The 121,896-nt window shown below is 50.5% G+C and overlaps 3 protein-coding genes, 3 non-coding genes and 1 pseudogene across 6 annotated transcripts; 3 read left to right on the top strand and 4 right to left on the bottom strand.

The window, feature by feature from the left end:
* Window positions 1–1,106: 1,106 nt before the first annotated feature.
* Window positions 1,107–1,323, bottom strand: LOC126028939 (small nucleolar RNA U3). Its single transcript, XR_007502610.1, has one exon. It is a non-coding gene; the product is annotated as a small nucleolar RNA U3 (small nucleolar RNA).
* A 4,400-nt stretch (window positions 1,324–5,723) lies between these two features.
* Window positions 5,724–5,877, top strand: LOC126028880 (uncharacterized; annotated as a pseudogene).
* Window positions 5,878–15,796: 9,919 nt separating this feature from the next.
* On the top strand, window positions 15,797–35,599 carry UBE2D3 (ubiquitin conjugating enzyme E2 D3). The gene is made up of 7 exons (XM_049786533.1): window positions 15,797–15,808; window positions 19,611–19,674; window positions 19,766–19,797; window positions 26,535–26,612; window positions 27,845–27,950; window positions 31,764–31,857; window positions 34,147–35,599. Exons 1-7 carry the CDS (start codon window positions 15,797–15,799, stop codon window positions 34,190–34,192), a joined length of 432 nt encoding a protein of 143 aa, XP_049642490.1. The 3' UTR covers window positions 34,193–35,599.
* LOC126029302 (small nucleolar RNA SNORA72) lies at window positions 16,636–16,770 on the bottom strand. Its single transcript, XR_007502924.1, has one exon. It is a non-coding gene; the product is annotated as a small nucleolar RNA SNORA72 (small nucleolar RNA).
* Window positions 35,600–39,829: 4,230 nt separating the features above from the next.
* MANBA (mannosidase beta) lies at window positions 39,830–58,440 on the top strand. Its single transcript, XM_049786532.1, has 17 exons — window positions 39,830–40,021; window positions 43,460–43,554; window positions 44,416–44,521; window positions 45,023–45,193; window positions 45,676–45,799; window positions 47,941–48,116; window positions 49,247–49,357; window positions 49,794–49,945; window positions 50,580–50,697; window positions 51,293–51,379; window positions 51,472–51,636; window positions 52,156–52,374; window positions 54,410–54,574; window positions 54,676–54,820; window positions 55,348–55,490; window positions 56,126–56,383; window positions 57,996–58,440. Exons 1-17 carry the CDS (start codon window positions 39,830–39,832, stop codon window positions 58,215–58,217), a joined length of 2,649 nt encoding a protein of 882 aa, XP_049642489.1. The 3' UTR covers window positions 58,218–58,440.
* Window positions 58,441–59,100: 660 nt separating this feature from the next.
* Window positions 59,101–100,237, bottom strand: NFKB1 (nuclear factor kappa B subunit 1). Its single transcript, XM_049786531.1, has 23 exons — window positions 100,194–100,237; window positions 96,862–96,937; window positions 91,933–91,970; window positions 87,453–87,551; window positions 81,745–81,893; window positions 74,329–74,492; window positions 72,625–72,783; window positions 71,392–71,496; window positions 68,436–68,527; window positions 66,687–66,825; window positions 66,099–66,239; window positions 65,199–65,288; window positions 64,696–64,875; window positions 64,425–64,566; window positions 63,612–63,726; window positions 61,861–62,062; window positions 61,562–61,731; window positions 61,352–61,454; window positions 60,794–60,918; window positions 60,365–60,431; window positions 60,108–60,280; window positions 59,808–59,991; window positions 59,101–59,511 (listed from the first exon to the last, which is right to left on the bottom strand). Exons 1-23 carry the CDS (start codon window positions 100,230–100,232, stop codon window positions 59,378–59,380), a joined length of 2,886 nt encoding a protein of 961 aa, XP_049642488.1. The 5' UTR covers window positions 100,233–100,237; the 3' UTR covers window positions 59,101–59,377.
* LOC126028909 (U2 spliceosomal RNA) lies at window positions 94,952–95,142 on the bottom strand. Its single transcript, XR_007502594.1, has one exon. It is a non-coding gene; the product is annotated as a U2 spliceosomal RNA (small nuclear RNA).
* Window positions 100,238–121,896: the final 21,659 nt, after the last annotated feature.

Below are 121,896 nucleotides of genomic sequence, written 5' to 3'. Positions count from 1 at the left end.
AACCCAACTCTTGATCCTTAAGGTAAAATAGCTATAGATTTTTTGACACCCGGCGGTGCTCAGGGGTTACTCCTGGCTGTCTGCTCAGAAATAGCTCCTGGCAGGCACAGGGGACTATATGGGACACCGGGATTTCGAACCAACCATCTTTGGTCCTGGATTGGCTGCTTGCAAGGCAAACGCCGCTGTGCTATCTCTCCGGGCCCCAGCTATAGATTTTTTAACAAATTACAAACTTCAAGTTGAAATCATTTTGAAGCTTCCCTCTTTTTTTTTTTTTTTTTGATTTTGGGTCATACCCTCTGAACCTCGGGGTTTACTCCTGGCTTGGGGGACCATATGGGACGCCAGCGATCAAACCGAGGTCCGTTCTGGGTTAGCTGCATGCAAGGCAAACACCCTCCCATTGCACCATCGCTCCAGCCCTGAAACTTCCTATTAATTGAAGTCTACAGTTATATAAAAGTGCTCAGAAATGGGCCGGGGCAATAGCAGAGCAGTTGGGAGTTTGCCTTGCACACAGATGGATGGTGGTTCGAATCCCGGCATCCCATATGGTCCCCCGAGCCTGCCAGGGATGATTTCTGAGCGCAGAGCCAGGAGTAATACCTGAGCACTGCCGGATGTGACCCAAAAATCGAAGAAAAAAAAGTGCTCTGAGCTGCCATATGCTATTTTAAACAGTATTTGGCAACCATACATCTGGATACTTTGTTATCCCGGTTCCGGTTATGTGCTCAGAAATCGCTCCTGGCGTGGAGGACCATATGGGACACTGGAGATGGAACCAAGGTCCATCCTGGGTCAGCAGCATGCAAGGCAAATGTGCTATCGCCCCAGCCCCTCTCTTTACTGTTTTTTTTGTTTCTGTTCTTTTGTGGCAGTGCTCAGGGGTTACTCCTGGCTCCACGCTCAGAAATTGCTCCTGGCAGGTTCGGAGGACCATATGGGACGCCGGGATTCAAACCAATGACCTTCTGCATGATAGAGAAACGCCTTACCTCCATGCTATCTCTCCGGGCCCCACTCTTTACTGTTTTTAACCTAACCATCCAGAGTTTTGCAATGTTGAAGTTACAATGAAAAATTGTCAATTTTTTTTTTTAACTGCATCCTCTTCCTCTACCCCTTCCAAAGGAAGGGAAGAACAATCATCAGTGGCAAAAGGCCATGGCAGAAGTGACACCTAGAGAGCGGGCTTCGTGCTCAGGAGAGTACGCTCTGGCCGCTTCTCGTGGTTTCGGGTGCTCTACACAAATAGACCTTTCACGAATAGACCTTCTTGTCACATACTATAGAAATGATCCCTAAAAGTATAGTCTTGCTAATTTCTTTTTTAATTTAATTTGTTTTTGTTTTTGTTTTTGGGCCACACCTGGTGACGCTCAGGGGTTACTCCTGGCTATGCGCTCAGAAGTCGCTCCTGGCTTGGGGGACCATATGGGACCGCGGTCCATCCAAGGCTAGCGCAGGCAAGGCAGGCACCTTACCTCTAGCGCCACCGCCCGGCCCTAATTTAATTTTTTTATGTTTATTTAAACACTGTGATTACAAAAAATGACTGTAGTTGGGTTTTGGTCACCAAAAAAAAACACCCCCCCTTCCAGTGCAACATTCCCACCACCAATCACCCCATATCCCTCCACCCACACCCTGTATTCGACACAGGCATTCTACTTCTCTCACTCATTAACATTGTCGTGGTAGTTGTTAGTGTTCTAACTGCACTCACCCCTCCTTGAGGTGAGCTTCATATCGTGAGCCAGTCCTTCTGGCCCTCATCTCTGGGCATTATTACAATAATGTCTTATTTTTTTCTTAAAACCCATAGATAAGTGAGATTGTTCTGAGTTATTTCACTCAGCATAATAGTTTCCATGTCCATCCATGTATAGGAAAATTTCATGACTTCATCTCTCCTGATGGCTGCATAATATTCTATTGTGTATACGTACCACCCTTTCTTTAGCCATTCATCTGTTGAAGGGCATCTTGGTTGTTTCCAGCACCTGGTTATTGTAAATAGTGCTGCATTGAATATAGGTGTGAGGAAAGGGATTTTTGTTTTTGTGTTCCTAGGGTATATCCCTAGGAGTGGAATAGCTGGATCGTATGGGAGCTCAATTTCGAGTTTTTTGAGGAATTTCTATATTGTCTTCCATAAGGGCTGGACTAGGCGTCATTTCCACCAACAGTGAATGAGAGTTCCTTTCTTCTCACATCCTCGCCAGAACTTACTGTTCTTGGACTTGAGATGTGTGCTAGTCTCTGTGGCATGACTCCTTGTTTTGATTTGCATCTCCCTGATAATTAGTGATGTGGAGCATTTTTTCATGTGCCTTTTGGCCATTTGTAGTTTTTCTTTAAAAAAAAAAAATGCCTGTTCATTTCTTCCCATTATTTGATGGGGTTAGATTTTTTTTCTTAAGTTCTTTCAGTAACTCGTATATCTTAAGATATTAGCACCTTGTCTAAAGGGTATTGGGTGACTACTTTCTCCCAATCTATGGGTGGCTTTTGAATCCTAGGCACTATTTCCTTTGAGGTGCAGAAGCTTCTCAGCTTAATATTGTCCCATATGTTTATCTCTGTTTTCACTTGTATGGAGAGTGCTGTTTCTGCCTTGAAGATAGATGCCTTTAGTCTCATTGTCATTGAGTATTTTAACCAGTTTTTCTTTCCTTTTTTTTGGTTTTTGGGCCACACCTGGTGGTGCTCAGGGGTACTCCTGGCTATCTGCTCAGAAATAGTTCCTGGCAGGCATGGGGGTGGGGGGGTGGGAGGAAGACACTGACGGACCATATGGGACACCGGGATTCGAACCAACCACCTTAGGTCCTGGATTGGCTGCTTGCAAGACAAACACTGTGCTATCTCTCCGCCTGGACTAATTTTTTTTTCTTTTTTTTTTCTTTTTTTGGTTTTTGGGCCACACCCCGCGGTGCTCAGGGGCTACTCCTGGCTGTCTGCTCAGAAATAGCTCCAGGCAGGCACGGGGGACCATATGGGACACCGGGATTCGAACCAACCACCTTTGGTCCTGGATCGGCTGCTTGCAAGGCAAACACCGCTGTGCTATCTCTCCGGGCCCCCGAATTTCTTTTTGTAAGAACTACAACTCTGCCCAGTTGTACAGTTCACACTGCATTTTAGGAAATATAAGAAGGACTGAGACTAGAATTGACAATTTCATACTGATTTTGGTTATATTGGTCTAATATGTTGCTCATCAAAGTATAGCAGAATATTTAGGTTCTTAAGAGAGGCATTAAACTTTACTGGATGTTGAACATTCATAGCTTTGTCATTCATGAAGTTACTGTTTTCAATATATGAACTGAGGAACCGGGACCACCATATTTTCCCATCTTTTTTTTTTTTGGGGGGGGGCCACACCTAGTGATGCTCAGGGGTTACTCCTGGCTATCTGATCAGAAATAGCTCCTGGCAGGCACGGGGGACCCTATGGGACACTGGGATTCGAACCAACCACCTTTGGTCCTGGATTGGCTGCTTGCAAGGCAAACGCAAGGCAAATGCCGCTGCGCTATCTATCTCTCCATCTCTCCGCCCGTATTTCCCCATCTTGATAGTCCTTTCACATGTTCAGTTGAGTCTTCCTCCTGGTTCTTTGTGGTCTATGTAAATCTCATCACCTTGTAAACAAGGGAAGATGTGTAGAAAGGAAAGCTTCCCCCAAATGCCACGAATACTTGGAGGAACGTTGAAATAGGAATGGATGGTTTTTGAGCACCAGTCAGGCCATGGTCGGAAACCCGGATCTAGACCGCAGTCCCCAGACTTGATTTGTTTGGCACACTGCTCCTGTTCAGAAACTGGTGGCTTGGTGGCTCCTCCTTCCCTCCCCCAGCCTACCTTCTGTATATGAGCAAACAGAAGGCCTCACAATTGCTCCTGAAGCTGTTTAGAGCTCTTGTGAGTCATTCTGGGAATAGAGGCGATTAGCCACTTGGAAGACATGGACATATATCCCTGCTTTTCTTCCTTGTGTGGCCTGTACTCCATCCTTCTGTGTCCTGCCCCTGGTTAACTCTTGTTCTTAGGCCAAACCTGGTGGTGCTCAAGGCATATTCTAACTTTGTGGGGGAATGTATCGTGGGAATCAAACCAGGCTTGGTCATGTCCAAGGCAAACTCCTTAACCATTTGCTATCTGCCCTTTAGCCTCAAAGTTAATCTGTCAGAGTCTGTCCCATAATCAAAGCAGAGATCTTCAAAGTTAGACTAGAGTCCCACAAACAGTAATCAAACAATGATTAATCATAGATCTCCAGAGAACACTTGGTGAAAGCTGGACCTGTTGATTGTTTAGTGTGTGTGTCCCACAAAGTACTTTGGGGATGCTGTGTTTGGGCCACACCAGGCTGTTTATGGCTCTGCTATGAGTGCCCACATGTTGCTTGGTGTAGTAGACCATTTGATGCTGTGATGGCTTCATGCCTTGTGCCGCCTCCCCCCCCCCCCCCCCCCCCCCGTCACCACCCCCCCCCCCCCCCCCCCCCCGTCACCACCCCACCCACAACTACTATTTTCAGCCTCCTCTTAAGACTTGAAAGTCATTTTGTGTGGTGAAACCAATGACAACAGAATTACTTTGAAATAGTTCCAAGTCTGGGTCGGAGAGATATCTGCACAGTGGTAGGACATTTGTCTTGTATGCGGCTGACCCTAGATGGACCTGGGTTTGATTCCCAGTATTCCATATGGTCCCCTGAGCCAATCGGGCGATTTCTGAGCACAGAGCCAAGAGTAAACCATGAGTGCCACCAGGTGTGACAACCCCTCCCCCCCAATTTTAAGTCTGGAGATTAGTCCTACACTAAGTTCTCTTTACCTTCTATTTTACCATCCTTTGTATTAAGTCCAAGAAATAATTTCCTCTGATGTTAAACATACTGTATTTCTGTTTTTGGATTTTGGTCCACACCCGGAGGTGTTAGGGTTATTGCCTACCTGGTTCTGGGCTCAGGAATCCGTGGCGGTGCTTGGGATCATATGGGATTGAACCCAGGTTAGCCACCTACAAGGTAAACTATCCCCTCTGCTAGCGTTCCAGCCCAAACATGCTGTAATTTTTGCAAATATACTGTTAACACTTAAGAATCTGTAACTTGGAAAAATTGGTGATAAGTCTTAGTCACTTCAGTGATAGATGCAGGCTTACAGTGGATAGTTAAAGGTGGGAACTGTTCCTTTAAGGGGGAAAAACCATTTTCCAGACCCCTTCAATCTCTAGGGACTTTATTACTTGACTAGAAGGGAGAGTTGAATTTGCACATTTTTTTCCTTCAATTGTTTAGATAGGTTGTAGAGTATGGGGAAGGTGGGTTTGGGCCACACCCGGCAAGCTCAGGGTTTGCTCCTGGCTCTTTGCTTAGAGATTGCTCCTGACAGGCTTCAGGGACCATATGGGATGCCAGGAATCAAACCTGACCAGTCAGCTGAGTGCAAGGCAAATGCCCAAGACTTTTTAAAAAAAAACCAATGTGAGAACATCCCTTTGATGGGCTAGCGTGTTAGTACCGGGGTTAAAGTGCTTCACCTATGGTCTGCCTGAGTTTAATCATCAGGATTCCTGAGTGCTGTGCCAGGAGAAATCCTTGAGCACTAGTAGGTATGCGCGTCTCCTCTCCCCAAAAAAGACCCTTTGAGAAAGCGGCCTGTTCGAAAATTATTCCCAGATTGGACCTTTTAAGCTAAAGAATACTAAGTTCAGGCAGGGGAGATACCATGATCACGAAGGTGGTTTCCCCAGGGTGAGGCTTATCCGTTGCACTCCGGATGTGCTGACCCCTGCGATTTCCCCAAATGTGGGAAACTGGACTATATAATTTGTGGTAGTGGGGGACTGCCTCTTTTTTTTTTTTTTTTTTTTTGGTTTTTGGGTCACACCCGGCATTGCTCAGGGGTTACTCCTGGCTGTCTGCTCAGAAATAGCTCCTGGCAGGCACGGGGGACCCTATGGGACACCGGGATTCGAACCAATCACCTTTGGTCCTGGATCGGCCGTTTGCAAGGCAAACGCCGCTGTGCTATCTCTCCGGGCCCAGGGACTGCCTCTTTGAAGCTCTGTTTATACCTCAACTGCTGCTGAGGGGTTGAATATGAAATGAAGATGGTTTCTATTTTCATAAAGTGGCAACAGTAGACTTGGTGTTTGAGAATTTTTTTTCCTTAGTGATTTCATCTGTGCTCAGTAACCCAAATTACTTCCTAAATGTATTAGGAATTCTCATTTGTAATAGGAATTTATGTATCAAGTTGGGCACAGAGATAAATGTGCTTTTAGTGTATGGTTTAATTGTATTTTATTTTTCTTTTGGTTGATTGGTTTTTGGGCCACACCTGGCAGTTCTGGTTACTGGTAGCTCTGCACTCAGGAAATGGTACCAGTGCTTGGCAGACAACATGAGATGTATGGGATTAAGCCCAGGTCTTCCACTTGCAAGGCAAGTGCTCTGCCCCTTGTTCTATTTTGCTCTGGTCCCAGGATGTAGCTTAATTTTAAAGACCTGATCTTGATTTGCCACTTGTGATTCCTTATGCCCTGAGAAATGCATTGTGGGCAGTACTGACAGTACCTTGACTTAATTGTGTGGTTGATTTGTAGGATCTTTTGGTTTGATTTTGGGTGGTTTTTGTTTTGTTTTGGTTTTGGGACCATATCTGGTGGTGCTCAGGGATTGATTACTCCTGGATCTGCGCTCAGAAAACACTCCTGTCAAGCTCGGGACCATATGAGATGCCAGAGATCGCACCAGGGTTCATTCCAGGTTGGCCGTGTGCAAGGTAAACTTCCTACTGTTTCCTTATCAGTCAGGCCCCTTGTTTGTTTTTTGGGCCACGATGGTAGTGAGTCAGATTTGCTCCTGGCTCTGGCCTCAGGAATCATCCCATTTGGTGATGGGATGCTCAACAGGACACCAGGTTGACAAGGCCATCTTTAGTATCTCTTCATCCTAATTTTTATATTTATTTAGTTAAAACATATCTTTATTTTTCTTATAGTTTGTAATTTCTTTAAACACCTTGGTTACAGACATGTTTGGAGTTGGGTCTTAGTCAGAAAATGTACACATACCCCTTTACCAAGTGCAGCTTTCCCACCACCAATGTCCTGCATTTCCCTCCTCCCCCACCCTTGCCTATCTTCTAGACCTAGACAGGCATTCTATTTCTTTCTCACTATCGTTGTCATGGTAGTTAGTGTAGTTATTTCTCTTAACTTTTGCTCATCACTTTTTTGGTTTTTTTTTTGGGCCACACCCGGTAACGCTCAGGGGTTACTCCTGGCTATGCGCTCAGAAGTTGCTCCTGGCTTGGGGGACCATATGGGACACCGGGGGATCGAACCACGGTCCTAGCGCAGGCAAGGCAGGCACCTTACCTCTAGCGCCACCGCCTGGCCCCTGCTCATCACTTTTTGTGTTACACTTCATGGACTGGTCCTTCTGGCCCTCATCTCTAGTGTCTTCTGTGTCGAGCTCTCTCCCTCTTGACTTATTTCACGCAAATTTCATGACTTCATTTTTTTCCCTAACAGCTGTGTAGTATTCCATTGTGTAGAAGCACCACAATTTTCTTAGTCATCACCTGTTGTCAGCTATTGTAAATAGAGCTGCCATGAACATTGCAGGGGACATTTTGTATTGTTTTTGTGTTCCCTAGGGCATATCCTCATAGTGGTATTGCTGGTTCATTTGGGTGCTCAGTTTCTCTTTTTTTCTTTTTTGAGGAATAACTATATTATAGTTTTCCAGAAAGGCTGGACCAGACGGCGTTCCCACCAGCAGTGAATTGAAAGTTCCTTTCTCCCCACATCCACACCAGCACTTGTTCTTTGTGATGTGTGCCAGTCTCTGTTTCAGCCTGATTCTTAGTAATTTTTTCCCTCATTTTGTGTTCAGTAGCCTTTTATATTACCAAATATTTTGTGACCCACAGTTTAAGGAACTAAAACCTGGTATATACTATTGCCAATATGTGTTTTTTAAATCCAATTCATCTTATTCTTGCTTTGAAGCATTTCTTTATTTTGGATAGTTACAAAAGTAGCAAAGGCTCTTTAGAAATCCAGCCCTGGGGGTTGGAGAAATAGCATGGAGGTAAGGCGTTTGCCTTTCATGCCAAAGGTTCGGTTGGTGGTTCGAATCCTGGCATCCCATATGGTCCCCTGAGCCTGCCAGGAGTGATTCTGAGCATAGAGCCAGGAGTAACCTCTGAGCGCTGCAGGATGTGACACCCCCCCCCCAAAAAAAAAAAAAACAAAAAGAAAAGAAAAGAAATCCAGCCTTGGGGCCAGATCATTGGTGCAAGCAGTAGTTAGCCTTGCAGGTGCTAACCTAGGACGACCATGGTTCGTCCATATGGTCCCCCAAGCTAGGAGTGATTTCTGAGTATAGCCAGGAATCAGTCTCACTGGGTGTAGCCCAAAAACCAAAAAAAGAAAAAAGAAAAAAATCCACTCCTGATTAATCTTTGTAGACAAATCCGCTATTACTTTTGATTTTTTTTTTTCCTAGTTAGAATATTTCTCTCTCCAAGAACTGCTGAAATACTCCTTTAAATTGGGGCCTGAGTGATAGCTAGAGGATAGGGTGTTTGTCTTGCAGGTGGCTGACCCGGGTTCGGTCCTTGGCATCTCATGATTCCTCAAACCTGCCGGGGGTGATTTTTTTTTGAGCGCCACTGGGGGTGGCCCCAAAACAAACAAAAAACTCAGGCAAAATTTTATCTTGGAGGATTAACAGCAGTGAAAAGTGATTCATGTATAATTTTTGTTGTATTGTGCTAACTTGTCCTTTGGAGCAAACATTCAGCTTTTGTGTGTGTTTTTGGGGGGGGGGGCGGGGGTTGCCTTATTTGGTGGTGGCTCAGGGGTTTTTCCTGGCTCTGTACTCAGGAATCACTCCTGACAGGCTTGGGAGAGCAGATTTGATGCCAAGGATTGAACCTGAGTCAGCCACATTCAAGGCAAATACCCTCCCTGCTGCGTTACAATAAGCTTAACACTGAAAAGCAGCCTTTCTAGGAATGATTTGGGGGTGCTGGGCACACTAGTGCTGTCCTGGTACTGGCATTCAAACTAGGGTGGTTGGCATATAGGGCAAGGACCATAACCCTACAAAATGGCTCTGGCCCTGGAAAATGTGGTGGAACTTCAGCTAATAACTTGCTTTAAATTTTATCAGTGAATTAGGCATATGTGCTGATGTTGTTGGGTGGGTATAGAGTCCCCGAATATATGTCGCCTGTATCGCACCTCTTGAGATGGGGACTTGCCTATTTTATACCTGAGTTGTGTACCAGGGCTCTGCCTGTGGAGAAGCCTGCATGCTCTTGAGCACACAATTCTGTTATCACCACCAACCAACCACCTCCCACTATCACCCCTGTCTCCAAATAAAACTTTTTTTTTAACTTAAAAAAAAAATGATCAGTGAATTTAAAGTAGTCTCTAGTTTCTGTGGATGATAAATTGAACTCTTAGAGAATAGGACAAACAACTTCTCCCTGTTCACTAGTTACAAGGGGTTTTTGCTTTTGGGGGGCCACAGCCAACACTGCTTAAGGCTTATTCCTGGCTCTGTACAATACTCAATTCTGGTGAACTTTGAACCATATGGGATGCTGGAAGTTGAGCCTGGTTTGACTGTGTGCAATGCAAGTAGCCTACTGCTGTGCTGCTTCTAGTCAGATTTTGCTTCATTTAAGATTTAATGTTTTACATTGAGTGTGAAACATCTTTTTCTTTCTCTTCCTCCCTTCCTGTATTTGTACCACACTTGACAGTCCCCAAGGCTTACTTCTGGCTATTCTCAGGGATTATTTTTGGTGGGTTCAAGGGACCACATGGGGTATTGAGGATTGAGCGTGTATTAGAACTGCCCTGCCCACCACTTGCCTCCTGCTCTGGCTCCTTAGTCACTCACTACATTCTTAGTGGAGTAAGGTCAATATTGGCAACAAGACCTCAGGTACTGCTTTAAGAGTCTACTTTACACTCAGAAATCGCTCCTGGCAGGCTCAGGATCATATGGGATGCTGGGGATGAAGCCTAGGTCTGTCCCGTGTTGGCCAAGTGCAAGAGAAACGTACCACTATCGTCTGGCCCCTTTACTCTGTTTTCTTACTTGGATATTTTAAAAGGAAACAGGATTGAGCTGTGTGTAAAAATAGCAGGCAGCTGGTTATCTGCCACCCACTTGGATTCTTTTCTAGGGTTGCACCTTGTAATTTAGGGCATATGCCTACATGTATGTAGCTTTGGGTCATGTCCTTAGAGCTTATCAGAGATTTGCTCGATTGTTGGACAGGATTGGGTAGGAATGGACGAATGCACTGGTGAGGCAAGGTAGAGTCTTATTTGCCATCTCTGAACACATCACAAGGCTGAGTGAACAGAGTTTCTTTGAATCCTCAATAACTGCTTGTTATATATGATAAGATTATTATCTCTTCCTTTATCTTTTCCCACTGAGGTCCTTCTAGGTGGGGGGCACTGTTGAAAGCCTAATACATAGTTTGGGAGCCAGGTGCTTGGGTCTTTTGGAGCAGTTTAGAAGCTGGCTCAAGGTTTTTTGGAGTGTTGGTAGGTTGTCAAAAGGACTCTACATCCGACCCTCTTGCCCCTTGTACCCTCCTGTCTGGATTATTTGCCGCGGATAAATATCACCAAGATCTCTTTCCCCTCCTAGGGGGTAGGGGAATGGGAATCAGTTTCTGTTCTGGGAGCTCTTTGAGGATCCATCGATAACCAGTCAAGAAGTAAAAGTGACACAGCAGCTGGTTACTTGTGCTCTTACCCAACACTATGTTCTTGAGGAAGGGGAAAAGTGCATTTCCATGAAGATTTTTACAGTGGTTTGTTGAATATGCAAAAATGTCTACTCAAGATGCTTCCTATTTTATTTCATGTTTTTTTCCTTGCTAGGATAGACTCATATCTTGTTTATGCTATGGGAATAATATCAATGAGAATTATTTTATATTTCAAGTTAAGTGCCAGTAAAAAATTCTTAAAAATTTGTGGTGATTCTGAAAGTAACTTAGGTCATGTAGTTTTAGCATAACCTGAGTGTATGTTGTAAATCTCTGAATATTTCTCCAGAGTTCTCATTCATAAAAGAAATTGGGGGAAAGAGCATTCAGAAATTATGAGAGGGGCCGGGCGGTGGCTCTAGCAGTAGAGCATCTGCTTAGCACATGCTAACCTAGAAGGGATCATGGTTCCATCCCTTGCCGTCCCATATGGTCCCCCAAGCCAGGAGCGATTTCTGAGCACATAGCCAGGAGTGACCCCTGAGTGTCACTGGGTGTCAAAAAGGAAATTATGAGAAAGCCTGAAATTTAGATTGGGTTTTGTTTTTTGGGTCACACCCATGACGCTCAGGGGCTACTCCTGGCTATGCGCTCAGGAATCAACCACTGTCTGTCCTAGGCTAGCGCGTGTAAGGCAGACGCCTTGCGCTGCTGCTCCAACCCCTGAAATTTAGTTTTAAATAACCAAGACTTGCTTACTTCATAGGGTAATAAATAATATGTAAGTGCCAGTGTGCATGAAATAGTTCCATAAGAAATTCTTTTTTTCCCCCCTGGTTTTTGGGTCACACCAGGCATTGCTCAGAGGTTATCCGGGCTCTACACTCAGAAATCGCTCCTGGCAGGCTTGGGGGACTGACTATATGGGATGCCAGGATTTGAACCACCGTCCTTCTGCATCTAAGGCAAATGCCCTACGGCTGTGCTCTCTCTGGACCAACAATTAAGAATTCCTTTTTTTTTTTAATTATTTTTATTTTAGTTTTTGGGTCACACCCAGCGGTGCTCAGGGGTTACTCCTGACTGCTCAGAAATAGCTCCTGGCAGGCACGGGGGACCATATGGAACACTGGGATTCGAACCAACCACCTTTGGTCCTGGATTGGCTGCTTGCAAGGAAAACGCCGCTGTGCCATCTCTCCAGGCCCAAGAATTTCTTATGAGGGGGGCCCGGAGTGATAGCGTGGAGATAAGGCGTTTTCCTTGCATGCAGGACAGTGGTTTGAATCCCAGCATCCCATATGGTCCCCCGAGCTTGCCAGGTGTGACACAAAAAACAAGAAAAAAAGAAACACGTAACTGCAGTACGTATATATGTTTCAAGTAGGATATTTGTATCTACCGATTTATTCTGTGAACTTTATACATTTATTTAATTTGGCTTTTGGGCCACACCAAGTGACGCTTAGGGTTACTCTTGGCTATGCGCTCAGAAATCGCTCCTGGCTTGGGGCCCATATGGGACGTGGGGGGATCCACCGTTCTAGGTTAGCGCGTGCAAGGCAGACAGACGCCTTACCACTTGCGCCACCGCTCTGGCCCCAATTTTACACATTAGAAAGTTACATCTGATAAAGCATTTAAAGGAACTGCTAGTTGGGCCCTGGGATGAAGCTTAAGTGGCTAGTGTGTGTGCTTTGTATGCCAAGGGACCCATGTTTGCTCCCTGCTACTGCCTTAGTCTTTGGCACCAGTAGGTATGGCTCTAAATAAGTTACTGTTTTCTCGTCAAGCATACTTTTGGGGACAGGGTTGGTTTTGGGTTACACCTGGTGGCACTTGGATTACGCTTGGCTCTTTGCTCAGAAGTAACTCCTGGCAGGCTCGAGTGACCTCATGGGATGCCGGGATTCGAACCTGTCTGTCCTGTGTTGGCCGCATGCAAGGCAAATGCCTTACCACTGTGCTATCGCTCTGGCCCCCAAACATACATTTCTTATTTTATTTTATTTTTCAAACATACATTTCTTACATTTATCATAACACAGCAAGGCTCTGGGGGGATGGTGAGGGGATCAGGGACTCAGGTTTTGTATTCATAGGACTTGGTTCAATCCCTGCCTCCATATGGACAATCCCACCCCACAGGTGTGGAATCTTTGCTGTGACCTGGATATTACTGAGAATAGCTCCTGAGCTCTCTGAGCACTGCTTAGATCTCCAAAATACAATTTGGGATAAGTAAGAAACTTTGCAAGATGCTTATTTTGGTTTTAATTTATACTGAGACCACACCCTGTGGTATTCAGTGCTTATTTCTGTCTGCCCTTAGGAATTATTCCTGGCAATGCTTAGCTCCATATGGGATGTTGGGGATCAAACTTGGGTCGTCTGTGTGTAAGGCAAGCACCTTACCCATCGTTCTATCTCACTAACCCAACAACTTATTTTAGCAATATTTGAATGCTTTTACAGTGTATGAAGATTTTAAGTGCTTACCATTTTACGGCCGAAGCCATGGAATTGCAGTCTCCAGTTTTAAAATGTTTAAATATTAGTAATTTTATGACTCAGTCTAATAACATGTTCTTAAAACCCTGTCTCTGAATGTTCTTTAACTTGATTGTGTTATAGCCTGACAATTATAATTGCTAGATGACATGGTGCAGGTGTTACAGCTCAGCGGCGTCAGGATTTGTCACCCTTAAATGAGCTGTGGCTCTGAGGCCTAGTCTACTCAGGTAAAAGCTTGGTTCTTGATTTGAGCATCTCCCCAGAAACCTAGCCTTCAAGATGGACAGTCCTTGAGGGTACTGCTGATGGGGGCAAAAGTGCTTTTGGGCTACTTCATGTTAAAGATTGACTAAGGTGTTTGCCTTTCATGCAGGAGGTCATCAGTTCGAATCCCGGCGTCCCATATGGTCCCCCGTGCCTGCCAGGAGCAATTTCTGAGCGTGAAGCCAGGAATAACCCCTGAGCACTGCCGGGTGTGACCCAAAAACCACACACACACACACACACACACACACACACACACACACACACAAAAAGATTGACTTAGCTGAGGAAATAAGCCTAGGAAATAGTAAATTTACATTGAATTAAAAAAAAAAAACTGGTGAGATGACACAGGTCTGTAGCCCCAAGTTCAGTCCCAAATCCTCATGGGTTTTCATGCACTCTACAAAGGGGTGCGCATATGCTGTTTGAGTGTTTGGATTGCATTTAAAAGGTAGCATCTGGGGCCGGGTAGGTGGCGCTGGAGGTAAGGTGTCTGCCTTGCAAGCGCTAGCCAAGGAAGGACCACGGTTCGATCCCCCGGCGTCCCATATGGTCCCCCCAAGCCAGGGGCGATTTCTGAGCACATAGCCAGGAGTAACCCCTGAGCGTCAAACGGGTGTGGCCCAAAACCCCCCCCCAAAAAAAAAATAAAAGGTAGCATCTTTAATGCTAATTTCTCATGTAGAGGCTTGGGGTGCACCACACTTATTGATATGCCTTACCTCATTTATTTATTTAGTTGTTTGTTTGTTTGTTTGTTTTTGGTTTTTGGGTCACACCTGACAGCGCTCAGGGGTTACTCCTGGCTCAGAAATTGCTCCTGACAGGCTCAGGGGACCATATGGGATGTTGGGATTTGAACCACCATCCTTCTGCATGCAAGACAAACGCCTTACCTCCATGATCTCTCCGGCCCCTATTTATTTATTTATTTATTTATTTATTTATTTATTTATTTATTTATTTATTTATTTATTTATTCATTTTTGATATGCCTTACCTATTGAACTTCTCCTGAACCCTTCTAGTTCAGGTAGCAGGTTTACAGCGCTTTTGAGGTTGATACTGATGTGTAGTTACTGAGGCCTCTCATCAAAAGTACCCATGACCCTCCACAGTGGCCAGGTCTCCTCTAATTCAGTCTTGTTTCATAGCCACCCCTCTCCAGAGTCAAATCTTCATTACTTTTTTTTTTTTTTTTTTTTTGGTTTTTGGGTTACACCCGGCGGTACTCAGGGGTTACTCCTGGCTCCATGCTCAGAAATAACTCCTGGCAGGCACGGGGGACCATATGGGACACCGGGATTCGAACCAACCACCTTTGGTCCTGGATCGGCTGCTTGCAAGGCAAACGCCGCTGTGCTATCTCTCCGGGCCCTTCATTACTTTTTTTGACAGTGTTAGTTATGTTGTTTTCTTTTTTTTCTTTTTGTGGTTTTTTTTTTTTTGGTTTTTGGGCCACACCCGTTTGATGCTCAGGGGTTACTCCTGGCTATGTGCTCAGAAATCGCCCCTGGCTTGGGGGGACCATATGGGACGCTGGGGGAATCGAACCGCGGTCCGTTCCTTGGCTAGCGCTTGTAAGGCAGACACCTTACCTCTAGCGCCACCTTCCCGGCCCCTTTTTGTGGTTTTTGAGTCACACCCAGCAGTGCTCAGGGGTTACTCCTGGCTCCCTGCTCAGAAATCGTTCCTGGCAGGCACAGGGGACCATATGGGACGCCGGGATTCGAACCGATAACCTGCATGAGAGGCAAACACCTTACCTCCATGCTATCTCTCTGGCCCCATTTTTTTTTTTGTTTTTGACAGTGTAAGGCACACACAGTTACACATAACTTGGGACTACTTGAGATGCACACCTTGCATGTTCAGAGGACCCAGGTTTTATTTCTGAAAACAGTGCACTGATCCTGAGCATTATTAAATCATCTATTCTGCTTGATTGAGCACTATCAGAAGCTCTCATTCTTCTAGCCACACTTAAGGTAATTTGTGTACATTCTCAGTTAAACTGTAGTTGATTTTCCTAGGAATGGTGAAATGGTAGGTAAGATACCAGGAAAAGAATGTTCCAGATTGAGCTTGTCTTTGGTACTACATGGTCCCTTGAGCCCTAGCAGCGATGGCGCAAAAATCATGCAATTCAAAAAGTCATGGTGGTAATAAAGTGGATTACCGTTATAATAAAGCTTGAATTAACTATGGTAAGCAAATGGCTTCAACATTCGGTTATGGCCTACTCAGTAATGAATAGTTGGGTCAAAGTGCCATTTGTTTAGGGGAGATTTAAACTTTTTTTTTGGTTTTGGTTTTGGGCCACACCCGGTGATGCTCGGGTTATTCTTGGCTATGCACTCAAAAATCACTCCTGGGTCAGCTGCGTGCAAAGCAAAATGCCCTACTGCTGTGCTATTGCTCCAGCCTCTATTTTATATATATTCTTTATATTTATATTATATTTATATAAATATATAGGTTTTTTTTTTATATTTCTTTTCATTAAAAAGCCTTTGGTTGGTTTTGGTTTTTTTTTTGGGGGGGGGGTGTCACATTGACAGCGCTCAGGGGTTACTCCTGCCTCCACACTCAGAAAAATGCTCCTGGCAGGCTTGGGGGGGGGGGAGACCATATGGGATGCCGGGATTCGAACCACCATCCATCCTGGATCCAGATGCTTGCAAGGCACACACCCTACAGCTGTGCTATCTCTCCAGCCCCAAAGAGAAAGCACTTTTTTTTGTTTGTTTTGTTTTTGGGTCACACCCAGCAGTGCTCAGAGGCTACTCCTGACTCTGTGCTCAGAAATCCCTCCTGGCAGGCTTGGGAGGGACCATATGGGATGCCAGGATTCAAACCATCATCCTTCTGCATGCAAGGCAAATGCTTTACCTCCATGCCATCTCTCCGGCCCCCTAAAAGGCCATTTCTTTTTATTTTTTGCAATTTTACATTTATTGGCAACTGGTAAACTCAAATTAGCAATGATTCCCTCCCTACCATAGTCGCCCAATAGCTCTTCTACTCTTCTAAATGAGTTGAACTAGAAACTCAAAGTTGGGACTTCCAGACTATTTATCACCAGCATTACTAAGACCAGACCTAGGTGGGTAAAGAGCTAGGCCTGGGGACACATGCATGGTCTTAATATAGTGAACGGTTGCCTGCCCTGATTACGGCAAAATCAGAACAGCGAGAATACTCGCATTAAAGGCCATTTCTAATCTTTGAGAATTATTTGCCCCTTTTTGTTAGTTTTTGTCTTTTCAACTAGAAGTAGAGTTTCTTTTTTAATCGTTTAATCTAGGGTAAACTCTTAATTCCTACTGATTAGAATCAAATGTTGGGGATGAATTCTCTCCCATTCTTAAAATCTATATATTGGACATAAGGCATTTTCATGGGCACATGGCACGTAAAGGACTTTTCATCATCTTGATGTGAATCCTAGAATTCTTATGTTTTGATCCTTATGAGGAGTTCTGTCCAGTTTCTTGCTGACTCTAGATTAAACTCCCCCTACCCCCTTAGCAACTAAATGTGTAATTTACTAGTTATGGATATTTAGTGATTTGATGTACATATTGTTAAAGACATAGTACAGGACAGTTTGACACCGACATTTTGGGGGTTTGGACCACTCCTGGATGCTCAGTGTGGAGAAGTGAATCCTGGACTCTGGTGTGCAGTGGCTGGGCTGCTACCTGTTATGCTGTATCCTTGGACCTGACTCTGGGGGAGGGCCCCTGTGGGACTTGGAGCATATGTATTCAGCTTTCTGAGCCTTTCTCCCTGCATGGCTTTGATGGATTTGTTTGGGACCATGGGTTATACCTAGCTATGCTCAGGGGCTATTTCTTGGTTCTCCTGGCAGTGTTGAGACCTGGCACTGCTCTGATGCTACAGATAAATCAGGATTGGCCTCATGCAGGGCAAAGGCTTAATCCATGTGCTTTAGGTCTCCATGACCGGGAATGGCATGACTTTAGTTAATCATTTCTGAGGTAATTTTGATCATACAATAGAAGTGTGAGTACTTTTATTTTTCTCTTTTTTTTTTTTTTTCTTTTTCTTTTTGGTTTTTTTTGGGCCACACCCGGTAACGCTCAGGGGTTACTCCTGGCTATGTGCTCAGAAGTTGCTCCTGGCTTGGGGGACCATATGGGACACCGGGGGATCGAACCGCGGTCCGTCCAAGGTTAGCGCAGGCAAGGCAGGCACCTTACCTTTAGCGCCACCGCCCGGCCCCACTTTTATTTTTCTCAATTTTTGATTATTTACTTTTTCTAAGAAGTACGTTGTCTCATGGCTCTATAAATAGTCTTTACATGTTTATATATAGGCATATGTAAGCTATAACTACTCCAGGCTAGTTAAAAAGAGGCCAGAGAGATAGGATAGGGGTGAGACTTCATCCAGTTCTTGTCTTTGCAATGCAGTTGATCCTGGTTCCTTCCCTGGCATAGCATATAGTTTCTGAGATTGGCCAGGTTCACTTCTGAGCACTTCGCCAGGAGTCTTCCCTGAGGGTTGCTTGGTGTGGCCCCAACTACGCTTCCCCCATGTATTTAAGACATGCAAAAACCTATACAAAGCTAGGGCTTTTACTCATTTGTTGCAAATACAAGATCAGAGAGAATTTTGGCATCTGCAAGTCTTTATTTTTTGTTTTTTTTGGGGGGCCACACCCAGTGACACTCGGGTTACTCTTGGCTATGCACTCAGAAATAGCTTCTGGCCTGGAGGACCATATGGGATGCCGGGGATCTTACCAAGGTCCATCCTGGGTCAGCCGCGTGCAAGGCAAACGCTATACCACTGCGCTATTACTCTGGCCCCTGCATGTCTTTATTAAGGAGAACTTGGGTAGAGGGTGTAAGTGTAAGGGTTTGTGCCAAACGGTGCTCAGAGCTGACTCCCAACTTAGCTCAGAGGGTTCTGTCATGCTGAGGATCAAATGCAAGCCTCCTGTGTGCAAAGTGGATACTTAGGTTCTTGAAGCTATCACACTCAACCTAGATACAGATAGCCCAGGAGCAGGATTCTTGTAACCTCGGTTTTTTTTTTTTTTTTTTTTTTTTTGGGTCTTACCTGGCAGCGCTCAGGGGTTACTCCTGGCTCTACGCTCAGAAATTGCTCCTGGCAGGCTCGGGACCATATGGGATGCCGGGACTCAAACCACCGGTCTTCTGCATGCAAGGCAAATCTAAATCTCTCTGGCCCCAGACTCTTGTTTTTTGGTTTTTGGGCCACACCCGGCAGTGCTCAGGGGTTACTCCTGACTGTCTGCTCAGAAATAGCTCCTGGCAGGCACGGGGGACCATATGGGACACCGGGATTCGAACCAACCACCTTGGGTCCAGGATCGGCTGCTTGCAAGGCAAACACCGCTGTGCTATCTCTCCGGGCCCCAGACTCCTGTTTTTTAATGTTACTCCACATGGAGTCAGACAGTTTATTTGAAGGAAATATGGTGCTCAAAACAAAAGGTCCCATGGAGGAGTAGAACATGAAGTCAGTGTTAGTGTGGTTGTCAGTAATCAGGGTTTAAAATGGGAGAAAGGAGGAAAAAAAGTACTTTGAAATGGTAGCATGTTAACCATGCCAAGAACTGCCTTACTCAGATCTTTGTCATGCTAGTGTGGATCTAGGGTGAATCCTAGCAAGCGGTCTCAGATGTGTCTTTTAGCCAGTGTCTCTTCTAGCCATGGTACCTTACTGTGGCCTCCCCTGCCCTATTGGTTTGTCCTGTTATAGTATCATGCTAGTGCCTCCCCCCATTTATGCCATTTTTACCTTTGGCCCACAGGACTGACCCTCGGGGACGCCATACATATGTCCCTGGGTTGGGAAATGCTTCATTGAATGACCTTTGCCAATCATACCCTGGCCTCTGAAATGGGGTTGCGCCCTGGCCTCTGAAATGGGGTTACTTCCGCTTTCTCCTAATAGATTGTGAATTGTGCTTCTGTCACAGATCAAGGATGGTGTGCTTGCTTGTGCCTGCTCTTAAGGTTCAGTGACCCATTATTTTCTGTCTTGGTGTAGGAACTTAGTGATTTGGCCCGTGACCCTCCAGCACAATGTTCTGCAGGTCCAGTTGGGGATGATAGTAAGTATTTTTAAGCTGATTTTTATGGTTGATTTCAAAAAGGAAAAAGCTTATATGTCCTAGATAATAATAAGAATTCTTCTTTTTCTAGTGTTTCATTGGCAAGCCACAATTATGGGACCTGTAAGTATAAAAAATTTAAACTGCTTTTAATTGATAATCCCAAACTCATCCTAGTTGTATAATGTTTTTTTTTTTTTTTTTTTTTTGTGGTTTTTGGGTCACACCCAGCAGTGCTCAGGGGTTATTCCTGGCTCCAGGCTCAGAAATTGCTCCTGGCAGTCACGGGGGACCATATGGGACGCCGGGATTCGAATTGATGACCTCTTGCATGAAAGGCAAACGCCTTGCCTCCATGCTATCTCTCCGGCCCGTTTTTAATGTTAACATGGTGTTTAATTTTGACTATGCCATGTTTTTTTTTTTTTTTTCATTTATTTTTTTATTTTTTTATTTTGGTTTTGGGCCACACTCGGTGATGCTCAGGGCCCACTACTGGCTATGCACTCAGAAATCGTTCCTGGCTTGGGGAACCATATGGGACGCTGGGGGGGGGGGGGGGAAGAACTGCAGTCTGTTTCGTAGGCTAGTGCGCACAAGGCAGATGCCTCATGGTTTGCGCCACCGCTCCAGCCCCAGATCTTTTATTTTTAAAAGTCATCGATTTATATAGTTTTAGTCCCTTGTTGTTTACATTACCTTCCACTAATCAAGTATATCTATCATGGTTTTTTTTCCCCGTGGTGGTGGGGGCAACAAGGGGCAGCCCTAGGACTTATCCTTTTCTCTGTGCTCAGGGATCACTCCTGACAAGCCTGGGAACCATCTGGGGTATTGGTGGTTCAAACCTAGGTCAGCCTCATGTAAGGCAAGATCCCTACTTGATATAACTATATCTCAAGCCCCCACATTGCCCTTTTTATAGTGATGAATGGCAGCTTTTTACTTTTAAAAGAAGAAACAAATATGACTTAGAATTATTTAAATATTAAACTATGTTTACATCATTCCCTGAAATGTACTTATTTAGAAAAGGTTTCTTTACATCTAGGGTTGTTTTGTTTGGGGACCACCCCTGTTGGTGCTTAGGGTTATCTTACAGGGAATGCCAGAGACCACATCTCGGTCAGACACGTGCAAGGCAAATGCCCTACCTGCTCTGCTTTCACTCCGGCCCCATGAATTGTTGGATAATTTAAGAAAGCCACTAAAGATTATAAAAAACTGGGGCCGGAGAAATAGCATGGAGGTAAGGCATTTGCCTTTCATGCAGGAGGTCATCGGTTCGAATCCCGGTGTCCCATATGGTCCCCTGTGCCTGCCAGGAGCAATTTCTGAGCCTGGAGCCAGGAATAACCCCTGAGCACTGCCGGGTGTGACCCAAAAACCACACACACAAAGAAAAAGATTATAAAAAACTTATTAAGTTATTAATAAGTAAATAATTTTAGATGCCACCTATATAAAGTTGTGGTTGCCCTTACTGGGAAATGTGCTTGGGTCTGTATTAGTTTTTAGTTGACTTATTTATGATCCAGAGCAGGTTGTTTTAATCTGTTGTTAATCTAACTACACCATGTGGCATGCAGATCTGACTCAAAACAAGGGGAAAAGTGGGTCACAATAGTTTAGAGATGGATTGTTCAAGAACAAAGTAGGAGCAAACTTGCTTTAGTTTTAAAGTGCCTCTTGGGTTTTTGACTTGTTTTAGTTTGGCTTTGAGTCACAGCTAGGTGGTTTTCAGGGTACTTAATCCATGTGGTGCTGGGGATCCGACCAGGATATGCAAGTACTGTATTTCTGGCTCTAAATGATTCTAAAATTTCGTATTGGTTTTAATACAGAAATGACAATTGCTTTTAAGGTAACTCCCTTACCTTTCAAAATATTTACATACTTGTAATATTTTACAAGTTATATTTTACATACTTGTTCGTTTGTTTTTAGTTTTTTGGGTCACACCCAGCAATGCTCAGGGGTTAATTCTGGTTCTGCTCAGAAATCGCTCCTGCCAGGCTCGGGGACCATATGGGATGCCCGGATTCGAACTATCGTCCTTCTGCGTACAAGGCAAATGCCGGGATTTGAATCACCGTCCTTCTTGCAGGGCAACACCCTACCTCCACGCTATCTCTCCGGCCCCACTTGTTCTTTATTTTTAACTATTTATTGATTGACTGATTGGTTTTTGGGCCACACCCAGCATTACTTGGGGGTTACTCCTGGCTCTGCACTCAGAAATTGCCCCTGGTAGGCTGGGGCCAGGAATCGAACCAGGTCCTTCCCGGGTCGGTTGCATGCAAGGCAAATGCCCTACTGCTATGCTATATCTCCTGGCCACTACATACTTGTTCTTAATTAAAAATGGATCTGGGAACTGGTAGAAAGATAATGAAACAATTTAAGAGCCAAATTAATTCCCAATTACAATACAGCCCTAGGAGAAAGTAGTACTGTATTTGTGAACAGCATAATGTTTGGGTAATCTGAAAGGAATCAACTACAAAAAGTTGAAGTGAATTAATTGATTTGTATATGTTATTAGTCCATAGGGTTTTGTTTTTGTTATTTATTTATTTTGGTTTTTGGGTCACACCTGGCAGCGCTCAGGTGTTACTCCTGGCTCTGCACTCAGTAATCGCCCCTGGCAGGCACCGGGGACCAACCATATGGGATGCTGGGATTCGAACCACTGTCCTCCTGCATGCAAGGCAAACACCCTACCTCCATGCTATCTCTCCGGCCCCCATAGGGTTTATGTATAAACCTTTGAATAAAGCTAGAAAATGGGCAAAAGAAATGGAAGGGGAAAGGTATGAAGTGGCTTTTGTTGGCTGTGCAGAACTTGCTTTCTGCTGTTGAACTACATTCCCAGTTCAAGACTTCCTCGTATGCGGGAAGGAAGCACATTTCAAGAACCAGAGATAGATGTGCTAGTGCATATGTATTTGCATGTATGTGATCCTTGACACCAAGGATATTTTTAAGCCTCTAATCGACAAAAGAGATTTAGCTAGATTTCAGGCAAGGCGGTATATCTTAAATTAGTGCATAGTTGGGGTGAGAGGTAATGGGTGAGCAAAGTTGAAGGCAGGAGTGCTCATTACCATGAGACAGATCATAAGTTCATGGGACGAAGAGAGAGCATGGAGGTAGGTTTGCCTTGCGTTCAGAAGGACGGTGGTTCGAATCCCGGCATCCCATATGGTCTCCTGGGACTGATTTCTGATTGTAGAGCCAGGAGGAACCCCTGAGCGCTGCAAAAAAAAAAAAAAGTTCATGGTCTGGACCCAAAGTAGTGCTAGCAGAAGAGGGTCAGTTTGAGGTTTTTGGGGGTCTTTAAGACTTAGTAACTGAGATAAAGTACTGTGTGGCTTTACTACTGTGGATCCATTTGGATACATTAGAAATCAAGTGCAGAGGGTTGGAGAAGGTAGTCCAGGTGCTTGCCTTTCATACCTTTGGTACCTCATACGTTCTCCTGTGTGACCCCTCCCCACCTCTAGTCAGTGGGCATTTGAATGTATGTTCAGGGGTGAGATAAGAGCAGGCCAGGAGAGAAGGGAGGGGTTGGTTTCAGTGTTTGAAGCTGGGTTTTATATGAACTGTAATGTTCATAATTACTCTTGAATTATAATTGTATAAATCTTAACTATTAGGGTATTTTTTTAAAGTATATGCTTTAAAAATGCATTTATTTGGTACCCATCCATTTAGTATGTTTGTTTTTGAGCCACACCCAGCAGTACTAAGGGCTTACTCCTGACTCTGCACTCTGGGATCCACTCTTAGTTGTGCTCAGGGGACCGTATGAGGTGGTGCTGGGGCTTACATAGGCCTCGTGCTTGCAAGGCAAATGCTTACCACTATTCTCCCTCTCCTATTTAACACAGTGTTAATTTAACATAAAATACAAACCATCACCAATTTTCTGGTGTTTTGCTTTGCTTTCTGATGCTCTTCATCCCCTTCCTATCAGATCTCATGGATCTATGTCACAGCCTCAGCTCTTTAATGAAATGTTTTTCGGGCCACACCCATTTGATGCTCAGGGGTTTATTCCTGACTACGCACTCAGAAATTGTCCCTGACTTGGGGGGGACCATATGGGACGCTGGGGGATCAAACCGAAGTCCTTCCTTGGCTAGTGCTTGCAAGGCAGACACCTTACCTCTAGCACCACCTTGCCGGCCCCTCTTTAATTAAATTTTTATAGACGGTATAAAAAATAGATGGGATAAAAAACTTTATAGACGGGGGCCAGAGAGATAGCATGCAGAAGGACAGTGCTTTGAATCCCGGCATCCCATATGGTTCCCTGAGCCTGCCAGGAGCGATTTCTGAGCCTAGCTCCCCTGAACACTACCAGGTGTGACCCCAAAACCAAAATCAAAACAAACAGAAAAAAACACTATAGATGGAATAAAACATGCATGGGAGTAGGAAGAGTTTAGTTAAATTGTAGCTTTACCTCCTAGGTGTTCCTCAGTAAAGGGAACATTTTTCTTATAAATTCCAGTTGGGGGCCCGGAGAGATAGCACATCCGGTGCTTGCCTTGCAAGCAGCCGATCCAGAACCTAAGGTGATTGGTTCAAATCCTGGTGTCCCATATGGTCCCCCGTGCCTGCCAGGAGCTATTTCTGAGCAGACAGCCAGGAGTAACCCCTGAGTATCGCAGGGTGTGGCCCCCCCCCCCAAAAAAAAACCAAAACAAAACAAAAACAAAAACAAAATTCCAATTGGAGTGCCCTGTTTTGTTTTGGATATCAAAAATTGTTCTGTTTCTTACATATGGCTAGAATAAAGAAGGGAGGAACTTAATTCAGCAAATGTGATATCTTTAAATTTTATTTTATTTATTTTTTTTTTGTTTGTTTTTTTTTTTTTGTTTTGTTTTGTTTTTTGGGCCACACCCTGTGACGCTCAGGGGTTACTCCTGGCTATGCGCTCAGAAGTTGCTCCTGGCTTCTTGGGGGACCATATGGGACGCCGGGGGATCGAACCGCGGTCCGTCCTAGGCTAGCGCAGGCAAGGCAGGCACCTTACCTCCAGCGCCACCGCCCGGCCCCTTTAAATTTTATTTTAATATTTTTAATTGAATACCTTAATTAAGAAATAGTTACGGGGCCAGGAAGGTGGTGCTAAAGGTAAGGTGTCTGCCTTGCAAGGGCAAGCGTAGGACAGACCGGGGTTCGATCCCCCCAAGCCAGGGGTGATAGCCAGGAGTAATCCCTGAGCATCAAATGGGTGTGGCCCCCCCAAAAAAAAGAGAAGAAAAAAGAAAAAGAAATAGTTACAATGTTCAAGATTGCATTTTTTTCAGTCTTAGAATGTTCCAACACCCGTTCCTTCACCAGAGCACAACAAATGTAATTCTCAGCGCTTAAGATCAAATGAGCTCTCAGCCCTGAAATACACCGTTAGCCTGATACTCAAAACAGGCATTAGAAAGGACTCTGCCTTATGCTTGCTTCGATGAAGAGGAATATTAATACTTAGTTACTGTGAACTTTCAAATTGACTATCCGGTTGTTTGCATATTCAGAAGTAATTGGGCAATTTTATGTTTTTAACTTTTTTTTTTTTTTTTTTTTTTGGTTTTTGGTTTTTGGTCCACACCCTGCGATACTCAGGGGTTACTCCTGGCTGTCTGCTCAGAAATAGCTCCTGGCAGGCACAGGGGACCATATGGGACACCGGGATTCGAACCAACCACGTTAGGTCCTGGATCGGCTGTTTGCAAGGCAAACACCGCTGTGCTATCTCTCCGGGCCCTTATGTTTTTAACTTTACCATGAAAAAAAATTTTTTTTTTTTTTTTTTTTTTGGTTTTTGGGCCACACCCGGTAACGCTCAGGGGTTACTCCTGGCTATGTGCTCAGAAGTCGCTCCTGGCTTGGGGGACCATCTGGGACACCGGGGGATCGAACCGGGGTCCGTCCAAGGCTAGCGCAGGCAAGGCAGGCACCTTACCTTTAGCGCCACCGCCCGGCCCCCACCATGAAATTTTTTAGGTCACTATTTTGTCTTTTTTTTTTTTTTTTTTTGTCTTTTTCAAATGGTCTTAAAAGATTCTTAAATTACAATTTAAGATTATATTTATCAATGGTTGATAGGCATAAAATGTTTTTTTTTTATATTCCATTCCATTTTTCTGCTGGATTAAGGCAAATATATTTTTTCCTGATAATAAAATTAAAATGAAACATTTTCCCAAATGTTCATGTGAACATTGTATGTTTTGTTTTTTTTTTTTTGCTAAGGAAGGTCTATATATTGAAGTGAGCAATTTGGGATGAAGAGTCCAGTGGCCTCACCTGGCCTAGTTTTTGGGGGGACAGCCAGGCAAACATCCTACTGTGCTCACTCCCCTGAAAGAACTAGGGAAAACCATTTGGGATGCCAGGGACTGAACCCGGGTCAGCCGCATGCAAGGCAAATGCTCTGTCCACCATGCTATTTCTCTGACCTCTATGCTATTTCTCTGACCCCTGTTTCTCAGTGTTTCTGTTTTAGGTTTGAAATCACGTTGGGTGGTGCTCAGTGCCAGAATTGAACCCAGGCTTCTGCATACAGAGCATGTTATCAGCCTGTTTGAGTTCTCTCCAGCCTGTTTTTTACAATTTTCACTCACCCAAAGTGAGATCTAGTTGGGTCATTATGTGTAACCCTGTGTTTTCTTCATAATTAGAACTATAAAGTATTCATTGCGGTGTAAATAAAAGGTAATTTTGAGAAATAATTTAGACAACTGAGGAATTTTTTGGAAATTGAAATTTAGATGAATTGCTTAGCATTAATATTTTTAAAATGAAAAATATTTTAAAAGATGAAGTTAAGCATGATTTTCTTTTTGTAGAATGACAGCCCATATCAAGGCGGTGTGTTCTTTTTGACAATTCATTTTCCTACAGACTACCCCTTCAAACCACCTAAGGCAAGTATTTTTCTCCAAGATCTGTTGTAAAGATGTTTGTTTCATCTGTAGTGGAGCACTCTTAGGATTCTAAGCAACTAAAACTGCATGGATATGTGGATGTGTGAATACATGGACAAGTGAAGAGGATTAATTAAGTAACTATATAAGTACAGGATTGAGTCACTGATACTGCTTACTCTTAGCCTCTAGTTGCAGTTCTGCCAGCTGTGAATCTTGTGAATGGAAATAGGAATTGAATCACCTATGCTTACTTAATGTTGGGAAGCTCAATTGGAGTATGTAAGAGGCTGCCAGACTTCCTTAACTTATTAGCCACTTTACCAAGGATAGTGAAGGGTTGCTTTAGTGACACCACCCCTGGGATTGTAAGGAAACAGGAAATATTATCCTGTTGCACAATCTACTGATCTCGCCACCATCACCCCACGATGCCAGTGACTGCCCTGGAAAGGAAGGGGCAGTGTTGCCCATGGTGGGAAGCCCTACATTAATGTGTTTGCTATCTCACACAAACACACACACACACACACACACACACACACACACACACTCTTTAGTGTCTTCAGAATTGGGTCAAGAGCTGGAATATATCAGAACAGACTTCAGATACTGAGTTCAGTATTGTTTTCTTGTCCATAGTACTACATTTTATATTCGTGTTGGAGTTTAGATAGACTCTTTCATCTGGAGATCTGGAGGTTTGTGTTTCTGTATAACTAACTGTATATCAAAGCCTCTGATTTTTGTCAGTAATAAAGTTAATTTTTTAATTACAGGACCATTAACAAATTCAGTATGAATAGTTATAAAGAGTATGTCTAGAACACTGACACTTTATTCTAACCATGAGTCAGGTATGACAGTTACTTTAGCTTAAAAGGAAGTGTTAAATTCTCGGTTTGTATTTTGGAGGATTGGAGATCTGCACAGAAATTTGGGTGGGCTTTGACAAGGGAGAGCTAAAGGGAATCTTTAGAACACCAACTTGTCATTGATAATAAAACCAAACCTTTGCCCTCTAGTTACTGTTTCTTATTTTAATGTTAAAAGGAATCTACCCAAGGTATCTTGCAAAAACCAGGTCATTGGAGCTTTTTTCCTTCTGTGTATAATAGTCTTTAATTAACCATTTGAAGTTTGTCTTGTTTTGTAACTTTGCTAAAAATACTGTTTAGGATGCTTGTTTCAAAAAAATACCTAAAAGTTTTTTTTTTCCTTTGTTAATTTAGGTTGCATTTACAACAAGAATTTATCATCCAAATATAAACAGTAATGGCAGCATTTGTCTCGATATTCTAAGGTCACAGTGGTCTCCTGCTTTAACTATTTCTAAAGGTAAAATACTTTCAGAGAAATAGTCTTGAGGTTTGATTTCTATAATTGTTTGAAGAAATTTTATTTTGGGACCTGTGTATGTGAGTCAATATATGCCAACTTTTGAGTAAGAGGTGGAGGAAGAAAAGTTGTTTGTTTTTTTTTTTTACTACTTTTTTTTTTTTAGCTACTTTGTAGCTGTTGAAAATTTTTTGTGGGAAAAACTCCTGGGTTGGAATCTTGGTTTTTGTTTCTAGACTAAGTACCTTGTATAGCTAGCTCACTTGTCTTTAAACTAAAAGGGTATGCTTAAAAGTTCTAAGTCAGTTTTTGGTTTGGGGGCCATACCTGCCAGTGTTCAGAGGACCATATGGGATGCCAGCGATCTAACCTGGGTCAGCTGTGTGCAAGGCAAACATCTTACCTGCATCTATGGATCTGCCCCCACCATTTCCATTTTTAACAGGTCAGACACACAGCTGTTAATAAAGATATTTTCCCCACCCTTTTATTTGGGAGATGGGTATCAATCACTTTTACCCTTCAAATGAAATGAGCCTAGAGCTACTTAGCAAGAAAGAAGTGTGCCTTCAATAGCTGTCAGGCTTTGGGCACTATTTTTTATTGTTGTTTTGTTTTGTTTGGGTTTATGGTTTGTTGTTTTTTCAGGATATAGATTACCCAAAAGGACAGATTTGCTTTTGGTACTAGGGAAATAAGTGACTCAGCAGAAGAGTTACTTAAGTGTGTTGTGTTTATTAGGTTTTATCCCCGACACTGAGGAAATAAGGTTATGAATTGTCCTAATTTCTAGATATTTGAAAAGATTAGCTAACTCCAAGCACTACCATATTTTAACTGAATGCTTAGTACAGAATTCCTGGTTGTTGTATAAGTTAATAATACCTTTTTTTTTTTTGGTTTTTGGGTCACGCCAGGCAGCGCTCGGGTTCCTCCTGGCTCTATGCTCAGAAATCGTTCCTGGCAGGCTTGGGGGATCATACAGAACGCCGGGTTTCGAACCACTGACCTTCTGCGTGAAAGGCAAATGCCTTACCTCCATGCTATCTCTCTGGCCCCAATAATACCTTATTTAAAAAAGTTTTGGTTTTTGGAGTGATCTCTTCCAAATGTTGTTTCTTTGGGTAGTGGGTAATCAGGGATCATGGACTATCCCTGGCAGTGTTCAGATGTTCTCAGGAACCTCTGGAATCTCAGGATTTGTTGCTCTGGGTCATCCCTTGGGTGCTTTCAAAAGTTTGTGTGGGGTTTTTTGTTTGTATTTCCCCCCACCCCCCAACCTGCAGCACTCAGGTTATTATTCCCAGCCTGGTTCTGCTCAGAAATTACGCCTGGTAGGCTCCAGGGACCATATGGGATGCTGGGGATCAAACCCAGGTTTGCCTTATGCAAGGTAAATGCCCTCCCCTCTGTGTTATTATTCTGGTCCCTGTATGGGCCCTTTTCATTAAATTTTTCCTAAGTTTATACAGTACGTTTGAATCTCCTGATGAAGCAGTGTAGTGTTTGCCAAAACTTTATTTGAGAACCGCTTTTCAGGGTTATAAAAGATTGGGTGCATTCTGCCATAATTATTTCATATTAGGCATACATTTTAGCTTTGTTGAATACTTGCTGGTTTTAGATCACTGTCTTTATGCTTAGTTGCAAGAGTGCACTGTGACACTATCTGTAAATGTACATTAAGTTTTCTATCTCTCTCTTTTTTTTTTTTGGGGGGGGGGGTCACACCCGGCAGTGCTCAGGGGTTACTCCTGGCCTTAGGCTCAGAAATCACTCCTGGCAGGCTTGGGGGACCATATGGGATGCCGGGATTCGAACCACTGTACTTTTGCATGCAAGGCAAACGTTCTACCTCCATGCTATCTCTCCGGTCCCCAAGCTTTCTATCTCTATCTGCCTTGTACACTATTACAAATGCTTCCTGTGGGTAGGACTTAGCTCACTTCCCCTAAACAGTTGTGTGTTGAACTAATATATTGTCTTCTTAATCACTAATTTTGTCTTTAAAAATTACAATGACCGGGCCCAGAGAGATAGCAGAGCGGTGTTTGCCTTGCAAGCAGCCAATCCAGGACCAAAGGTGGTTGGTTCGAATCCCGGTGTCCCATATAGTCCCCCGTGCCTGCCAGGAGCTGTTTCTGAGCAGACAGCCAGGAGTAACCCCTGAGCATCGCAGGGTGTGGCCCAAAAACCAAAAAAAAAAAAAAAAAAAAAAATTTACAATGACCACTTCAAAATTAAGCTATTTTAAGGGTCTTCGGTAGATGTAATGTAATAAGCGCTTAGTACTTTATTCAGGGCGAATCTTGATACATTTTGATACAATCTTGATGCAACTAGAAGTGAATATAGGGGCCGGGCGGTGGCGCTAAAGGTAAGGTGCCTGCCTTGCCTGCGCTAGCCTTGGACGAACCTTCGATCCCCCGGTGTCCCATATGGTCCCCCAAGCCAGGAGCAACTTCTGAGCACATAGCCAGGAGTAACCCCTGAGCGTTACCGGGTGTGGCCCAAAAACCAAAAAAAAAAAAAAAAAAGTGAATATAGAGGGCTAGCGTGATAGCACAGCGGTAGGGCTTTTGCCTTGCATATAGCCGACCCATGATGGACCTGGGTTCAATTCCCAGCATCTCCACATGGTCCCCTGAGCCTGCCAGAAGTGATTTCTGAGCGCAGAGCCACGAGTCACCCTTGAGCGCCACTGTGTGTGGCCCACAAACCGAAAGAAAAAAAGTGGTGAATATAGAATGCCCCAGGAGCTGCACAGGCAGGATTTTCATCATGACTGATAGCTAAGAATAGTACTGTCCATATACTCTCTGGGAGGGCTATGTTCGAGCTTTACTCCTGGCCCTGCACTCAGAAATCAATTTTTTAGAGATACTAGGGTGGAGGGGAGACCCTAAAGGATGCTGTACTCATCATCAAACCTGGTCAGTCCCATACAAGGCAAGTGCATGATTAGAATTAGTACCTACTATATTTACCTCTAGCCCCACAGATACTGTTTTGTTTTGGTGACACATCTGTCATTGCTTAGAGTTTAACTCTTGGCTCTGCACTCAAAAGTTCTTCCTCGCATTGCTCGGGGATTGTATGGGGTTGCTAGGGATCCAGCCTGGGTAAACCATATGAAGGCGTATGGTGCCATACCCTACAGGTAGGTACCCTACCTCTGTACTGTCACTCTGGGCCCAGCACAGATGCTCTCATTAAGAGTTTATTCCTCTCACACTTCCAAGAAACTTAATGTTTGATCTAATGCCATTTACTTTGGAGGTTGCTCCCAAGTGGCCCTCAGAGGGCCTGGGTCAATCTTGACAATTCTTGTTGGCCCTTTATAGGCCAGCACTTCTTGAGGGCTTGTGATACCCGTGTCATCCGGGGCTTCTCCAACCCAGTGAGTCCTGTACTGCCGAAACGGAGCACATCCCTGTGCAGTGGACTAGATCCCTGATACTATGTGTGTCATCAGACCATCTGAGCTTCTGTAGGACATTTGTCAGCTTACCAATAGAATGCTTAGATGCGGAGAGCCTGGTTTTCAGGGTCACACCTGGCTCTGAGCTCAGAGATCACTTCTAGAGGGCTTTAGGCTACCATCTGGTAACTAAACCATGGTCAGCCACCGGCAAGCCAGGCTTTCTACTTGGTGGGTGTCCAGCCACTGTTTCAGCACTTACTGCATGTGTCATGTAAAGTAGAAAGTGTCTCCTTGAGACTGTCTTTTGAGGTTCTGACTTACGATGTGTTTTTAAATACACTTTTATTTATTCAAATTTCCAATGTTGGGAAACATTTCTTTTCTTGCAGTTCTTTTATCCATTTGTTCACTGCTATGTGATCCAAACCCAGATGACCCCCTAGTGCCAGAGATTGCACGGATCTATAAAACAGACAGAGATAAGTAAGTATGTGGTACTTAAGGGAAATCGTGGAAAAATAGTATGATGTTCTTCATGAGTTGGGCTTCACTGTATTTTAAGTTCTGGTAAATGCTGTCTGATGCTGTTTCTGGTAAAATGATTATTGAAGTGTATAGAGAACTGTGAGGCATTAATTTGAGAGATGAATTCAGTGGAAAGCCCTTCTAAAATGCCTTTTTTTTGGTCATGGTTTAATGGTTTGTCACTTTAATTATCACATTCAGGGAAGAAAGCAAATTGGTTGGGCTTCACTCCAGTTCTGTTTTTGGAATATAAAATGTATTGCCCTACTGTAAAAAGTTGATCTGAATTTTGCAAGTATTTGAATCATTTTTGTGTAGAACTTCACCAAAACAACTTTGTTATAATTAATGCTCAGTATACTTGTTCAATTAGGTACAATAGGTTAGCAAGAGAGTGGACAGAGAAATACGCTATGTTGTAGGGTAAGGTCTGCACTGCTTCCCGGGCTGCCTTGCGTGTGCATGCTCCAGGGTGTTCTGTTTCCACTAACGGGGCCACGGGTCTGCTTAACCTGGATTGGAAACGGATACCCCAGGGGCTCTTGATTGAGCGCTGTTTTTGTTTGTCATTGGATGGATTTGGGGTTTGCTTTTTTTGCATGGCAACACATAGTTCTAGGAAAATGGAAATTTATTATATCTTTTTAAACATGGTGCTTAAATTTTAATTAAAAAGTTGGTATATTATTATCTGTACAAATACCACATGGAACATCAGAATGTGATGCTTTTGTTTCATAGTGCTGGCTAAGTTTAGAAGGTAAGTTAAGTGGCATTACCATGAATTGGTAGGGAAAACCAAAATTCAGAAAGGGGTTGAACTATATTTAGTTCTTGACTTGAAGTGAAGCTGATTTAAGTTTTTTAATTCAGGCTGTAATTATAAATCTAAACCTTCTGTATGTCTAATGTATGTCTTTGATTTTTTTTTTCTTTTTCTTTTGTGATGTTTTGTTTCTTAAGGTTAATACTTTTGTCACTAGCCGATGGCATGGGAATGCTACCTGGAGAAACCACTTAGCAGTATTGAGGATTGTTCTTGTGTGTGAATGACTTTGGTCTTTCTAAATATTTGTGTAGAGAGACACACATCATCAGGTCTCCAATGGATCTCACAGCAGTGCTGTGGTTCTGATAGGCACAGACCACTCATAGCACCACTGCTCTGGGTCACACCCTCCTCAGTGCTTTCATGTGTGCCTCGTTTCATGTCTCAAGAGGCATGTTTTCCTGTTAATACTCAGGATCAAGTGACGTCTCAGCATCTAGGGTTTAGACGGCTTGATTGTTTGAAATGATACACTACAGCAAGTATTGCTGTTTGACAAAAGTCCATGAACTATTACTGCAGTGGCAAAATTTAAATGGAATAGGGCTGGAGAGATAGCACAGCGGTAGGGCATTTGCCTTGCACGCAGCAGACCCAAGATGGATGGTGGTTCGAATTCCGGCATCCCATACGGTCCCCCGAAATCACTGCCAGGAGTGATTTCTGAGCGCAGAGCCCGGAGTAATCCCTGAGCGCTGCCCGGTGTGACCCCCCCCCCCCTCCCAATTTAAATGGAACGAAAAATGATCATACCTTTTTTTTTTTTTAAGTGTGGGTTTTTGTTTTTGTTTTTTACAATGGGGGGGGGTTGGGCCACACTCAGGTTACTTCTGGTTCTGTGCTCAGAAGTTGATCCTGGCAGGCTCGGAACCAGATGGGTTGCTAGTGATCAAACCCAGGTCTGTCCTGGGTTGGCCTCGCTCAGGGCAAAACCACTGTGCTTTTACTCCTTCCCCCATGATTATGCTGTTCCTAATAGAATATAGCTCTGTAGTGGGAAGAGAAATGGCATTTGTTTTCCTTAGTCTTCCCATGCTCTGTGCCACTTTGTTTCTTTGTATAGTTTTTTTCTTGTTTCTTTTGTGGCAACAGCCTGGCCTTACTCGGTGTATTCATGGCTTTGTGCTCAGGAATCACTCCTGGCAGGCTCCGGGGACCATATGGTTGAACCTGGGTCTGCTGTGTGCAAGGCAAATGCCCCATTTGCTTGCTGTACTATTGCTATGGGCCCTTCTTCCTTCGGTTTTTTAGTGTGGAAGCCCAGTTCTTTCTTCCCCACATTCTTTTTGAGGACCCACGCTGTTTTTAATTGTAGCCATTAGAGGATACATGGGGAGTCTGAGAGAAAATAGAACTATCCTTGCATTCCAGCACGGGATTTTCAAAGACTTTTAAAATCGCATCTTCTTTATTTACAGGTACAACAGAATATCTCGGGAATGGACTCAGAAGTACGCCATGTGATGCTACCTTAAAGTCAGAATAACCTGCATTATAGCTGGAATAAACTTTAAATTACTGTTCCTTTTTTGATTTTCTTATCCGGCTGCTCCCCTATCAGACCTCATCTTTTTTAATTTTATTTTTTGTTTACCTCCCTCCATTCATTCACATGCTCATCTGAGAAGACTTAAGTTCTTCCAGCTTTGGACAATAACTGCTTTTAGAAACTGTCAAGTAGTTACAAGAGAACAGTTGCCCAAGATTCAGAATTTTTTAAAAATGAGCATGTGTATTATGTGGCCAATGTCTTCACTCTAACTTGGTTATGAGACTAAACCATTCCTCACTGCTTTAACATGCTGAAGAAGCCATCTGAGGGGGAGCTGAATGGGGCTCAGTGGTCAAATCCAAGGAAGCAGCATTGTTTAGCAGCGTCCATCCTGTGTAAGCCTTCCACTGTTAGAGATCTGAGGCTACATGATGTACTTTGTGCTCATAACTGAGGTGGCTGGAGAATTGGTATTGAGTCTATAGCATCGGCAGAACAGAAAATGTGATGTATTTTATGCATGTCAATAAAGGAATGACCTGTTCTTGTTCTACAGAGAATGGAAATTGGAAGTCAAACACCCTTTGTATTCCAAAATAGGGTCTCAAACATTTTGTAATTTTCATTTAAATTGTTAGGAGGCTTGGAGCTATTAGTTAATCTATCTTCCAATACACTGTTTAATATAGCACTGAATAAATGATGCAAGTTGTCAATGGATGAGTGATCAACTAATAGCTCTGCTAGTAATCAATTTATTTTTCTTCAATAAAGTTGCATAAACCAATGAGTTAGCTGCCTGGATTAATCAGTATGGGAAACAATCTTGTAAATGCAAAGCTTTTTTTTTTTTTATATATATTTGTTCCATTGTTTGGCATCAAATGATGTAAAGTTGGAGAGAGTGGATATTTTGCCATGTTCAGTTAAAAGTGCACAGTCTGTTCCAGGTTGGCATGTTGACAGGTCATAAGCAGATAGAATTGAACTGTTTGAATAGTGTAGCTGCAGTATGCTGTATGTACCATACTGGCAGACCTAGGGTGCCCTGATGCACTTGGGACCCAGCAGTTCAGAGATGTGTATGTGAAGCTAAATTTATTTTCCAGATGCAACCCCCATCTAATTCAAGTTTTCCTTCACTCAACAGCTGAATAAAGAAAGATGGGAATAATAATGGGTCAAGATTTACAAAATCAAGTACTGTTTTGGTATGGGAGATGTTCTAAGGATATGTTGAGGTGTCTTAACTGGTATACATGTGGAGTCTGCTGACGGAATGTTCAGCCATTAACAGGAGTGAGCATTTAAATAAGTACAGCAGATACCATTGCAGGTGACTTACCATGAATGAATAAAAGTCAATGCTATTGAATTATTCTTTTTGTTTGACAAGTGCTATGTGTGCCACTAACTCTCTAGTAACAAGGGCATTCTCATTCTCACCTTTCCTATGCTGGCCCTCTAGTTTTACTTTTTTTCCTAATTTTATTTTGCCTATTGCTTTTTTTTTTTTTTTTTTAATTCTGTGTTCAGTTGCTAGCACATCTGACTTTTCTCCTCTTCCTCGTTTTTGCACTGCTTAGTTATGTGCAATCTTATTCCTGGTCTGCATACAGATGTGGAAAGCTAGATATAAATGTTAAAGCTTGATATTTTTTCATAAACATTTTAATATGTAGTTTGGACATGATTAATTGACTTAAGGTTCTTCTCTAAATGAAGTGAAATGCATGCCTTCTGAAGATGTTCTGGCTTTGTTAATTCTGTAATAAGCATTTCATTGAGAAATATCAATCCAGCTATACAGTTTTCCAGTGAGTGAATTTTTTTCATTTTCCTTTAAGGCAGGCATTACGAATAGCTGTCACAGGGTTACAATTATTTTGGATTCAAATTATGAGATATTAAAACTAGTAACACACCACTCCACAGGTAAATACTTTTGACTCCTTACCAAATGGTTTCTTCTGAGACTCAGCTTCAGTTAGCATATGGTTGGTTTCCTTGGGAGCAAAACCATAAGTTAAAAAAAAAAAAAAAGTCCTGTCAGAGCTGCTGCACCCCTAATTGGCTTTTGAATTGACCTTTTTCTGGCTATAGACAACCCTTAGGCATTTATCGAGATGAAACATTGTCCTTAAGCATTGTCAGGAATAGATGTGTCCAGTCCTCTAATGATGTTTTCTTAAAACAATCTTGTCACTTTTAAGGGAATAAGCCATAAAGGCTCCTCCGGGTTTTAGAGAACAGTAAAGTACCTGCAAACCAACATTTTGAATGTATGGACACTGGATTTTGATCATCTCCAATGAAAAAGAATCCCAAGAAATTGCCCTTTCCCCCACTTGAAGATACTAGTGCCATGTGTAAGACTGAAGACGATAGTAGATTGGAATTCAGTTCTTCCTCTATATTTCCTGTCTTATAATGCATAAACAAGAGTAAGTTTTGCCTCACCTATGAGAATTATAGTCCAGTTGACCTGTTAATGGTAAATGAATATTAAATATTTGAAATTTTTTGTTCCTGTACAATTTTGCAATGTGACATTTTTTTTTAAAAGAGAGGTCTTTGCTTTCTTGTGTGGGTGTACTCACAATTTTTTAAAGTATGAACCACAGTTAACTAGTGGTCTCAGGGGTAGTGAAACACTCACTTTTTTTTTTAATGGCTTAGTTGCAAATGCTTCAGATACCATAACTGTGTTAAAGTGATGGGATGATTCAGATGAGCCATGTTTTGTGACGAAACTGTTAAATGATTGTTGGTTACCCTTACAAGTTGTCTTTATTTTATGAGGATCCCAGTGCAAGTCACTCAGTATTGTAAGATAGTGACATCTCATAAGACTTGTAATAGCTAAGGTTGAGCTTAAAGGAACTGTACATTAAAGTCTGTGTTCAAAGGCATTTGGGTCTTCCTCAATAATTCCAGCCCACATGAAACCCACACTTGATGTCAGCTTGTCTTAAGTGAGCTATGGATGGTGTTTCTCACAAAGGTATAACTGAGACAAACTGTGTTGTCCCTTAAAACTTCCGGTGGGGGGCCGGAGAGATAGCATGGAGGTAAGGCCTTTGCCTTTCCTGCAGAAGCACAGTGGTTCGAATCCCGGCACCCCACATGGTCCCCCCATGCCTGCCAGGGCGATTTCTGAGCATAGAGCCAGGAGTAACCCCTGAGTGCCGCCGGGTGTGACCCAAACCCCCCCACCCCCAAAAAAAGTTCTGTTGGAATCTCCTAGTCTAGACCCATGGGAAATGGGTGGTACTTGGCCCTTTTTGTCTTTGAGCCTTACCCTGTGGCCCTCGGTTTACTCCCGGCTGTGCTCAGAAACACTTGGGAGGCCAAATGGGATGCCAGGGATCAAACCCGGGTCAGCTGCGTGCAATGCAAATGCTATCTCTGTGGCCCCTGATTAGTGTTTTTGAGCTCAAACACTACCTAGGCAAGATGTTAATGTTCTATAGTAAAAGCCGAACATCTAAATTCTGGGGATTAAGAATTTAAAGAGTGGGGTGTGGGTTGGGGTGGGTAAGAAAAAAATTTAAAAAGTGGAAGTGGTCAGATTAAACTAGGTTGGAACTGTGATCTTGGACTGGGCAGTAATTTTTCTTAAGTGAAGGACATGATGTGAATGGTGTAACACCTCATTCAGTACTAGACAGGATCAGGTGTTTTGCATGCGGTAACTCCCAAGTTTTAGAACACCTCACGGTCTTGAGAAACACTTGGTCTTCACACACACATCACACCCTCGAGAGGTAACTACCGAGACATCTCTTGACCATAAGGACATGGGAACGGCGAATAAACACCCGAAGTCTCAATAGCCCTCCCTGAGGAACTGCGAGAAACTCGAGGGTGGTGACTAAAAGAATGGGTCTTGCAATCTGGGGCAGAAGTTAATAGTTGGTTTCCCTGGGTCTCTCTCTCCCTGGTCACTGCTGCTGCTGCTCCCAGGTCTACTTGCTCCTTTGGAACCTTGGTTATCGACCCAAGTCTTGTAGAAAGCATTTCTGACAGTCCTCAGTGGAATATGTTTTAGCCAAGGTTTTGTCCATTTTTCCTACTCCTTTCTGGGTGCCCCTTCTAGGGCCCGACAGGGCTGTTGCTCAGGGTGCCAGGAATTGGTATCAGGGCCCCCACTTTGCGAGGCAAGTGTTGTGTGTCTTTGCCAGGGCGTCTTGACCACTCCCGTATTCAAGAATATTTTGCGAAATGAGTTTTCTTAGCCACGTCATTGACCAGCTGTAGATGCTTGTCCCATTATGGATCCAAGTACTGTCGGGCCAGCCATGTCCAGAATCCCGCCAAGCCAGTTAGTTAGCCTTCGGGTAGACTGGCTCCGAGCCGTCTCCGTCCTGGAACGGCCTGTGCGAGACGTCGAGAGTGGACTGAAGTGAAGCGCGCAGGCTTTGTGCACTCTGTAGCCTCCGCCTCCGTGGACAGAAACTTGGGTCAGGACACCCTCTGCCTGGGTCCCGGGACCTAGACGGTCCCTTTTGCCCTGAAAGGGCTCCTCGGCGACTCCCCGTGTGAGAACGCGGGTGGGCGTTCCACGGCTGCCATGAGGACGCCGTCGCCTGCTCCCCCGGCCCCGCGCCCCGGAGACGGTCCTCGTCGGACCTTAGGACCGGACAGACTTGCTGGAGGTCAGGTGCCTAAGAGGATTTCCCGCGTAGTCCTTCCTGTGCCTTCATTTGAACTCCGTCCCTGAAAGCCTTCATGAGAATGAGAAAGACGTTCCGAGGGGCGAAATCCCACCCGACAGCGTGAGCTGTGCGTTCTGTCGCGCTGGCAAACGCCCAAGGGCCGGAGAGCGAGAGCTGCGGACGCCTGAGCGGGCACAGCCTGGAGGCAGGTGCTGGCCTCGCACGCGAGGGTCCCCGAGTCTGGGAGGGGGGCTCCCGGGCAGAGGCAGGCGCCGCCCGAAGCCGAGTCCGCCCGCGAAAGGCCCGGGCCCGAAGCGCGGGGAGCAGCCGGGTGCTCGGTGGCGGGTCTGTGCGCTCGCCGCAGTCGTCCGTTCTCTGTGAAGACAGACGTGCGGCGCCGAGCCTGCTTTCCCGCGTGAGTCCAGAGGCTCAGGCCACGAGCCGGCTTGGAAGCGAGCTCCCAAGTCGAGGAAGCGGCGCTGACGGGAGCGGAGTCTCGACGGCGGTTTGTGTGAGCGCGTGTGCGCGTGACATCCAGCTGCTCGGAAAGCGCGCGTGGCGGCCCGGAGGACCAGCGGGGGCCAGCGGAGTGCAGGGCAGCGCCCTCCCTCCCGCCCGCCCGCCCGCCCCGTCCCCACTGTGCTCCCGCGGTGAACGGAGAGAACGGGCCGGCTTCGGTCCTGGGCGCCTCGCAGGGCGCCGCGGGCCGGCGGGAGGAGCCCGAGAGCGGAGAGCGGAGGCGGAGCGGAGCCCGGAAGAGCCCGGCTCGCGCGTGTCCCGGCCTGGCGCGCGGCCGCCCGCGCCATCCGATCCCGAGCGCCGCGCGCCCGGCGCAGCGAGGCCGGGGTCGCCCCTCGCTCGGCCCGACGCTCCCCGCGGCGCGGGCCCCGCAGGCCGAGGGCAGGAGGGCCGGGGCGGGCGGCGGCGAGGGCCCGCGCTTCCGCGTCCGCCATGGGGCCGCTCTGGCCGCCGCTGCTGCTGGGCGCGCTGTGCTGGGCGCCGGCGTGGACGTGGGCGTCGGCGGGGCCCCGCCACGGCCTGAGCGGCGCCTGGACCGTGCGCAACGCCAACGGCTCGCTGCAGCTGCCCGGCGCCGTGCCCGGCTGCGTGCACACCGCGCTGCGGCGACGGGGCCTCATCCAGGTAGGCGCGCCGGGGGGACTCGAACGGCGGCCGGCCTCCCTGCCTGTCCGCGGTGGGCGTCGCGCGGCGCCCAGTGGCCCAGGCCTCTCCGGCCGCCGGGCAGCGGGAGCCTGGCCGAGGCCACAGACGGCGCTTCCAGCCGCGTGTCCCGGACACCGGCGCGCCCGCCTGCCTCGGGATCTGCCCCGAGCACTGAGCGGCAGCGCCAGGTCCGGCCCAGCCCGAGGCGCAACGAAACGAGACCCGAAGCCCAGAGTGCCCCCCCCCCCGAGGGACACGCGGGCCCACTCTTGGACACCGAGGCACGAAGGCCCCCCGCTGCCGCTAGCCGCTCTTGAGAAAACAGTCTTGGGCCCGGAGAGACGGCGACGGCACAGCGGCGTTTGCCTCGCAAGCGGCCGATCCAGGACCCAAGGTGGTCGGTTCGAATCCCGGGGTCCCATAGGGGCCCCCGTGCCTGCCACGAGCTGTTTCTGCGCAGACAGCCGGGAGGAACCCCTGAGCGCCGCCGGGTGTGGCCCAAAAACCAAAACCAAAAAAGAAAAAAAAGAAAACGATCTTCACTCACACTAAACATTTCAGGGCGGCACCCAGGGCTCCTTTTGGCCCTGCGTTCAGAAATCACCCCGGGCAGGCTCAGAGACTGAACCCTGGTCAGCCCGTGGAAGGCCAGTGTTCTCCCTGCCGTCCTCCAATAGCGATGACTTCACTGTGTGTGCGACTTATCCGGTAGTACTTGGGATAAGTTCTGCGGCTGAGTGCTTGAATTCAATGCCATCCAAAAAAACCTCTCTCTAACTTGAACTCTTTTTTGTTTGTTTGTTTGTTTGTTTTTGGGTCACACCTGGCAGCACTCAGGGGTTACTTCTGGCTCTACGCTCAGAAATCGCCCCCGGCAGGCTCGGGGGAACGGGAACGAATGGGATGCCGGGATTCGAACCACTGCAAATGCCCTACCTCCATGCTATCTCCCTGGCCCCTAACTTGAACTCCGTGGGGTCCTCAAACGCCTGTTTCGTTTCGTTTCGTTTTGACGTATTTGTGCTTTGGGCTACACCTTGCTGTGCTCGAGATTGTTAGCAGTTGCTAGGAATCTAACCAAAGTTGGCCTTATACAGGGCTTCACCTCCTGTGTTATCTCTCCAGTTCTGATTTTAGCGAACACAGAGCTGGCTTTGACACTCAGGCTGGGCCTCCCTCTAAGAAGGCCCGTGTTCGAGGTGCTCAGCACTCCCCTTGCCTTTGTCCCCACAGAATGAAGCCAACACTTTGAGCCAATCAGGGTGTTCCAAGTTCTGGGGCAGCATCGACGACCAGGGTGCCCTGGATGAAATCATTTTGTTTGTTTGTTTGTTTGTTTGTTTGTGGGCCATACCCAGCAGTGCTCAGGTGTTACTCCTGGCTCTGCACTCAGAAATAGTTCCTGGCAGGCTCAGGGGACCATACGGGATGCTGAGAATTGTCTGGTGTAGGCCACATGCAAGGCACATGCCCTACCACTATTCTATCCTTATCATTATCCTCAGCACTGAATAGTGTCCCAAACAAGGCTTTGTGACCCATAAACAAAAAACAAATCGTGAGGGGCTTGAGAGAGGGTTCATTGGATTGAGCACCTGCTTGCCTGTATGTAGGAGGTTTGGGCTGAAGAGGGAGGGAGGAGCTTCAGCAAAGATTGCTGGGAAAGTTCCTCTTTTATTCAGTTTGTTTTGTGGATTATTGGGTTACTGATCCTACCCTAATCAATAATCGAACTCCACTCTAGGGTGTGATCTGGTGGTAGTATATTGGTTTATCCCTTACTCGTTTTCTTCTCCCACCCTAGGGTGGGACCTGATTCTTGACAATAAAATCAGGGGGCTGAGGAAGGCAGGGGCACATTCTTCGGTCTTCTCCCACTGAGCTGTGCTCCATTTTAGGAGCAGAAAGCTTGGGTGGTTTGAATCCCTTGCGCTGGATTTGCTGCACCTGTTCTTGTACCTCTTCACTGTGTGAATTATTTCCTGCGGATCTCTACAACTAAAACTGTTCCCCTTGCCCTAATTGGACAGGGGAATGGGAGCTGCCTTTCCTGTCTGGGAGGTCGGTGGGAATGAAACCTCAACCAATCGCCTAGAAAACATAACTCCAGTGATCACACATGGCAGTGCTCGGGGGGGTTACTTTTAGCTCTGTACTCAGGAATCACTCCTGGTGGTGTTCAGAAGAACCTGGGATGATGGGGATCAAACTCAGGTCAGCCACATGCAAGGTCAGCACACTCCCCACTGTCCTATCTCTTCTGCCCTGTGTTTTTGTATTTGCTTGTTTGTTTTGGGTCACACCCAGCAACGCTCAGGTGTTACTCCTGGCTCTGTGCTCAGAAATCACCCCTGACAGGCTCAGGGGACCATGAAGGATGCTGGGACTCGAACCAGTGTTGGTGCTGGGTTGGCCGCTTGCAAGACACTGCACTATCTCTCCAGCCCCGCCCTGTGTTTTATTTCAAGACCACACAGTTTTAGTTACTGTTCTTAAAATGAATGCTGTTGTCTGTCATTAAAAGCAATACCAAAAATGAGTCTATACAGTTTGGACTCAGGTCACCTAATTTAATTCATTTTCCTCTGGACTGCTTTAACTCTTAGGTTTTCTGGGTCCTTTGCTTGTTTTGACCTTTTCCATCAGTGTCCAGGATTACTCCTGACATGGCTCAGGGAGACACAGGGGTGCCAGGATCAAACTGGTAAGCTGTGTACGAGTAGCCAAGTGTTCCAACACATTTTACTGTCTCACTAGCCCCAGTCCTGGGATTTGAACTAGGGTCCGCTTCATGCACATCAAGGCAGGGCCTTCCCTACTGCACTGTCTCTAAGCCTGGGCTGCTTTTGGGAGCCACCTCTACTGATGGGTGGTAGGGCATTTGCCTTGCATGCAGCCGATCCAGGAGAGACCGTAGTTCAAATCCCAGCCTCCCATATGGTCCCCTGTGCGTGCAGGAGCGATTTCTGAGTGCAGAGTCTGGAGCAACCCCTGAGCACTGCTGGGTGTGACCCAAAAACCAAACCAAACCAAACCAAACCAAAACAACCAACTGAAAAAATAAACAAACCACAAAAACCTACCACTCCAAATTCCCAGGAACCAACTGGTGTGGCCCACTTAGGGGAACAGTTCTTTCCACCCAGAGTTGCTGGCATTTATGTGTGGATTTATTTTACACTCACTGGATGTCTGTTTCTTTCTGTGGCACTGGGGCCCACAAGCAGCGGGACTGTGCTCTCTGCACACATGGGACTCTGGAACTTGGCTTATTGTTGATGCTGCGAGATTGCTGGATGCCCGTGACTTTGCCAGCTTGTGCTCTGGGCTGCTGCCGGGTCCTTTGGGCCTTGATTTGCTCCAGTTTTGAGAAGCTGACACATTCTTTCTTCCCCCGATGGGCTTCTGTGTCTGTAGGACCCTTACTACAGATTCAATGACCTGGAGTACAGGTGGATTGCTCTTGACAACTGGACCTACAGCACGGACTTCACACTCCCCACTGCCCTCAGGTCTGTGCATACTTCACCTTCCTTACCATTGTCCTCCAGTCTTTCTCCATTTTATCTATTTATTTTGGCCTTGGCTTCTTCAAGGGGATGGGACTTGGGGCCGGCACTGCAGCGCCTGCAGAGCTGCTACGCTCTGGCAATGGAAACCCAAGTCCAGCATTGCAGGTTTCACGATGTTCAGGACTTCCAAATAGATTTTCCATGGAGGCAGGAGGCAGAAGCTACCTCCACTTTGGGACCACACCTGACAGTGTTCAGGGCTTACTCCTGGCTCTGTGCTAAGGGATCACTCCTGGTGGGCTTGAGGGACCACGTGGCATGCCAGGGATCCAACTGGGGTTGGTCACATGCAAAGCAAATTCCCCTATGATATCTCTCTGGCCTCATGATTTTCTTTTAATTTAACTTTTGTTTGGGGGAGACAATGTTTTTTTTTTTTTGGTTTTTCGGACCACACCCGTTTGATGCTCAGGGGTTACTCCTGGCTAAGCGCTCAGGAATTGCCCCTGGCTTGGGGGGGACCATATGGGATGCCGGTGGATCGAACTGCGGTCCTTCCTTGGCTAGTGCTCGCAAGGCAGACACCTTACCTCTAGCGCCACCTCGCTGGCCCCGGGGGGAGACAATGTTGACCCCTGACTATACTCGGGGGTTTTCTATGGTGCCAAGGATTCAAATAGGTCTGCTCAGGAGTGCAAGGCAACTGCTTTTCTCCCTCCATCTCCCCTCTCTCTGGCCCTGTTCCTTGAGTTCTTATTAACAGAGAGACTTACCATAGTCAGCATTTGGTGTGTGTGTGTGTGTGTCTGTGTGTGTGTGTGTGTGTGTGTGTGTGTGTATAAATCTTAAAATTATTTTTAGGAAATGGAAGAATATCCACCTGATTTTTGAAGGAGTCGACACTGTGGCCCAAATCCTGCTGAATAATGTCACTATTGGGAAGACAGACAACATGTTTGTCAGATACGTGAGTGTGAGACCGCCGAGTCCACAAATACGCGAGTGGCAGTGGCACGCGTGCATGAAAACCTGTGTATCTACGTGTTCAGACACATGTTCATGCCTGTGTGACACGTGCTTCTGCTTCTGTGAGTTTGTACGAGAACATGTCGGTGCACACATGCGTTCTGTATGCCTGTATGCACCAGTGTATGTGCATTTGCGTGCCTGCTGACGTATCCTCCTACTTGCATGCGTGTCTCTGTGCTCACGCTCACATGCGCTGAGATGGCGTGACAGGCAGGCTGGTCCCTCGGGAGCCCCTAGTGGCCGATGCTGCGGATGCTGCTGGTCCTGGTCGGCACCTGAGGCCTCCTGGGTGCCCAGTGGGTCCTGCCCTGTGCTGGGGCTCGGTGGGAGGGGATGGCGGGCAGACCCCCGTCCAAGCCACCCGGCCCTGAGCGGTGACAGCCCCGCGTGCCAGAAGTGACTGTGTCCCTGTTTCCCTTTATCTCTCTGGGTCCCGCAGGGCTTTCCCGTGGGCCACTTGCTTCAGGCCCAGAACCGGCTGGAGCTGCGCCTACTGTCCCCAGTGCTGTTTGCAGCATGGCAGAGCCGCAACTACCCGGGGCTCCCCGTGCCCCCCGCCTGCCCGCCGCTCGTGCAGAAAGGCGAGTGCCACGTCAACTTCATCCGCAAGGTGAGGGCCCCCCCCCCCCCTTGCCCTGGGCTTTCAGGGTCTGACCCGCCCCACCCTGGTCTGCATTTCTGTTCATACCAGGAGGGAGGAGGGCTAGATGGGGGATGGCTGGGGCACGAGGCCAGCTTGGAGCTGCACCCTGAAATCTGACCTTGGAAACCTAGAGCAGGGCCTGTAGAGGGTGCAGATGGCCCATTGGGAGGGTGTATCCGGAGGGGGGTTTCTGTGACCAGGAGTTGTTCAGGGGCTCGCTGTTTCTGCCTCCTGCTGCCCCCCTCAGTTTTGGAGTCCCTTCCCTGTGCAGAGGCACCACCTTGCTCCTTCCAATCCATCTAGCCTCCCTAGCATGGAGTGGCCAGACAGGGGTGTGGGATGGTGGGCCGTGGGGACCCAGGGACCCTTAGCAGAGCTGTGGCCCAGCCTGTCCCTCGGGGGGACCCTGGTCTCTGATGCCGCCAATGGCCATCGTGTGTCTGCTCCAGGCACAGTGCTCTTTCAGCTGGGACTGGGGCCCTGCCTTTCCCACCATGGGCATTTGGAAGGATGTCTGGCTGGAGGGCTACAGCACCTGCCGCCTGGACTACCTCACCTTCGCGCCGCTCTACAGTGAGTACCCCCTCCCTCACGCTCTGGTTCTTGGGGCCCCCGTGACCAAGCTGGTCTGTCAGAAAGTGGGCTTCTTGGGCTGGAGCGATAACACAGCAGTAAGGTGTTTGCCTTGTACACGACTAACACAGCACAGATGGTGGTTCGAATCCTGGCATCCCATATGGTCCCCTGTGCCTGTCGGGTGATTTCTAAGCACAGAGCCAGGAGTAACTCCTGAGCACTGGTGGGTATGACCGCCCCCCAAAACAGTGGGCTTTTGGAGGAATCTGCAGCGCTTTGGGACACAGATTTGCCTGCTCCGCTGCATCTAGTGGCCTGGCCTGCTCCCTTCTCCTGGCTGAACCTTCTGAGGGAGGCTGGCCCTTTTCTGCTTTCAAACGTTCTATTTCTTTCCTTTTATTTTTTGGTAGTTCTCGGGGTTTACCCCTAACTCTGCACTCAGGAATTACTCCTGGTGGTGCACAGGGAACCCTATGGGATGCTGGGGACTGAATCCGGGTTGGTCTGTGGCTCTCGCCTCTCTGTTCTTTTTTTTTTTTTTTGGGGGGGGGGTTTCGGGCCACACCCGGCAGCGCTCAGAGGTTTCTCCTGGCTCTACTCCGAAATCGCTCCTGGCAGGCTCGGGGGACCCTATGGGATGCCAGGATTGAACCACTGTCCTGCATGCAAGGCCAATGCCCTCCCTCCACGCTATCTCTCCAGCCCTCCCTCTTTCCAATTCTATGGGATAACAGTGGTGCTCAGAGCTCACTCCTTGCTCTGTCCTAGTGGTCATGGATAGATGGTGAGGCCTTTCTCGGCCCAGCCCGGCACCTGCAGCCCCTTTGGCCCGTGGGTCTGTGGGTTCCAAGGAAATGATCCACAGGCAGTCAGATGCAGCTTCAGGAGGAACCCGGCTTTGTTATAAGGCCCTCACCGCCATGTGCATATTCCTCCCTCACAAGGCCTTTAAACTAAGCAGCCTCTGTCCTGCTTTCATCCATCCTGTGGGAGGGTCTCCCAGTCCAGGTGAGGTAGGCAGGAAGTTGGGGGAGGGGTGACACGCCCACTGTCACGTGATGCGGGCCTGGGTTTCCCATGCACTGCCAGTCTGCATTTCCTGCCTTGCCCTGTTCTTCCTCTGGAGCCTGGCACCCCGAGCTCTTCCTGTGCCGCCCCTGCGGCTCCTCACCTCTCCCCAGGATAGCCCCAGGCCACCTCCGCCTGTGCCTCTCTGTGGAATTTCACTCTCCGGTTTCTTTTTCCTGCTCAGGGGAGCCCCAGCTTCTTTGCACTCACTGTTCTTGACCCAGAATCAGTGCTTAGTAGACGGGCTGCTCCCAGCCGACTGCTGGGTGATTTCCCAGAGCAAAGTGTGACGAGTCTCCGTGGGCCACGGGGAGCCAAATGTAGCTGACACTGCAGTGCACACACAGAGCCCTGTAGTAGCACACACACAACCTCAGGCAACGCAGCTCAAGCACATGCATTCTCACATACGCGTTCTCATAGACACACATCCTTACACACATTGTCGCATATTCTCACACATAGACTGACATACACATTTTCACATATACGTTCTCACATGCACTCTCTTTTTTGGCTATTTATTGTTTTTTGGGTTTTTTTTTTTTTGGTTTTTGGACCACACCCGGTGACACTCGGGGGTCCACTCCTGGCTATGTGCTCAGACATTGCTCCTGGCTTGGGGGACCATATGAGACGCCAGGGGATCGAACCCCAATTCGTCCTAGGTTAGTGCGTGCAAGGCAGAGGCCTTATGCCCTGCACCACCGCTCCGGCTCCTCTCACATGCATTCTTTTTTTTTTTTTTTTTTTGGTTTTTGGGCCACACCCGGCTGTGCTCAGGGATTACTCCTGGCTGTCTGCTCAGAAATAGCTCCTGGCAGGCACGGGGGACCCTATGGGACACTGGGATTCGAACCAACCACCTTTGGTCCTGGATCGGCTGCTTGCAAGGCAAACACCACTGTGCTATCTCTCCGGGCCCTCACATGCATTCTTATAGACATTCTCACACATGTTCTCTTGCACATACATCCTCACACATATTCTCATTCATGCACACACAGCCGTGTCACACATTTTTTCACACGTGCAGCCTCATGCAGAGCAATTCTCCTCTTGTGCCCCAGATGATACAGCAAGGACGTGGGATCTTGACATCGAAGCTGCTTTTGAGGTGATGGGCTTGGGGCCGCTCAGGGGCCTGGCAATCATCACCCTCCCCGAGCTGCTTGTCCAGCAGAAACTCGCCCTTTCCCTCCCGCCTGGAAAAAGCGTTGCTGAGCTGGGAGTGAGAATCAACCCGGTGAGTTGAGTGCTGGGGACACTGCGGGGCCGGGCATGCCGCAGCCCCAGGCTTGTCTCTGGCACCACACAGTCCCCAGAGCGCCGCTGGTGTGGTCCTTTTCCCCAAAACTAGACAAAAAAGTGTTGAGTCCGAGTGGCTGGGCACGGGGGGTGGGGGGGGTGGGGGGGGGGAGGAGGCCGTGCACTTTTGCTCGAAGGCTCCTCTCCACGACATGCTCCTGTTCAGGTCCAAACCGTCACACTGGGGGACAATGTGGCCCCGCCTTCCCCTGGAAAAGTAGCCATGCTGTATGTAGCCTTGCACTGAGGATTTCCTAATCCTAAACCCAGGCACAATCTCATGGTGACCTAGGGGAGCTCCCGGACCTGTGCTCTGTCATGGGTGAAGCTGGGCTGGCTGTCACTTCCCTGTCCCCTGTTTCTCTTTCCTCTCATTGATAAACATGGAGCAGACTGCCTTGAGGGTCAGTCTCTGGGGCCGAGTCCTGCTGCCCTCCTTCTTCCTTCTCCTTTGTTGCTCCTGCCAACCCCCTGGCACTGGGTTGTTTTTCACTGAGGTGTTCTCGCATAGTTACCAGAGACAAAGTACCACGGACCCACCACCTGCAGGGCCCAAGACTCCTCATACTGGTTTAACTTCTTCGTTTGGGACCACAGCTGGCAGTGCTCAGGGCTTATTCCAGGCTTTGCATTCAGGAATTACTCACAGACTTGGGGGTGCATATGAGGTGCCATGGATCAAACCTGGGAAGGTCACGTAAAGCAAGCACCCTCCCTGCTGTTCCCCAGCATCTTGATTTCTATTTGTTTTTCTGGGGGGGGGGACCACACCCAGTGGTCCTGATTCTCCACTCAGGCTCTCCGGGGACTCTAAGGGGCGCAGGGGATTGACCCTGTGTCAGTTGCGTGCAAGACAAATGCTTTCCCTGCTGTACCACAGTTCTGGCCCCAGTGTCTCAACTTCTCAGTGCCCTCCCTAGGTGGGTATGATTTGTGTCATGGAAGGAGATCAGCGTTATTTTAGGTTGTAGTTTCCCTGCCTGACGGGAATTTCGACAGTACTCAGAATCTCTAAGTCTTTAGCTACATCCCAGGTTACTTTCAATGACTTACATTATTTTTTAAAAGAATATTAGTGTCGAAATGTGGTGGCCTCATGGATTCGGGAACCAGACTGGCTACAACATGTCCGTTGAGTTTGTACTGGACGGGGACACGTATATCACAAAGACAGTGAAGGTAGGAACTACTGGGCACCGCTGGGTGTTGATGGGCACTGCTAGGCACTGTTGGGCCCTCTTGGGCATTGCTGGGTGCTGGGACCATCTAATTCAAATAGTGACTTAGGCCTTTGTTGGAAAAAACCAGCAGACCCACCGCCCCCGACCCTAGGCTTCTGGGGTCAGGAATGCAGGCTCACCCTGCAAGCAGTAACTGCTGGTATGTATGAGTGTGTGAGATCATGTATGAGTGTGCGTGTGTATGTGTAAAAGTGAGAGTGTATGTGTGAAAGTGAGTGTGATGTGAGGTTGAGTATCTTGAGAGTGTGTGTGTGAGAATGTGAGTGTTGTGTGTGTGAGTGTGAGAGAGAAAGGGAGGGAGGGACAGCTTCCCTCCCTTTGAAGAATTGGCCCTGAGTTTCATAGGACACTGACTTCTTGATATGTTCACACAGGTTTATTTTAGGACAGTGGAGCTGGTGGAGGAGAAAATACAAGGGTCTGAGGGCTTGAGTTTCTACTTCAAGATTAACGGGCTCCCCATATTTCTGAAAGGCTCCAACTGGGTCCCCGCCGATTCCTTCCAGGACAGGGTAACACCCGCCCTGTACGTCGCAGCCTGCCTCCCTGCCCGAGAGCACGCCTGAGCTGGGGCTCCCCACTCTTTCTCCCTCCTCTCCCCCTTCTGCTTGCTTCTGGACACCCCAACATCCAGACCATTATGCCTTAATTTATTTTTGGTTTTGGGGCCACACCCAGCAGCACTCAGGGTTACTCTTGGTTCTGTGCTCAGAAATTGCTCCTGGCATGCTCTGGTGATTATATGGGGTGCCAGGGATGGGACCTGGGCCCATCCCGGGTCGGCCACCTGTAAGGCAAATGCCAACCCCTGTGTTATCTCTCCGGTCCTCATCATTATGCCTTTAAAATGGGATTTTGTAATAGATCTTTGAAATGTCTTTACTAGCCATGCAGAATCTTTAAAATGTTGTTTTTGGACATCCCTGAATTTCATTTTTTTTTTGGGGGGGGGGTCATACCCAGCAGCGCTCAGGGGTTCCTCCTGGCTCTACACTCAGAAATCGCTCCTGGCAGGCTCGGGGGACCATATGGGCTGCCGGGATTCGAACCACCGTCCTTCTGCACGCAAGGCAAATGCCTTACTCCATGCTATCTCTCTGGCCCCAATCCCTGAATTTCTTTTGGACATCTCTGCATTTGCTTTTTGGTTTCATCCGCAGGCTACAGCGTCTCTTGCAGTCAGTGGTGGATGCTAACATGAATGTGCTACGGGTCTGGGGTGGTGGCATCTATGAGCAGGACGAGTTCTACCGGCTCTGCAACGAGCTGGGGATCATGGTGAGTGTGTGTGAGTGTGTGTAGGTGTGTGCACGTACGAGTGAGTGTGAGTGTGTAGGAGTTCTGTTCCTTTCCTCTTGGTTTATAGGGCATTTTTATCATACATGGCCGTATACATCTTTCAGGTTTTTCCAGACAGCGAGGCGGTCGCTCTTAGCACTGCAGGCGCCTCCTGATTTTGTGCCCCTTGATCCCAGGACACCCCATGGGCCAGTGTTTGCGGTGTTTGTGCCGAATCTCCCAAGATCGAGGGCACCTGCTCCTGGTCTTCCTTGAGTTCACTCCTGGGCTGTGAAAAGTTCATCCTTTTTTGGGGAGATGGGGAGATTAGGCCAATACCAGCAGTGCTCAGGGGTTACCCTTGGCTCTGTGTCCAGAAATTACTCCCGGCAGGTTTGGGGAACCTGTGGGATGCTGGGGATCAAACCCAGATTGGCTCCATGCAAGGTGAACATCCTCTCCACTGTGCCCTGTCTCCACCCCAGTTTATTCTTTGTACAGGGTGTGTAGAGCAGCTGGTACGGGCTGGGCCAACACTCCATTCCTGCTGAGGGCTGGGGTACCCGGGGCCCTCTCATGCATGTCTTCTGGGCAGGTGTGGCAGGACCTGATGTTCGCCTGTGCCCTGTACCCCACGGACGAGTCTTTCCTCAGCTCTGTGCGCACTGAGGTTGCCCAGCAGGTAAGACCCACAGCGGGTGCCACCTCCTGGGGCTTCAGGGCTTCCTCCCTCCCGAGCTCCGGGGACTGAGGGTCCTCATGCTTCCGTGCCAGGTCCAGAGACTGAAGCCTCACCCCTGCATCATCCTGTGGAGTGGCAACAACGAGAACGAGCTGGCGCTGGTGGCCGACTGGTTCCACACGGCTGCCCACGCGGGTGCCTATCGCGCTGACTACGTGACACTCTACGTGAAGACCATCCGCTCCGTGGTGCTGGCAGTGCGTGCCCTGCTCCACCTGCGCTTCTCCTGCTGCTTCCACTGCTCCCAGTTCTCTGCTCGGGGACCACTGGGTAGAAACCGTGCGTGGGATCCAGCCCTTAAGCCTCTCTCCTGCCAGGGAGTCCGGTGCTGTTTGAGGGGGAACCCACAGTGGTGCGCAGGGCTGACTCCTGCACCATGTTCCTGGCTGCTTCCTGGCTCTGTGTTCAGTGACTCGTGCCCTGGGGCTCACTCCTGCTCTGTGCTCAGAACTCACTCGGACTCTGCTCAGGGCTGATTGCTGGCTCTGTGCTCAGGGTTCATAGCTGCCGGTGTTCAGGGGACTGTCTGTCATACCAGGTGTCTGCGTGTAAAGTGCCCTGCCTGCGCGTCTCTCCTGCCCTCACCTTGCTCTTCTGCATGCATTGAGCTGCCCCTTCCTTGCCGGTGCATTCTCTCCTGCCCTGTCACCTCTGAGCAGGGAAACAGCGAGTGATGCCCTGGGCGGTTGAAATGTACCTCGTTTCCTCTCCTCCAGAGAGACAGAACACGCCCGTTCATCGCCTCTAGCCCCACCAACGGCGCCCAGTCAGTGGCTGAGGGCTGGCTGGCAGCTGACCCGGACAGCAGCTTGTATGGAGACACACACTTCTACGACTACACACTGAACTGCTGGGACTGGAGTGTGTTTCCCAAGGCACGCCTGGTGTCCGAGTATGGCTATCAGTCCTGGCCGTCCTTCAGCACACTGCAGCAGGTGGGTGGGCATGGGGTTGGGGGCCAGGCCTGCCCGCCTCTTGGGGGTATGTTCGTGAGCCACGTGGGGAGGGATTGGCAGCTCTGCACGGCCATGACATTCTTTTTTTTTCTTTAATTTTTTTTTTTTATTTTTAATTATGAGAACAGAGATGCAAAGAAAGAGGACAAGGTAAAGTTACAGTGGAAGGACAATCACCCATAACATAATTCTCAGAAGTCCCCTTGCTGATATCTTAACTTTGAACTTTCAGCCAAAGAACATTAAGATAAATAAGACAGAATCCATGTACAATTACTTTGTCCCTCAAGTCCCCAGATTGTAACACATTATAATATTTCTTAACAGCACACAAGGCAATCTAAAGCCATAAAACTTATGTAACTCCTTAAACATTACAGGCATAGTATTTTTCTATATTTCCATGTACATGCATATTAGCTTAAGTTAACCTCAAATTTAAGTGTTTTTTTTTTTTTTTTTTAAGGATCAGAGTCAAAGGAGCACAGTAAAAATGGTGTTAGAGTGGCAGTTGTTGTTTGCATAGGCCCACCAAAATATGAGGGACATGGAAAGGAATAATCTTGGCCTAAATACAAAGAGACCTGACCCCTGAAGTTTCCTGGCACAAGACCAACTCTAGGCTCCAGGCAAGCTAGATCGTCCAATCCAAAACATTGTCTGTAGTGTCAACACACTTTTATTTTTCACACAGTCTCTGTTGTTGGTATCATGTTTCTGTATTAAAGATCCTGGAATCTGCATATCCTACATTGAAGTCAGGATGTGGAGCATCCTCTCCTTTCACCTCACAATCAAAGAGCAATGCAGGGAGCCCTGTCCTGTAAGCAGGTCGTTGTTATTGTTAAGTCTTCTCAGTGTTAAGGGAAGTCTCTTTTGAGCAGGTCGATGTTTGAGCAGTGTAGGGTCTTCCGTGGTAGAGGATTGCTTCCAGATGATGTTATAGACCAGCCTGGATGTTTCGTGGATGGCTCCCCTGGTTCAGGGGTGAATGGAAAATGCCCTTTCTTCTGAGGTCTGTGCCAGGTCGTTATGTCAATGTTTAGGGTGTAAGGTCCCTTTGCACTACAAGATTTGTGCGTTCCAATCTCTATTAGATAGGATCTTATTTGTATGTATAGTATTTTCCCATTTTAATGTGCCTATGCAAAAAAGGAGCAATGCCACGTGGTGTTATTGGCGCATATGGGGGCCATAAGAACAAGTCCAACTGATTCCCATGATATGGTTCAATCATAAGCATTAAACTGGGGGACGCTTTCACCAAAATTCCTTGTTAAACAGCTCATAAAGAGAAGATAAAAAGTGGTTAGAATCGTCACTGTATAAGACATTTAGCAAGAATTATAACTGTCAGAGAAAAAACAAAATATTTTAAAGAAATACGTGTCCATTTTATGTATGTATGTTATGAAACAGTTTGGGGTTGTTGCACACAATGCATGGCTTTGGTCTGTGATTAGGATTGTACAGTACTGAAGTTAAAAAGAGTAATGTAGGTTAGTGACTTTGGGGGGCTTAGAGAGTTAAGGAGAAAAAAGAGCTTTGTAGGGTTGTGGAATAGGGGCAGAATACAAAATGAACATTCTGGATAAGCAAAACATAACATAAATATAAGGAATACTCTTAATGCTTAAAGTAGTTTTTGGATGCATAGGGAGGAATTTCTCCCCCCCTCCCCCCAGGGCCTGATTAACCAGGCGTGGCCCTGAAGACCTTCATGGTGTGGGGGGATCTCGGTCCCCTGGACGGCCATGACATTCTTTACCTCTAGTCTCCCGGGACTAAGGCACAGGGATGAGCAAGAGACCTAGTTCTCCCATGAATCTGTCCAATAATCTTGGCAAGTTCCTTCCAAATTGCACCAGAATGTTCCCATTTATCGGATGCAACACCCGGACTTCATGATGCCTAATGGTTCCGCTCACGTCCTGAATGTTTCCCTGTGGTTCCTCCTCTGTCCCTTCAGGGCCCTTCCAAGTTCCCCTCAGACTTGCCCCTTCCGCCCTCTCAGGTCTCAGCTCCCGAGGACTGGTTCCCCGACAGCCCCTTCCTCACCCACCGGCAGCACCATCAAGGGGGCAACCAGGAGATGCTGAGGCAGGTGGCCCTGAATTTCAACCTGTCCCGGAGCGCAGACCCGCAGCAGCAGCTCCGAGACACCATCTACCTGACCCAGGTGAGCTGGGGGTTCCCAGCTGTGTGTGTGCTGTGACGATCCAGGTCCCAGAGCACCCTCCGTGCGCCCCACTGCCCCCCCGGTGTCCCGCCTCCCCGCAGGTGATGCAGGCCCAGTGTGTGAAGAGCGAGACCGAGTTCTACCGTGGCAGCCGCAGCGAGCTGGAGTCGGGCCGGGGCCACACCATGGGCGCGCTCTACTGGATGCTGAGCGACATCTGGCCTGCCCCGTCCTGGGCCTCGCTCGGTGGGTCCCGGAGGCCCAGGGCGAGGAACTCACTCCTCATGCCCGTGAATCTGCCCTGAGGTGCTCGTGCGGGTCTGGCGGTGGCGGTGGCGGTGGCGGTGGAGCCCCGCAGCTGCTGGGTGTGCCTCGGGCGGTGTCGTGTCGGCGGTCCTGTGCCCTGGAGGGAGAGTTTCGGGGCAGATGGGTTGAGAGGAGCCAGTGGGCGCTTTTAGCGTCCGGGAACCTGGAGCAGCGCCTGCAGATGGGGCAGGATCCTGGCCCGGGGAAACGCCCGCACGATGGGCCTTCCCCCAGCGCCCCCCGTTGATTGGTTTGCCCACCCTCGGTCGGTCCCTCTCCCTCCCTCCCTCCCTCCCTCCCTCCCTCCCTCCCTCCCTCCCTTCTTCCCTTCCTTCCCTGCGTCCTTCCTCACTCCTTCCTCTTCTCTCCTTCCTCTCTCTCGCCCTCCTGTCCCTCTCCCTCTCCGTCTCCCGTCCTCTCCGGCCGGGCCCCGCGTGGGCCTCCGCCTCCCGCCCGTCCGCCCGCAGAGCACGGGGGCAAGTGGAAGATGCTGCACTACTTGGCCCGCCGCTTCTTCGCGCCGCTGCTGCCCGTGGCCCAGGAGCGGGCCGGGGCGCTCGAGGTGGTCGCGCTGTCGGACCTGCGCGCGCCGCTGACCGTCCGGCTGCAGGTGGGCCCGGGCGCGCCTCGGCGGCCGGGGCCGGGGCCGGGGCCGGGGCCGGGGCCGGGGCCGGGGCCGGGCGGGAAGGCCTGGGACGGACGGAGGGCGGAGCCTGGGAGGGAGGGAGGGAGGGAGGGAGGGCGGAGCCTGGGAGGGAGGGAGGGCGGGGCCTGGGAGGGAGGGCGGAGCCTGGGAGGGCGGAGCCTGGGAGGGAGGGAGGAGCCTGGGAGGGAGGGAGGGAGGGCGGAGCCTGGGAGGGAGGGAGGAGCCTGGGAGGGAGGGAGGGAGGGCGGAGCCTGGGAGGGAGGAAGGGCGGAGCCTGGGAGGGAGGGCGGAGCCTGGGAGGGAGGGAGGAAGGGAGGGCGGAGCCTGGGAGGGAGGAAGGGCGGAGCCTGGGAGGGAGGGAGGGCGGAGCCTGGGAGGGAGGGAGGGAGGAAGGGAGGGCGGAGCCTGGGAGGGAGGGAGGGCGGAGCCTGGGAGGGAGGGAGGGAGGAGCCTGGGAGGGAGGGAGGGAGGAGCCTGGGAGGGAGGAAGGGCGGAGCCTGGGAGGGAGGGAGGGAGGGCGGGGCCTGGGAGGGAGGGAGGGCGGGGCCTGGGAGGGAGGGCGGAGCCCGAGCCCCGCTGAGCCCGTCCGCGCCCCGCAGGTGCAGCTGTTCGCCTGGAGCTCGCTGCGGCCGCGCTGCTCGCTCGTCCTGGCCCCGGCGCAGCTGGCGCCCGGCGCGGCCTCGCTGCTGTGGCGGGCGCCGCTGCCCCCCCTGCTGGCGCGCTGCGGCAACTGCACGCGCGCGTCCTGCCTGCTGCGGCTGCGGCTGCGGGCCGGCGGCCGGCCCCGCGGCCCCGACAACCACCTGTTCCTGGCGCCGCTCAAGGCCGCGCAGGGGCTGCGCGACCCACGACTCGCTGTGAGCCCGGCTGCCGGGGGCGGGGGCGGGTGGGGGGCGGCCCGGGGCCTTCGCGCGGGACTCGCCGGGCCGCGCATCTCCCTCGAGAAGCGCCTCCTTCTCCTCTCCGGACTTCCTCCAGGGCCTCCCGCGCTCACCTCCCCTTGTCCCCCGCCCGAGACCCCCAGGCCACAGCACCCCATCCTCGGGGGCCGGCAGGGGCGTCCCAGGGCCACGGTGGCCTTTAGAACCGGCCGGAACACAGCAGGGAAGGCTTGGCCTCGCATGTGGCTACTTGGGTCCGAGCCCTGAGCACTGCCAGGACTGAGTTCTCCAGCTTAGACCCAGGAGTAAGCCCTCATCACCGCCAGGTGTGGCCGCCACATTTGAAAAAGGAAAATTAGCCATAGTCCAGTGGGTAAGGTCCTGCATACATCAGACCAACCCACGTTTGATCCTCAGCATCCTCTATGGTTCTCCACCCACGGTCAGGAGCGATTCCTGAGTGCAGAGCCAGGAATAGACCCTGAGCAAGACTGGGTATGACCCCACCCAAAAAAAAAAAGCCCAAACAAAAACAACAGCTGGACAGGAACAGATACTACGGAGAGGGCATCCTTTAAAAGTAAATGAACAAATTTAAATTTAGGGGCTGGAGCAATAGCACAGCAATAGGGTATTTGCCTTGCATGTGGCTGACCTGGGACAGACGGGTTCCATTGCTGGCATCCTATATGGTCTCCTGAGCCTGCCAGGAGTACCTCCTGAGTGCTGCCCAAAAACCAAATAAATAAAATAAAACAAATAGGGGTTGGAGCAATAGCACAGCGGTAAGGTGTTTGCCTTGCACGCGGCCAACACAGGACAGACCCAGTTCAAATCCTGACATCCCATATGATCCCCCGAGCCTGGCAGGACTGCAGAGCCAGGAGTAACCCCTGAGCAATGCCGGGTGTGGCCCAAACACCAAAAAAATAAATAAATAAAATAACTTGAGGGGCCAGAGCGATAGCATAGCAGTAGGGCGTTGCCTTGCTCGTGGCTGACCCAGGACGGACAGACTTGGGATGTATTCACGGTGTTCCATAGGTTCACCAAGCCAGGAGTGACCCCTGAGTGTCATGAGTTGTGGCCCAAAGATGAAAACCAAACTTGAGGCCCGAGTGATATCGTGGGGAAGGCATTCGCTTTGCACGTGGCCAACCCATGTTTGATCCCCACCATCCCATCTGGTCCCCTGAGCATGCTAAGAGTGGTTCCTGAGCACCACCAGATGTGGCCCAAAACAAACAAAAGCCCAGCAGACAAAGGACCCCTGTTCTGTGGTGGCGAGAGCCAGCCTGGAACTGTGGGCTGGCTTTGGTGCTCCCGGCATTCAGCGGTGGCTCAAGTTGCTGTTGGCTTCTTGCTCACACACTTGACTCCCAAGTGCTGCGTGCCAGGTTGGGGCTGCTTGACAGCTCTAGTCCCTGGCTCTGTCTGCAGGGAGGTGACCCAGGGCCCTTCTTGGTGGTCTCAGGGCCCACATGTCCCAAGTGTCACACGGCTACAGGGTCCGATAGCGCTGGGTCAGGCAATGGAGTGGGCATGGTAGGGACATCCTGAGCTCAGCCATCCCTAACCCTGTCTCCAGGTGAACATCTCTCAGCAAGGGGACGCGTTTGCCTTCACACTGGAGACACAGGCTGTGGCAGCCTTTGTGTGGCTGGACGTGGGGAACATCCCAGGGCGGTTCAGCGACAACGGCTTCCTCCTGACAACACGGACACGCGTCGTGCAGTTCTACCCCTGGGCACCCACCAGCGTAAGCGACCTGAGGCATGAGCTCCACGTGACGACACTGGCCGACATCTGAGGCGTCAGTTCTGCCATCTTGGGGGATGCCTGCTGCCAGTCTTTTGGCCCTGGACATGGCTCTCTGGAGGAAGGACTGCTCGAACCTGGGTTGGGAGTCGGTGGAGTCCGAGCGAGGGAGATGGAAGGGGCCACTAAGGGCTGAGCTTGTCTTTACTGCTGTGAGAACTTTTCGTGTGCTTAGTGATGGGGAACTTGAAGGCTTATAAATTCTGTTCACCCTTCACCCTGTTTGTCTGTGGCTCTTGTCCTGCCCAGCTGGTTTTCTGGTGGCAGCTTTGGGGACTATGCCTGGGGCTCATGTCATAGGGGATTGGGATGGTCATGGACCGGGGACACACAGGGACGGGATGGAAGACTGATGGGATGGAAGATGGGGCAGACTGGGAACGGATGGATGACATGGGAGCACAGCAGTGAGGGAGGACCCAGAGGATCTGGGAGTGGGAATGGCTCTGGGCTGGGCTTGTGTCTCACCCCAGGTAGGGGGAGTTTTCCGCCCTCAGTGCCCCCTTGCTCTGCTGGCCCTGGGCCCTCAGTGGCAGATGCGGTGGGCCAGTGCTCACTTGGCCTTAGGAATGGGGCTGCACCACACAGCATGGCTTTTGCTCTCAGCACAACCACCTAGATGCAGCCCCAGGGTGGGGGGTTGGCGGTCAGCCCTCCTGTCTGCAGTGGGTCCCAGCACCTAGGAGCCGATCTTGGGGACCCTGCAACATGTGTTCACTGGGCCCCTCAGCTCCCTTGGGGCAGTTCTCCGGTGTTGAGAGGAGGTGCCTGCCCTCTTCTACCTGGCTTTCACTCTGTAGGGGGGTGGTGCTGGGGGACCCTCCCCTGCCCAGGGTCTCTTCCCTTCTGCAGCCGAGGCATGGTGAGAGTGAGGGTTTAGAGATCCATTTGCTTTTTCTTTTATTATAAAAAGTAAAATAAAAAATAGCATTTATAAATTCAACTTTTTTTCTTTAAAGTATTTGATCTAAAAACATATTTACAATAATAGCAAAATTCAGTAAAAGGGGGAAAGGGCCTGTGGGCTTGAGTGTGCCTGAGGAAGACCCCAGCCAGGGTATCTCAGGGCAAAGGTCCCAGTGTTAGGCTGGGGGGTCTGGGTGCTGAACCCTGACTCTGTGGGGAGGGGCTGAGCTGCCTGTGTCTCCGCAGCTAGATCTTGCCCTCGAGGGGCCCTCCGTCCGTCCGGCAGTCGAGGGGTGTCCCGTGCAGTGCGTCTGTGAAGCTGAGCTGGCGGAAGGACGTGTCCACACCACTGTCGCACACGCTGTCCTCTCGGGGCTCATCTGGGGGGCAGAGTGGGAATGCGGTAGGCCTGGGCCCTTCCCAGGGCTGAGGGAGTCGGGGAATGTGTCCTGGGGAGTGTCCTGAGAGGCCCATGCGCCCCATGGGGACAGCTGCCACCTTCCCACAGCGAGTCTCCCTCAGGGGCTGGGGGGAGCTCCCAGCAGGTGCACATGCGTGTGCACATGTGAGCATCCATGTTTACAGGCCACGTGACTTTTGTGTTTGTGTGGCTTCCCTGGCCAAGTGAACCCCGGGCTGGATGGAGCTGGGTGCCAGGCGTGGTCCCATCTCTTACCTATCTGTGGGGACCGTGTGCAGACGGGGGATCCGGGCAGTCGGGGGGCTGGGGCAGTGGTGTCTGGTGATGGGTGCATTGGGCTCCCAGGAGGGCAGAAGGCCATCTGCACCACCTGCACAGCCTCAGTGTAGCCCATCTGCCTCAGGGCCTGCAGCAGCTCCTGAACAGTGCCTCCTGACACCTGCGGATTGAGGGCCATGGACTGAGTTCCAGGTATGTGGGAGGCTGGTGGGAAGTGCCCCAGGAATCCTCATGACCCAAACCGCAGGAGACTGCGGAAGTCGGGGGTGGGGTTACCTCGTAGTTGTCCATGAGTGTCTTGGGGGGCGTGGGGCTCAGCCGGAAGGCATTGTTCAGCACACCGAGGCCCAGCTTCTGGGACAGTGTGGCCCAGTTCTTATCTGGCTCTGGCTGCTGCAGCAGCTGGTACAACTCAGCCTTGGCGTCCTCAGGCAGCTGCTTCATGTCTCCTGGAGATGGGGGTGCTGTGGCAGCTGCTGAGGGATCCCCATCTCACCCCACACCAGGAACCTTGCCCCCCCCCCCCCACTCACCCTGTACCAGCAGCTCTTTGGATGAGTATGTGGGGGAATAGGGCTTCCCGTTCAGGATGTCGAACACCTGTATTTGGGGGACATGAGGTGGGAGCCTGAGTCCTCTCAGCGACCCCTTCTAGGTCCCTGAGTTCCTGGGAAGGGCTGGATCCTGGCTTAGCAGGACTGTGAGACATGCCTCGGGATAGCCCTGTCCCCATCTGACTCAGTGAGTTGGTCAGGCAGCTGCTGGGATCTCTGAGGTCCCAGGCCTCTGTCCTGCCTCTGTGCCACTGTCCAGCTCTCACAGAACTTCAGAAGGAAATGTTATGCCCATCAGCGTGGCCTGGAGGACACTGTGTGGACTTGTGAGTCCTGTGAACATGCTCGATGGTTGGAGCCCTTCCTCTGCCCCCTGGTGTGGCTGCTTCCTGCACATGCCCGTCCCACCTGCCAGCTGGTGGCCATGTTCAGTGGAGTGGTCCCGGGCACAGCCCCTTCGTCCTCGCTGTCCTCTTCCCAGCCATCATCGGGATCAAAGAGTGGCTCCGAGTTCTCCAGGCAGGGGTCTGCACCTGTGGACAGGGAGCTCAGAACTGGGCTGGCAGGGCAGGGGTCTGTGTGTGCTCTGGGCAATATACTGCCAGTGGCAAAGGATTGGAGGCCCCTGTAGCCTGTACCTCAGGTCGATTCCAGTACTGGTGGTTGTGACAGTGATCGAAGACGCTACCACCCACCCCCAGGGGCTGTCAGCAGCTCTGGATGCGCCTGAACCAAGGTGGCAGGTGGTGGGGACATGTGGGTCAGAGCTCGGCCAGCACAGCTCTGCTTCCTGCCCTTACAGCCCATGGGATTTACCCTAGGCCCTCACAGGAGCTCAGACTGTTTCCCTGTGCAGTGACCATGGCGGTGAGCTCTCTGCGCTGGGCGTTTGTCCCAGCTGACCTGGCAGCCTAGCGACGGGGATCCCCCTGCATGCACCTGGGCTGGGCTTGGGGGTGCACAGACCTGCCGCCTTGAGAAGGGCCGCCAGCCACGTGGACCCCCTCCCGGCTGCAATGTGCAGGGGCGTGGTGCCGTCGAAGGTGGTGCTGTCCACATGGGCGTCGCCCTGCAGGCCCACACAGCAGCCAGGGGTCAGTGGGGCACCTTATGGCCTCCCTCTCCCGCACCCGCCCGGGGAGGTCTCCGTGGGGCACGCCCAGGGGTGAGCCTCACCTCCAGGAGCAGGCAGCCGGCCAGAGAAATGTTGTCCTGCTCCACCGCCAGGTGAAGTGCTGTGCGCCCTGCCTTCCGTTCCTGCGCGTTCACATCGGCTCCCGCGGCCAGCAGCAGCAGCAGACAGGGCAGGCTGCTGCTCAGCACGGCGATATGCACGGCAGTGAGCCCTGGGTGTGCAGGTGGCATTCACCGGCTGGCCGGGGCATGAGAATCAGAAGCCCCCCACTGGGACCACTCATGCCCCCACACCTGGGACACCGCTAGACGGCACAGCGCAGTGTGCAGGGCGCACTTACCATCCCCATTGGGCTGCTCCAGCAGCGGCCCAGTCCCACAGTGCTGCAGGAGGACACTCAGCACCTGGTCCAGGCCCGCCTTGGCAGCGAGGTGCAGCACCGAGTCCCCAGCACGGTCCAGGAGGCTTACGTCGGCCCCAGCCCTCAGCAGTGCGTCCACCACGTCTGCCTGCCTGGTGAGCACCGCTAAGTGCAGGGGTGTCTGTGGAAGGACGGCGGCGCCTGTCAGCAGTGTGTCTGGGCGTCTGCAGTGGCCAGGGCCACTCACCCCTCCCAGCCACCTACGGGCCAAGCAGGTCCGGGCGCTCCTGCCCCCAGCCTCTGCATCTGATACTGAACCCAGCTGTTTTTACAGATGGTGCTGGCCTTCTCAGTCAGATTCTCTCCTGCCCGGTGCAGCCTGTGCAAATAACTCAGTACAAGCTATGGGATCCTGGAGGTGCCGCTATGGAAAACAAGGTTCCACACCACACCCAGGAAGGGCACCATAGAGAGGACCAATGGTCGTGGGCCACTGTCCTCCCGCCCACTCGTAACAGCTACTGACCCCGCCTACAGAGCTCACCACCTACTCTGCCCAGAGGAGCCCTGCCCACCAACCAGGGCCCACACACAGCTGGTTCTACCCACAGAACAGAGCTCTACCCACCATGGACAGAGCCCACTCTCAGGTCAGGACCCCACCCACTGTAGCTGGCTCTACTCAGAGCCACGCCCACCACTGCTGACCTCACCCATCGCAGCTAGTTCGGCCCACCATCCAGGACCCAACCACTGGCCCTGCCCACAGAGTAGAGCCCCACTCACTATTACTGGGCCCACCCACAAACAAGAGTCCCCCAGCCCTTCCCCTAGTTCCCCTACCAAGCACAACTGGTCCCTCGGATCCACCAGGGCCCCCCTCCCCTGTCAAAACAAGTCCCGCCAGCCAGCCAAGACCACATAGATAATAGCTGGCTCTGCCCAGAGTGGACCACTGCCTACTGCTGCTGGCCCTGGGCACCAAACAAGATCCCAGTGGCTCTACCTACAGGGGTGACAGCCCTCCCCCCAACGCAAACAGCCCCGTCCATCTGAACAGGCCCTGCTTCAATGCCCAGGACCAGGTCTGTGGGAGGGTCTGACGGTGTTGGGGGAACAGCAGTCCAGAAGAGCCTCAGCCCACTTCTTTAGGAGTTTAAGAGCTATGCCAGGCATGGCACGGGGCCTGCTTGCCAGCTGCACGGTGGCCTCACAGTTGGCAGAGGTTGGCTCCACTCAGACTTGCACAGACAAATCTGCTTCTAATGAAATCAGGGTTTCTTGGTTGGGCCTCCGGGCCTGTAGCCTCCCTCAAAAGATAAGAAGGTGCTGAAGGTGCGAGGTGAGTCAGTGAAACGGGGAAAGGAGGCCATGGAGGAAAAGTCTACAGGACCCCCTTGGACCCCCCTACCATGGTGACAGAGGCTCTGAAGACAAGGCTCCCCAGACTCTGTCCCCTGGTGTCCCATATGCCGTGCAGGGCCTGTGAAGCACCTCCTGGCTTCTGAGGGAACCAACATCTCACCGAAACTGTTCCTCAATGGTTGCTAGGGTGTGAGGGGCCCATCTACCAACTGCTTGACTTTGGACAGGTATGTGGTGGCCCACAGACTCCCACCCACGTCCACTGCCCACAACGGTTTGAATCTGAACCTTGGCAGTGACCTTGGTGCCATCCTGGGACAGCACAGATTGGCTCACTCTAACAGCTGCATCTCTGCCGTGCCCACCTGGTATAGGTCGTTCCTCATGTTGACCAGGTCCTCACGTAGCAGGCCGGCTGTCACCTCCAGCAGGTCCCTCACTAGCTGGGTGTGGAGGTGAATAATGGCCAAGTGCAGGACGCTGGGAGGGGACAGAGCACAGCTATGAGTGTCCTGACCACTGGAATCCTGGGGTGTGGCCGTTCCTGACTTCGAGACGCTGCTTCCTCCATTCAGAGGTTGCTGTGACCCCAGGGGTTGGGCCTCTGCTCAGCTGTGCATGGGGAGGGTGATTCTCTGCTTTCCCAATTCCCTCTGCCCCCCATTGATGTGCTGGCCCCTGGGATTTGTTGCGAGAGAACGGAAGTTCAGCAGTGGGCCAGTACCCTGCCCGAGCCCAGTGGAGCACACGGGGTCCACGTGGCACCCCCAGCCCTGACTCTCACCTGCTTCCCAGTGGACCAACTGCCTAAATTCACCCCCCCCCAAATCCTGCTGTGCTTCCAGGGCAGGATTCAAGTCATCCACATGGGTGACAAACCCAGGGGACTAAGGCTAAAAAATTGAGGGCCAGCACCTCTTGGGCACCCCTGAAAGAATTCACACTCCACACACCAGCTGTCTGCACCAAAGGCAGGGCCTACGGACTGCAGCCTACCCAGGACCTGGAGCCTCCCTAGCCTCAGCAAACACCACAGGGACGCCATCTGCTGGGCCCTAGGGCCTTGCTAGGAGTCCCCAGACACCAGCAGGTGGTACAGTCCACTGGGCTCTGGGGCCTCGCTAGTCCCCCAAGTCACCAGTAAGGGAGCACCAGCAGGCCAGCAAGGGGCCACCCACCTGTCCCCATTTTCGTCCTGCACCATGGTCAGGTGGCGCTGCACAGCTAGCAGCATCTTCACGTCCCCAGTCACGGCGTAGTCGAACAGGGCGTTGGCATGTCTCTTGGTGAGCTGCAGTGCCTTCTCCAGAAAGAGGGGGTCTGCAAGGTAGGTCGAGTCAGCCGGTCAGGCCTGGCACTCCCCATACCGCTGTCACTCTCTCTGTCTACAGTCAGGGGAGGGGAAAACCTTCCTGGCCTGCAGAGCCTCTGAGCCTGGGAGTCACTTACCCAGGCCCTGAATGGCGTCTTTCTGTGGCCCTGCCCAGCACCACTGTGAGCCCTTGTCACCCACTCCATGGCTTGTTGGACCCGCTACAGCTTCTCCAATGCCATGGGCAGAGTCAGTGTCTGTGCTGTCCCCCTGGTCACAGCGGACAGGCCCCCTGTCACACGGGGAGTCCACGGGCTCTGAGGAAAGGAGAGATACACAGTCTGAGACGTGCCAGACCCTAGGAAACTGATGAGGGAAGGGCCACAGGCCACTTGCCAGTGGCTGTGAATCCTGCTGTCCCCCCTTATGCCCTTTTGCCTTATGCCTTTTGCTGGCTCATGGAACAGTGCAGTGAGTGGAGACAAAACTGTGGGCAGGTAGCCAGCTCCTGCCACCCCTTGGGAAATAACCACTCACTGCCAAAATGATTGCTTGGGTCTGCCCGTGCTTATACAGGTTTTCAGTGACAAATGCCCAAAGTCACAAAACCTTGGACTCCCAGGTCCCTCCGCACCCTTACCATGCTTCACGCCAGTGTTGGACTTGGTAGTGCCCGGGTGGAAGGCGATGCTCCCATAGGTGGCGAAGCCGTAATGAGGGAAGCTGTACCCTGAAGGCAGCAGGAGGGAACAGCATGGTGACCCTGCTGGCCAGGGGGGGGGGGCAGGGCAAGGGGCCCCAGACTGAGCGGGTGCGAGTGCCCCACCCTCTGAACCACTGACTGGCTCTGAAGAATCAAGTTCACAGGAAAGTGTGAAGCAGAGCAGACTCAAGCAGAGGCTGGCAGTGCCAGGCAAATGTCCACCCAGCCCACAGGGGACACAGATCCAGGGCCAGGGCTGCCTGGCTCAACTCATGGGTGGGTAAATGGTGCATGGAGCCCATTAACAGCACCAGAATGACTCCAAACAGACTAGACGTGCCTGGGGCAGTTATGCATGTCCTGAGGGACGTGAGTACATAGCCCTGAGCAGAGAAAATGGGGCAGAGAACCCTGGAGGCAGGATTCCAGGATGTCAGAACAAGAGGACACTTCCACATCTCCAGAGAAGAAAGGGCAGGAACCAGAATGAGAGCACAGTGGGAAGGGCGCTTGGCTGGCATGTGGTTGGCATGGGTTTTATCCCCAACATTCCATATGGTCCCCTGAGAACCGCCAGGAGTGATTTCTTAGTGCAAAGCTAGGAGTAACCCCTGAGCACTGCTGGGTATGACCCCCCCCCCCCCAGAAAAAAGAGAGAACAGCTCTGCAGCTTTCACAAAGAATAACAGGGACGCTCCCAGGCTGCTAACAGGAGCTGTAGTGGGTCTAGCTGTATCTGTGGGCTGTGAGAGGATCGTGCTTGTCTCTGCAATATGAGAGTAAAAGCAGCGTCCATGTGCATATACAGGCACTAAGCCCACAGCTGACCCGACTTACCTGGGCCTGCGCTGCTGGCCCCACCAGTGCCACCGCCTCCGTACATGCCCCCACCGCTGGCTCCAGCCCCGCTGCCACCACCAAAGCTGTCCGAGAAGTTGGGCATCAGCTTCTGCCGCTTCCGCTGCACCTCCTCCTTGTCTGGGTGCAGAAACCAGGGACGTGGGGTACATCACCTTCTGCTCAGAACATGGTAGCACACCTGGCCCCCAGGCCCGGACTCTGTCCTGCCTGACACAGAGGAATCTGCAGCTGCAGGGATAACCTCAAATGTCCCCCGGGACCCCACAGAGCCAGACTTCCCACTGGGCAGCCCCCAGCTGCTTCGTATCCTGAGTTCCAGCATGGGCAGCAACTCCCATACCTGCTCATGAAGCAGGGACAATTTTGTTCCCTTCCTATCACCCAAACCTCTACCAACTAGACCCAAGAGAAAGAGGAAGGCGAGTACCCCCATGTCTAGGGCAGACAGAAGCTGCCAGCACAGAGCGTGAGACTCAGGGATTCGAACCCAGAGACCATGTTTCTGACATCAGCCTGAGACTTGGGGGTGCATTGGGATGTTGCCTTCTCCGCGTACTGCGTCACCTTTGATTTCAGGGTAGTAGAGGAAGGGCTTCGGCTCACTGGTCTCCAGGTCCGACTTCCTGCGCAGCTGGACAAACACGGAGGCTGGCTTGGTGATGTTCACGTCCTTGTACTTGGGCGTCTTGAAGACGATGGCAAACTGCAGGCCACAGAGATGCAAACATTGGAGGGGGCCGCATGCTACACCGCATGCTCTGAGGCTTGAATCCCATGTGCCACCACTCAGCTGTTGGAGAGGTCTGTGGCAGAGTCTCTGCAGCTGCCTCACAAATTGGGCATCTCATGAGCAGAATTTCCCGCCCCACCTCTGCCTGCCTTGAGGCAGGCCTTTCTGTAGTGGCAGAGCTGGGGAGGGGCTGAGCCTGTGGGGTTTGAGGTGGTTGTGGCTTGGCCACACTCTGGCCTGTAGCCACTTCTGAGGGTGAGAGGGCTGCCGGGCATTTTTACATATCTCACTTGATATTCTTGGGGCGTAAAACTTATTTCTAAGAGATTGAAACTTGGTAAAGGGGCCAGAGAGATAGCATGGAGGTAAGGCATTTGCCTTGCATGCAGAAGGACGGTGGTTCGAATCCTGGCATCCCATATGGTTCCCTGTGCCTGCCAGGGGTGATTTCTGAGTATGGAGCCAGGAGTAACCCCTGAGCACTGCCGGGTGTGACCCAAAAACCAAAAAAAAAAAAAAAAAAGAAACTTGGTAAAATAGGTGGCACACGAGGCTTCGTGGGGTAGTCTTCCCACTTATAAAAGGCCCCAGGTTTGCATCACTTCTATGAAACAGAGGAAGGTCTACACTGGCAAGTGCATGAGAAGGTGCACTAGCCTTGCTTCTCCCCTACTCCAGGCCAAATCTGTACTAACTCACTCTGCTGGTCTCCTCGACAGCCTTAGAGGCAACACAAATACAAGTTCTTTTTTGGTTTGGTTTTGGTTTTGGTCCATACCTGGTGGCACTCAGGGGCTACTCCTAGCTCTGCACTCAAAAATTACTCCTGGGGGCCCGGGGAGATAGCACAGCGGCGTTTGCCTTGCAAACAGCCAATCCAGGACCTAAGGTGGTTGGTTCAAATCCCGGTGTCCCATATGGTCCCCCATGCCTGCCAGGAGCTATTTCTGAGCAGACAGCCAGGAGTAACCCCTGAGCAACGCCGGGTGTGGCCCAAAAAAACAAAAACAAAAACAAAAATTACTCCTGACCATATGGGATGCTGGGAATTGAACCTGAGTCCGCAGCATGCAAGGAAAACCCTCTCCATTGTGCTATTGCTCCAGCCCCCACAAATACAAGTTTTATGAATACTAGTTTGTGTCTATTTTGTTTTCTCCTAGTACTGTGCTCAGTGCTGGAAAACAACCACCTGTCAGAGCAACTGTGATGGGCTGAGCCCTGGGCACTGGTGGGAGGTTCTGCCATGGTCTTTGCTGGAGTCTGAGTCACGGTCCTAGGGAAAGGGACTTTTTGCAAGATGACAAGAGTCTAGAATCCCAACTGGGTCTAAAGTGATGGCACAGTGGACAAGGCACTTGCCTTTCATGAAGCTTGATCCCCGACACTCCAGAGGGTCCCCGAGCCCCGCCAGGGTGATCCCCGAGTGCAGAACCAGGAGTAAGTTCTGAGCACTGCGAGGTATGCTCCCCTCACTCAAGAAATTCCGTTCACTCTACTCAGAGACCATCTGCCTGTGGGGTCAGCACTTACCCTCAGCACTAACACTCCACGGTCAGGCCTGGCACCTGACTGCAGCTCACCTGTCTGTGCACGTCGGTGGGGGAGAAATCCCCAAAGCCTTCCCAGATGCCGCCGTTCTCTTCCTCCTCGTAGAAGCGGATCTGGATGTCATCTGCAAACAGGTCCATCTAGTCAAAATTCTCACATAAGGGGCCCACTCAGGGTGCTCAGAGCTCCCTTTAAAGACATTCATGACCCACTACAGCTCTCACAAAGCACCGGAGAACCCAGGAAAGGCCCCAGGCTGCGTATCAATGAAAGAACAGGCAGGATTCTCACTTTGCCTGCTCCTCTCTCAACTTCCTGTGTCTCCATCTCTGAACTGGCAGGCTGACTCTGTTGGGATGTCAGAACCCCCCAAAACACAGGATCCACGTGGATTTACATCCTGGTTCCCTCACAGTCCCAGGGCCCCACATGCACACGCTGGCTGGCATGATCCTTAGTTAGCACAAACTGAAGCTGAATGACACCCCCGTTCTGCAAAGGCCAAGGCACAGAAGAGCTGGCGGTACCCACAGAGCCACATTGGGGAACTCAGTCCAGCCAGTAAACAAAAGAGCGAGATTTGTTTGTTTTGGTTTTGTGACCACCCAGTAATGCCCAGGGCTTACTCCTGGTCTCTATGCTCAGGGATCCTCCTGGTGGGGCTCCTCAGGGGACCCTATGGGGTCTAGTTGAGTATGAAGCAAGTGCTCTGGCCATCTCTCCCCCCATAACCCCAGGAGTAACTCTCGCATCTCAGATCAGCTACAGGATCGTGGGCCCCACTTCCTCCCTGTGGCCTTTCAGGAACAGTCCAAGGGCAGCCCTGGGGGTGAAGAAAGAACAGCTCACAGGGCAGTCAGGTGGCAGTTAGGATAAGTGGCCATCCTTCAAGCTGTCCTCCACACTTCGTGGAGCAGCTCTGACAATTTCTGCCTCATATGGGCAGGATGGAGTGTTGCTTCCCCTCACCAGCCAGCAAGACTCAGAATAAGACACCCCTTCTTCCATCCTGCCCAGCTGACCAGAACCAGAAGGGGGACAGAAGGGGAACACATACTCCCCAAACACAACGACGCTGCACTTGGAGAGAGAGTGGAAGCTTCTCTCTGCTAGGTAAAGAGGGGTGGGACTAGAAACCCCAAAGTCCTTCAGCTGATGTTTGCCCTCCTTAGCACATTTAGCCTCAGATGAGTTTTCTCCTCAGCCAGAAGTTTCTTTTGGGGCATACATGACCTACTGTCTCCCTACCAGCTTTGCAGATGCAGAGCTCTATGCAGCGAGGAAACTTCCTTATGTGGAACTTGGATCTGATTATGTTTCAAGAGGAGAGGGTGAGAAAACCACCAGGTTCCTGAGCCTTTGCTATTTTGAGTCCCAAAGGGCAGGGAACAGGAGGTAAAGAGCTTCTGGTAGAAGCATTCGAAGAATTCTCTTCTCATGCGCACTCTGGCTTTACCTGGCATCGAGGACAAAGACGCCCCGAGAGACAACTGGCTGCAGGTCCGGCAGAGCAGCTCCTTGCAAAAGTGTGTGTGTGTAGGGCCGGGCGGTGGCGCTGGAGGTAAGGTGCCTGCCTTGCCTGCGCAAGCCTAGGACGGACCGCGGTTCGATCCCCCGGTGTCCCATATGGTCCCCCAAGAAGCCAGGAGCAACTTCTGAGCGCATAGCCAGGAGTAACCCCTGAGCGGCACAGGGTGTGGCCCAAAAACCAAAAAAAAAAAAAAAAAAAGTGTGTGTGTGGGTTGATGTGCATGTTTGTATGAGTGATTGTGTGAATGTGTGTCTAAGTATAATATGAATGTGTTAGTGTGTGTGACTGTGAGGGTGCTAGTGCATATGAGTGTGAGTGAATGTACATGAATGTGTTAGTGTGCGTGCGTGTGCATGCATGCAATTACTTTAACTGCACTTAGAGGCCAGTATTTAGACTATATAGACACAATGGGCTGGAGAGCTAGCATGGTAGGGAGGGTGTTTGCCTTGCATGCAACTGACCCAGGTTCGATCCCCAGCATCCCAGATAGTCCCTAGGAGTGATTTCTGAGCAAAGACTGAGGAATAAACCCTGAGCTCCACCAGATGTGACTCAAAAATAAAAAAAAATAAAATAAAAAGAAACTATTACAAAATACTCTAATTACATATGTACACCATTACATGATATAATCAGAACATGTGATTTAATGTATAGTTTTATTTATTAATAATTTTTTTTTGGTTTGTTTTTAGGCTACACCCACTGGCACTAAGTGGCTATTCCTGGATCTGCACTCAAGAATTACTCCTGGAAGGCCCGGGGAACCTTACAGAATGCTGCTGGCTCTGTGCAAGGCAAACTTCCTACCTGCTGTGCTATTGCTCTGGGCTCCTATAATTTTATTTTAAACTAAATTTTTATAGAGGCCACCCCCAGTGCTCTGTGTGTACATGTTATGTGGTATGCGTTGTGTGTGATACATGTGTGGCATGTGTTATGTGGTATATGTTGTGTGGTATGTGTTGCATGACATGCATTGTCTGTGGTACATGTTGTGTGGTATGAATTGTGTGGGTGTGGTATGTGTTGTGTGGTCCTGCGGTTTGAATTCATGGGCTTCACCTCTGTAAAGTAGCTTCTAGGACCCAGTGACTCTTATTTTTGTTTTTAATCTTCTGTTTGTTTTGGTTGAGGGCCATACCTAGCAGTGCTCAGGGCTTACTCTTGGCTCTGTGCTCAGGGGTCACACCTGACAGGGAATAAAAGGCCACATGAGGTACTGGGGATTGAACCTAAACAACTACCTAGAAGGCAGTCACTTAAGTCACTGAACTTCTCTCCTGCTGAAAATTCATAACCAGATCCACTGGATGTCAGGCAAGCCAACAGACAGTCACTTGGAAGAGGTGGAATGCTGAGTTTCAGAGCAGTTTCCAAGGCAGATGGAAGCTGACCCACGCCCGCTCACAGGCCCCAGTCACTGTTCCCCATGGAGCTCCGAGCTGTGATACCTTTCTGGACCTTGTCACAAAGCAGGTAAATCTCCTCCCCTCCTGTCACACAGCCGGCGGTCCTGTCCATCCTCACGATCTTCAGGTTGGATGCATTGGGGGCCTCTACACAGAGGAGGGAAGTGTGGGAGTCAGGGCTCAGCTGGGAGATGGCCCAGCACACCCTCACCTTGAGGCATGCCTTCCCCAGGACCCCCGTGACCATGGTAAAGTGCTCGGGCCTGAGCTCTGTCCCCACTGGAAGAGGGCCCAGGACCACTAGCTGATGGTCCTGCCCAGGTAACACACAGCTTTCTGCTGAGGACAACTTTCCCTGACAGCTGTGATCTAACAAGAACCCTGGAGAATGAGATAAACCTGTTTTATTCAGGGTTAACTTCTGTCCTACAGAGGAATAGAAAGGAGCATCCCACTTCCCCAGAACCGAATCAGACTAGCACGGCTAGAGGCAAAGGTTTAGCTGGAGGGATTGCAGCTCTCCTGTCTGTCCCTCAGAGGCACAGCTGGAGCTGCTCATGGGGATATCATTACATAACTCTCTCTCTTTTTCTTTTGTGTCACACCCAGCAGTGCTCAGGAATCACTGCTGGTGGTGCTCAGGGGACCATATGGGATACTGGGGTTCAATCTTGGGGTGATCACGTACAAGGGTAAATTTCTTTTCAGCTGTGCTATGGTTCGGGTTCCCTATGACCTAATTCTTTCACTTCCCTTAGACAGGTCTGAAATCAGGCTTCTGACCTTGGAGCATGTACTTTTCTGTTTGTACCAAGGAAAATTTGGGGAACTCCCCTCTCTCTCTCTCTCTTTCTCTCCCCCCCATCTCACATTAGGCATTCCAAATGCGACATTTGCATTGTAAATGCTGAAGACTATTGTAAAACTGGGAGAAAAAAACCCAAAACAAATATTCTAGAAACTAGAGGCTGAGTGTGACTTTGGAGTCAGCATGGCTGTACTAAGCTCCCGGGTGTGAAGGTTCTGGATGGATCACGAGCTGATGAGAGTGGAGATGCAGAGCCATAACTCTCTTCTATGAACCTATTTAATTTTTACTTTTCTTCTCTCAGATTTTAGGAACCTGATTGGAAAGGAAAACGTCAGAGACATTTTTCCTGTGAAGACCAGGATCAGCCTGTCTCCAAGCGAGGGGTCCCCGAGACCTGGCGGGAGAAGAGCCATGATTTCTGTGCCCTAGGCATCCACACTTAGCAGGGTGAGGGCCGCACTCACTGCTGTCGTAGATGGCGTCAGACACCACTGGCTCCAGGCGCCGTGTGAAACTGCCGGTACTATCAGGGAGGAAGGCTGTGAACATGAGACGCACCACGCTGAGGTCCATCTCCTTGGTCTGCTGCAGGGCGGCCTGGCGGATCACCTCCTTCTCCCCATCTGGAAACACATGGCATGGCACTCAGCTCAGAGGACCCGAAGGCTGGCAGTGACGGAACCTACTTGTTTCCTTGGGACACTGTGCTTTGAATAGGAATGTCTGAGTAGGGCTGGAGAGACAGCACAGCTGGGAGGGTGCACGCAACTACCCCAGGTTTGATCTGGGGCACCTTGAGCCTGTCAGGAATGATTCCTAGCAGAACTAGGAGTGAGCCCTGAGCACCACTGGGTGTGGCCCAAAAGCCAACAAAACAAACAAAACTAAGACAACAGAAAAGGGAAATGTGGGCCCGGAGATATAGCACAGCGGTGTTTGCCTTGCAAGCAGCCGATCCAGGACCTAAGGTGCTTGGTTCGAATCCCGGTGTCCCATATGGTCCTCCATGCCTGCCAGGAGCTATTTCTGAGCAGACAGCCAGGAGTAACCCCTGAGCACCGCTGGGTGTGGCCCAAAAAACAAAAAACAAAAAACAAAAAAAAAAAAGAAAAGAAAAGAAATAAACTCATTCATGCTACCTGCAACCCTGTTTTAGCCCTGGGTGGCGGGACTGAACTGTTCTCCGTGTGCCAAACGGGCTGGGACAGGACCCACTGTGCATGGGGTGTCCTACTAAGAGGACACTGAGGGCTCTGAGCCTGTGAGCACCAGTTTTTTCCGAGGGCAGCCCCAGGCCTGCCCGTCCATCAGTCCTGCTATATACTACTTCAGGGCTTCAGAGAGTAGGACGCCACTGTTCCCTGTTCCCGTGAACAAAGCCCTTTCACCACAGGCCTCACAGCGCTGCTGTGTTGGCCACATGATGTGGAATTTCATACATGTCGTGTAGATGCTGGGTTTCAGTGTAAGGAAACATGTGCGTGAAGAGGGGGAGCATGGAGGTGCCATCGAGGGAGAGCAGGTGCGGGAGGCAGTGCCTGGGAACTGAGGTTCAGGTGTGCCTTGGTCTCCCCTCTGCCTGTGGGTGCAGAGCTGGGGGAGGCTGGTAGCTCCTGGGCCCATAAGGTGGATTTTGGGCTTGTCTCCTGCGTGATAGAGACAGAACCGCAGTGGGCGTGTTGCCCAGGACGGAAGTGGGAGAGACAATGACACTGTGGGGTCTGAGCACAGGTGGGAGAAACAGGTGCAGTGATATGGAGAAGCTGAAGCACACCTCGGGAAAAGTGAGGCACGGCTTTGCACTGTTGCTGGCAGGAGGGTGGACAGGAAGTGCCACAGCCCATGGAGCGGAAAAGGATGGAGCAAAAGGGAAGTGTGAGGGGAGCATGGAGCCGAGAGCAGCCCATGGTAACAAGACTGGAGAGTGATGGTCCTGCTGAGGTGGCCCGGGGATGGTACTACCCGACACCGAGCTCAGTTGATCCCCTAGCCCGAGAGGGAAAGCAGGTGCCTTAGCAAGGAACGTGCACCCCAGAATCAGGGAGACAGGCTCCATGGACAGTCCTGAGAGCTGGATGAGGAGCAGTTGGGCAGGGAGGTGCTGGTTCACAGATGGGCTGGAGTGTCTGGGCGGCCAGAAGCAAGGCTGAGGGGGAGCAGGGGGGCACCTGTGAGCCGCCGGTCACCACCACCTTCTGCTTGCAGGTAGGCAAGGTCGGGATGCACCAGAAGTCCTGGGTTATAGCCCCTGATGCAGGCCTCGGTCATCCGTGCTTCCAGGGTCTCAAACACCTTTTTCTTGGTCACATGGAGGATGCCAAGGTTTGCGAAGCTGTTGAGATTGTTACAGTGATGGGTCATGCAGGGTGGGGGTCATTCATACAGTGAGTCACACAGGGGTCACTTGTAAATGGGGTGACATATGGGGGACACTGGGCCTAGTCACCCCAGGAAGGAGCAGAACACATGGGCATGAAGCTGTGGCTGCTGCTCTCAAATGTGCCAAATACCCGCAGATGTGGGGACAGATGCGCCAACTGGTCACTGCCACCAGGACTATGGTCTCTGGGCAGTACTGTTTGCCCTTAGCCAGTCTCCTGAGAGTTGGACCAAGGGGTGGCACTGGGTCCCCATCTTTTTCAGGGAGGGTCTTTCACCAGGGTCCTCCTGATAGTCTTTAGGAGGTTTCCAAGTAAGGGAGAAGCACAGACTAGGGGTGGCTCCACAGGAGACCTGACCTGTCTATCCATGCGTAATCTGATTGTGGCCACATAGCCCTCAGTGTCTTAGGGCCCCACAGCCGCACACAAACGTCTTGCACATCAGCCCCACACAGGAGCCAGTATCTGTCACATCTTCAAACCAGGGCCTGGGGGAGCCAAAAAAGTCTGGCAAAGCACTGGGTAGGGCTGTCTAGACCTACATGAAGAATAGTGGTTCCTAAGTGGGCACAAGGGTGAATATACCAAACCTGTATGCCAGAATTTGCTAATGTCAGGGCTATTCAGGTAGGGCACCCCCCCCTTCCCCTGACTTTTGACCCTTGATTCCTGCTCTGGGCCCTGGTAAGCACAGAGCCTTGCGCGCATAGCTCTGGAGAGGGCCCCCCCCAACACAAAAGTGCGTCTGGAGACTGCAGTGTGTGCCTACTGAACCCTATGAGGGGGCCCATGCTTGTCTGTGCCTCGATTTCTTCCAAGGCCATCCTGGGTGGCCTCCAGAGAGCTCAGAGGTACACACTGCAGGGTCTGACTCGCAAACAGACCCCTGCTCTGGACCACAGACAGAACATCCTCACCACAGATCTGAGAGGAACGGGGTGCCTGGTGAGAAGGAATCACAAAGGCTGAAGAGAAAATAGAGGGCAAACGTGGGGGACCACATTCTCCACACTCAGGGGAGGAGTGAGGAGCAGATCAGAAGACAGTTCCAACATGAGGGGTTGAGGGGCCAAAGATGGGCTCAGAGGGCCAGAACACAGGCCCTACCATCTGGAGCACTGGCTCTATCCCAGCACTTTGGGGTCCCCAGAGCACTATGAGGTGTGACCCCCTAGTACTAAGCTGGGCTATGAGGCTCCAGAAACAAACCTAAACTACTTAGAACTTAGGGAACAAGTGCTCATGCACTGAAGATCGGTCACCTACACGATGACTTCAGAGTCATGGTCCTCGAGAGGAAATACCAAAGACCAGTCACACCAGAACTGAAGGCTGCAAGGGCTGAGCTGAGAAAGATACACAGGGACACAACAGCTGAAGGGATGAAGCCAGGAGGCCAGATCAGGTGCCAGATGCAACAACAACTACTACTGCTGCCGCTGCTGCTGCAACTGCACAACATTTACACTACTACTACTACTTCAACACAACATTTATACTACCACTACAGAACAACATTTACACTAATGCTGCTGCTGCTACTACTACTACTACTACTATAGCACAACATTTACAGATGGCAGCCAAAGGATCAAAATTCAGGTCCTGGGGCCGGAGAAATAGCATGGAGGAAGGGCGTTTGCCTTGCATGCAGAAGGACGATGGCTCGAATCCCAGCATCCCATATGGTCCCGAGCCAGGAATGCTATCTGAGCATAGAGCCAGGAGTAACCCGAGTGCTGCTGGGTGTGACCCAAAAGCCAAAACCAAAACCAAAAAAATTCAGGTTCTGGGGGCGAGCTAGTAAATAAACTAAGGTCCTGGGCTCTAGGGAGAGAGTTTGGGAGTTGGAAATCTAATCCCAGCATTAACCCATATGCTGAGTGAAATCCCTGGTGCTCCATATTCCCCATCATTACAGCAACAGATATGAAGGGAGTGAAGATACTCAAGAGGACCTGAGACAGCACTAAGCAGAAAAACAGCTACAGCACAGAGATTCTAGGGGAGAGGGAGAGAGGGAGAGAGGGACAGAGGGAGAGAGGGAGAGAGGGAGAGAGGGAGAGAGAGAGAGAGAGAGAGAGAGAGAGAGAGAGAGAGAGAGAGAGAGAGAGAGAGAGAAAGAGAGAGGAGAAAGAGCAGAAAACCTTCCAGCAGAAGCAATGGTGGGGAATTTAATTTAGTCTCCAACAGACCGCACAGGGATAGCAGGCCTGTATCTCAGGGAGCTATTGAGCAGAACACATTCCCAAGCTCAAGTGTCAGAAGGGACCCTGAGACAATCCTGGAGAAGATCCAGGATGGCTTGAGGGAGTGTCTCGAGAAACCCAGGTTTAAACTCTGGCAGCTTAGAGCCTGAGAACAGAAGCCGCCAGCACCAAAAACAAAACAAAACAAAACAAACAAACAAAAAAAAAACAAAACAAAACAAAACAAAAAAAAACAAGCAATAAATTGCAAGGCAGGGGAGGTGCTTCCTTTGCATGAGGTTTGATCTGAACTGAAGGTTCACGTTTGATCGCCTGCACCAGAAGTGAGTCCTGAGCACCACTGGGTGTGACACATAAAACAAAACAATATAATAATAAATAGTATGTTAAACCCCACAGTCTCTCTGATAGATGTAAAGTAACAAAAACCACTTTGCCCAAGCCCGGAGGGACAGCATGGAGATAGGACGTTTGCCTTGCATGCAGAAGGATGGTTCGAATCCCAGCATCCCATATGGTCCCCCGAGCCTGCCAGGAGTGATATCTGAGCGTAGAGCCAGTAGTAACCCGAGTGCTGCAGGGTGTGACTCAAAAAAAACAAAAAACAAAAAACAAAAGCCACTTTGCCAGGAAGTCACATTAGCTGCACCCTCATGTATGTATTCAGCCCATCTCGGCCCCAGCAGCCAGAAATCACATGTGCAGTAAAGGAACTCCCCCTCTCCCTAAGGGAGGAGCACAAGGTGAGCTTCCAGAGTGATCTGCCTTGAGGAAGAGTTACTAGGATCAGAGTGGGAGCCAGAGACACATTGCAGGGTGGAGGCAGGCTCTCGCCTCAAAAGCACTGAGCCCCCACTTGGATCCCTGGTGCCATGCCTGGTTCGTTCCCTGATCCCCACCAGGGCTCACTCCTGAGCACAGAGCCAGCAGAGGTCCATAAAAATAAGAGAACCGGGGGGGGGGGGGGGGGGGGGGGCGGGCGGTGGCGCTAAAGGTAAGGTGCCTGCCTTGCCTGCGCTAGCCTTGGATGGACCGTGGTTCGATCCCCCGGCGTCCCATATGGTCCCCCAAGAAGCCAGGAGCGACTTCTGAGCGCATAGCCAGGAGTAACCCCTGAGCATCACCGGGTGTGGCCCAAAAACCAAAAAATAAATAAATAAATAAAAAATAAAAAAAATAAGAGAACCAAATGGGATTGAGGAATTGGGATGGTAGGAGCTTCAGCATCCACAGACATGGCAGTCCCAGGCCAAAGCTTATTCCTTTAAGCCAGTGCTTCTCAATTATTTTCTGTCATGCCCCCTAGGAAGAAGAAAACCTTTTTGTGCCCTCCCCCCCCACGCAATTGTAAATAGTATCTTTATTAAAAAAAAACTTTAACCTGCAAAACAAAAACACATAAAATAATTTGAGCTTTTTTTTTTTTTTTTTTTTGGGCCACACCCGGTGATGCTCAGGGGTTACTCCTGGCTATGCGCTCAGAAGTCGCTCCTGGCTTGGGGGACCATATGGGATGCCGGGGGATCGAACCGCGGTCCGTCCTAGGCTAGCGCAGGCAAGGCAGGCACCTTACCTCTAGCGCCACCGCCCGGCCCCTTGAGCTGATTTTTGAATCAGAGGTGATGTCTGGATTCATGGCTACAAGGAACATGTTTTGTAATCCATAACTTTTGAAGCACAGTTTGAAGCAGGACACAGCAACTCTCAGCTCCAGAGGCATAAACACGGGCCTTAGCTTGTGATGACAGTGTTTGCCGAGGTCAAACGCACCCCCCTTTACAGGGCCTCGCACCCCCAGGGGGCGTGCCCCACTATTTCAGAACTGCTGCTTTAAGCACAGAAAGAGCATCTGATATACTCTGATCCGCTAAAAAATTAGGACTCTACTTCGGATCCTCCGAGCACAGAAGGACTCCGAGAGATGTGCGGAGCACATGCCACTGGGCTTTGGGAACGTGAGTCCCTGCGAGGTCAGAACACTTGCTCCCTGCAAGCAGCTGGAAGAGCAGGACCAGGGAAGAATCTGGTTCCGTGCTGCTAGAATGACTCGTGTTGTACCTCAGCAGAGCAGACACTTGGAAACGAGAGGGAGAGAAAAAGAGAGGAAGAGAGAGGAACAGAGAACAGAGGGAGCAAGGGGAGGGGAGGAAGAGAAAGAGAGGAAGAGTGAGGAGGAGAGAGGACAGAGGGAGATGGAAAGGAAGAGAGAGATGAATCATGACAGAAAACTAGTTCAAGAAAAGAAATTTCAGAGGGGACTTCAGGTGAAAATGATGCAAAGCTTCCTGTCCCAGAACCAACTAGAAAGCATTTCTGTGCCCTGGAGCAGCTCCCCTGCATGTCCCCCCTCCCCCAACCAGCCAGCTATCTGTGTGGACACATCACACAGGAGTGCAGGGTGGGCTGGTGACACACCCAGATCAGCAGGGGGGTTTGTTTTGGAACCACACCCTGCAAAATGCTCAGGAGTTTTTCTGACTGTGTTGGGGGGTTGGGGTGGGAACCATGTAGTGCCAGGGATGGAATCATGGTTCCTTCATGGAGGAGATGTCTCCCTGCACTCTGGCTCTTTGTTCCACCTCCCAGGGCCCCTTGCCCCAAAACATTAAATGTTGTTAGGGAAGAGAAAAAACCACAAAGACTCTATCAGGCTTTCATCAGAAACTACAGGATTTGGGGAGACAAAAACTTCTAGTTAAGTACCCCCAAAAGAAAGACAAGCCCTTGACAGATTGGGAAGGTTCTGTTACCCAGACATAGCATAGCAGGGAGGGTGCTTGCCTTGCACGAAGCCAACCTGGGTTGAGGTCCCATGAATATTACCAGGTGTAATCCCTAAATGAAGAGCCAGGAGTAAGCCTTGAACACAGCTGGCTGTGGCCCCAAACAAACAACAAAAGGGTAGAAGTCAGTGCAAAAGAGTAGTTGAAGCCAGACGGTCTAACTCCCCTGTCGAATGTAAAGGTCAAAAACACAGAAACCAGCAAAAATGGCCAGATTCACTTTGAGACTAAGAGAAATGAGGGGTACAGAGAGATGCAGAGAGAACCAGGGGTTGACAGAACTGCACTGGAATGGAGGTGTGGAGAGAATTACATACCCAGAGTGTTGGAGCCATCCCCCAAATTCCATGTTCCTCTAAGCAAGTGCTTCTCAAATAGTGGGGCAATTCCCCCTGGGGGGGTGCGCAAGGCTCCATAAAGGGAGGTGCGTTTGACCTTGGCAAACACTGTCATAACAAGCTAAACCCTGTGTTTATGTCTCTGTATGTCTCTGGAGCTGAGAGTTGCTGCGTCCTGCTTCAAACTCTGCTTCGAGAAGTTTTGCTTTGCAAAACCTGCTCATTGTAGCCATGAATCCAGACATCACCTCTGATTCAAAAATCAGCTCAAATTATTTTATGTATTTTTGTTTTGCAGGTTAAAGTTATTTTTTTGTTGTTGTTGTTATTTTTTTTCTTTTTGGGTCACACCCAGCAGCGCTCAGGGGTTACTCCTGGCTCCACGCTCAGAAATCGCTCCTGGCAGGCTCGGGGGACCATATGGAATGCTGGGATTCGAAGCAATGACCTTCTGCATGAAAGTCAAATGCCTTACCTCCATGCTATCTTTCCCACCCCTAAAGTGTTTTTTTTAAAATAAAGTTACTATTTACAGTCTTTCGGGGGGCACGAAAAATGTTTTCTTCTTCCTAGGGGGGGCATGACAGAAAATAATTGAGAGAGCACTGCTCTAAGCCAATGATAATTACAATTTGAAAGTTCTTAAACATCAAGTGTTTCAGATGATGAGCAGATGACAAGGTCACTTAGTGAGGGGCACCATGGATGGGAAACACATTCCCAGAGGTCAGTCTCTCAAGGACACTGGCTGGGGAGGGACATTCGGATGGGCACATTCTGCCAGCAGCTGGATCCCAATTCCTGCCTGACAAGATGACAATGGAGATGGGGTCCCCTCCACTATAAGTGATGGTGGGTGCCTAATTAAAGAGCCATTAGTTCTTTTTGGGAGATGACTAAGCCCAACCACAGAAGCACCAAATTACAGGCATCATGGGGTCAGAGTTGCAGTAACCAGACCATCACTAGGGAATTCCACCTGTAATTTCCTCTTAGGGATGCAATTAGCTCAGCTAATAGGCCCAAGGGCACAAACCTGTCCCCTGCCACACACCACAGCTCATCATCTCTTCAACAGTGATTTATGCCATTTTTTGCTTTTCATTTCCTTTTTATTTCTAAAAAAAGTGGGGTGTGACCATTATGTGGGAGGTACCATTGTCTTTGTGCCAGTCCTCCTTAGAAATCAGGCTGCAGCAATGAGGGGGTGAAATCTAGTATTCTGAAAGCTGACGATGACCTAGGTGGGTTTGGCATGAGAAACCGGAAGCACATTCCAAATAGACTGAGTAGAAAGAAACCAGCTGGGCACAGAACACCTGCTATTCTCAAATCAATTCACACTTTGACCTTCATCTTGAGTCTTTTTTCCCCCCTTGACATTCCCCTTGATCAGATCTAGGGGCTGGAGTGATAGCACAGCAGGGAGGGGGCTTGCTAGAACAGAGTTCCATCCCAGGCATATCATATGATCCCTTAGACTGCCAGAGGTAACCCCTGAGCACACAAAGACTTCTTTAAGCTTTTCACATGCTGATGTTGATGAAGTCAAAGAAAGACCAAAGACTGGGCACTAGGCCTTCCTAAAAACAAGCCCCAAGATCCCTTCCCCCTCCATCAAACACAAATGCCGAGAGGCAATCTCCAGGGCCACCCCAACCCTACGTGCCAGGCTCAGGTCACAGGCTCCTGGGGATGGGGAACTGGGTGTGAGCCAAGGAAACTCCTCGTGAAAGAAACTCCCAGGTGTGCCTTGGGCACATGCACAGCGAGGCTTCCTTACATCTCTTGGGTGTTTTCTCTAGTGGCATTTCCCCCATGACGTCTGCTGCCCAGCCATCTCCTCCAGGCCCCACCCTAGCCTCTACTTACCCCACCACCATGTCCTTGGGCCCAACGGTCACTGTGCAGATGCCATCCTCGCAGTGCTTCCCCACCAGGCTGTGCGCATGCAGGTGGGTGCTCTTCCCATTGGTAACCAGCTGCACGATGACCTTGGCGGGCCCCACATAGTTGCAGATCTAGGCAGCAAGCACAGGGCAAATGAACCACAGAGAGGATGTACTGGGGGGCTTGGGTAAACCCTAGGGGTGCTGAGGGCTGGGCCTGTCCTGTGGCAGTAGCCGAACACAGAGCAGTCAGTGCCAAGCCTTATGCCAGCCATGGCAGCTGGAGCCCCAGGACTGATCCTATAGCTTCCAGCCACCAGCAGGATGCCCCTCGGAGAAAGGCTTTTGTACAGATCTCAGATTCCCTGGTAAGGCATGTACATGAGAGAAAAGGAGGCCCCTCCATGTCCCCTGAACCCAGTCTCACCCTGCACCCCAGCTGCTCTCCTGCGCTCCTGCTTTCAGCTTTGAAGATGGCTCCTGGACACTGGGGATGACCGAGAAGCTCACTGGGAACTGACTAGTGAACACCAGGTACAATCCTGCATCTAGCTCGAGGACAACCCCCATATCCATACACGTTTCCCAGGGCTGCAGGGTGCTGTGGACAAGAGCAGGCTGGACAGAGGTAACAGCAGTGGCTCCTTGGACTGGCCATTCCCCTAGCCTTGCTGGGCCTAGAAAGCCAGATGCCCAGAACCAGGCATACAAGAGGCTGAGCACTGCCCCGTGAGGTCTGTGGTTGGGCTTGTCCCCACAACTCTTGGGGCTTTCATGGGGCCCCACAGCATGGATTCTCCCTGGCTCACTGTGGGAGATTCCTAGACTCAGAGTTTCCCACTGTTTCCTCATCCTCTGCCCCAGGGCTCCTTGACAGTGTCAGCATGGGCGACCCTGCCCAGCCTTTCCTAAGGGGCCAATCTGTTCAGTGTGGGCAGCACGGAAGCAAGTGTCCTCACAGCCAGCGGGGTTCTGGGGACCCCTCGCTTGTCCTTGTTTCTGGCCCTTGGGCCTCTCCATCCCAGGGCCAGCCAGTGGCCCTTCTCCTGGCAGAGAAACTAGCACTCAGTTCTGCTGGTTTTGAAGTTGATATTTCATTCCTGTTGTTTGGGGGCCACGCAGAGTTGCAATGAGACTCAGGGCCTAACACTGCGCCACGAGGGTGCTACTGCTTGGCACAACCTGGGCTCTTCTCCTGGGTGTTGATATGAACTTTGGAGGCCACAGCAGAGGTGCCCAGGGGACCATCCAGTGCCTGGGATCAAACATGAAGACACTGCATGCAAAGCATGTGCCACTGCCTCTGAGCATCTCCCACCTTCTGTGGGTTCTGACCACCTCAGAGCACAAATGTGGAATTCTAAACTGGCAGAGAGACCCGTGGACCAGTGCGGGCAGCCTTGGCGGGGTCGTGGGGAGGAGAAGGGATGTGGAGGCCCCTTGAGCTCCGATTGGCTGTGCATGTGTGCGGAGCTCAGTCTCCTGCTATGTTCCGGGTCTGCTCTGTAGGGGGCAGTTGCTCCAGGGGCCCCTTGGTGTGGACTGTGGCTGGCAGCGGTATCCTGTGTTCCTGCTCCGGGTGTTGAGTGTGGCTGGGAGGGGCCAGGAGACTGCACAGCTCAGGGTCCCAGCACTGCACTTCCCTGTTGGCCTCGCAGCGTGAGGAAACTCTATGACCCAGAGCCCCCCTGGGGCATATTCCCAGCACAACGGGGCAGAATGAGGAACTGGGAGTCCACAGCAGAGGCTGGGCAGGCATGACTCATGTTCTGCGGGACCCACCTGAGGCCTCAGTGTGCCCCTCCCCACAAGATCAAGGGAGGGCTCCTGGGTTTGTGGACTTTCCGAGGCACTGCAGGGGGAGGCTCGGGCAGGGGAGTAGAGAGATGCTGCTATTTCATGCCCCAGTGCCCCAGAAATGAGTCCTTCCTGGCCCTTGGCCCCTATGCCTCCTTGAGGAGAATCGGGGGACTGAAAACCAAATTCTAGAAAGTAGGGGGGGTGCAAATGAGGACACGGTGGCTAGGCCCACCCTCTGCATGGTCCCACAGGACGTGGTCCTTGTTGGATGTGGGAACATGATGGAGGGACAAACAGACCCACCAGGAGATAGATGGGCCACAGGGGGCAGGGTGACCCCCACCCCAAGCACCCTTCAAGGAGAGGCAGATGGTCTCTGGGGCTTACCAGGGCGAGATCACTTGGGGGGAGAGACATTGGGACCCAGAGGGTCCCCAGAGATTGTCTCTGGATCCTCCCAGAGGTTGTTCCAGAAATCTCCATCCACCAATCCCACTTACACCATCTACAGTCCCACTGCGTTACCAGCAGGGTAGGGTCAGTCAGGCATTGGCCCATCTCTCCTCACTCTGCACCTCTGGTCTGTCAAGGAGAGGCACGTAGGGGCACCCCTGAGGCCCACCACAGTCCAGGGCTGGCGGGGCCCCACTGAGGGATTACAGCTCCCCAGAGTGCCTACGTACACAAAACACACAAACCACATGGATATATCATGAACACATAACTCACTTGAGGTGCATTCAGGACACACACACACACTCCACAGGCCTCACACTCCACATATACACGCAATTACACACACATGGACACACCCAAGTCCCAAGAAGTCCATTACTGTGGGGCAGGAGGTGGCTTCCCCACCAGCACCACCCAATGCATGAGGAGGAGCAACCTGTGAAGGACGCTTGGCTGATAGGCCACTGTGGCCTCTGAGGATCAGCAGACAAAGGATGTCTCCCAGAAGCCCCTGTGACCCCTGGGCCCCACGTCCACACCACGGGCCACGGGCTGCTATACACAGAACTGAGCCTGTGAGGAGATCCCTGCTCCCACATGCTCTCACAGAGGACACTGGGCTCCCATTTTGTAACTAGAAGTCTGGGAACTCACTTAAAAAAAAGACCGAAAATAAAGAAATATAAAATAAAACTCATACACAACAAAATGTTACAGATTGGAAAAGGCTTTTTATGCCAGCCAGTGTCTCCACAGCCAGTGACCCTGTGATCATAACGTTCCCACGGTCCGGGTCCCCATGTCCAGGTTGTCCCTGCAGTGAGCTCCGTGGGGGAGCCGAGCTCCATGGTTACACTTGAGCTTCCAACATTGGATCTCAAGTGACCAGCCTTCCCTAGAAAAGGAGTTTCCATCCCTAGAAAAGTAGTTTTTAAAACGGCCGAATGGTCCAGCTGGGCCCTGTGGCAAAGCCCTTTGTGCTGCCACAAGTGCAAGGAAAGCAACCCTGTATCTACGAGGAATCCCAGGGCACAGGGACCATTGAGTTGGGGGCAGAGCGCTCCGTGTCTGTGGCCCAGCCTGCAGAACATTTCCCAACAGAGCCAGAGAAGGGGCCCAGCCCAGCCGAGAAAACAAGCATCTCCCAAGCAGAAGCAGTGAGGGGTCCCAGGCCAGTCTGCTAAGTGTGAGCTGGGGTGGCCACTACATTCCCCACACAGGCTCAGTCCTCCTGGCCACGGACCCAGGCCCAACCCAGGCTCTGCCTGCTCGGGGGAAGTGAGAGGTGTCAGCAAGGACAGGGACAAACAAGCTCTGTGGGGAACAGGATGATAGGGTGGGGCTGCCTGCTGGGCCCTGAAGCATTCTGGCCCTGTCTGCCAGGTGGGAGCCCCCCAAACTAGAAGCGGACAGAGGTGAGGAGTTGCTGGGTTAAAAATAGCTTGGCCATGCTTCCAGCTGGAGTCTGCGGTGTGGATATTAATAGCTGAAGGAGAGCAGAGCCCCAGCCACCAGCAGTTTATCTCAGGGTCAGTCACGGCTGGCCGGTCTAGCTGAGGGACCTCACTGGGCCTGGCTGTGGGATAGCGGGATGCCTCCCTGAGAGCTGGAGGGGGTGTTGGGAGCCAGGGCCAGCTCCTCTGGCCTCTCCTCCTCTGTGAAGAGCCAATCGTTTGATTTGGGAGTGGTGCAGGGCCTCTCAACTAACTAAAAAGGGGTGCTGGGCCTTCCCAGCTGAGCATGCTGAGTCAGACAGGTAGGCTCCAGCCTGCTTTACTCAGACAGCCATGGCCTAAGCTTGGGGAGCCATCTGGGGGCTGCTGGGAAGGATGATCGGTGATCCAATGCCACCTTTCAGAAGGGCTAGGAAGTGGGAACTTGGAGTCCAGTTTTCTTTGATCACTATTTCTTTCTGGCGATTCGAATCAGGTGGGGGAGCCCAAGAGATAGAACAGATGGGGAGCGCGCTGGCCTTGGCCTGCCAGAGACTCGTCTTCCCCTGCAACTGATGGTCCGGGGCTGGGAGCAGGACTCCAGTCATCCTCATCATAGGAATACATATGCACACACAGACATGTGTCCACACACGCACAAGACCCGCACAAGCACGCACCCACATAACCACACATAGGCTCACATAGACACACATGTGTGCGCTCACATGGACACAAGTGTACACACATAGATGCACATGCCTACGATGCTCACATACACAGACACACCCTCAAAATGTACACATTCATGCAAGCACACTCACATAAACACGTGGATTTGCACACACAGAGGACAGCCTGGTGCCTAAAGACCCACTGGCTCTTTGCCCCTCGGTTTCTCTGGTGTTTCCAGTCCAGGTAGAATCCTCTAGGCCACCATATCTCACATGGTTCCCCTGTCCGTGCCCCAGTACCTACCTACCTACCACACACACACACACACACACACACACACACACACACACACACACACACACACACACACGTTCCATGAGGTGTGGCAGTGGGGACAGGTAAATGCTGCCCCAACACTGCTGGATCGGACTTGAGCCCAGAAGGCTGAGAGCTGAGCCTGTCCCTGGCCCCAAGTCCTAAGACTGGGGAAGGGGAGCGGGAAGCGGGGCTCCTGTCTGGGGGAGGGGCACAGGCAGAGGAGGTCCCGCATGCCTGGCATCCCAGACATAGACACAGAGACACACACAGACATGTGGACGAGTCTTCTCAAGTCTAGACTCCCTGAGGGTCTGTCCTGCCGCCTCTTCCCCAGTCACCAAGTGGGCATAGAAAGCCTGAGGCCAGGAGTGCGTCCACATGGGAGCTGGCAGGGAAATCCAGACCAGAAACAGAGAGCCAGGAAAAGGAGCAAGGGGCACACAAATGGCCTTCCAAGCTGGCTGTGGGGCCGGGCAGCTGGGTCTGGGACATGCAGGCTCCCCTCCCGGCCCCCATGTCTTCTCATGGGAAAACCTGCGTGCCCATGTTCTGCACTGTTGGGGACAGAGATGGGGTTGTAACCATAGAGTCATAGTGTGGGCCTAAGCCTGAGCTCTGGGACTCTCGGGTGTCTCTCGGGTGCTGAGCCCAGGTCAGTTCCAGGACGTGCGTGATTCGAGAGAAATGCTCTGATTACGATGCTCAGTGGGAGAAGGGCCAGATGAGTCAGGAAGAGATGGATTTCTTTTTTTTTTTTTTTGATTTTTGGGCCACACCGGGTAATGCTCAGGGGTTACTCCTGGCTATGTGCTCAGAAGTTGCTCCTGGCTTGGGGGACCATATGGGATACCGGGGGATCGAACCTCGGTCTGTCCAAGGATAGCGCAGGCAAGGCAGGCACCTTACCTTTAGCGCCACCGCCCAGCCCCCAGAGATGGATTTCTTGGGGGCAGAGGCAGGGCAGGGGCAGAGGCAGAGGCGCCCAGCACAGAGCAGGGCAGGCACTTACTTTGACTTGCGGGTAGGACTTTTTGTTCTTCTCACTGGATGCACCAGGCAGACCTCCATGCGACGGACCCTCACACACGTAGCGGAAGCGAAACCCTCTCTGCAAAGGCCAGAGCCAGAGACTGAGACGATATGACAGTGACCAGTGATGGGGTCACACAGGGCGAGGAGAGGGGGGGCACTGGCAAAGAGAGGGTCCCACAGGAGATGGTTCTCCATAGCTGCCCTTTGCTCTGTGTGGGTGTGAATGCACGTGGGTAAAAGCATATCCACACAGTGGGTGTGAGGGCACACGAGTGCATGTGTCCACCTGGATGCACATGTGTGGGACCTGTCTAGCCCATCAGCCTTAGAGCTGCAGACCCTGCCGTCAAGCCCTGAGTGGGGCCTATTGCTTCTGGTGGCATCTCTGTCTCTCGAGAGAACTCCAGCTTTTTTTTCTTTTCATTTGGGGCCACATCCAGTGGCACTCAGGGAGGGGTTACTCCTGGCTCGGCATTAAGAAATAACTCCTGGCAGACTGGGGGACCATGTGGGAAACCAGGGATTGAACTTGGATCACTTTGCAAGGCAAACATCCTCCCGGCTGCGCTATTGCTCCGGTCCCCAAGGCACTCCTGCTTTCTCTCCCCATCTTGGGACAGGCATTCCGGGACTCAGATATTTAGGCTGATGTTATAATGGGCACAGTCCAGTGCAAACTGTGTCTATGGGCTGGCGTGAAGGAGCCCAGTACCAGATGGAGCCTGTGCTCAGGGTCACGGGAGAGGTGCTGCAAGGCCTTTCAGGGGCATCTAGGGTGACAATTGGGGTCCTTGGCCTCCGAGCTGTGAAAATAATGCTGGGGTGGATTTGCAGTGCTGGTCACAGATGTTTTCAAAGTGCCCCTCCGGGAGAGCCCCAAGAATGGCCAGTCTATCTGCAGATGGCACTGAGGATTCTAGCCTCAGAGCCAGTTTCTGGTTCCTTCTTCCAGATTACTCTGTGCCAAAGGACACACCAGGCTCCCCTCAGCTGTACTTGCTGATGGCTTTTCCTGTCACTCTGCTACCCATGGGCCACAGCCTGGGACACAGATGAAGGTTGGGAGCAGCTTGCAGGTCCCAGGAGCCCCCTGACATCCAGGACACACAGTGGTCAGTGCTGCCCTGGAGAACAATATACACAGAAGCTAGCGACCCTTGAACTCGGTTCCTGGATTCCAGGGGAGCAGGAGTTTGAGGCCTGGGGAGGTGTGCTCATTACTCCACTTCCTGCTTACAAAATCCAGATGAGAAAATCAGTTTCCAGTTCAGCTCTGTGCCCAGACATAGACTGTTGGCGTCTTGGTGATAATAGAAAGAGCATTTTTTGTTTTTTGTTTCGTTGGGATTTTTTTGAGTCACACCCAGCATCGCTCAGGGGTTACTCCTGGCTCCATGCTCAGAAATTGCTCCTGACAGGCTCAGGGAACCATAAGGGACACTGGGATTCGAACCACCGACCTTCTGCATGAAAGGTAAATGCCTTACCTCGATGCCATCTCTCAGGCTCCAGAAAGAGCTTTTTTGTAAGTGTGAAGCAGTCACAGCATGGGCTGCCTCTGGGACAGGCTGTCCACGAAATGATGGTGAGTGGCTGCTGGGCCACAGGGCCACACCTTGGGGCTGGGCTGGCTGTGGGGCCACACCTGGGTCCTGAGCTGCAGTCTTCAAATAGCAGTAAGCCAAGAGCCCTGATGATGCCTCAACTGTTAAGTCGTCCTTGTTCTTGTGGTAACTTATCAGTACAGGGACTGTCACTCTCACTCTCATTCATCCCATTTCTTATCTGGAGTCACAGAACCTCATGGGCAGGGGCTGGAGAGTCTCATACAGACTCATGCATCTTCCTGGGGACAGGTGGAATGAGGGAGGTGTGGGGGTCTGAAGGACAGACCGTGTCCCACAGAGCACCTCTCCACCTACGGCGAAAATGGATTCATTTACCCTTTCCAGGAAGGTGGGACTTGCTCAGGCGCCACCGGAAGGCTTCCAGGCTTTCCATGATGAAAGGTCTGCAAACCCACAGCCATTCAGCTTGGTAACTCCATTTGCTTAAAATGAGTCACAGCATCCTCAAAGATGAGGCGAGTTCTGCTGGCCGGAAGGTCTGGCGGCAATGCCACCATCAGATCGTCAGACAGACTCCAGGAAATCTCTGCCAGCCAGGGATCTTAGGCCTGTGATCGGAAACTCAGACTCTCTCCCCACATGGGTGAGCCCAGTGCTGCTGTGGCCGCTATGTCCAGCCACAAGGCATTTCGGCATTAGCAATGACTTGACTTGCTTGAGTCAAAGACGAGCCAGACTCCAGGACTTCCCATCTCAAGAGCAGGTGCTGAAAGGCAGGCGTGGCTGCATGCAAGGCCTGAGCTCGACAACATCCTGGGAATATGGCTTCATGGATCAAGCATGAAGTAGCTGAGGTCAAGCATGCTGAGGTGAGGGTAGGATATGGAAACCATGATGCTAGGGCCCTTGTAGGAATCCCCTCCACATCTTTTCTTGCTATCATGAAATATTAAAATAAAGACCACACAGTTGAATAGGTTGATGAACTATGTAGATCTATAAACTAGGTCTGAAATAACTGGCTTAAAATACTAGTTGAGGGGCCGGAGAGATAGCACAGCACCTAAGAACCTAAGGTGGTTGGTTCGAATCCCGGCGTCCCATATGGTCCCCCGTGCTTGCCAGGAGCTATTTCTGAGCAGACAGCCAGGGGTAACCTTTGAGTGCTGCCGGGTGTGACCCAAAAACCAAAAAAAAAAAAAAAATACTAGTTGAGGGGCCAGAGCAATAGCACAGTGGGGAGGGTGTTTGCCTTGCACATGGCCAACCAGAGTTGGATCCCTGGCATTCCATATCAGCATCACCGGGAATGCCCCCTGAGTACAGAGCCAGGAGTCATCCCTGAGCAATGCCAGGTACAGCCCCCAAACCAAAAATAAGATAAAATGCTAGTGGAGGCCATGACTGTACCTGGCTAGATCCATAGACTAACTCAGTTCTTGAAAGAGATGGAAACCAAGCCATGAAAAATTATGGGTTCACTGGTCAACAGCTGAAAGCTGGCAATCTCAGGAGCAGTAAGTGTGTGCCAAAGCCACACTTACTGCGACCATCATCTATAATAACCACTTTGCCTATGTATGGCTCTGCTTCACCACTCCTCTGTGATTCTCTTCAGGGACACCAATCTGACCAAACTTCAGGTACGCCAGTATTTGGGGTGCTATCAGCAGGACTCTTTTTGAGTACGTGCAGGAACCCTCCTCCTATCTTTTGTACTTCTGGAAGCCCTGGTAGCAAAAACCATGCCCACAAAAGCCTCAGAATTAGCAATAGTGCTTGGAAGTCCTGGACCATGTAGCTACAACCATCATCTCTGTAGGAACACCCCAGTTTACAAACCAATGTTTCTCTGAAGCCTCCCACTTCCCAGAAACAAATAAAGTAACAGGATAGTCAACTAGCAAAAAGAGCTTACTAAACCTTCTGACAATGACTCAGTGATCTCATTGGACATTCAATATTTTTTAACCATTTTCAACAATTTCAGTAATTTTCACAAATGCTGATATTGGACTTCTTCCCTACTCTTCCTTCTCTTTTTTCATTCTTTTATAATTTCACTCCACTTATTTATAAACAAATGTTTCATAATCAACTATGCCAACTGGATGATACATGCTCTTTAAATAAAGTAAATTAAAAAAAAAAGTTAATTGGGGGCCGGAGAGATAGTACAGCGGTAAGGCATTTGCCTTAGACGTAGAAGGATGGTGGTTCAAATCCTGGCATCCCATAGGGTCCCCCGAGCCTGCCAGGAGCAATTTCTGAGTGTGGAGCCAGGAGGAACCCCTGAGTGCTGCCAGGTGTGACCCAAAAACCAAAAAGAAAAAAAAAAGTTGATTTGCCAGTCTGTGGCTCACTGGGTCTTACAGTCTAGAGGAACCTGGGGGAGAATTCTAGGAGAGCAGACAATGTCTGAAGAGCTGGGACAGATGGGACACAGGATGCAGTGTCCCAGCATTCCTGAGGCAGCATTCCTGCATCCCCTGCCTGCAATGGCAGCACTACCCTGGCCCTTCCGGCATTTCTGTCTTCCCTCAGACATGTCTCTGCCTTACACTTAGGGACACCCTTTTAGGTCAGGCTCTGAGGTAGACTGCTTAACCTTCCACACTGGTCAGCCCACGTCCCTGTCTCAGCTGCTTTCTCTTCACTCATTCCTACAGCCATGGAGGATGCATGCCCCACATTCATGCAGAGAGCCCAGGATGGGGAGCGGGTCTCAGACACAGCTCTGGCCCTCCCAGGAGGGACATTAGGGGCCCTTCTCAGTTTCCGTGACTCAGTCCCCATCCCTTCCTCTAAAGTCCCCCTCAGTGGGGGAGGCCACATCAGTGGGGAGGAACTGAAATGAGGCCCCCATCCTCCCTGACCCCTTCCCCTTACCTGTTTGGGTTGCTCTAGTATTTGAAGATAGGGGCCATCTGCTGGAAACAAAAAGACAAAACGAGAGACTGTAAGCTTCTCAGATCTGCTGTCAGATGCCGAGAACAAAAATGGGAAAGAAGCATCTTTAACTGGGCTTTCTAACGCACACTTTCTTTTTCAATCATCATGAGACACAGTTATAAAGTTGTTCACGGTTAAATTTCAGTCATACACTTGTCCAACACTTGTCCTTTTCCAGGGCATATTTCCCACCACCAATATCCCCAGTTTCCCTCCTACCCTCCCCCTGGTTTCCCCTCTGCCTGCTTTTATGGCAGACATTTTTCATCTCTCTCTCTCTCTCTCTCTCTCTCTCTCTCTCTCTATATATATATATATATATATATATATATATATATATAAGATGTATGTATATATATGAACATATATATACACATATATGCACACATATATATCACTCATTCTTCCCCTTTTCACTTTCCCTTTTTAAATTTTTTCCCCTCCCCACCTTCCCTTCCCCCCTTTTCCCTCTTTGAACACTGGTTTACAATACGGTGACAGAAGAGGTATCATACCTATCACTTTCCCTCCTTTTAGCACCCAGTTTTTGTCCACAATGAGCATTCCCAACTCTCATCATCATGGCGGTCCTTTCTCTGCTTTTACTGTACTCCCTGCTCTTTGTGACAAGCTTCCTCCATGGACCAGTCCATAAATGGACATGGAGTGTATGATGTTGAGTGACATGAGTCAGAGGGAGAGGGACGGACGGAGAGTGACCAAGGTCACTTGTGGGATATATATATTAAACAACAGTATCTCCAGTAATCTCCAGAGAAAAGAGACATGGACCAGGAGGACAAACACATTTTTCCACTCAGCCCCCACCAGTACCTGGGACAGAGGCAGCCATGGCAGCCTTTGGGTGTCAGGAGGCAGCTCCTGTCAGCCCATCTCAGACACAGACCTCTGGTCTCTGAAACTCAAACTCTCTTCATTCCCTGGGGCTAGCAAGGCACCCAGAACTCAGCTTGCACACCCGGGGGTGGGGGTGGGGCTTGGAGCAGACATGGGCCCAGGAACTCCCAGCTCCCCTCCCCTGGTTCTGCTCTGGCACAGCACAAGTATTTTATTTTTTTGATTTGGGGGCCATACCTGGTGAGACTCAGCAGTCACGCATAGCTCTGTGCTCAGGAATCACTCCTAGTAGTGCTCAAGGACCATAAGGAATGCCAGGGATTGAACCTGGGTCGGCCACATGCAAGGCAGACATTCTGTGCTATTGTTCTGCACCCCCAAAAAACAATTCTGTTTTTTAGCAAAAGCATTTTATAAGCTCAGAACACAATCCAGCTGAGGGCCAGTGCAGGACAATGAACTATCACAGAGGCACAAAGAAAACCAGACACCCAGTTCTGATGCTATGACACCGGACTCTGGAAACGTCAAAAAATGTAAGATCCTCTGAGCAGACACTCACAGAAGAAAACAACCCAGTGGGTCTTCCAGGGCAGCAGGTTCATGACCCATCATCGCTCTGTAGAGCAAGCTGGGAAGGGCCCCGGGCTGGGACCAACAACCAAACAAACAAAAATTTAAAAAGACCGAAACTTAACAGTTTCTTCTTGTCTTTTCACCTGTCTTTTCAGTTCAGATACACAGAACTGTAAGGAGTAAAGGTATAACTATTTTTCATTACCAATAGGAGACATTCCATTAAAAAAATGACTGAATTGCTGGGGACTGGAGCAGTGGCACTACCCATAAGGCCTTGCGCGTGCTGGCTTAGGATGGATTGAGGTTCAATTCCCCGGCGTCCCATATGGTCCCCCAAGCCAGGAACAATTTCTGAGCGCAAAGCCAGGAGTAACTCCTGAGTGTCACCGGGTGTGGCTTAAAAAAAAAAAAAAAGTGAATTGGAAGGGAAGCAAACCAAGGAAAAATGGGAATGGATTAGATATTGTTCTAGCAAATTTCTCTTGTATGCAGAAAATACATATTTTCACAGCTTATGCCAGTCAAAAAATGCAGGACTGGTATGGAGGGCATTCACCTTGCACACAGCTGAGCCATACGGCTGACCCTCACGTCCCATATGGTCCCCTGAGCTTGGCAGGAGTCATTTCTGAGTGCAGAGCCAGGAGTCATCTCTGAGTACCACTGGGTGTGACCCCCAAACACACATACAAGCAAACACCCCCTCCAAAAAATAAAAGGCTAGAATTTAATTCCTGATGAGGAAATACAACTGATGAGAAACTGGAAATGTAACAAATACTGAATGTGGCCATGGCAGAGAGAGGGAAAAGGGAGGGAAAGGAGGAAAGAGGAGAGAAGAGCGAAAAGAGAGCACCGTGGGGAGCACCCACTGGGCTCCCCAGTCAGATTCCAGGTCCCTACCTCTCTGAACAACTCTACAATACTGGAAGTCTTGCTGTAATATTTTTGCTGCATGATTTAATTTTCTTCAAATCAGTGGCTTTCTTTTTGTTGTTGTTTTTATTATTTTATTTTAGGCATCATGATTCGCAATATTGATAATAGCAGTGTTTCAAGCAAAAACATTCTAGCACACACCCTCCATCAGAGCTTTCTTCTCCCTTTCCCATATCTTTTTTTTTTTTTTTTTTTTTTTTGGTTTTTGGGCCACACCCTGTGACGCTCAGGGGTTACTCCTGGCTATGCACTCAGAAGTTGCTCCTGGCTTCTTGGGGGACCATATGGGACGCCGGGGGATCGAACCGCGGTCCGTCCTAGGCTAGCGCAGGCAAGGCAGGCACCTTACCTCCAGCGCCACCGCCCGGCCCTTTCCCATATCTTAATATGCCACCTCCTATCTCACTAGTCCATAAAGTTGTATCTGCCTATTAAAGACAAGTTCCCAGTTTCGGTATGTCTTCTGATTTTTAAATACAGCCCAGAAAAGGCTGAGCACAGAAGATTTTAGCAACTTAAACACAAAGTGAAAAGTAGGTTTTGATGTTAAGTCAATTTTCTTTCTTTTTTTTTTTTTTTTTTTTGGTGCACCATTCCTGGAGGTACTGCAATACTGGGTCCATGTGTGGAGTGGACGGAGCAAGCTCCTATTCCAGTTCCTAGTGCCAAAAATCCATTTACTATGTTGTCGTCGGATAGACGACGTATCAGATATTAAACTGATAAGAACAGATACTACACTTGATCTTAGCCAGAAGGCCGAGAAGTGATTGTTAAGTCAAATTTCAACTCTTCCTGTGTGTTTGAAGAAAATCATGTTACGTCTCTAGTTTTAAGTTTTATCATCAGTTATAGTAGAGAAGCTTCTGTTTTTTTTTATTAAAGTTTATTTTAATTGACATCATTTATTAAATTGAGTAATGTAGGTGAAACATTTAGCAATCTTTTTTGATGAATTATAAAAACGTAAAGCAACAAATCAGTGACATCTAAGGTTAGGGATTTTTTTTTTTTTTTGGCTTTTGGGCCACCTGGTGGCACTCAGAAATAGCTCCTGGCAGGCTCGGGGGACCATATGGGATGCTGGGGATCGAATCTGTGTCAGCCATGTGCAAGGCAAATGCCCTACCTCTGTGCTATTGCTCCAGTCCCAGGTTGGGGATTTTCTCAGTGAAATGGTGCCTTTATTTTTCTCCTGTCAGGAAACTTGTTTAAAAGTCAAATCTTCTAGCAACAAAGATCCTACTGCAAGTATCTGTTTTAATGCGGATTTTCTTTTGGAGGTGTTTCCGTGCCCAGAGCAGACAGGCACAGTCTAACTAAATCAGACTCCATGTAGCCCCATCTGGTATAGACCACGGAGCTCTGCCTCCAGCGTGGGGTTCAACCCATGGCATGCCAGGGCCAAATGGTAATCTTACCTGAGGGTCAGACCAGCCCACACACAGCTGGAGGTGGGGGTGGGGGTCTGTGGCTGTTAATTAAAGTGGCCTGGAGGGGTGGGAAGGAGACTCGGCAGGAAGATGCAGCATGGAGAGAAGAGACACAGGCTGGTGCAGAGAGGCTGCTTAGCTTAGAAGCCATGTGAAATATGCATATGGCGGTTAGGGCCTAAATAGAACTTTATGTCTCCTGAAGCTTGTCTGACTGCTGTGGGTCATTTCTTTGCCATCATTCTGATACCTACAGACCCGGCAGGCCAGAGGGCTGTAGGCCCCAGGCTGAGTTGAGAAAGGCCTCTCCACACCGTGCACCAATAGGGCTTTATAATTAATGTTTAACACAACAGAGGCCTTGGAGTCCATGAAAGAAAGGACTGTAAAGGCAGAGGACCGGCTAATAAATCCTTGGGCCACTCCTGATCCTGGTAATGTCCATTCTGCTTTGATGGTGCCAGGGGTCTGGCAGAGGAAACAGACCCACAGAATGCCCAGGAGCTAGGAAGGGCTCTGTGTGGTGCAGACCAGGGACTTGCAATGGAAACAGCTGGAAATCAGGAGTCTGAGTAGAGCCTCCTCGAAACCTCTCTCTCTGTCTCTCTGTCTCTCTGTCTCTGTCTCTGTCTCTCTCTCTCTCTCTCTCTCACACACACACACACACACACACACTACTAACACAAACATACTCATACACTCAAACACACACAAACACATTCACACAGCCTCCTGGATAGTGGATTCATAGGGAACACCACGGCTGTCTGCCTGCTGCTGCTGCCGTGTGGAGAAGCATGCACAGACTGATGGTAGGATGGATGGACTAATGTATGGATGGCACCACTGGCACGTCACTGGGCCGTGTGGCCGTGACAGACGGAACAGGAGTCCCTGAGAGCAAGACTTGGCCCGAGGCCCAGCACCAGAGGATCACTAGGGTTCACTGGCCCCCCAACCACCACATGGCAGCAACATGAGCTCTGGCTCCTCTGTCTCCACAACATGCCTCACCACCGTCTCATCACCCCTACTAGCAGGATGGCGCCAGCCTCACCTGTGGGCAGAGCCATCTCTGGTTGGAAGAGCTCCGGGTGGAAGAGGGTGGAGTTCAGCGCATCCAGGGGGAACATCTGTGAGGAAAGACAAACCACCATTTCAGCATTTCTCCAGGGGCACCAATAGCCATGACATGGATAGGAGCAGAAGCAAAGGCCAAGGACTGAAGTAAGCCTGTCCACACCCAGAGTGTTTCAGGCAGGGCAGCTGGTCTTGGGCTTTCTCCAGGGATGCCGCCCCCCCACTCGACGCGCAATCGATCCCTCAGTACACGATCCACAGCTCAGCAAGCAGCAGGAGCACGCGGGCTTGGGGCCAGGACTCACAGGGTGGGGCTGTGGAGGTGTGGGGAGAAGCCTATCAACTCCCCAGTTCTGCTCTGTGCAAGGCAGAGGAAAGGAGCCTGCAGCTGGACACCCTGTGGGAGTAGCAGGCCTACCCCACCTGCCCATTATCTACCCCCCACCACACACACACACACACACACACTGGGCAGAGGGAAGGAGCCTGCAGCTGGACATCCTGTGGGAGTAGCAGGACTACCCCACCCAACCATCGCTCCCCCCACCACAGGCTTCAGCCCTCCTGGATGCCACAGTAGAGAAAGTGCTCTGGAACCAGGGTCTGGGGGTAGTTTCTGATGTGAGGAACATCACAGCACACAGGATCTGGCCAGGGTGCCTAAGGGAGCTGTGGAAGCTGCAGAAGCTCAGCCCAGCCAGAACCTTGACCATTCTGTGGCTGGTGGGCTCACAGGCATTCTGAGAAAGCCCCTCCTAAGGTGTGAGGTGGCCCCATCCAAGGGCAGCCCGCCCCTCCATCCACCATCCATCCACCTATCTGCTCATCTGTCAGTTCCCATCTCCGAGTCTGGGGTTTGTTTCAACACTAGTAAGTCTGCACAGCCCAGAAACCAGCCCTATTTCAGGGCTGTGTGTGTGCAAAAGAACCTAAAAGAAAGCTGTCCTTCTCCCAGGGAAAATGAGGCCCCAAGGTGACGGCACAAGAACATGCCTGACGGAGTCTCCTCCATCAGAAACTGTCAGGGTGCAGGCCTGGGACACCAGCGCCGAGTCAGGCCCCAGCACCCAGCCATGAGGGAGGCTCACAGGCTGAGCAAGCTTACATATGGCTCCCCCCACCCCGAGTCCCCAGAGCACTCGCTGCTGGGGAGAGCCTCCCACATCCCCCCCAAACCAAACCAGATCTTAGCTAGAAGTGCAGTGAGGCATGCTCACAGTGGGCAGGGGTACAGGGGAGCGGGGAGGGGGGAAGTGTGCACGAGAAAGGCCTCTGGAATGAAGGAAGGAAGGGGAGAGGTGAGATGGAGGGGTAGATGAGGAGAGGAGCGACCCTTAGCCAAACGGCAATGAATATCCCCGGCCAGGGATACCACTTCCTGCTACCCATGAGGCTGCTGGTCCGGGTCGGTCTACCCAGAAGCGGGTTCCTGGTTCCTTCCCAGCAGAGCAGCCCAGCCCCACCCTTTTGGTTTCACTTTCAAAGGCCCTTTGCATATGCAGATCAGGGAGTACCAGTGTTCCTGGCTGCCCTGGAATGCCAGGGTGGTGGCAGCCCCTGCCCTTCGGGGCCAGGCCCTGGCACTTTCCAGGTGGGTCAAACAGACCTCAGCCATCAGCACACAATTCCTTCACCCACATCCCACGCACTGTACCCCAGGAACTAGGCGTTTGTCTGCCCCTTCAGAGGTGGTAGCGGGGCTGACAGTCGGGGGGTGGGGGTGTGTACAGAGCTGGATTCACACTCCAAACTCTTACTCTAGGGAGAAGCTCAATGGGCCACGTGCGTGCGCGCGGCACACACACACACACACACACACACACACAGTCTCTGACTGGACTCCAACCCCCTACACACACACACACACACACACACACACACGCACGCACCATGTTCCCTGAGCACCACAACATATGGTACCCACACACAAAAATAAGTCATTGCATTTAAAAATAGTTATTGGAGCCAGAACGATAGTACAGCAGGTAGGGTATCTGCCTTGCACATGGTCAGGAGTAACCCCTGAGCACCGCTGGGTGTGACCCCCAAGAAACCGAAAGTTATTGCTGGGACAAGTGTCATAGTATAGCTGATCTGGCATTGGCCTTGCAGGCAGCTGGCTTGAGTTCAATCCCTGGCAGCCCTGAGAACGGACAAGAATGATTCTCGGAGGAGTCAGCCCTTGAACGCTACCAGTGGCCTAAACGAAAACAAACCGAAATTGCGATTGCCCCTCAGTGTCCTAGGTTCTGGGGTGACTCTGGATGATTTAAGGGCTGCTTTGCCAGGGGTGAGGCACTCAGTGAGATGGCACCTGCCTGCACGCTGAGCTGTCCGTCCTGTGTGTCCCTGTGTGTCTGTGTCACCCTGGTCGCTCCCTGTCTGTCACCTTCGATTTCAGCTGCACCGGGGTGGATGCGAGTAGCTCCACTCAAAAACATGGCCCAGGAACACAACTGTGAAACACGGCCAGAGGAAAGTCAGGGACAAAAATAAAGCGCTTTGGGGCCAGAGATATCACAGCGGTAGAACATTTGCTTTGCACATGGCTGACCTGGGATTCACAGCATCCCAAGCCTGCCAGGAGTGATTTCTGAGCACAGAGCTAGGTGTAACCCCTGAGAGCCACCAGGTGTGGCCCCCAAACCAAAATAAATTAATGTTAAAAAAAAGAATGAAGCACTTTAAATTCCAGAAGCAATATGTAAACATGTGCATCACACGAATGACCATATACATGTGTGTGCAGACATAAGAGTGGAACATCCATGACCAACACAGAACCGCTGGTGAGTGAATGTTCTTGTAGCCTTAGGTGTAAGGCCGGGGGACAAGGGGCTGTGTCTGTTCTTGCCACAGCTAAGGCATTTCTGCATGTCTTCAACAGGGTGAATGTATGAGTGTCTCTGTGTGTCTCCGTGTTTTTGTATCTGTGATCTGTGCATGCATGTGTGAGTACAACTGTGTATGAGTTGTTTATGTGTGTGAGTATGTGACTGGGTGTCTTTGCATGCATGTATTGTATATAAGTGTGTGTATGTCTGAGTGTGCATATCTCTGTGTCTGTGCATGTGTGTGTTGTGTACCAGTGTGAGTGTGTCTGCGTGTGTGTCTTTCTCTGCACTCTGGCAGGAAGAGGGTGCTAAGTGTGGGGGTCCCCCAGGAGCAGCTGGCACTCAAGGTCTCCTCGTTTTGACACAAATGTCCTCATCTCCAAGAGCATGCGGTGCCCTTACCTGGCCCCATGAATGTGCAGCACAACAGGCCCTGCTGTGATCAACCCCACTTCCCGGAAATGCGAGGACTTACTGGCTCGTGCACTCTCACGTACGGATCATCTTCTGCCATTCTGGGACTCTGTCAAGACAGAAACAGCATCACTGTGAGGCTCGGGGCACACAGGTCCCAGCACAGCCTGATGAGGTGGCACAGTGGTTCCTCCTTGGCAGGGGTGTTGCGTAATTCAGGAATTGCTGCTGATGTCTCCGGCCTCTACAGCCCCCAGGCCCCGGGCTCTGGTGAAACCTGTGGGGTTCCCACAGGTCCTGGACAAGGACAAGGCCACTTGGACTCACTTGGCCTGTCGTGGGGATGGTGGGCTGGGCTTGGCCAGCAGGGAAGGGCTGGAGGGACAGACGCATGGACAGTGGCCACTTCCTGCCCAAGTGCAGCCGACATGCAGCATTGTGCTGTCATGGCTGCCACCTCCCATAGGGTCGCCCACCCCTACTCTCCCTGAGTTTCTAAGGAGGGAGCATCAGGTGGAGGGCGCCCACCTTGAAGGAAGACATAGGACACTCAGGGACAGCTGTGCTCCCTCCAGGACAGGCCCTTTCCCTCAGGGGACTGGGCAGAAACCCAAGATGAGCAAAAGTCTCTGCAGGTCATGCTGAGCTGCACACCAGAGAGCACCAAGTGCCATCAATGGCCACAGGCTGGTGTGAGAACCAAGAACTCCTCGTACTGACCTGTCCACGTTCCTCTGCACAGCGGCTTCTAGGGGAGATGGGGTGAGGGACACACCCAGGCACCCAGGACTATTTCAACCGTAGCCACTTTCTGCCCTCCTGGCTGGCACACAACATGGAAGGTGACTGGCACGTGCCAAGAGCCCAGGGCTTGACTGCAGACCAGGGAGCACAGGGTGCCCGTCTGTCTCTCTGTCTCTCTGCTTGATCAGAGGCAACTGTGGACACCCTAGTTAGAAATGATGGGGTATGATCTGCAGTAATAGGGGAGTTTAGTGTCTTGCCTTCCCCATCACCTTTGTTATCCCTTCCCCAACTTCCTGTCCAACTCACTCGGATAGTGAGACCCTCCCACAGCTGGGAGAGGTCTGGGGTTGATAATTAAGAGTGGCCAGTGGGGAAGGAGAGGCAGACTCAGCAAGAAGAGCAGAGACAGCCTGGATACAGAGGCAGCAAGATGGATGGAGGACAGCTGAAGGAGGTTGCTTAGAAAGTCTAGCTTAGAAGCCATGTGAGATAGGCACATGGTGGTTAGGGCCTGTAATAAAGCTGGATGACTCCTGAAGCTTCATCTGACTGCCTGTGGATCATTTATTTTTTTGTTGTTGATTTTTTGTTTTTGGGTCACACCCGGCAGCGCTCAGGGGTTCCTCCTGGCTCTACACTCAGAAATCGCTCCTGGCAGGCTCGGAGGACCACATGAGATGCCGGGATTCGAACCCCAGTCCTTCTGCATGCAAGGCAGGCGACCTACCTCCATGCTATCTCTCCAGCCCTGTGGATCATTTCTTCACCGTTACCTACAGACCCTCAGGCCTAAGGGGCTACAGGCACGGGGCCCGGCTGGGCCTAGAAAGGCCTCATCATCCATCCATCCATCCATCCATCCATCCATCCAATAATAGGATTCATTAATAATTAATTAAGGCAACAACCTTGTTTCAAGTTTTTTTTGTTTTGGGCCACACTCAGCTGTGCCCAGGGCTCATTCACTCCTGGCTCTGTGCACAGGGTTCATTCCTGGCTCTGCACTCAGGGATCACCCCTGGCAGGGTTCTGAAGGACTATATGGAGGTCCCAGGATAGATCTGGCGTCAGCCAGATGTGCTAGGCAGATGTCCTAACTTGCTGTACTATCAATATAGCCCATCAATTTGATTGTATCATTAGAAATAAATATTTTAATAGAACAAAAGACACGATGACACTTGTGCCAAGTTTCACTCCAACACTGGAACGACAACAGAGCCAGGGAGCACGGCTCTGTGCAAATTGTCCTGGGGAGGAATACCTGGGTATACTAATTATGCAGGATCCTGAAGGTGCCACTTGGGATGTTCCTCATGGCAAGTGAGCAGCAGTCTGTGTCCATAGGGACAGGAGGGCATAGGGCAGGAAAGGCCATGGTCCCTCCACTCCAAAGGGGCTCTGCACACACCCTGAAGGCAAGACCCCAAGTCTCCTCTGCACTTAGGGATCACTCCTGGTAAATGCTCAGGGGCCCAATGGGGTCAGGAATAAAATCCACCTGGGTTGGCTGCCTGTAAGCTCAGTGTTTCGAGTGTGACCATGCAACAGAGTACTTGTCTGGCACTTGGGAGACTCTGGACTGGGTGCCCAGCAGAGGACATGAGGAGGGCAGAGAAAAAAAACAAATGCACAGTAATGTGTGAGCTTCAGAATCGGGCCTGCTCTGGCTTTCAGCCCTGCGTCTGCTTCAAAAATCCTTCCACAGTGGCTACTCACACATGCTCAGGGGTGCCATCAGTGGCCATGGGCACAGAGATGATTGCTGACAAGTTCCACTGTTTGTCAGAGAGAGGCTCTGACCATCCGTGTTCAGGTGTGGGCTCTGGGCTATGAGGATGCTCAGAAGTGTCCTGGGATCAGAGCAATAAAAAAATAAATAAAAGGGTGTGGTTTTTGCCTTGCACATGGCTGACTTGGGTTTGATCCCCAGAATCCCATACGGTCCCTTGAGCCTGCTGGGAGTAATTTCTGATCGAAGAGCCAGGAGTAATGCCTGAGTGCTGCTGGGTGTGGCCCAACAGCCAGAAATAAAAAAGAAAGAAGTGTCCTGGGTGTTCTTGGTGGCAGAGCAGAGCACAGACCTCACGTGTATGCTGTGACTGTGGGCTCCATCCCTTGGACAGTGAGCAGACGGATAAAGGGGAAAAAGGAATTGAGCCGTCAGCTGCCCTCAAGGACCGTTCTCTTTCCCCATAGCGGGGAGACCTGAACTGCCTCCCATGTCACTGACCTCAAGGGTTTGGTGACAAAACAAACACTGACTTTGAAGCTCACCAAATGGCCTGTCCATGTGCACTGGGCTGCCTTTCTGTGCTCAGGGTAGGAAATGGGAGAGGGGCCCCTTCAGCACTTGTGGCTCTGCACTCCGGAATCACTCCTGCGGGGCCAGGGTACCCGAACTGGGGATAGAACCTGGGTCTATCAGCTGTGTGTAAGTCAAGCACCTTCCCTGCAGTGCTATGGCCTACTAAAACCTGTGACTGGTGCGTGTGAGGGCCTCCCGGCTGATCCCTTTGCAGCTCCCATTCCTGCCCCAGAATGTTCTGGTGAAGCATAAGTAAAGACCACATACACAAAGACGGGGGTGTGCATGTTTCTCTTTAGGGAGCCCAGAAGGTTAGGGTACAGCATGAGGGGGGGCTCAGAGCAGGACCTTTGGGGGGCTAGAGTGGCCCCTGGAGCACGGAAAGCACAAAGAAGGGGTGTTGGAGGAGAGGTGGGGCGTGGTGTGAGGCCAGCGCAGACCTTGAGCACAGCACCAACGGCAAGCACGGACATGCTCCCTGGCTCACTCTCTGCTGCCAGGAAGAGCAGGAGGCGGAGGCTGGGGCAAAGCAGTGCCAGGCCACCTGCCTCTACCAGGAAGTGCTATGTTGGGAAGGGACCCCCCAACCCTCACACCCTGCACAGCTCTGCGCAGAGTACTGAGGCTTGGGGGACAGGGGTGCTGTGCATCCCACTCTCATTCCTCCTGGCCTGGGAACTGAGAACCCCTGAGAAATGGTTACTCAAGTGAAGTGGGAAAGAGCTGGGAAGGACCAGAGGACCAGAGGGCTGGGCCATTCAGGAGAGTGTGTGACATAGGAATGGGGGGGGGGGTGCTCGCTCTTCCATTTAGCACAGACAGGTTCTGTCACCCCCAGGTCAGGCATCCAGACCTATTTCACTCTCAAGGAACCCCCAGGGCCCCAGAAGGCGTATGTGCCAACCTCATGTTCAGTGGGTCACAGGCGGTGACCCTTGGAGACCCCTGTCTCTCTTCCCTTCCCCTGCTTGTCCTTCTGGAAGTCTGGGTCACTCTTCAGTCTCCTGGTCACCTCCAAGTCAGTCATAGATACCTAGACCTAACTTTATAGGCACTTTCCTCCTTAAGCTTCTCAAAAATCTGGCTTCCCAAAACTCAGCTTAAAAACACAAGCCAACACAGGGCATCTAATTGGATTGCAGCCCATCAAGGCAGAGTTATCAGGGACTGGCATCAACAGAAATGTATAGTATACATGTATAGTACGGAAATGGCCTTGTTTTGGGTGCCTTTTTCTGTATTTTTTTGTTTTGTTTGTTTGTTTGGGGGACACATCTGGCAGAGCTTAACGCTTACTTCTGATTCTGTACTTAGAGATTATTCCTGGCAGGGATTGGGGGACCATATGGGGTGACAGACATTGAACCTGGGTCAGCCAGGTACAAGGCAAAGTGCCTTCCCTGCTGTACTACTGCTAAGGTCCCTTGGGTGCAATTTAATTCCTCTCCTCCAAAATGCAAATTCCTAGGATCCCTGCTCAGTTAGAACTGTTTTTATCTTTTTTTTTTTTTTTTTTTTTTTTGGTTTCTGGGCCACACCCGGCAGTGCTCAGGGGTTACTCCTGGCTATCTGTTCAGAAATAGCTCCTGGCAGGCACGGCGGACCATATGGGACACCAGGATTCGAACCAACCACCTTTGGTCCTGGATCGGCTGCTTGCAAGGCAAACGCTGCTGTGCTATCTCTCCGGCCCAGAACTGTTTTTAAAAAAAAAGACAGTCATTTGAGGCCAGAGAGATGGCAGAATGGGCCAATATGCAGAGTTTATATACAAGAGGCATGGGTCAATTTCAGGCACTGAACTAGGAGTGATCCACCCCCATAACCCTGCCCTTTTTGCCCAAAATAAAATAATCTTTTTGACTTCTTAGATGTTTAATTTATGTAAATCATTATGGGCTCGTGTAGTGCCTTAAGTACTTTCCTGAATAAATATCCAGCAGAAGTAAAACAAAACAAAACAAACCCTTCAAGTGTGATTTGATTTGTGTTCCTTGCCTCTACGTGTTACTTCCCACTTAAAATCTCTCCACTTCTTCCTTCCTTTCCTCAGGCACCTCTGCTGTCCAATAAAGCAGCCTCCTGGGGAACCATGAAGCTGACACCCCACTCAGAAGAAAAGACATCAAAGCTGATAATCCTGTCTTCATCATCACAGACTGCTTGTTGTTCTCCTCAGGGAAGAAAAAGACCTTCAACAAATGTGGAGGAGGAGGAGGAGGAGAAAAAGGAGGAAGAGGAAGAAGAGGAGGAGCAGGAGGAGCAGGAGGAGGAAGAGGAGGAGAAAGAGAACAAAGAGGAGAAAGAGAAGGAAGAGGAGAAGGAAGAGGAGAAGGATGAAGAGTTGTTCATTCCCTCTGTGCCTAAAATTCTTGTCTTGGAAGGCACATTTCCTAAGACAATTAAGTCAATTATTTCTTTGTTCAAATGAATTGCAATATTCCAATGAATATCAAGTTAGGTAGGTTAATAAGGAAACCCGTCATTAACATTTTTCTTCCTTCATTCCTGATATGTTAGGACTGATTTCTGAAGACCAAACCTGAAAGATGCTGGCCAGAGAGCTGGTACAGGTCACTTGCCTCACCTGTGGTTGGCCCAGGTTTGATCCCTGTATTCCATATTGTCCCCTGAGCCTGCCAGGGGAGATACCTGAGTACAGAACCAAGAGCACTCTGGGTGTGGCCCACAACAAAACCCAAAAGAGAAATATTGCTATGCTCTGTCATTGGAACACAGTATCATATATTTACACACAAATTCCTTGGTAAATAAGAATGCATTATTTATTTTAAGTAACTGTCATTCTGACAGACCAAATGCATGGTAGTCATCACATTATTTTGCAAATGTGAATGATACTTTAGAGAGGTGCTTAATTCCGCATAGGGTTAGATTCTTTCCTGCTCGAGTTGGCAAAATGCTGAAGAGTTCCAAAAGGCTCAAATTTAGGGATCTCAAACAGTACCTACATGGCTCGTGGAGCCTGTAGCACTACCCAACACGGCTGCAAACACAGCTTCAGGACATGACTGTAGAACACGGATGCAGGACATGGCTGCACAACAGACTATAGAACACTGTTGTAGAACACGGTTACTGAACTTAGCTGCACTACAGGACATGGCTACAGAACACAGCTTTAGGACACGTCTATAGAACAAAGCTATAGAATACTGCTGTAGAACATGGCTACAGAACACGATTACAGCTACAGAGCATGGCTGCAGAGCATGGCTACAGAACACATTGCCAACACAGCTATACAATATGTCCACAGAACACACTGTGCAGCCCAACATGCCAGCCCCTTTCAGAGAATGCCCAATCAGGCAGTCTCTTTCTCTGCTTGTTGGCAGCAACAAGCACAATCAGACACATACAGGAACGTGTGACAATTTTTAAAGATGACTTTCAGGTGTGACTGTATGCGAGAGGTTTGCACAGAGGCAGAGCAGAAGTGGGATTCATGGACAGGCTGTGACAGGAACTGGGTCCAACTCCTAGGCCCAGCACCAGTGGCTTTACTCTGAGCTCTTCAATTCTGGCTGCAGATTTACAGGTAAATGCCATGTTTGCAGAGCTCTGGGAGCACTATTCTGAGATTCCTCTAATTGCAAAGCAGCAGCAGACTTGGCTGAGGGGTGCTGGGCACCCCAACCCCCTTTTGGGCCAATGCATCTAGTCAGCTTCCACTCACTAAATGTGGATGACTAAGAGATGCCCACAGACTACTTCCTCTGGGCAAGTGCCAGTGTTGAGATGCAGAGAAACTGGCCCAGCCGACAAAGCTGCAGTTCTTCCCTGTAGGGGCACTTTTTGGTTTTTCTTTCCTTTTTTTTTTTCTTTTTTGGCCATACCGGGTGATGCTCAGGGGTTACTCTTGACTATGTCCTTAGAAATTGCTCCTGGGGCCCGGAGAGATAGCACAGTGGCGTTTGCCTTGCAAGCAGCCGATCCAGGACCAAACGTGGTTGGTTTGAATCCCGGTGTCCCATATGGTCCCCTGTGCCTGCCAGGAGCGATTTCTGAGCAGACAGCCAGGAATAACCCCTGAGCACCGCCGGGTGTGGCCCAAAAAACCAAAAAAAAAAAAAAAAGAAATCGCTCCTGGCTTGGGAGACCATATGGGACGCCAGGGTATCAAACCACAGTCTGCCCTAGACTAGTATGTGTACTGCTCAGCCCTCACCTCTTGATTTTTCAATGAGCTGATTATCTTGCTTGATAAAGTGCCTCTAAGATACTGAAGTGACAAGATACTCCTTTCTTGTACTTCCCTCTGAGAAGGCCTGGGGTCCTCAGTGGTAAATGCTTTTTGGCAACCTGGCCCCCCAAGAGAGATGGTTGGAGGACTAGGTGCTTGGCTAGCATGTGCCCAGCCCCATTCCAACCCCAGCATTGCATGTGTCCCCCAGTATAGAGCTGGTGTGCTCCAAACTCCCTTCTACCAGTAAATGAAGAAATAAACACTATTCTATTGCCATTGCCCCCTCCTTTCTTCTCAGAAAACAGGTGGTGATTTTGGTCCTTGAGAAGAGACCCTCAACACTGCAGCAAACACCCTGTGGCAGCATTTTGCTTGCAGAGATCAGAGACACATTTTTGTGATTGGAGATACAGAATTTGCATTTCCTTGGTTAGTGCTTTTTCTTTTTCTTTCTTTTCTTTGGGAGGCTGGTAGCCACCCTCAGTGGTGCTCAGGGGTTACTCCTGGCTCAGTGCTCAGAAATCACTTCTGACAGGTGGGGGGGCATCAGGATACAGGGGATTGAACCCGGGTCAGCCATGTGCAAGGAAAACTGTAATGCTGTACTATCTCACCAGCTCTAGTGATTTTTCTTTATACAATTTACTGCTTAAACTTTACTCGCAAAAGAAACCAGTCATAAAGAATCTTTGAGCTCTTCTTTAGAGCTATACCAGTCTGGACTTTTCTCAGATTAAGAAACTGAGCCTTTCTTTTTTTTTTTTTTTTTTTTTGGTTTTTGGGCCATACCCAGCGATGCTCAGGGGTTACTCCTGGCTGTCTGCTCAGAAATAGCTCCTGGCAGGCACGGGGGACCCTATGGGACACCGGGATTCGAACCAACCACCTTTGGTCCTGGATTGGCTGCTTGCAAGGCAAACGCCGCTGTGCTATCTCTCCGGGCCCTTTCACACACACACACACACACACACACACACACACACACACACACACACACACACACACACACACACAGATGCCCCTGGCACAGAACAAACAGCATTTCCCAGACAACGTCGAGCCAGCCCACCTGCTCACTCTAATGCACAGTCTTTATGGGGTGCAGGAGGGCAAAGAAAGGCTGAGCCTTTCTTAAAGTTTGAACCTACTAATGCCTACTCAAAGTGTGGGTCAGTTAAAAGCTGGCAATAAGATTTCGACCTGGTGGTAAAATGTAATAGAAAACTCTTTGTTTTGTTTTGGGGTCACACCCAATTGCACTCAGCAGTTACTCCTTTCTCTGTGCTCAAAAATTACTCCTGGCAGGTTCATGGGACCACGAGATGCCAGGGATCGAGCCCAGGATCAACCGCATGCAAGGCAAATTTCCTCCCAACTGTGCTATCGCTCTGGTCATAATAAGCTCATTTTTTCCCCTCCCAATCATTCTGGTCATAAGAAGCTCATTTTTATGAGGTATGAAGGAGTCCATTTCACTATTCCAAGTTCAGAAGATCAGCCATGGAACTGCAGTCTGACTGGTCATTACAAAAAGTAGAAACCACACGTGCTGCCTATTCAAAGCCTAAAATAATGGACAGATTTATGATGAATACTCCTATAAAAACACCTTCACCCACAAACTATACACTAGTAAAGATTTAATATATAAACTTGTTTTTGGGGGCGGGACCACAACCCAGCATTGCTCAGGGGTTACTCCTGTTGGTGCTCGAGGCTTGGCACTCACGTTGGCCCAGTGCAAGTGTGGCTGTACTCTAGCTCCGACCCTTGTATAGAAAAACTGAACAAAGAAGAATCACATTCCTTTCAGGCAAAACTGTCAAGATTTGAGTCACTTGCAGGAGGGTGATTTCTTCCAGTACTTGTTTCCCCCATGCCCGGCTGACGTGCAAGCCCAGGTCGGGGTCTTTTGCATATGCAGGGACTGCTGGTGGCACCCTGCCCTTCCCTGCTCTGCTCGCATGGGACAAGGGGCCCACTAACAAAAAAGGAGGCTTCTACTAACTGGGATTCCTTAGTCTGAATCTGTTTTCAAACGCTGATCTTTCTTTTTCTTTTTCCGGACTCACACTGGTGGTGGTGCTCAGGACTCGAGGCTTTGCTCCGTAGAGGTGCTTGGGGACTTAGACCCAGGACTGCTGTGTGTCAGCAACAGGCACTACTGTCTCTGTAGCCCCACCCCGCAATCCACAGCCCAGTGCTCTTTCACAGTGACAGTGATCACACACACACACACACACACACACACACACACACACACAGAGATGCCCCTGGCACAGAACAAACAGCATCTCCCAGACAACGTCGAGCCAGCCCACCTGCTCACTCTAATGCACAGTCTTTATGGGGTGCAGGAGGGCAAAGGCGGTGAGCAAAGACAGTCCCCTCAAAGTTGGGCAGTGAACTTGGATCAGGTACCACTTCGTTAGGAGCGGAACTTTCTAGAAGGGCCCAAGTGCTGATACACCGCACTGCACTGCATTGTCCCCTTTGCCTGAGTTCTCGCCAGAGACAATCCTGCTCTGGTCTCTGATTCATAATGTCAACAAAGCGAGCAGCCAACCCGAACGCGCTAGAACAGAGGAAGGACCTCTAGAGGAGTGGGGTAAGTTGCACAATGCCAGCCTCTTTCGTCACACTCCCTGCCTGCGGTGTGGTCAGAAAGGGGGACCCTGTTGGCATCACTCACTCTGACACCTACCACAGACAGAGCTGGTGAGGAAGCAAAGGAAAGCATGGGTCACTTTCACAAAGACCCCCCCAGACACTCAGATCTCCCCTCTGAAGGTGCTTCAATCTCTCAGTTGCTCCTCAGACTTCTCCCAGCCTCGAGCTCACTGGAGTTGATGAAGTAATCACTCCCCCCAGACGCTCTAACGTTCAGCGTCCCTGAACAGGTGTGCAGGGTAAGGACGAGCCTGCCCAGCCGGTGGCTGCTGGGCCCCCCTCCGAGGCCCGAAAAGGGTCCATTCTTGGGAAGAGGGGGGCAGCGGTAGAAAGCACCTGGCCAGCTCTGCTGAGCTTTCCCAGACCAGCGACCGGCCCCAGTTGCAAGACCTGTGGTCAGAAGCGCGTGGCAACGAAATCTCAGCTCCTGCGGGCCAGCTGAGAGCCCAGCCACTGAGGCCAGGGCAGCAGTGAAGGCTCCAGGGTGAGCCACAAGGAGGAAGTGTCCAGGTCAGGGCCCTGTTTTTGGGCCCTGTTTTTGTACCTAGAGGCCAGCACCTACGAATGAGGTTCGAAAAAAGAGGCCCGAGTGCTGAGTGCAGGGGGTCGTCTGGGTGGAGAAAAGTGAGATCAATCAAGGCCAGTGAGAGATTTCCCCATGATCAGCCTAAGCGGCCCGGCCCTCTGCCCGCCGGAGTCTGGTCCCTGCGATGAGTAAGCGAGTGGCTTGGCGCGCCCGGGCCAAGCCCCGGAGACGCGCTCCCTGGCCGGGGAGGTGCCACCTCTGGCGGGTTTGGGGGAATTCCTTGCCTGTGCGTGGTGTCTGCTCGCCCGCGGCACCTCGGCCGTGGGCTTGCAGGAGAGACGCGAGAGGACGCCACAGGAAGCGGCCCTTTGCTTCCTGCCTTGCCCGGCTCAACACAGACAACCCTCGGCTCTAAAGTGTCTACACTTCACAAGAAAATAAATAAATAAATAAATAAATAAGTGTTTACACGATTCGCTCCGTGCCGCCGAGAGCCACGCAGCCGGCCGGTCTCTCGGAAGCACCGGCAGGAGCCGCCTCGGTGCGGGCTTCGGCGCGGCCCGGCCCTGTGCGAGTCGCGCGCGCGCCGGAGCGGGCGGGACCGGGGGCGGCGGAGGGTCCCGCCTGGGGGTCGCCCGGGAGTTCTCGGGGCTCGGCGAGCCTGCGGGCTCCGTGCGCCCGGGAGGCCGCGGCGGGGGCGGCGAGCGCGGGGCAGCGGCCACCCCGGGCCGGCCGGGCCGCGCGCAGGTGCCGCGGGTGGCCACGGGCGGGGCCGGGCCGAGGCCTGCCCGCGCTTTCGCTTCGGGGCGCTCCGGGCGGCGCGTGCCCTGCGGCGGGCCCCGGGCGGTGTTGGGTCGGGAGCCGCTTACCGAGCGGGGCCGGGCGGGCGCGGGCGAGGGCGAGGGCGGGCGGGCGCGCGCGGGGCCCTCGGCGGGCGGCGGGACCGGCCGGGCGGCGTCTGCGCCTGCTGCTCGGGCCCGCGGCGAAACCTCCTCTTCCTGCGGCCGCGCCGGTCGGGCTCGGCCTCGGCGCTCGCGCTGCTCTCACTTCCTGCTGGAAATTCCCGCTGACGTCGAGCGCGGCCGCGGACCGGCACGGGGCGGGGGCGCGGCGGGAGCCCCGGGCCCGGGCCTCCGGGAGCCGCCGCCCTCTCCTCGCCCCTCGCACCCCGGCCCGCGCCCGGGTCGGGCTGCCGGGCCGGGCCGGTGGGCACCGCAGACGCCTCCCCGCAGCCCTCCCTGCCTCCGGGCCTCGGGCACCGCGGCGCCGCGCTGGACGTCGGAGGGCGGGCCGGCGTTTCCCCGGGCAGCACCGGTGGCCGGCCCGTCCGCCCCGGGCTGGGCCTTCCGAAGCGCCCGCGAGCCGCGCTCCGGGGCGCTCGCCACCCCGGGCGCCGCCCTGCGCAGGCCCCGGGGCCGTCCACACCCAGGGGGGCCGCGCGGACAACACGCGCAGCTCCTGAGACGAGCTCCCAGGTCACCCCCCCCCCGGCCATGGCCATGGCAGGAACAGCCGAGCACGACGTTTGGGGGACTTACGTGAAGGACAACTCGTCCGGGAGAAGAACTTGGCCTCAGGGCTCGGGGACCCGTCCAGCCTACCCGAGGTCGCAGCCTTGACACCGAAAGCTCACGACCGCGAAAGCCGGGGATGCCCAAGACCAGCACTGCCGCAAGAGTTTAGAGCTCGGACCCTCCTGTGCGGGAAGCTCACCGCCAAGGAAGAGCGAGCGCTACAGGGTCATGCGGGGCTAGGAGGGGACAGTCGCTGGAGTTCATCCCACACAGTGGAAAGCAAGCGCCAGTCCCCACTGATCCGGAGTCTGTCCCCCCCACCATAATCAGATACTGAGATTCTCAGCCCCACGAGGAAGGCACTAGGCTGTGGGGTCTTTGCGAGGTGGTCGGTGCAGAGGCCAGAGTCTGGCCGGGCGGGAGTTGCATGCTAAGGGCATGCACTCCCGATCACCATCACCGTTGGTGCTACTGTACTGACAGGGTTAGTCTGTCTCTTCCTGATACAACAGGACTTTTGCTTTCTCAGCCAGAGCTCCTGACAGAAAGCCATTGTTGGCATACGTGGGAGAGCAAGATGGCACACTGACCGACACTAAAGCACAGTGTCTGCATTTCTGTTTGTCTACATTTAATAAAAATAAAAGAAATAATACAAAGAAATCATGGTTTCCTGGGACCAGCGAGAGTCCCGGAGAAGCTAGAGCTGAGGCTTTGTACACGAGGACCCCCATCTCTGGTCCTACTCACCAATGGATCTTGAACAACTCTGGGAACACTTGACACCGTGGAGCAGGAGGTCATGAGCTCGATGCTGGGGGATCCTCAGGGAGACTACCACCCTGAAAATGTGGGAGCAGCCCAGCCCAGCCCATGTGACCCTACCCCTAAAGTAACAAGGGAGGGGAGGGAGAAAGTAAGAATGTGGGAAGGGAGGAGACCCAGAACTCAGAATCCGTGTTCCCAAATACCCAGCCTCCTGTTGGTTCTCTAAAGCATATTCATAACACTTAGAACACGGCTAGGAGATAATAAGTGTGAAAAGCAAGATTCTTTTCTAAAATAATATAAAACCGAGAGCCAGCCAGAAATGGGAAATGCCTATGATTTCACCAAAGAATTGGCTGCAAAGGCACCTCCTCCTACATGCAGAGAGCACGGGAGGTAGGGACATGAAAGAGGAGGGTGGAAGGATGAGGAGGGGTGAGCCAAGGAGGGTGGAGGAGTACCTGTGTCAGAGTCCCCTAGTAGACCAGGCTAGGGTACAGGGGTGGTTCTGTGAGTAAGGCAGGAGTCTGAGTGGGCGGAGTGAGGTAATCTGAGACTATCACTGTCTGCCTTTGACGCAGAGATGGGTGCTCTATCTCTGGCTCCTTCACAAAAACCACCAAGTAACCTCTCTCTTTTTGTTGTTGTTGTTTTGTTTTGGTTTTTTGGTTTTTTTTGGTCACACCCGTTTGATGCTCAGGGGTTACTCCTGGCTAAGCGCTCAGAAATTGCCCCTGGCTTGGGGGCACCATATGGGACAGCGGGGGATCGGGGATCGAACCGCAGTCCTTCCTCCTCGGCTAGCACTTGCAAGGCAGACACTTTACCTCTAGCACCACCTCACTGGCCCCAAGTAACCTTCTCTTGCTCTCTGTGGAAAACAATCTTCCTGGCATTCACCAATAGGGTTTACGGTCTCCTGACTCTCCCCAGAAGGCCCAGGGCCTGCTCAGCCCGTTGGGCCCAGGGTCAAGGTGAGTGTCCGAAGGTGATGAAGCAGGGCTGGGGTGACCTGGAGATTCCTAGGGATTGCACGTGGGCTGCCACATGCCTTCGCCCTGTACCCTCGCCAGATCCCCATTTTTGTGGCTTTCATAGCAAAGAGGTCCTCAGTGAATGAACTGTGTAAGCAAAACCGTTGCCATTTCAGTGTCCCCTCAAGCCACAGGACGGACATGGGTTCCCCTGCACTGCGGTAGTCAGCCACTCCCTGGGCAATGGAGCCCCACACACTTGCAGGGTGTCAGGGTGTCTGGGACAATGCCCCAGAAATAGCCTGACCCTTGTTGACCAGGTGTCCTGGGCAGTCCCAGCTGTCCTCTGGGTGATGAGCCAGGCCTCAGGGAAGGAAGCAAGCACGGGGCTGGGGTTAGCGCTCACCACCCCAGAAGCCAGGAAGGGCTTCTGCTGCTCGTGGAACTGGTCTGGAGCTCAGGAGTGGGGTGCACGGGCTTCCCCAGAGCCAGGCCCTGCTTCTCCCCAGTTCCAGAGAAGAGAGACAGGATTTCCCCTAAAATTTCATGGCTAGTATGTGTTTCTCTCTGTGTGTGAGTGTGTGTATGAATGTGTGAACCAGGATCAGAGACCTGAGAAGCTGCTACAGGGTCAACGCTCCTGCCACATCTACGGAACCAGTGAAGGGGGGAGAGTGTGAACTCCAGGCCAACATGACACAGAGAGAGAGAGAGAGAGAGAGAGAGAGAGAGAGAGAGAGAGAGAGAGAGAGAGAGAGAGAGAGAGAGAGAGAGAGAGAGGAGTGTGAGAGGAGTTTGTGTGTGAGAAAGTGTGAGTGGGAAGGTGCGAGTGTGCTAGAGTGTGTGGGAGAGGGAGAGTTTGTGAGGGGTAATGCATGAGAAGGAGAGGGTGTGTGAGAGGGAGAACGTATATGCGAGGAGAGTCTGCAAAAGAGCATTTGTGAGAGGAGTGGTGTGTAAGAGTGTGAGAGAGGGAGGCTATGGGTGGGATTGTGCATGTGAGAAGGAGAGTATATGTGAGTGTGTGAGGAGGAGTTTGTATCTGTCTGTGAGAGGGAGAGTATGGATGAGGGTGTATGTGAGAGAAAGGGGGAGAGAGAGGGTGTTGGGAGAGAGGAGGGCAGGGAGCCTTGGAAACCCTGAGCAGGTTTCTGGCTGCCTCTAGCAGCAGAGTCCTCCCGGCTGGGCAGCTACATTGACCCGCAGCTCCTTCTGTGTGGAGGGTAGGGAACTTCCTTCATTCTCAGAATGGGGTCACTTTTCCACAGAGTTGAACTGTCATGGACGTGCTGCACCAGTTAAGCTCCACAGGGTCATTGCGGCCAGGGTCTCTGCACTGTGAAGCAAATGGATTCTTGGTGCTGACCATGGCAGCTCCGGGACACAAAAGGCGGGAAACCAGCAAAGGAGCATGTGGATAGCAGGCAGGAAAAGGAGGAAGAGGAAGAGGAAAAGGAGGAAGAGGAGGTAGAAAAAGAGTAGGAGGAGAAAGAGGAAAAGGAGGAGGAAGAAGAGGAGGAGAAGGGAAGGACGGAGAGGAGGAGGAAGAGGAGACCCCTTTGAAGAGCTGCTGTGACTTGTTTTGATTTCTGTCTTCTGGAAGGTTCTTCATGTGCGAAAATCATGTTTATTCCCCCAAACACGGACAGTCATTTCCATCTCTGCCCATTGTGCGGGTCTGTGGGAACGTCCTGGTGCTTTGCCCTAATGTTTAACCTCTGAATAGCAGCAGCAGCAGCAAAAACTAGTTTGCTTTTTTTTTTTTTTTCTGCCCAGCCTGCTGTCCGCAAGAACTAGTTTTATGACACTGGGTGTTGTGAATTAAATACCATGTACATGGGTTTTTGTTTCTAAGTTCCAGACAGCCCTATTTAAAGTTTGGCTGCAGGTGTAAAGAGGCTGCTGAGGGCACAAAGGCAACATTCCCCGGCATAGGCAAGAACCCATCAAGCCTCTGCTTTCTCAGTCTCATTCTCGATTTCCCAGCAAAACACCTTGTCTGCCTGCCACTTTCTGTCACTGTCAAGCCTATGATTTTTGCCTCTGTGATGTCTCAAAAAGCTTCACAGAACCCAGTGGGGGAAACTGAGGCCAGAGAAGTGCAGGAATGTTCTCTAGGTCACAACAGAAAGGAGGGGACAGTCCTGTGTGCTGATAATGGCCCAAGCTTGAGGTGAGAATGTCAGGTGAGCTGGCACTTCTTTTTTTTTTTTTTTTGGTTTTTGGGCCACATCCGGCGGTGCTCAGGGGTTCCTCCTGGCTATCTGCTCAGAAATAGCTCCTGGCAGGCTCGGGGGACCATATGGGACACCGGGATTCGAACCAACCACCTTTGGTCCTGGATCGGCTGCTTGCAAGGCAAACGCCGCTGTGCTATCTCTCTGGGCCCGAGCTGGCACTTCTGTTCCTCAGAGACAACCTGAAGACCACAGAATTCAAAAACAACAGGCACACGGGCCAGAAAGATAATACAGTGCGTAGAATACTTGCCTTGCATATGGCTGCCCCAGGTTTGTTCTACAGCAACTCCTATGGTCCCTTGAGTCTGCTAGGAGAGATTCTTGAGTGCAGAGTAGGACTAACCTCTGAGCAAGTCAGGTGTGGCCTCCAAACCAAAACAACAACAAAAACAAAAGACACCCCAGGTACAACCCTGACTCTGTAGCACAGAAGAGAAGGCCTGTCCCTCTCACTCACCCGAATCCTTCTGTGGAAGGAGCCTCCTGGCCTCCTGTTCACTGCTTTTACATTCTCCCACCTCGTGATGGATGCAGGTTGGGGTGCTTGGACTGGGTGGAGTTATTTTATGGACATACAACTGTATGTGAATATACATTTTATTAATATTTATTTTTATAAGTATTGATGCATTTATTTTGCTAATATTTATTTTTATGTTAGGCTACAAGAGTGTCACAATAGTGTTAATGTTGATGAGCTTTGATTTTGTTTTTTTTCAAAGGGCCATACCTCTCTGTGCTCAGGGCTTTGTCCTGCTCTATCTTAGGGATCGCTCCTGGCAGTGTTCAGGGCACCCTATGGGATGCTGGGAGTCGAATCTGGAGCTGCTGCCTGCAAGGAAAATGCTCTTCCACTGTGTTATTGCTCCAGCCCCACATTTATAGGTTTGATGTACAGTTAGTTACTGCACCTTCTCCACCGGCAAAGTGCCCAGCCCCTCTGCTCCTGTCCTGTGACTTCCAGGCCTCCTCTTCCTCTCCGTCCACCACTCCTCAGTAATTTCAATTCTGCAATCAAAGGCCAGGTCTGTCATCATTTGGTGCTTCTATTCCACTGTCTCCGTATGTCATAGATGAGTGAGATCATCCTGTGTTTGTTCTTTTCCTTCTGCCTTATTCCATTTAGCGTGGTTCCTTACTTCCTCTTTAGGGCAACCTGTGTATAATTAGTGCTGATTGCTTCAACATTGGGTAGTGGTTTCCAAAGAAAGATTTTGCAATACATTTCTAAGGTTGCGGGCCAGAGAGATAGCATGGAGGTAAGGTGTTTGCCTTGCATGCAGAAGGACGGTGGTTCGAATCCCAGCATCCCATATGGTCCCCGAGCCTGCCAGGAGCGATTTCTGAGCATAGAGCCAGGAGTAACCCCTGAACACTACCAGGTGTGACCCCCCAAAAAAACAAAAACAAAAAAACATTTCTAAGGTTGCAAATTTCTTTTTTTGGATTGGTTTTCGGCCATACCTGGCAGTGCTGAGCAGTTACTCCTGGCTTTGTGCTACGCAATCACTCCTGACAGTGCTACAGACCATATGGGCTGATGGGGAGCCAACCTGGGTGAGTGTGTGGATGGTAAACGCCTTACCTGCTGTTCTAGCCTCTGGCACTAGAGATTTATTCTTGAGTTTTGAGATGATAAATTTAATTCTCTTACAGTCATGCCCATTTAAGATGCTCTATTCCAGGCAGGCTGTGGCAAGCCATACTCGTCCAAGAATTGCTCTCTCTCACCGAAGTGTCCAAGCCATGTGTGTTCATGGTTCGCTCATGGCCCTGTCTGTTCTATGGTCTGAGGTTAGTCCAACTTTGCTCCTGATCTGCGTGTGTGATCCTTGTAGGTTCTAGGTCAATCATGGGTGAGGTGCAGGGCCAGTCCATGAGTCCTTGCTGTCTGTCAAGCAGTCCTTGCTATCTATCTGCTGTCTGTTCAGCCTACATGAAGCTCATTCAGAGAGAGGAACTCTGGTTTCTCCACTCTGCTAAAACATCCATGAACTACTGTGCTGGGATTTGTGTTCCTGGAACAAGACTTCAGACACTGTTAGCATATAGATTTTTTAAAAGCAAGTGACCAGTGCTGAAGCATCACTGACAAGGGCTTTAAAAAAAGGTTCCTTTACCGAATATTCCCATTTCCAGTAGGGAAGACAGGTACTACCCTTCATCCCAACTAACTCCAAATCTAGCCTTTCACTGAGAGGATGTCGACTGGAAACCATCCTCTCTCAAACCACTTGCATTTTTTTTAAGTTAACACATTTAATTCCTGAGGAAGGAAGGAAGCAAGCAAGCAAGCTGAGTACAGGAAACAGCTCAGCTCAGTTTATGATGTAACACATTGACAACACTATCTTTGCCATCAGCAGTGGCATCTCCAACTCAGTAAAAAGGGGCTGGATGGGTCCAGTGTGGGCCCAAGCTTTGGGCGGACATCCTGGGGCCCAAGGTTCTCTGCTCCTGATGCATTTCTCGAGAAAGCTGCTGGCAGGTGGTGTTTGGTGTTGACCAAGTGGCTGGCAGGACAAGCACTCGTGTGTGTGTGTGTGTGTGTGTGTGTGTGTGTGTGTGTGTGTGTGTGTGTGCTTGTGCTACTTCTGTGTTCAGATGCCTGTATTTGGTTAGACATGGGATAACATCTGAGATTGCCCAACTGCACTTTCATTCTGAAAAGGGAGATTTGTGGCAATTAACAGTTAGTGCCATAAAATCTAGAAAAAGCCTGTGGGGAGTCCAGACTTACTAGCAAACCTTTGGTTGGTAACAACCATTATTTTCCCTTTATGATAATGATGATGCTATGAGGAAAAGGAAAAACATTTGTTTTTAGTGGTTTTTTTTGGGGGGGGCAGCCATACCTGGTGGTACTCAGGGGTTACTCCAGGCTCTGAGTTCAGCAGTCATGACTGGCAGGTTCAGGGCACGATGTGGAATGCCGAGGATGGAACACAGATCTGCTGCATGCATGGCAAACCCCTCCCTGCTGTGCTATCACAATACTTTTAAGTACTGAGTTTCTTGTTACAATAGCATCTGGCTCAAAGGTATTGAATTGGGGAATAAGGGACTCCCCTAAAAGCAGAAGTGACTGGAAGGTTCTTGGGGAGGCCTCGGAGTTGGAGTCACTCTGGAGGCTCTCAGGACACAACACGAAGAATGTTTTGGTCACCTAAAAATACCCAGTGGTTCTCCTGGAAGGGAGGGAGGAGAAAGGGGCACTTCATGGGGAGAGGAGCAGGAAAGACCAACTAGAGCACACAGTGAAAGTGGGGCTGGGTGCTGCTCACAGGGTGAAACAGGTGTCTGAGTCTCCCAGCAGAGTCCCACACACCCATCTCAACTAGAATGAGCGGCCCACGTGGAACGGGGAGGGCAAGTTTCCTGCACCAGTCAGGGGAGAAAAACAGGGCTGGCTGACAATCTCCTGTCTGCAGACACAGGGTGGTGATGGAGGGCCTGGACAGCTCAGTGCACAGGGCCTCTCAGCTTCATCCAACAGTGCTCAGTAGGTTCATAGCCCCAAGGCAGCCAGCAGGGCCAGATAAAGAGATAAGGATAGAGAAAACACTCTCTTTCTTTCTTTCTTTCTTTCTTTCTTTCTTTCTTTCTTTCTTTCTTTCTTTCTTTCTTTCTTTCTTTCTTTCTTTCTTTCTTTCTTTCTTTCTTTCTTTCTTTCTTTCTTTCTCTCTCTCTTTCTCTCTCTTTCATTCTTTCTTTCTTTCTCTCTCTCTCTCTCTTTCTTTCTTTCTTTCTTTCTTTCTTTCTTTCTTTCTTTCTTTCTTTCTTTCTTTCTTTCTCTCTCTCTCTCTCTCTCTCTCTCTCTCTCTCTCTTTCTTTCTTTCTTTCTTTCTTTCTTTCTTTCTTTCTTTCTTTCTTTCTTTCTTTCTTTCTTTCTTTCTTTCTTTCTTTCTTTCTTTCTTTCTTTCTTTCTTTCTTTCTTTCTTTCTTTCTTCTTCTTTCCTTTCTTTCTTTCTTTCTTTCTTTCTTTCTTTCTTTCTTTCTTTCTTTCTTTCTTTCTTTCTTTCTTTCTTTCTTTCTTTCTTTCTTTCTTTCTTTCTTTCTTTCTTTCTTTCTTTCTTTCTTTCTTTCTTTCTTTCTTTCTTTCTTTCTTTCTTTCTTTCTTTCTTTCTTTCTTTTCTTTCTTTCTTTGTCACACCCGGCGATGCTCAGGGGTTACTCCTGGCTGTCTGCTCAGAAATGGCTCCTGGCAGGCACGGGGGACCATATGGGACACTGGGATTCGAACCAACCACCTTTGGTCCTGGATGGGCTGCTTGCAAGGCAAACACTGCTGTGCTATCTCTCCGGGCCCAAAAAACACTCTCTTTCTGCTGCTTTTTTATCTCAAGGTGTCAAATCCTCTGTGGACACATCTGGGCAGGGATTTGGAAAGTCACTGAGGAGGAGGTGGCAGAGAGGAGGAGGAGCAAAAGCCCAGAGTCAGTGCTCAAAAATAAGCGTCAGCTCACTGGAAGGCCATGGGTGGGTTCATGGTGTCTTGCATGGAGCCCATGTGGCCCAGGACTGATTGTCAAAGGAGTATGTGTCCACTATGGGAGGGAGAGGCCCAGGACTGCTGCGTTTCATTCCAGCCATGACCTGATGGAGATCCATGCTACAAGCCTAGGTCTGAGTATTGCTGATTATGTCCCTCTTCTTCCCGTGTTTCTCTTGTCATTGACACTACAGGAGGACAGAAGTGAAAACCTCAAAGGAGAAAGTCATGATGGCCATCTGGGAGCACTGTGGTCTTCTGTGATTTCACACAGCAGCACTGATGAGCAGAAGCCCCATCCCTACCTGCTTCTCTGGCCCTACTCCCCACCTTGGGGCCTGGCCCCGCCGACACTGCACACTCCTGATCCTTCCTGTCTCCCTGGGTTTGGGGGTGCATGAGTGCCTGTTGTTGACCAACAGACTAGGAAGAGGCCAGAGTGGTGAGGCACAGGAGGGGACATGTGGTGTCAGGGATTGAACTTGGGCCAGCAGTGTACAAGACAAACACCCTCCCTGCTGTGTTATCTCTAGTTTCCTCTTTTGATTTCTTCAAATAAATCTTAAAAAACATTAGCTTCAGGGGCCAGAGAGATAGCATGGAGGTAGGGCATTTGCCTTGCATGCAGAAGGACGGTGGTTTGAATCCCGGCATCCCATATGGTCCCCCCGAGCCTGCCAGAAGTGCTTTCTGAACATAGAGCCAGGAGTAAACCCTGAGTGCTGCCGGGTGTGACCCAAAACAAAAACAAAAACAAAAACCTTTGCTTCAACTTTCACATTGACACAAACATGTGCTGTTCCATGCTCAACACTTACCCCAGCACTGGCTTCAAGATGAGATCTTCCCTAGAGTTAAATGTAATATCTTATCTCTTTCTCTTTTGGGCCTCCAAAGCAATGCTCAGGGAGCCTCAAACCCTCCTGGCAATTCTTAGTCAACTGGACTGGTGGGTCCTTGGGAGAGTCTAAAGATATTGTGAAGCTTGGGCCTGCAGTAGTGGTGATGCTGGAATCAAACTGGGTCAGCCACATGCACAGCCAGTACTTTAGCTCTGTAGCAGCTCCTCAGACCGTTGGCTTTAATAAACCCTCGGTAAGTGTCTGAGGGACAGGACCTCATGGAGCAGTGATGACAGCCCTGGCTCTGGCACTCTATAGTTTACATCACGAGCAGTGGAGCTTTTTCTTGCTATCAGGAAAATGTCAAAACTGAGTGTGAAATCTTTCTGGAAGGTTGCACTGCCATTCCTCACAGGCTCCAGATGCAACCAGGAATGTCCCCGAGTGACATGAGAACATAAATGTGGAAACAG

This window comes from Suncus etruscus, chromosome 14, assembly GCF_024139225.1.
Source record: "Suncus etruscus isolate mSunEtr1 chromosome 14, mSunEtr1.pri.cur, whole genome shotgun sequence".
In the NCBI taxonomy this organism is placed as follows: Eukaryota; Metazoa; Chordata; class Mammalia; order Eulipotyphla; family Soricidae; genus Suncus; species Suncus etruscus.
The sequence above is the reverse complement of the archived record's forward strand: the minus strand, read 5'-3'. Positions and strand labels throughout refer to the sequence as shown.

Bases quoted from the DNA above. Each gene is read 5' to 3' on its own strand.
- UBE2D3 (XM_049786533.1), top strand. The intron at 19,675-19,765 runs GTAAGTATTTTT...TTCTTTTTCTAG, and splicing joins AGGTCCAGTTGGGGATGATA to TGTTTCATTGGCAAGCCACA. The intron at 19,798-26,534 runs GTAAGTATAAAA...TTCTTTTTGTAG, and splicing joins AAGCCACAATTATGGGACCT to AATGACAGCCCATATCAAGG.
- MANBA (XM_049786532.1), top strand. From the start codon at position 39,830: ATGGGGCCGCTCTGGCCGCCGCTGCTGCTGGGCGCGCTGTGCTGGGCG. The intron at 51,380-51,471 runs GTAAGACCCACA...CTTCCGTGCCAG, and splicing joins GCACTGAGGTTGCCCAGCAG to GTCCAGAGACTGAAGCCTCA. The intron at 52,375-54,409 runs GTGGGTGGGCAT...CCGCCCTCTCAG, and splicing joins CCTTCAGCACACTGCAGCAG to GTCTCAGCTCCCGAGGACTG.
- NFKB1 (XM_049786531.1), bottom strand. From the start codon at position 100,232: ATGGCAGAAGATGATCCGTACGTGAGAGTGCACGAGCCA. The intron at 71,497-72,624 runs GTGAGTGCGGCC...TCCTCTGTGTAG, and splicing joins TGACGCCATCTACGACAGCA to AGGCCCCCAATGCATCCAAC. The intron at 62,063-63,611 runs GTGGGCACGGCA...GTCCTTCCACAG, and splicing joins TGAGGAACGACCTATACCAG to ACACCCCTGCACTTAGCGGT.